The sequence below is a fragment of the Aethalodelphis obliquidens genome, unplaced genomic scaffold (genome assembly GCF_003676395.1).
Source record: "Aethalodelphis obliquidens isolate GAN/ISIS:26980383/991018 unplaced genomic scaffold, ASM367639v1 scaffold77, whole genome shotgun sequence".
In the NCBI taxonomy this organism is placed as follows: domain Eukaryota; kingdom Metazoa; phylum Chordata; class Mammalia; order Artiodactyla; family Delphinidae; genus Aethalodelphis; species Aethalodelphis obliquidens.
In genome coordinates, this window is record NW_020838021.1 from 8,771 (window position 1) to 152,376 (window position 143,606).

Sequence of the window (143,606 nt, forward strand, 5' to 3'; positions counted from 1 at the left end):
TAGGAAGATCTGATTAGACTATTGCCATGGCTGCTACATGATCCTACTCATGTAGGATTTGCCCATGCTTCTCTCTGCCACTCTAACTGTCCTCCCCACTTTTGATTGGTTGAATCCTATCAATAATTTAAGCTCAGCCATCACTTCCTCCATGAAGCCTTCCCTGACACAGCCAAGCTGAGTCAGGAGCCCACTTGGAGCATACTTCTATCATAGCACTATTATGCTTATGAATCTGTTTCTACTACTTGAATATAAGCAACTTGAAGGCCAGGATTGGGTCCCATTTATCACAATATTCCCAACACATGACATTGTGCTCACTTAGCATTTGCTCCATGAATGAATGAGTAAATGAATAAATACCCAACCTCAGTTCCCTTATCCCTGATGCACAATATCTGCTTTAATCAAAGTGGTCCATTTATTGAGTCATAGAAGCATTATCTATGGTTGGTTTCCTTCATGTCTCTCCTCTTACCTAAAATGCTCTTCTTTGCTTTATCAAGTTGTGTTCATCCTGCAAGACCCCGCTTAGTTTAAACTCAGTTTCAGACCAGGCCTTCCACATCTATTTCCATCTGCTCTAATATCCCATTTCTCTAAATTCTCACTCTGCTTGACAGTCTGAATCACACACTTGATTATAAGTGTTCTTGCATTGCTCACTAATCATTTGTGGGGTGTTGAGCCTAGCTTGCCAATTAGATTGTAATGCCATAAGAGAAGGGTCTATGTTGTATACTTCCTTATCCCCCCCCCCACCCTTTAACATATAGCATAATGAAAAGTACTGATTACAAAATTTTAAACCTTTCAACTTTGAAGGGCTAAGTCAGTCTCTGTATACAGTTACCAGAGGAGTGGGAAGACTCTTTTCCTAGAAATTATATAAGTGGGCTGATCATCCTTGAGACTTGTTCAAGAGCCCTCTACTGCTAAGTGGTTCAATCAGAAATGTGAGGGACATAGAAAGGCTTAACTAGAATCCTAGAGGCCTAGTTGATTAAACCTGTTTTTCCCCACCAAAATTTATGACAAGAGTGACTTTTTCTTAATAAAAGATTCATTCGACTTACTCTGTTGCACTTATTCTACGTGAAGACAGCATTGTTTGATGTTCCCGTTATTTGATATGTCCCCAAGAATCTCTGATCCCAGTATCTACTATCTATTCAGTCACTTATTCGTTCAACATATATTTATTGAACATCTGAAGAGATAAGTCAGTCTAATGGCTTAGATTCTAGATGCTAGAGCAGGAATGCCTGGGTTCAAATCCTGGCTTTATCGCTTTCTAGTTGTACGACTGCAAACAAAGTACTTACCATCTTTGTGCCATCTGTAAATGGGGATGATAAAAAGAGTACTTTCCCGATAGAATTGTTGTATTGAGTAATTAATATTATGAAGTACTGAGAACAGTGTTTGGCACACACTAAGTGCTATATAATTTTTTATAATTTTTAAAATTACAATTGTAATCATTACTGTATACCCAGTGCCTCTACTGCTACTTCTCCTTTCTTTCTTGCATTCAGTTTCTTCCATTCACTAAAATGTTCTGAGGGGGCATTTTCTCTAGAAGGCCCCACTCATAATCAGCATACATTACTGGGAACTTTGGTTATTCTATCAGATACACTACTTGACATCTTTGTTTTTTTCATGGGATGAGAAACAAAACAGGGAAATTTTAATGTGGGACCATTAAGTAAAAATAGGAAGAGCATTAGACTAGGAATAGGGAAACCTAGGTTATAGTACTTGCCCTGCCATTTTTCTCTTGTCCTTTGTGTGATATTGAACAACTCTTTTTAACCGTTCTAATTTTCCATTGACTCATCTTCAAAATTAGTTGGTTGGCCTAAAACAGTAGTTTTCAAATGTTTATTATTTATTTTATATCAGTGGAAACTGTTCTTCACATAAGTATTAGGTAGGAGTTCAAAATATAAACATGTAGTTGCTCCTTTGGTTAAAAAGAAGATGAGGCGCTTCCTGAGGCACCTCTTAGTTAAGCACTGGGCCACAGGCATTGAGACCACAGAATTTAATCAGTGTTGTGTTGGTAAATTAGTTCTCCTAGAACCAGTGAGCCCTGATTAGTAATTTTCCTACCATGGCCAACTCTCAAGGGTTAAAATTTGCCATACTTTTCTGTGTGCAACCACTCTTTAGGAGCAAAACCAGTCCATTAGCCCAGGTCAGTCAGTTACAATAGCTACCTAGCAAAGAGCAAGTCTCTGAGGGTTATGCTAGAGATAAGTAAGGTTTCAGAGAAAAATAAGGGCAACAGATAAGAATAAAAAGAAATAGAATGAGACACTTTCTGGAGAAGGAAGCTCAGGTAGGTATCATAAACACACCAAGGCATCATGAATTTCCAGGGTACTGGAGTGTGTTGGCAGTAGGGGAAGAAACATGGAAAGGGAAGAAGGAAAAGGAGTAGCAGACAAACTTGTTTCACAGTATCACCATTTTGCTTAGAAATGGCCTTTTTTAACCAGTGGAGGGAAATGGAATCAAGGGTATCCCACAAAAGATGCAACACTCACATGTTTTTCTACCTGAGTTTGGAATAATTTTTTATTTTCATTTGAATATATGTCTATATCTCAATAGAGAATTATATCTCAATAAAGCTGTTTTTTAAGTCTGTACACCAATGTTCACAGCTATATTATTTATAATAGCCAAAAAGTGGAAATAACCCAAATATCCATCAGCTGAAGAATGGATAAACAAAAATTGGTATATCTATACAATAAAATATTATGCAGCCATAAATATGGAATGAACTACTGATACATGCTACTACATAGATGAAGCTACCTCAGAAACATTATGGTAAGTGAAAGAAGCTAGACACAAAAAGCTGCATACTGTGATCCTATTTATGTGCAATGTCCAGAACAGGCAGATCTGTAGAGACACAAAATTGGTTGATAAAAAGTTGATAAAAAATTATTCCAAACTCAAGTAGAAAAACATGAGAGTGTTGCATCTTTTGTGGGATACCCTTGATTCTATTTCCCTCCACTGGTTAAAAAAGGCCACGGTGTGTGGGTAGGAGGGAATTGGGAGTGGCTATTAATAAGTATGGGGTTTCTTTTGGGGGATGATGGAAATGTTCTGATTAAACAGTGGAGATAGTTACACAATATTGTGAGTATATTAGAAATCACTGTATTTACACTTAAAAATGGTGTATTTTTATGTTAACTTATCTCAATTAAAAATTGCCCACAAAAGGCTATACAGGAGTAAATCCTGATGAATGGTGGTCCTGGAAAAAAAAAAGACCACGTGGACAAGTTAGTCAAGAGGAGTTTTAAGGATAGAGTAGTCAAAATCATCCAAACAATTTCCCTTGTGCTGATTCCATTCTCACCAGGCGTCCTTTTTATTATAATTTGGCTTCTCATATACATTTCCTTTTGAAAGAAAATTTGCTGACCAGAGTTTTCCAGTCTTCTTGGCTGTTATATTTTTCCTGAAGAAAGAATAAATTGGATTGGGATTTTTGTTTGTTTTATAAACAATTTCTGGTCCTCCCTCTGAGGCAGATTGACTCTTCCTCCTCCTAATTTTAGTTCAGATGTGCAGGCTCATGACACTACACACAGAATTTGAGAGAAATTTTATTACTCAAGGGACACACCCCCACGGAAAGCAGGGGGGCCAAAATGGTCAGGACTGTCTTGAGACAGAAGCAGAGGGAGTGCGTTGGGCCTTTATAGTCTTCAGGCAGGGGACTGGGGAAAAGCACTCCCTCATTAGCTGTAGGTTTGCAAGTTTTAAATTTCCCACCTGCGCCCAAGGAGGAGTCAGGCTGGAGAGTTGCGAGTTAGAAATTTCCCGCGAGGGTGAAGGCGCCAGGACTGTAAATTTGCTAGTTTTAAGTTTGCTACTGACAACATGGAAGAGGGAGCTGGGCTTTCTTATCAGCCTGTCCAGAAGTGGGGAGCAATCTATGAATACTTTAAGATTTTGGAACTTTAAACTTTCCAAGTTTGTTATTTTGATCATTCTCTGTCTATCAGGGCCAGTAGCAAAGAGCAGTATTAGGTGAGAAAGAAGAAACTAGCTCAAATAGAAGAATTGGTAGAGTTCAGTGGCTGATTGAACTTACATGTGTGTTAAGGAACTACTGAGGCAAGATTTTAAGTCTTGAGAGGAGGAACACTAGTGCCATAGACCTTGTGAGGAAATTGGGAGAGAACATTTTCTATACTGTTTAGTACACATTGTTTAGAATATGTTTGTGTAAGCAGTATCTTGCAAGTGTTTTTCTTGTAAATGTATTTTTTTCTTAACATTTTAATAACTATTACAGACGACTATATGACTGAGTTAGGAATAACAGAGATGCAACCAAAATCATATTTTTAAAAACAAATCTGGTAAAATTAACCAATTATTTAAAATAACCTGATTTTTATTCCTTTTACTCATCTGATTTATGTCTTCACCTGTTGGGTACAGTATTTTTTTTTTAATTGGTCCTTCTAGCCCTTACACACTGGGAGGACCCAGAATTCACGTTTCCATGTGCTCACATTTCATGTGTAGCCCTGATTTCGGGATTGCAACACGGGCTAGACAGTGGTCTGGCCGAGGAGATAGGCATCAGCCCAGACCCTCGCCCTGACCCGCGGAATGCGGCCCACAGCCCACCACCCGCAGGCAGAGCACCGCTGCCTTCGAGAATGTGTAAGGCCACGCACATGTCCGCGCCCGCCCTCCCTGGTCAGTTAGAAAAGAAACCCGGATGTTTGGGGGGCGGGGGAGAAGCTGGCGTCTACCCATGAGTCAGCGCGCGTAGTTATATACTTCTACCCTCTTCTGAGGTGCTTATTCCGCGCTGAGAGTCGCCCCAGGCTGTGGCTGTGGACGCCGCCTAATGTTTTCACGCTCCTCCCTTTCCTCCTCCTCTTTCTCCTCCTCCGAGTCCCAGTCAGGCCGACCTGCTCCGCTCGCGGTAAGTGTCCCCCGCCCCCGCCTGCGCCGCGCGGAAGCAGGCAGGGGCTCTCCCGCGAGGCTATGGCCACCGTACTCTGAGGGCAGCTGAGGTGGCCCGGCCGTGAGGACTGCAGGTCGAGGGTCTGGATGCTGGCGTGCGTTGCCAGGATGGCCCAGGGCGCGGGGGAGGGGACGGACTGGGCGGCGCGGTGGCGGGTGGGCCACCATCTTGCACCAGTCCGGCGGGGGGAGGCATCTCGGAAAGGTAGCTGCTTGGCGGCAGCGTTTGGCGGCCTGAGGGCCGGGGTCACTCGGTTGCCACTGCTGCCTCCTCACCTTCCGGGGCCTATGTGTCGGTCGGTCCCAGCCTGGTTTTGGCTTTTCTTTCTGGAGGCAACTCCCTTTGGTCTTTTGTATATATGATGCCGATGTTTGGCGAGACCCGCCCATCCCCACGGCTCTTCAGTCATGGGAATAGAGACCAGAGAGGGTTCCGAACTTTCTGGTCTCTTGGGCCCCTCCTTTCTGTCCTGATTCCCCCCCACCCAGGTTACTGGTCATTCAATGCTCACACCCTTGTTCTTGCCAAAGGGACTTCACTCCTCCGTCATAGAAATCGTGCTCCATTCCGTTATTGTCTAGAGAAGAGCCCTGAGGAGAAACGTGGAGTTAGAGACACAGTTTTTTAACAGTGATCTTTGCAGGTTTTACTTAATGAGACGGAAAAAATTATCTCATTCTGAGGTTTTATCCTTCTCTAGACACGGAGGGAGTTCCTCTTAACTCATCCCAAGTTTTAATGCTTTTTTTAAAAAAGGAGAAATCAGAGCAGAAAATGTCAAGTGAACCAGCTTCTACAAGCACAGGAGGTCTACATCCAAGGAGTTCTCTTTGTTTGCAAAGATTTTTTAATCTGTGAACTTAAATTTTGCTTTTATTATTTTCAGGTTTGAACTGTGATTTTTAATGCCTTTTAGTGCCATTAAACATAAAATTAAAACCAAGAAGTAGAGTTTTAACTACAGAGGTCTGGTCTTAGCATTTGTGATGTGTCTTGCTTTGGGGGGTTACAGTGAAAACTCAAACTGTCTCCTTAAGCAGAAGCTTTACTAAGCCTATGAAGACACTGGGTTGCTTATAAAATTAAGGCTGTGTGCCCTTGATGTTTTAACATTTGTACAAGTCCCACTGCAGTTGTATCTTGCATTTGTATATTTCATGGCTATCACCTCTTTTGAGATGGGCTGTGGGGTGTTGATAGAACTGTTTAGAAGGTGAGGAAACAACCTCAAGGAGGAGACTTTACCGAGGTCATGTGGCTAGGAGTGATAGAACCAATTCTCGAACCTAGGTCTTCTGACTCCTCACCCAGTGCTTAATTCACTATATTGTGATCCATTTTTTATGAGAGTGAGGTGGTCAAGGAGAATAAGCATGGAGACTCACCTAAAATATATAAGTAACACTTTTCAATTCTCTTTTCCTTTATATTTAAAATATTTAAGACTTCATATCAACACAACATTGTAAATCAACTATACTTCAGTAAAATATTTTTTAAAGACTTCATATCTTTTCAACTTTTTTAGTATTTAAATAATATTGTTATTATTTCCAAGCATGTTGAAAAGTTGAAAAAAGTTCTACGTTGAAGGGATCCAAATTTCAGCTTCTTCTCTTCAACCCCTTTTCCCCAGTTAAGTTTTCTAGTCCAATCTGATTTTTTCAGCCCAGGGTTTTACTTCTCAGCATCAGCTTTCTTAGTGGAAGAGGAGAGTAAGGGGAAAGGATATATAATTCTGTACCTCCTCTTCTATCCAATTTGTTTTCTTTATTCAAGAGGACATTTAGATCCATACCGAAATTTTTCTATCGTTCTTGTTATACCAGTTGGACAGGGGCAATACCTAAATGAATAGCAATTTTTGTGAATAGAAAGTAACCCATAGTTTTAGTGACAGATAGGGTATTGGAAATTTATATTGAAAATGTATTTTATTTCAAAAGTGACTTTTCAAAGATCAGAAATATTTGACATATTCACTAATTAAATACGTAGCCCTGAATATTTTTTCTTCTTGCTTCAGAGAAGGACTTAAAATATATATGATTTTCAGTCAGGTTGTTTTAAATAATGACCCCAGAAGACTTGTTTTACTCAGTAATTTGTATCAAACATGTGTCTAGACTTTTGAAATTCATTCATTGCAAAGCAGTTTTCTTTTAAGGAGTGTTTTAAATAATAGTATATCAGGAAAAGTAGTCATCCCTATGTACCATCTGGGTCCAATGGACAATTTTTATTTCATCTTTTATAAGTCATTTTAGAAATAATTTACATAAGAATAAAGAAATAGTGAAACCAGTTTTATTAGGTATTTAATAAGTGTTTAGACATGGTGTACGTCTTTGTATATACTTAGAAGAACAAAAAATACATTCCAGAAGCTGATAAAAGAATCCACTTGCGCGGGCCTCTCACTGTTTTTTTTGTTTTTTTTTTTTTTTTGCGCGGGCCTCTTACTGTTGTGGCCTCTCCCGTTGCGGAGCACAGGCTCCGGACACGCAGGCCCAGCGGCCATGGCTCACGGGCCCAGCCGCTCCGTGGCATGTGGGATCTTCCCGGACCAGGCACGGACCGGGCACGAGCCTGTGTCCCCTGCATCAGCAGGCGGACTCTCAACCACTGCACCACCAGGGAAGCCCTCCACTTGTCTTTTGTTAAGACAGATATTAAAGACATTTGCAAAAATGTAAATCATTGTCATTCTTCTCCTTAAATTTTTTGTTTTTGAAATTGGTTATTTTAATTAAAAAATATTTATATGGACATGTAATGGGATTATTATTACTTTAAGTAAATTAATATATATTAAATTTTTTCTCAGTTTCAATTTCTAATATGGTAAGTATCAATAGATATAATCCACATAAACAGAAGGCTCATTGGGGTTCTCAATACGTTTTAAGAATGAAGAGTGGACCTGAGCCCAAAAAAGTTTGAGAACTGCTGATCTGGTGTTCTTTATTTGTGACAGTATTTAACAGTTCTATACATGAACTAGAATTTTGTTTCTTTTTAGTGCTTATATTCATCAACTTGTATGATTTTCAGTAACGAAGGAAAAGTTGAGCAAAATAATGCAAAGTATTGTATTTTCATGTGCTTCATTTAACCTTCCAGTAGTGCTGCAAGGAAGGTATTACTGTTTTCATTTTACAGATAGGAAAACTAAGTTCAAAGAGGCCAGTTAAATATCCTATAGGTTTGGCAACCAGAAAGTGGTAGACTTCAAATTCCCACTCAGTCATTCAGCCCCTATGTCCAGTATTCCCATAATTGTGCTCCATATTTTTACTTGATATTTTCCCAGTGGATCAGTTTTACTTCTCTAAAATGTGAATTAATTAAGAATATATACTCCCTGAAGTTACTTTAGGAATTAATGATTATAGAATATCTTATGAAAGGGACTTCCCTGGTGGCACAGTGGTTAAGACTCTGTGCTCCCAATGCAGGGGGCCTGGTTTGACCCCTGGTCAGGAAACTAGATCCCACCTGCATGCTGCAACTAAGAGTTCACGTGCTGCAACTAAAGAGCCCACCTGCCGCAACTAAGAGATGGTGCAACCAAATAAATAAATAATTTTTTTAAAGAATAGCTTAGGAAACTTATTAAAACATTTATTATATAGTTCGTCTTTGAAAGGCCAATTATGCATTTGTCTTTTCTCCAGGTTATATCTTTTACATATCAATTACAATAAAAACATCTTATAGATAAAATCTTTACCCTGAATATGATCTAAAAATTACTTTGCAGAAAGTAAATTTTATTAGAGGGGTGGTCCATCCCAAGAGCTAATTTTAAAATGTTTTAAAATATAGACAATCTTTGCAAAGTATTATGCTAATGAATTTTAAACCTTAGCGTCAACTAGCTATTTTCTACATATAGATGAAGTATGAAAGTCAACAGACAAAAGTTGAGAACTTAAATTAGGGGGGAAATAGTAGAGTTATTAAAAATCTGCCCAAAATGTACCTGGACTTCGTGTGTTCAGGCTTTCAAAAAAATAAATCATTTCCACAATATAAAAGCTTCTTGGACAAAGAAAAGATGATGAGTCTATATTTTCCTTCTAAATTATATGTGATTTATTCCCAAAACCTGGTTTGAGAGTTTGAATTGTTTAGGTGCCAGTGAAATTGTCTAAGAAACCAAGGTATAATCCAGTGTTTCTTGGATTTGAGTACGGTACCAATTAATTCCTATTATAAGGAAAACATTTTCACAGACACCCTCTTACTTAAAATGTTTAAATATTATTCGAGTTCTTGTACAATCATAAAACAAAATAATCAAAACTGCAAAATCAATGCCATTCGAATCAACTTTAATACATTGAATAATGTATTTTGGTGAAACAAAGTCACTGACTACTTTTTTGAGTTTTTCATATCCATGATTCATATCTGTCTAAACAGTAGCAAGATTTTTCTGTTTAAACGTTTTCAATACCTTCATTTCTCTAGCTAACCATAAATACTGTCATTTTCCTTGCATTTAGTATAAATGCATCATTTAGATATTCCCTCCCTCTGTTCTTTTATTATTAGCCAGCAGCAGTAAAAGTGATAGTACTTGATGACAATGCAGTAGTAAATACAGACAAAAATTGAGTACTGGTATGATCCAACACTTCCTCTTCTGAGTATTTATCCAGAGGAAACAAAAACACTAACTCAAAAAGATATCTGCACTCCCATGTTCATTGCAGCATTATTGTAATATAATGTTATAATATTATTGTAATAGCCAAGACATGGGAGAACCTAAGTGTCCATCTTTGGATGAACAAATAAAGAAAATGTGGAATACTATTCAGCCATAAAAAAGAAGGAAATCCTGCCATTTGCGACAACATGGATGGACCTTTAGGGCATTATGCTAAGCCAGACAAAGAAAGACAAATAACATATAATCTCACTGGTATGTGGAATCTTTAAACACACACACACACACACACACACACACACACACACCTCATAGATACAGAGAACAGATTGGTGGTTGGGGGAGGGGGGACAAAATTGGGTGAACGTGGTCAAAAGGTACAAGCTTCCAGTTGTAAGTCCTGGGGATGTAATACAGTGTGGTGACTACAGTTAATAAGACTATTGTATATTTGAAGGTTGCTAAGAGAGTAGAGCTTAAAAGTTCTCATCACAAGAAAAAAAATTGTAACTATATGTGGTGATGGATGTTAACTAGACTTACTGTGGTGATAATTTTGCATATGCACATATATCAAATCATTGTGTTGTACATCTGAAACTAATATAATGTATGTCAGTTATATCTCAGTTTTTAAAAATGTGAGTACTGAAATTATGTAACTGAGCTTCGTTTTAAGGTAGTCATTCAGATGATCCTTGGAGTATGCTTATGTTAATATTTTAGATAGCAAAACAATGTATTGTTTTAGAGCTTTCTTGTACCATCTGGAATATAAGTATTTTCCCAGAGGTCTGTTAGTTTCAAAAATGTTGGGGTAATTTGTTGGAAAGTGTATTATTAATCTTGAATTGAATGTAAGTACCAGAAACTTAACTCAAAGTAGTTTGACCAGAAATGAACAATTATTCCCTCTCTTAACTGAAAAGTTCTAGTAGGTACTTTGCCTCCAAGCATGGCTTAGGTGTTTAAATGGTAGCAAAAGAACTTGAATGTCTCCCTGTCCTACCCTCTTTTTCTCTACTCCATAATCTTATGGTTTTGCTATTCTCTTTGTTGGCGTCTTTCTTAGGTAGTCTTTCTCCACATAGGGACTTCCATCACCACCAGGCTTATATCCTACCAGCTTATTATATGCTTAACAGCTTTATTGAGCTATAATTCACATAACATACAATTCACCCATTCAATGTACAATTCAGTGATTTTAGTACATTCACAGTGTTGTGCACCCATCACCACAATCAATTTTAAAACATTTTCGGACTTCCCTGGTGGTGCAGTGGCTAAGAATCTGCCTGCCAATGCAGGGGACACAGGTTCGAGCCCTGGTCCGGGAAGATCCCACATGCCACGGAGCAGCTAAGCCTGTGCACCACAGCTACTGAGCCTGTGCTCTAGAGCCCATGAGCCACAACTACTGAAAGCCCAAGCGCCTAGAGCCCGAGCTCTGCAGCAAGAGAAGCCACCGCAGTGAGAAGCCTGCACACCACAACAAAGAGTAGCCCCCACTCACCGCAACTAGAGAAAGCCCATGTGCAGCCATAAATAAATAAATAAATTTATTTTTTAAAAAAACCAAAAAAACATTTTTTTTTAATCACCCCATAAAGAAACCCCATACCCATTAGAAGTCACTCCTTATTTCCCCCCCAACCCTCCCAGCACTAAGCAGCCACTACTCTATTTTCTGCCTTTATGGATATGCCATTTCTGGACATTTCCTATAAATGAAATCATACAATATGTGGTCTTTTTGACTGGTTTCTTTCATTTAGTATAATGTTCTCAAGGTCGGTCCATCCATCCATTTGGTAGTATATATCAGTACTTCATTCCTTTCTATGACAATATTATTCCATTGTATAGATATATCACATTTTGTTTCTCCATTAATCAGGCATTTGGGTTGTTTACTTTTTTTTTTTTTTTTGCGGTATGCGGGCCTCTCACTGCTGTGGCCTCTCCTGTTGCAGAGCACAGGCTCTGGACGCGCAGGCTCAGCAGCCATGGCTCACGGCCCCAGCCGCTCCGCGGCATGTGGGATCTTCCCAGACCGGGGCACGAACCCGTGTCCCCTGCATCGGCAGGCGGACTCTCAACCACTGCGCCACCAGGGAAGCCCTGGGTTGTTTACTTTTTGCTATTATCAATAATACTTCTATGAACTTTCATCTACAAGTTTTTGTGTACACATACGTGTTCAATTCTCTCTTGCTAGGAGTGGAATTGCTGGGTCATATGGTAACTTTAAGTTTGCAAGGAATTGCCAAAGTGTTTTCCACAGTGTCTGCACCATTTTATACTCCTACCAGCAGTGTATGTGGGTTCCAATTTCTCCGTATCCTTGCCAGCACTTGTTATTGTTTGTCTTTTTGGTTATAACCATCCTAGTGGGTGTGAAATTGTATCTATTACTTTTTAAAATATTTTATTTTGTGGTAAAATACATATAACATACAATTTACTATTGTAACTATTTTAATCCACTAATGTTTTTTTTAATTTTTGTAGAATTAACTCTTAAAAGATAGTTGAATTTTAGATGTATAAAAGCTGAAACAAAATATATGTATGTAAATTATAATTACTTATACATGCAGTCTCCAAAAAACTGAATAGGTTGTGCTGGAGGAGGTCTTTCATTAGTCAGTTACTTGGAATTAGTCAGTTACTTGTCAGTAGCTGAGGTGGAGAGTTCTTTTCCGCTTATTTTGGTGCCAACTCTGAGTTGCAGAACCTAGAGACCCTTTGGAGTTGCCCTTACAGGGATTCTAAGCTACTTCTTGCATATTTTGCTAGATATTCCATTTCTCTAACAGATGATTTAATGTCCCATGGAATTCCTTGCCTTGCCACCAAAACTGTTAGTTTTGGGGGGGCTCAACTACCTTATTGGATAGCACAGCTTTAGACTGAAGTTATGGATCTAATGGCATCTGAGAGTGTTTATGAGTGTACCAACTGAGGCTCCTTGGTGGCTGCTATCAGCCTCAAAAGGTACTGCTGTAGTCATGGGCAGTGGATATGACTTGTTTATATAGACTACTCGTACATTTAGTACCAATTTAGGGTATTTGTACCAATAGATATTGTATATGATCATTTAATAAAAGGATTCTATATGAGTCTCAAATGCTGTACAGTTGTGACTTAAAAAATGTTCTATATTCTTCGTAGCAGTAGGTCCTTAATGCTGAGCAAGAATTGTTGTGTATTTATCTACTTGACATATGCATTACCTTAATTCTCGTTTAGGGACAAGCAATAACTATTCAGATAATTAAGTTCAGAGGTTTTAATTAGCCAAACCTCAGAAATAGGGGAATTTACTTAAGTACAGAATTCACTAGATTCTTGTAATAGTAATTCAAACATTTATACCAGTAAGTTCTTCTGGAGTTAAAGTCGTTTTTTTCCTTTGACCTAATTCAGTCTAAATGATTTGGAATTGGAAAAAGCAAGAAAGCTTGCTTTTGCTACTCTGAGGATTATGACAAATGTGGAAACTCGGTTAACTCTATTTATCTTAATACTTTAGAGTATTGATGTTTAAGTTTTAACTTTTTAAAATAGCTGAAATAGTTTTTTAAGCATGTTTATCTTGTATGTAAAAAAATGTGTATGTGCATGAGAATTCAGAACAGAAATTCCTGTTTTAAAGAAAGCAATTTAAATGTTTTTTTGAAAATGTTTAATGTAACAGCTTTTTAAAAAGCCCAAAGAAACGTAGACATTAGATTGTAAACTTCTGAAGGCAAGGACTATGATTTATTCATCTTAATTTTTTCCCTAGAACTGAGCACATTACATTGAGTACAGAGGCAATGAGTAATTATTTTTAATGAGTTAATCTATGATAAAGTGTATCCAACTAATTTTCTGTTCCTTTCAGTTAGCGTTGATAAGAAACAAAACCTAAAAATTTCTTTGAATGTGTTTTTTTATAATATTAATTTATTTCTGAAATGTAAAGAGCAACAGTTAAAGGTCAACGTTACTTAGCATTTCAAAATTCAGATTTACTAAGGCATGTATTACAGGGTGATTACTCATTTACAGAAGGGTGTCTTTCAAAAATTATTTGTAGTTTAATAGTTTCAGATTTCTTCAAATAATAAATGCTTATTACATTCAGCATTTTATTTACAAAATTTGCATTCATTCAGGAATGAACCAATTATGGAAAGTGAGTAGCATGTGTATATCAAACTCAAAAGGTAAACTTTTTGTAGAGAAAAATATTTAATGTGTGTACATTTAATTTAATAAATCCACCCTAATAGTAAGTATCTTTATTTTATAGGGCAGAAAACTAAGAGCTACCTTGCTACCTTGTCTGGAGTCACATGGTGAGTTTCTGGAGATTGAAATTAGACCCAAGATTTCTGAATCCCAAGTATCATGTTTCAGTATATTTGGTGTTACTTAAAGTGACTCATAAAATTGATTGATGTCATGTGTTAATGCATAGGTGACTCTGCAACTTGATGGACAACGACAACCCTTTTCAACCAAAAAGTAAGTATTGCTGCTGCAAGTGATACTAGTGTACTTGGGTCTTGTACTGATAACCTTACTTCATGAGGAAAGGTGAGAGAGACAGAGGTGGGCACGTTAAAAAAACACACAAAAACACTTAAATTTATTAAAGTAATACCATAGTATAAAAGAAATACATACAATAAAAATGTCAGTAAAGTAGAAATGAAGTGTTTCTTCCTCATTTCCAGAGATAACTACTATTATTGGGTTGGTATACATAATCACAGACTTTTTCTATGCATAGACAAAAAATAAATTATTTCTAAATAAGATCATACTATATATGCTATTATGTGCCCTTACAATTTTTTACTCAACCATCTATCTTGAATATATTGACAGTGTCGGTACCCAGTTAAAAAGAATGAGGAAGACCTATGTATCAACATGGCATTAAGACCATGGTATTAACGTAGATATAAATTTCTTTATTATCAGTATACATGGGTCTCCCATTTTTTTTAATTTGGCATTGCCTGACTTTGCCTAGTTCCTTAGCCCTTAGATTACCATATGTTAAGTGCATACTGCATATCCAGTAGACTACTGTGTGTAAAAGGAAATGTAAAGGAAGAAGAAAATATGTTCTTTACTCTCAAGGAGCTTACTTTGGAGTTAGACATGCACAGTTAAGACACATTAAGAAATAGCAGTTTGAGATTATATATAGTATATTCTGAGTTGCCTGGCATAGGCTGTCAGTGTAGTAAAAGGTGGAAGAAAAACAGGGTCTAATAGTTTATCGAGGAGTTACAATTGAACCAAGAGTTGGGAAGGAGTAGGGAATTAATATTTTGTTGAGTATTGCTTGAAGTTAGATACTTATATAGCTTTTCCCTAAATCTACATTACCACTTCTATTAGGTAGATATTACACCCATATTTTAGGTGAGGAAACAGATTCAAGTAATTTCTCCAGAGTTACATTAGAAATGGTGCAATGAAGATTTGAGCTATTCAATTTGATGTCAAGTCCATGCTCTTTCTACTATACTTGAATAATATGGACAGTATAAGGTAAGGAGGAAGGGTATTTTAGATGGAAAAAACAGTACAAATGAGGGCTCTGAGGGACACAATATGTAAATGCTAAACTATGAATTACACTCTTAATTATTTCACTTAGAGCATTCTGTATATATTTTTTTAAGTAAGGTTTAGAAAAGAGATAGGTTCTTAAAATTGGTTACATTTGGGAGGGTGGAAGATTTTTTTATTTTCTTTTATGGTAGGTGAACTACTAAGCATTAAACAACACTATGCTAAGAAATTATTTGTATAGAAGGGGAAACTACATTTTAAAAATTTGTTAGAAAATAGCACCAATTTATTAACGTGTTTCTTTTGTATGCCATCCCCAAATCATTATATTCACATAGTACCTTTTAATTTTGAGTCAAAAGTAGAAATGACATTGTTTTAATCTAGTAAAATTACCTTTAGAAATTATTTAATTTAAAAGATAAATTTTAGATATCATTGTCTAATAAAAAAAGGATATCATTGTCTAAGCCAGAACTCTAGAGCTATTATTTTGTTTTGTTTTTATTTTTTCAAAGTTGTTACCCCATCCACATCTTACTCCATATATCTAGTGCCACTTATATCCATCTTCATTGCTATTATTTTAATTTGGGTGCATTTTTAAAAATAATACATAGTTTAAAAAAGACAATCAGAAATTTATAGGTTGCATACCCACAGATTCTTGAAAAGTAAGAGAGCAAGCAAGAGAGAGGTGTGCGTGTGTTTTGGGCCTACGTACTCCCTATTTTTTCAAGGCATCCACTTTGAATAGTTTAGCTGTTTTTCTAATAATTAGTTTCATATTTCTAAATTTTTGAAATATGTACTGCTGTCTCTTGAATCATCAGTTTTTGCCATTATCTAATGATTTTTCCATTAAGAAATAGGAGGATTTTAGTTTTCGTACACTTAACCACCACCCCCAAGCACCTCCCAATGTAGTTATATCTCAATTTTTGGTTAAATCATATTTGATGTTTTTATTGTGATGACTATAACAAATATTGTTTGCTGATGAGCATAGTATTGATACGATGGTAATAATATATTATGGATACATTTCCTTTTTCTTTTTTTTTTTATATCCAGCAATTTAAATTTTTTGGTTTTTAAAATTTGATACATTTATTAAAATTTATAGCCAAGTCTTCTCACACCCTTCTGTAGCCTCTTAAGTTGATTTTCTATATGGTAAAACTTGTCAGGTAATCTAACAATTTGATTGTTAATCTGTGTGTGTGTGTGTGTGTGTGTGTGTGTTTGGTCTCCTAGAGACATTCCTCCTGGGAGTAATGGTCGTCTCTACTCTGGCTGGTTGCTCTCTAGACCTGTTGAACGGCTATTGTCCTGGGACTTCCCTTTGTCTTTGTATTGTGTTGAATGTCATGTTTTCTGCATTCTGTCTTCCTCCTTAAGTCTCATATTTTGATGGGGGTCTTCCTAAGATAGAAAGGGTGAATGGGAGGTAAATTTTGTGTGATGTTGCTGGTCTTTATTCTTTTTTCTTTTTAAAGGTTGCGTTTTTATTTATTTTATTCATTATTTATTTTTGGCTGTGTTGGGTCTTTGTTGCTGTGCATGGGCTTTCTCTAGTTACGGCGAGCGGGGGCTATGCTTCATTGCAGTGCGCTGGCTTCTCACTGTGGTGGCTTCTCTTATTGCGGAGCACAGGCTCTAGGCACACTGGCTTCAGTAGTTGTGGCACGCAGTCTCAGTAGTTGTGGTGCACGGGCTTATTTGCTCCGTGGCATGTGGGATCTTCCCGGACCAGGGCTCAAGCCTGTGTCCCTTGCATTGGCAGGCGGATTCTTAACCACTGCACCGCCAGGGAAGTCCCATGGATCTTTATTCTTGATGAAAGAATGTGTAACTTCATGCTTGACGAAAATCTTGGCTGGGTATAGAATTCTAAATTGAAAATTATTTTTACTAAGACTTTTGAAATCATTATTCCAACTTTCTTCTCTCTCTCTCTCTCTCCCTCTCTCTCCCTCTCTCTCTCCCTCTCTCTCTCTCTCTCTCTCTCTCTCTCTCTCAGACTTTAGGATATTCTCTTTATTTCCAGCATTCTGAAATTTCATGATTTGTCCATCTACTGTAGGTTTTTTTCTTGATCATTGTGCTAGGTGCTGGTGGATCCTTTCCATCTAGAGATTTATGTCCTTTAGAACTGGGAATTTTTCTTGTATTTTTCCTTTGATTATATCTCCTTTTTTCTCTGTTCTTTTCTGGGCCGTTATTACGTGAGTTGTACCTTTGAAATTGATTTTATAACAAACTTGTCTTCTCTATTTAGTATATGTATACTTTTTGACTTTTAGTTCCACTTATGGGCTGTTTACTCAATTTTGGCATTTTATTTTTCTTTACTGAATTTTGGCTATTTTATTTTTAATCTTTTTGCTTTGAGAATATTACTTTTTATAACATTCTTATCTTATCTCTTTAAAAATGCTAATTACAGTCTCTAATGTTTTCTCTTGTTCTCTGTATTATCTGTGTTTTCTTTAATATCTTTTGGTCCATTTTATTACTTTGGTCTTTCACATTGGAGATTTTAGTCATATTTCTGGGGCTTATTGGGTGTCTATCCATATTTAAGAATGAGGCACTAAAATGCTTCCTGGTAGCTCTGTGTGATTGGTCAGCACTTGTAGGCTGGTGGTATCCACAGTATGTTCTTTACTTAGTTTCTTCAGGTGAGAAATGCATAATCTGCTCTGGGATGGAATAAACCTCACTTAATTATCCTATTTTCGTTCCAGCATTTCATCCCTGCCTTGTCCTGTGCCTGGTATCCCTGAATCTGGTTCAGTTTTTCTAGCATATCTCCCACCTGTTGCTTCTTATTCTCAGTTTATCTCCCTTTTGTTAATACAGAAGTTTGTGGGGGGTTTTCAGATAATAGGTACAATCCTTTCATGGATATAATCATATTCTAGTCATAAAACTGAAACTCACTTTGATTGGATTTGATTGTTCCTAACATTTATTAGCCACTGTAAATAACTACTGTCATCCATTATCTATCTAGCTAGATTAATTTTACTAGTTTAGATATTAGAGGTTGAGTTCCAAGTTTCATACTGCTGTTACCATTTACTGACAAATATCAGTTCAGTAATTGCTATCAGAATATTAAAGTACATCTTAAATATCATACTATGTATTGCAAAAAAACGTATTTAAAAAATAAAATTTGATTCTCTCTTTTTGAAAAATTAGATAATTCCAAAATGGCAGAACTGTTCATGGAATGTGAAGAAGAAGATCTGGAACCATGGCAGAAGAAAGTAGAAGGAATTGAGGATGAAGATGATGATGAGCTGATCTTTGTTGGAGAGATACAAAGTTCAAAACCAGCCATTTCAAGTAAGCATTCACTTTCAGTGAAGCAAAGTTTTATAAGATGTTGCTTCTAATGGAAAACCTGGGGCTGTCTTATATGTCCTTGTTACTCTATAAGGAGCTGGAGGTGAGAGAGAGAGAGCATAGAGGTCAATAAGAATTTGTGAGAATCAGAGGGAGAATGTGGTTGGGGACTTGAATAAGGAGATGTGAGAGGTAAAAATATCATATGAGAGAAAAGGAAAATGTTAACTAAATTACCTAAAGGTTAAGATTACCTAACAACATTGTAGGCCTTTTGAGATTAGAAATCATAATTTTATTGGAGCCAAGTAGCCTATTTACTTGTTTATTTGTTAATTTTTCTTTTTTTCCCTTAAGCCCAAATGTACCCGGAAAAGGAAGTGTTGGAATGCTTTGCTTAAAATATCAGACTACTAAATAAGTTTGTGTTAGTCTCTGATGGAGTTTCTTACACCCAGGCAAGTGCCTCATCAGAGTCATCTTGATTCATGGCTACAAAAATTAAAAGGTGCTGGTCTGTGTACCAACATGGCCATTAGCTTCTGGCCACACCCATCTTTCAGCAACTCCTGATTACTGTATATTCATGAAGAATATACAGTGGCCTGATCTTCAGCTGCTATATTGGGATGATGCAGGCAGTCAGCACACTTAATCCTTAATCCACACTTTCTAGGAGAATATGTCCAGTACCTTTGTGGATTTCTGGTAGAGTAATTAGACTTGACATTGTTATAATGTTAAAGTGAAGATATTAATGATGTCCAATCAGAAATGTGTAAAATGCAGAGGAACAACATACTGAGTTTCAGTGGAGAATGAGGAAACAGATTCTTTCTCATTATACTTACTTTTGTTAAGCTAGGAGAATTTACCAAAGAATGTAGCCAGCATACCAGTGTTTTCTTACTTACTATGGCAGTGCATAATAGTGTAGTTTAGAGAAAAGTTTGTAACTTTCTGAAAGCCTAGTTCTTACTTCTCTTGACTCTGAACTTAGAATAGCACTTCTATTCAGTTTTATAAAAGGTAGAATAATTTAATTTAGTTTAATTCTCGGTATCACTTCCTGTGGCAAATTGAGAGATGCTAAGTGGAGTGCAACTTCAAAGAAGTAGGCATGTTGGCATATTTGCTGCCGATAGAGGAACAGAATATTCTCTTAATGTTCCCTAGTCACTGTGATTATTTTTATACTGAAATATTGCCATATTTCAATATTATTCAGATCATCTTATTGAAAGCATGACAGTTCACATTGGATTTATATCAGTTATAGATGACTAGTACTCAACTAGAATAATGTGTATTAGTATTTTTTTTAATATCCGTTTTTTTAAATTAATTTATTTATTTTTGACTGCATTGGGTCTTCATTGCTGCGTGTGGGCTTTCTCTAGTTGCAGCAAGCAGGGGCTACTCTTCATTGCGGTGTACAGGCTTCTCATTGCAGTGGCTTCTCTTGTTGTGCAGCACGGGCTCTAGGTGTGCGGGCTTCAGTAGTTGTGGCACACAGACTCAGTAGTTGTGGCTCCTGGGCTCTAGAGTGCAGGTTCCATAGTTGTGGTGCACGGGCTTAGTTGCTCCGCGGCATGTGGGATCTTCCGGGACCAGGGCTCGAACCCTTATCCCCTGCACTGGCAGGCGGATTCTTAACCACTGCACCACCAAGAAAGTCCTGTATTAGTTTTAAGTGATTCTGTCAGAAAGAAAATTGACCCCAGTGAAATTTCTTTTCTAAATAACTCAGAATTTAAATGATTTTATTGATGTTTTATGTGTGAGCCATAAAATATTTTAGCATATGGAACATGAGCTAAATATTTAAAAAGAACCACTGTAAGAGGGGGGATAAAAACTTGTGTTTGATACACTGCAGTCACCAAAAAGTACTATAGGAATAGCTCTTTACTGGTTTGGGTAAATACTTACCTTGAATTTCTGAACAAAAACAATACCAGATTGTTTGAATGAGCAGATTTTTCTCCTAGAAGACTTCTGTAGTGCTTAGTCAGAAACCCTACTTTTGTGTGACCCTTTATAGAATTATTTTATGAGATCTGGTTCTTTTCTACTAGGAGGGGAAAAAGGAAATTTTTTGATGTCTTATGGGATTTTTTGGTCTGCTTTGTATCTTCTCCTGATTAGCAGTTTTCTAAATTTTCATTTGATTTCTCAATAACCTAGAAGTTATGGGTTCACATGGGTATACGAGTGAGCAATATTAAACTGATACAGAAAGAAGGTCATGTCAGGCTCAAATTGACTTTTGGTGTAGTAGGTAGATATGAGATACTTTTGTAAACTCTAGATTCAATTTAGTCTGCAGTCTCTGATGGTATCCCTTTCAGAAGTCAAGAGTAACGGTACAGATAATCCATCAGCTTGCCCATAATGAAGCTTCCAGGCTTTTAGGGTTGTGAATGTGGCATGGAGATTGGGGAAGGGCTTGATTTCCAGTCACAATAACCCAGGTCTATATACAACCCTGTCACCATTAAGAGAAAAAAATATACTTCAACTATTGGTTATATATGGATATATTTTTGGAAAGTTTTTTCTATTATCTTAATATATATTTCATTCAAATAAAAATTTTTTAAATAAATATAATTTTTACAGATATTTTGAACAGAGGTACTCCCAGCTCATCTTCAAAGGAATTAAAGACAGTCAGTCAAGGTATAGTATTATTGTATTATTTTAATTTTAAAGTGAAATATTTTGACAAAATTGGTTGTGTAGAGAAATATTCAATATTTTTGTAATTTTAAAATACAGGTGTTACTGATGTTTTCAAGCCTACAAGTGAATTCTACAAACACCCGACATCAGATCCAGTGGCTGCCTTGCCTAGACTTCATCCTGAATCTAAATCTTCACATAGCTCTGATACTGTTCAGAGCATGTCTAAACCTGTAAGTGTTTCTAAAACTACAGAATTAGATCAGGGACACAGTGGATATTATAATACCCAGTCAGAATTGTGGACTATCATAGTTAGTCACCATCCCAGTAGAAACATAATCACTATCAGAAAATGTCACCATCTTCAAAGTGAGAGAGTGACATGGACATATATACACTACCAAACGTAAAATAGATAGCTAGTGGGAAGCAGCCACATAGCACAGGGAGATCAGCTCGGTGCTTTGTGACCACCTAGAGGGGTGGGATAGGGAGGGTGGGAGGGAGGGAGATGCAAGAGGGAAGAGATATGGGGACATATGTATATGTATAACTGATTCACTTTGTTATAAAGCAGAAACTGGCACACCATTGTAAAGCAATTATACTCTAATAAAGATGTTAAAAAAAAAAAGGAGCAAGGGAAAGTGGAAGGGCTATTACAAACAAGGAGTCTGTGATTGGGAGAATGGGATTAACACATATATACCATTTTTTTAACATCTTTATTAGAGTATAAAAAAAGAAAATGTCACCATCTTTATGATGGCTCAGCCAATACCCAAAATAATAGCTGCAGGAACTAACTATCCAACCTGTCAATAAATCAGGTAATATGCTTAAATTAAATAGGTGTAATATTGAAAACTATGCTATCGAAAGGTGAGTAAAAAAGTATAATCAGTAATGAAAATTGCATAATGGCAAAATTCTTAAGACAGTAAACTGAACCAGGCATTCTTTTTTTTTTTTTTTTTTTGCGGTACACGGGCCTCTCACTGTTGTGGCCTTTCCCGTTGTGGGGTACAGGCTCTGGACGCGCAGGCTTAGCGGCCATGGCTCACGGGCCCAGCCGCTCCGCGGCACGTGGGATCTTCCTGGACCGGGGCATGAACCCGTGTCCCCTGCATCGGCAAGCGGATTCTCAACCACTGCGCCACCAGGGAAGCCCTTAAACCAGGCATTCTTAATTGGGAAGATTTTTCCAAGGTTATTATTGCTGTTTATTTTGAAAACATACTTTCATAGTTTAGTTTTTAAAACTTTTAACAGAAATAATATATAATGGTAATATTTAACATTTGTTAGTCTGTCAACATGGGTAAGTCTTAGTTCTAGATGCTATATATAAATTAATCTCTTTTAATTCTTATGACTTTCTTATGAGGTAAGCGCAGTTATTTCCCCCATTTTATAGTTGAGGAAACTGAGGCTCAGAGAGTCTAAATGATTCACTCAAGGCCACACAGCTGGTAATGATGGATCTGGGATTTCAATCCAGGTTAGCCCAGAGTTTTTAAAATATGCACATACACACATCATACATACATTTAAGTATGTGCTTTTAAAAATAGAAGCATTGCCTTGGAGCAGTGGTGTATTTCACAGACCATTGGGGTTCCCTGAGACTCTCAGTAGTCTGTGAGGTCAAAACCATTGTCATACTAACACTAAGACATTTGCCCTTTTCACTCTGTTAACATTTGCACTAGTGGTACAAAGGCAATGGAGGGTGAAACTGCTGGTGCCTTAATATGAGTCAAGGCAGTGCCACCCAACCCTACTAGTAGTTTTTGTATCGGTGGCCACCAAGCACTCACAGTAGAAAAATTTCACTTTCACTTAATATTCTTGAGGAAATAATAAATTGTTTCTAATTTTATTAACTTTCAACCCTTGAATACACTTCTTTTTAAATATTCTGTGTGACGAAATGGGTAGTATGCATCATAAAACATTTCTCTATCTGCAGTATAGAGTTTTTCTTGAGGAAAAGCACTTGTGAGATTGAATTGCAAGCTGAACTAGCTGTTTTTTTTTAAATAGAATGCCATTCTTACTTGAAAGGATGACTGATAAAGCACCATGGAGTAATTATTTATTGCTGCTTAACAATAGTACCACAAACTTAGAAGCTTAAAGCAATATATACTTACTATTTCATGGTTTCTATGAGTCTGGAGTCAGGGTATGGCTTAACTGGGTCCTCTGCTGGGCCAGGCTGCAATCAAGGTGTCAGGCAGAGCTGCAGTATCAGTTAATACTGCTCCCAAGCTCACATTGTTGTTGGCAGTATCCAGTTCTTTGTGGGTTGTCAGACTGAAGGTGTCAGTTCTTGTTGCTGTCAGCTGGAGACCGTCCTCAGTTCCTTGCTGTGTAGGCCTTCCTAACATGACTTGCTTGCTTCCTCAAAGCCAGCAAGGGAAAGATGGCCTATGTAACATAATCATGTACATCCCGTCACTTTTGCCATATTCTCTTGGTTAGAAGCAATCACAGGTCCCGCCCACACTCAAGGGGAGATTATACAAGTCTTAATATCAGGAGGAAGTTATGGGGGCCACCTTTAGAGTCTATCTGCCACACACAGTTTTTCAGTACTCAGAAATATACAAAGCATGCCTATCATGGAAGAAAACTGATACTATTCTTGCCAATGATAAAATTTGAGCTTTCAAGCAAAAAATTCAATTTTGGGAAACCTATATCTGTATTCCGAGATTATTATCAATCATAGCCCTGGACTGATGGTCCAAGAAACCTGGATTGAAAATGAGACTTGAATGCTGATTCTGTCTTTGTTCCTAAGTAGAGCATTTTCACAACCTCTGTGGGCCTCACTTTCTTCATTTCTAAAATGACAACCTTTACCCAGACCGCTGGCTCTCAAACTTGGATTCTCTAAGTATCCACAGGCTGTTCTTAATGTTTTTATAAACTTAATAGGTGCACCTGATAATTGCAGGCTACAAGAAATGCAAAAATTATTTGATTTTAGCTGGAATCAGATTAACTCAGTGGTTTCCTCATACTGTAATAAGCTGTCTGGCATTTAGGAAAAACAAACCAGGGAATTCCCTGGCAGTCCAGTGGTTAGGACTCGGCGCTTTCACTGCAGTGGGCCTGGGTTCAATCCCTGGTCGGGGAACTAAGATCCCACAAGCCATGTGGTGAGGCCAAAAAAAGGGGGGAAAAAAGGAAAAACAATAAAGGAAACATCATTATTTAAATACAGATAGATGAAAATCATTTCTATGTTGGACCCAGGGAAGAAGAATAATAAGGAGGAGGGATATCTTTCGTGTTAGAAAAGTTAGAAACTAGAGCTCATCCAAACTCAGAATTTTTTGTTTCTGTGGGCATGGTTGTTTCATCAAAGTTACTCAATCAGGTTCCCAATCCTAGAGAGTTTTTTAAAAATAGAGATTTTTGTCAGTTGGTCTTGGGTGAGACCTGGGCATAATAGATTAAAACAGAAAAATCTCCAGGTGATTCTGTTACGCAGCCACAGTTGAGGATGACATATATTCTCAAATGAATTGAGAATCCTATGTTAGGGAATTTTCTCTGAAATTCTTAAACTTTTTCATTCTCTTTAACCTCAATAACTCTTTTCAGCAGGCAGGGACATAATTATTATTATCCATTTTAAAGTAAGTCTGATATAGCTTAAGGCACAGGCTTCGTAAGAAGGCCGACCTTTGTTCTAATTCCAGCTTCATCATCAGTAACAAGCTGGGTTGTACTGGGAACCTTACTTAACCATACTTAACTTTAGCTTACCTGTTTATAAAATGGGAGATCGTATTAGGTCTTCATTAGTACTGCTGTGACAACTTCTTAACAGAATACATGTAGTACAGATCTTCTTTGACTTCTTTGATGGGGTTACATCCTGATAAACACATCGTAAGTTGAAAATATCCTGAGTTAAAAATGCATTTGGGGGCTTCCCTGGTGGCGCAGTGGTTGAGAGTCCACCTGCCGATGCAGGGGACGTGGGTTCGTGCCCCGGTCCGGGAAGATCCCACATGCCGCAGAGCGGCTGGGCCCGTGAGCCACGGCTGTTGAGCCTGCGCATCTGGAGCCTGTGCTCCGCAACCGGAGAGGCCACAACAGTGAGAGGCCCACATACCGCAAAAAAAAAAAAAAAAGCATTTAATACACTTAATCTACCAAGCATCATAACTTAGCCTAGCCTATGTTAAACATGCTCAGAACACTTACATTAGCCTGTAGTTGGGCAAAATCATCTAATACAAAGCCTATGTTATAATAACATGTTGAATATCTCATGTAATTTATTGAATACTGTACTGAAAGTGAAAAACAGAATGGTTGTAAGTATATTGATTGCTTACCCTCGTGATCACGTGGCTGACTGGGAGCTGTGGCTTGCTGCCACTGCCCAGTATCAAACCACATATCACTAGCCTGAGAAAAGATCAAAATTCGAAGTATGGTTTCTGCCGAATGCGTATCGCTTTCACAACATCGTAATATGGAAAATCGTAAGTTGAACCATCGAAAGTCTGGGACCATGTGTACTGTGAAAGAGGCAAGTACATTTTAAACAGACAATAATTGGTGGCTACTATTTCAGTTGCAAAGGAATAACTTGAATCTCATAAGTGACTTACCCAAGGTTCCATAGTTAAATAAATGGACAAGTCTTCCGAATCCTAGTCTATCACCTTTTGTACCTTACCATTGTATTTGGTATCTTTCTGAACTACTTTATGAGATATTAAAAAATCCCAATTGGAGAATTATTTTAACAAGTTATTTGTTTAATAATATATCTGCTTTCTGAAACGGTGGTACTTAATTGACCAGAGTTATCACCTAGGAAAGGATTTAAAGTAAAGTGTTAAGTTTGTTTGGAGGAACTTCTGTTAAAGAACTATTTTGGGAATTGCTAGTAAATATTTTCCATTTTTAAGTGCAAATATTTACCTTGTAGTTAGATTGTGCTTGGTTACAATTAAGTCATATAGCTATTATTGATTTTATATAATACATGGTAAAGCTCAAATGCAGAAATCTGCCTGTTATGCCTCAAATTCTAGGAATAGAATGGTTTGTGTCACTTCAATATCTGTCTCCATAACAAGTCTCTGTCAACAGAAAACTTAGTAGCAAAGTAAAATTCTTAATACATGATTGTCTCTCTCAACTTGTAAGCACAAAACACGCAAGCAGGATCCTTATATTCCCATGATAAAGGTAATATGTATGGGGTTTGGTGCAGAGCGGGACAGGGGTTGAAAAGAAACAGAAGAGAATTTTGTTTTCTGCAGATGGTTAGTGTGGTATATAGAGTACATCAATCAGGACTATATTTTATACACAGGTGTCTGGTCCTCTTTTTTCCACTGAACTTTATATTAGAAACATTTCTTTGTCATTGGCTGTTTCTGAAAAAATGTTGCATGATAGTCTATTATTTAATTTATTTAACCGTTCCACCATTGTTGGACATACAGGTTTTTAATTTTTGCTATTATAAATAATTCTCCATTAAATATTTTCATTTCCTTAGCATAAAGTCTTGGAAATGGACTATTTAGAATAATTGGATCAAAGGATATGAACTTTTTAAAGCCCTTGATAGATACTCCCAAAATTTTCTTGCAGAAAAGTTGTACCAAAATATAACCTCTACTTTGCTAGTAATATTATCATTATTTTTAAATGTTAACTGTTTATTTAAAACTAACTTTAGATTTTCAGAAAAATTACAAAAATAATCCAGAGAGTTCTCATGTACCCTTTACCTAGTAGATGCTGATTTTGACAGCAAGTAATAAATATCTTTGTGTTTTATAACTTATTAGTAATTGAATCATTAAGGTTAACTTTATAGTATTGACATACAGTTAAATTTACCTTTATAAAACTTTGTAAAACAAAATAATTATAACTTATTACAGGATTTTATAAAGACTTCATCACAAGATGAATCGGATGATTCTTCAGATCTGGTGTTAGACTTGACCCAGGATTCAACACCACTACGCAAACATGGAACAACAGTTTATATAGGTTTGGTTTGGCAGTTTTTATAAATATAATAAAAAGAGACTTGATGAATATATATATACGATGGATTTCTATTTTGAAGCCTGTATCTTCATGCTATGTTTTTCATATATTGTAAAATGGAAGCTAATCATTCCTGAATGTCTTTCTTGGGTGATTTTATATAAAATCGTATTTAATGATAGAATATTTTATTTCTTTTTATTAAGTTGACTAACATATTCTTTGAGCTCATTCTCACTTGGAGCCAGCCATGCACTGAAAAATCTTAATATAATTTCTGTGAGTCAGGGAAGTCCCCTGATACCCTAATACTATGGTTTAAAAAAAAAGTATTAATTACTTGGTAATTAGTATGAGAAAAAATGCATGGTTATAGTTGATTTCTTAATAGGCTAGAGTCTTTCTATCAAAATTAATGTTGTAGATGTGATAGTTAAATATGGTTATAGGGTAGTAGTATAAAATGGCAATACTAAAGAAATAAGTGATTTGCACATAGTAACTACTCAGTAAATATCCATTGAAGGAATAATGAAAATTTCCAGTTAAAGAAGAATTATAGTTCTTTGATTGTATGCCATAACAAAGTTCTTCATTAACCTGAAATAGTATGCCATGAAGTTTTATCTAGTTGAAAAATTCCCTGTTATCAAAGCAATTATTGTTTCTATGTTAGCAAATTTGATATATTTCACTAACTGGAGAAAGGTACACAAAAATTTTTGTGAATATTTAAATTGTTTACTCACAAATTAGTATATATTTACAAAACCAAAATAGAAAGAAATTTATAGTAATATGTGCGCCAAAAACATTTTCCCTTGATAATATTTGGTTTGATAATCACTTATCTAGGTGCCACTTATCTAGTGAGTAAAATAACCAAGAACCAAAATAAATAAGATGAAATAGATGTCTGAAGTCTGATTTTATAATGCACACAGTCTTTATTCATAGAAAAAATCTGTGAATTCTTGAAGCTTCCACTCTCCCTCTCTCTCTAAGTTGTTATACTGCAAAGAGTGGAACTTTGCCCTAATGGTAAATAGGTTTATAGTTGATTAGGAAGATATAGGCTTGAGCCTCTATTCTAAATATTTTTGTAACCTTTATTAAATCACCTAACCTCTTTACACCTCAATTTTCTCATATTATTAAAATAGATATTTTTATTTTTCTCACATAACGCATTCATTTTCTAGACCTGAAATCAGCCATTTAGCTATATAATTTTGATTCTTGCTCTGTTTATCTCAGGGCTTTTTTGAGGCTCAAATGAGATAAGTGAGAAGTGAAAAATTCATTAAAGCATTGAAAGACTTGACAATAAACATTGTTAGCATGATAATTATGAATAGTAATATGGACTATATGTTCAGAAGCATGATTAATGGACTCCTGTCTAGGATGATCATAGGATATTGGAGATGGCTGGATTTGAACTTGATTTTAAAGAAGGAGAATGGGATTTTTATTGGCACTGTTGAGGATAGCGAACAGCACAAGCCAAAGGCAACACAGATAAATAAGTTGAAGAATCAGAATTTAAAACTATTGAGCTCAGAGTGATTTTATTTAACTTGGAGATTTATGCATGCTTTAAAAATTATATATAAAACAGCCTATTAGATAACTAGTTGCCTAGTCCAAAATACCAGCACTCATTGGTTGTTCAGTGAACCTAAGCAACTGAGAAGAATGTTAGTGTGATTACACAGAAATCAGTCCTAAGTGTCTGCAATATAGCTGTCAGTAATCATGTGCTTGAAGATGGAAAAAAATCATTTCTGTGTTATCTCAAAGAATGAAACGCAGATTTGACAGAGGAGCCCACTGGTGTAATACTCTTATTTTCCTGGCATATACCTATTCTGCTTCTCCTATTAGTATACAGTTGGGAGCATTAAAACATGTGCAGTTTTAGAATCTTTATCACAAAGTACAATTGTGTGTTATTTTCAAAAGGGACTTTTTCTGGGTCTGGTTATAGCCTAAATAGCCCCACTTCTCTTGCAAATACCCTGAATTGCATAATTCTTTAGCCTTTAAGTGATGGTTTTCAAACTCAAAACTATTTTCAGCAATGAAATCTCTATTCAAACAGAATTTTATGTAAAAGTCTCATTTTTTTTTTTAAAGTAAAATGAGAATTTCTCTGTCTGACATGCCCACTGAATTCCCTAAAACAGAACCATTAGGCTCAGGGGAACATAGTTTGAAAGCCATCATACTAACTCCAAACCTTTTCATATGAATAAGTGAGGTATTGTCATTCAAGATATTTAAGATTAGTTGTTTCTACTTTGCATGTAGGAATTAAATAGATAATTTAAACTACCCATCAGGTTGTTAAGTGGGAAAAGAACCAACTTGGTTTTCCATTAGATATCTTAGGACTTTTTTTCAAGTATCTTAAGGAGTTTCTCTAAGTTTTTAGATTAGAATATAAATTGTTTTTGTTTACAAGCTCAAATGCATTAAAGCATCTGAAGAGAAATTCATTTTTTGGAACTGAGCTTTTAGAGTATTCTCTCTTCTGCCTTTTTTTTTGGTGGGGGGGTGGCTTGGGTTTTTTTGGTCCGACTTCTTTCATGATACCTATTTATATATTAATTTGAAAGCATCTTTAGAATTTTCTTGCATAAAAAGTTTATTTCATGAATTGTTCAAACTGTGTTGTCCATAATGGTTATTTGTGCGGTTTCTTTCTACCTATTGATCATATAAATTTTGGTCATTCTTTATTGTCAGTTGTATGATATGGTAATTCAATTATATTACCTTTATCTCCAAAGTATTCTTACTGAATTTTAAATGTAAGGCCATTTTAGTAGCATTTGTAAACAATATTCTATACTAAAGCAATTTCAAATATCTTTCCCACTATTTTAATCATTGTAGATCTAGAAGAGTCTCCGCCTATAATAATGGAATATTGTTCTCTTTCTCAACAAAACGTTGTTAGTCCAAAAAAGCCAAAGATCACCGAAGGAGTTTCTGACATAAGTCCTTGTGCTTCATTGTCTTTAATGAACACTCCTTCAGTGACATCCTCCCCTGTCTTGCTATCGAAAGGTAAATATGAATCTGGTGTATAAAAAAGAAATGGTATTATTTATACATAAATTTCAGAAATTGTGATGAAGTTTAAAACTGTTATTACTGGTTGGGTTTAAGGTTAAAAAAGGAGAATTTGACTCATAAAACTCCTTAATTTATTTTAGGTACAAATACCTCACCAACTCTCCATAAAACTGCAACACCTCTTGTAAGATCTTGTCCAAAGTGCAATGTTCAGTTCAATCTTTTGGATCCTTTGAAATTTCACATGAAGGTAAAACTTTTTCAAAATTTGATTTTTAAAAATATTCACAAATCTCTGAAAATATTAATATTAAAATATTAAGGATTGATATATAGTAAATGCTAGTTTATCCAGATATTTAGATAAGAAATCTTCTCATTGGTATTTTCATATAACTTAAGTAAAAATTGATACTCATAATGATTAACTTTATAAGAGATTTTAAAATCCTTCCCAATCATTAAATTATTAAAATTAAGTTTACAAACACTACATATTATATTTTAATTTTTAATGAAATAATATATTAATCAGGATATTTTATTGACTAGGTCATGCCATTCTTCAAACTTCTTGTAAAGCAGGCATTTTATTAGGTGCTTAATCTTTCATGTAACTTAATTTCTTTTTTTATGTTATTTTTTGTCCATGGTGATATATGCATGTCACATTACTCAATGAAAATCTTAGCCTTGCATTTTAATTTTTAGCACTTAGACATAAACTCCTAATGGTGGAGCATTTCATATGAAATGATAGTTTTAACTCAATCCAGAATATAGTATGTGTAGTTGTTATAAATTAATTCTAGATTTATATTGGTGTAAGAAGCTCTTGTAATTAGGTTTTAGGTAATTTTCAAAGTACTAATGAAAATATTTTAAAATATTTTAGTAGATACTACAGTGTCCTTTGTGTCTGTGGAAAGATAGTCCATATTCTTTTTGTATGCCTAGTATAGATGGCAGGAAGGGGGGAAGGAGGCAAGAAAAAAGGTAGTGTAGGATATATGCAGAAAAGAAGGGATGAGAAGAATACAAGGTAAAGAAAACTATTTAGTAAAAGTTATTGCTCACTATTTCAAAGATTGGCAATTTTTTCATTGAAATTCAGCATTTTACAAAAAAATGTAGAAAGAAAAGGAGCATCCTGGAATTCCAATTACAGTCTCTTTATTCTTGGGCAAAACTGTATTTGATCTATCACTATTTCCGTCTCCCTGAGTGTGACTTCTGTTAACTGGACTTTGGGCTTTGGTTTTAAAAGTAAGAAGTAACTTCTACAATGCTTTCAGGTTTCCTATTTATGTAATATTGTGTAGAGATACACAATCAAGTGATGTTTTTATGTTTTGCATCATAGATAGAGAAAAGAAAGGAATGAGTTTGTTAGTTATCTTTAGTTTATTTAATTTTGGGGTAATTATAGTCACATGATTCAAAAAGTATAAGAAGGAATACAGTGAAAAAATCTCACCCCGACTCCTGTTTGCCTAGTTTTCAATACAACTCACAAAGGAATCATTTTTTATTAACTTGTTTTGTATCCTCTTTGATTTTCTTCCTGCGTATACCAGCACACATGAATGTTCTTATTTTCCATCTATGAATATACACAAATCATAGCATGTTATATATACTTCTGCACCTGGAGAAAGTGACAGACTTTTTCTAAAATGTAGCTTTTATTTATTGTTTGTGATTAAAACTATGTGAGACTGTCTTTCCACATGAGCTGGCCCTAGTTATAAACACAGAATCATTTTTTGGTGTCTGATTTTTTAAAGAAATATAAATAAGGCTTATATATTTTTTTCTCTTTCAGCGTTGTTGTCCAGACATGGTAAATGCATTTTTGGGAATGATTAAAGTGGAACTTTCCAGTACTGAAGATAAAAATGAGACTGGTGCAGAGAAAGGAAAATTGATTATGTTAGTTAGTGACTTTTACTATGGAAGACATGAAGGAGCTGTTGATGAGGAAGAGAAGACTTATACAACATTTAAATGCTTCAGTTGCTTGAAAGTTCTTAAAAATAATCTTAGGTATGTAAATACTTATTTCTATTTCTATTTGAAAATTGGGATGCTACAGATGTAAATATTGTATTTCTTTTTCTGTGCCATCCTAGATAAGCAATTTTAACTTTCTACTAAGAATAAAGGCAGATTTTCATGTTGAAAAGCTTTTATCTTTTCTTGTATTTTTAGGAGTTTGACACTTGGATCCACTTTAGTTGTATTTCTTTCAGATAGCTTAAGAAAGGACAAAATTTATTTTAAGCTAGGGGAAAATCATTCTTTTCTCTGTATTTATCATTGAACTAGGAATTTCCATGAGATATTTTTATTAAAATTTTAACTGCTTCTGAATCTTATTTTTCCTATCACAAGAAGAACCACTTTATCCAATTCTACCTCCTCCATGTTTGTTTTATTTAATGTTCTCTTTTACAGTTCATATTTATAATTTTAGTACATTTTCCTTACAGAAGAAGTGATTTTTTTGGATCATCTAGAGAAGTACCAGTTCTTTTTTTTTTTAATTTACTATTTATTTTTGGCTGTGTTGGGTTTTTGTTGCTGCACGCGGGCTTTCTCTAGTTGTGGCGAGCAGGGTCTACTCTTCGTTGCGGTGCACGGGCTTCTCATTGCGGTGGCTTCTCTTGTTGCAGAGCACTGGCTCTAGGCACGCGGGCTTCAGTGGTTGTGGCACGTGGGCTCTGTAGTTGTGGCTCGCGGGCTCTAGAGCGCAGGCTCAGTAGTTGGGGCACACAGGCTTAGTTGCTCTGTGGCATATGGGATCTTCCTGGACCAGGGCTCGAACCCGTGTCCCCTGCATTGACAGGCAGATTCTTAACCACTGCGCCACCAGGGAAGCCCAGAAGTACCAGTTCTGTGCAACATGTCTGCTTTGATTTTATAATTTAACAGATTTTCAAAGTAGAGATTCAATTCTCAATGGAATTCTGAGGAGTTATACATGTATGCTTCAAATTTTAGGAGCTTATACTTTGCAGTCTTTGAGTTATATGGCATATTACATATCTATCATCCTAAGTGAAATATAACAAGAACAAAGTAACGGGATATATTGATTGGTATTTTTTAATTGGCTATATAGCCTGACATTGCTTTTCCAATATTTTATTATAAAAAATTTCAAATAGTCAGCAAAGTTGAGAAAATTTTACAGTGAACATCTCTATATATTTACCACCTCAATTCCAGCATTAATATTTTACTCTACTTGCATTACTACATATCTAATTATCCATAGATCCATCTGAGTTTTTTATACTTTCCAGAGTAAATTGCAGACATCAATGCACTTCCCTTAGGTCAGATACATATATGCATATGTATGTCTGTACCTATATTGTGACACATAACACGCTTATAAACTTTTAAAAATATTTACCCTTGAAAACCATCATTTATAACTAGCATTCTTAAACATTCTATAGGTAGGTCATTTCTAAGCTCAGCATTTATTTTTCCTGGTGAATTCTTGGGTCCAAAATGAAGTACATAGAAAAACACTGAAATACTCTGTAATATAAGCCTAAAACACTTGTGAATGCTACATTTATGGTAGCGTTTTATAGTTTTCAAAGACCTTTCACTTATATTATTCATATGAGTTTTCACACTTCATTACCTCCTTTTATCAAGCCCTACCAGCCATCAATTGCTAATGGTCCCAGTAGCTTAACAGAAGAGAAATTGTTATTTGCTATGTAACACTGAAACAATGTTACGATAAAACTCTGTGACTCAGGACTTCCCTGGTGGTGCAGTGGTTGAGAGTCCGTCTGCCGATGCAGGGGACACAGGTTCGTGCCCCGGTCCAGGAGGATCCCACATGCCGCGGAGCGGCTGGGCCCATGAGCCACGGCCGTTGAGCCTGTGCATCCGGAGCCTGTGCTCCACAACGGGAGAGGCCACAACAGTGTGAGGCCCGCGTACCGCAAAAAAAAACACAAAAAACTCTGTGACTCATAAAAACAGAGTAGAACAGTGGTTACCAGGGATGGGGGAATTGGGGATATGTTATTTAGGGGCACAAACTTGGAACTTTTTATAGATAAATAAGTCCTGGAGATCTAATGCACAGCATGATGGTTATAGACAACAATACTGTGTTATAAACTTCGAAGTTGCTAAGAGACTAGATCTTAATTATTCCTACCATAAAAAAGAAATTATAATTATCTGATGTGATAAAGGTGGTGGTTTTAAGGGATGGTAGACCCTAATAGCTCAAGATTTCTCCTCTCAGCCCTGTCAACATATTGTAGTATATTTTTCCCTACATCGAGTGTCACCAAAACCAGTTAGGGTTATTTTATTCTGAGAATAGCCTTGTGAGGGGTTTCCTTTTTTCCACATCTCCATCTACTGGTTTAAGAGGTGTGAGCTGCTGATGGGGGCAGGGTAATAACTGAGAGATAGGTAGTTAACAGATTATTTTATACAAATACATTTTACTAAAGTTGTGAGCTGAAAGGTTAATGGCTCATGACCTTTATATGTAAATATTTAGGCAAGACTAGGATTTTTAAATAGATTTTAATAGAGATGATATTAAAATGAAAGGGGGAAAAAGATATTTCAAAGTGTACCATAAGCAGCTCTAAAGATAAGTGGTGTTTTGGAGGTGTGAAGAGATAAATGTTAAAACCTCTGTAATAAGTGCTGCCTAGGTTGCTGACATTATTACTTCATTTCAAGATTATTTCCTTTAGGGACTCATAGTGACTAGCTATTAATATTTGACCCAGACTTGAGATTGTAATTTTGATTAAATAACTTTACTTTGAAATTCAGTAAAACATTTCAGTAAGCCGTTTGAAATAGATATGCCTGTTTATATTGTACTCTCTGCCATTAAAGGTCATAGTTCCTTCTCATAAGAAGCCTTTTAGGGAATCTGACATAGCAGAATGTAGAACTGAAAAATGGACTGTGCTACAAAGGGCACAGTCTGTGAGTTAAAATGAACTGTTTGTGCTAACGGTAAACCTGTATCATTAAATAAAAGATTCTTGTAATTATAGGTATTAAAATTGCTATTACATGCATGTAGAAACCAAGACACAAATAAAAATACTAACAATTTGTCTTTTAAGCAGCTGAAAGCTATTGTATATCACAAGGCCGTCAAAAGATTTCTCTCATGATTCTGTAGCTGCTCTTGGTGGTAGAGTTTCCTTTAAGTATTTTATTTTAAAATGTAAATAGTATTTCATGTATGGAAAAGAAGCCTGCTGTTTTTCTTTACAAAAAAATTTTAATCTGAAATAATGGTGAGGAAGCAAATTAGCAGTATTTCGTATTAACTATATTAATGGATTATTTTAAAACAAAGATGCAAAGAAGAATGTTCACTGATGCACTTAATGAAAGTGATCATTTGAATTGCACACTTTTCCAGAGGACTATATGGCTTTAGAGGTGTTATTTTGAGTAATACAACTGCATTTTTAACATTTAGGTTCAGGTACTTATTTGTGAGATTTGTCTTTGGTTATAAATTTGAATATTTGAACCTGTTCACAATCATTTATAGGTTTATGAACCACATGAAACATCATTTGGAACTTGAGAAGCAGAACACTGAGAGCTGGGAAAACCACACCACCTGCCAGCACTGCTACCGTCAGTATCCCACACCATTCCAGCTGCAGTGTCACATTGAGAGCACACACACTCCCCATGAGTTTTCTAGTAAGTCACAATTTTATTAAAATCCTGAACATTAATGATTTTGATTATCTAACCTATGAGGAATCCTTAAGAATTCTGATGGAAAAATAAGAATAAGAAATAGACTTTGTAATTTGGGGGCAAAGTTGAAAGCATATTTTAACTTGTATAAACTTTTCAATAAAATTACTTACTAAAATTGAAGTCCCTCTTGTAAATTGAAACTTCCTTGGCATAACTTACGCATTGTATGTAGGAAGTAAATTACAAAACTCAGATTCCCTGGTTTGCAAATATAAAATTAATGGTCTTCATTTACACTCTAATAAGAAAAGTAACTGCAGTGATAGTTAAAATCACAGAGTCTGGAGTTAGCTTGGATTCAAATCCCAGCTCTGCCTCTTAATACAGCTGTGAGATGTCAGTCAGCTTAATTAATCTTTCTGTGCCTCAGGTTCCTCATCTGAAAAATGGGGATAAAAATTAACAGTACAGCTCTCAGTGATGGTATGAGAATGAAACAAGCTAATACTAAGTAAAGTCCTTAGAACAGCGTTACAAAGTTAACCACACTAGAATTGTTGGAACCACCATCACCACTATTATTATTATTACTTGTTGCTGCTGTTGTTATGGATGTGCAAACTGAACCTTTGATTTATACATCCTTAAAATGATGTAATGTGTTTTTTTCCACTTTCAGCTATTTGTAAAATCTGTGAATTATCATTTGAAACAGAACATACTCTTTTACAACATATGAAGGACACTCATAAACCCGGTGAAATGCCATATGTTTGCCAGGTACACACACATTTTATTGTGTATTTAGGTGTTTAATTTTCACATGCCATGAAATAGTATTGTTCTTTTTTTTTAAAATAAAAATGAATTACTAAAACGAAGACCCTCTTCAATAGTTGAAACTCTTGGTTTAACTCATGTATGTGTGGGTGGTGGGTTGGATTTGACCTGTGGGCCATAGTTTGCTGACCCCTCTGCTAGACAAACAAAAAGCCCTGCTGGAGAAAGACAAACATATTGACTTTCTTACCCTGTAGGGAAGAATATAGACGTGTTAGAGAAATCGGAAATACTGTTAGTTACGGGGAACTCAACTAAAGGCTTTGGGGCCAGTATTTTTCCAGAATTTCAAGTGGTCCCCAGTAAGATAGCAAGATAAAGATAAATTGCCTCTGTTACAGCCTGGATGCTATTTAAAATCCAAAGAAGAGGATCCTCATTTGATGTAACAGGAAAAACTTTATCGGTCAAGAGGTGTCAGACTTTGAAAATTCAAGTCAGGATGGGGATGGGGGGTAGTAGATCTGAAAAGAAGGGAATCTGCTGATGTTTAGGAATATCCCTAAACTTTGAAAGACAACTTTTCTGCTTCAGAGATTATCTGTATTACTTGCAGTATCAGGATCCTTGGTTGTATAGGCAGCAGAGCTGAATTAGTACTACATCATGTTACTCTAAACAAATGACTTATTGTGGCTACTTTGATATAATTGCGTATCGGTTACAAATTTTCAAGTTAAATTAAATCTTCTTTATATTTCTAGGTTTGCCAGTTTAGATCATCAACATTTTCTGATGTAGAAACTCATTTTAGAGCATCCCATGAAAATACTAAGAACTTGCTATGTCCATTTTGCCTCAAAGTTAGTAGAATGGCAACCCCCTACATGAATCATTACATGAAGCATCAGGTGAGGTTTAGCAGTTCTTATTTGTTCATTTTGTCTTAGTGAAAAGGTTATATATATAAACTTAGAACATTGGTTAGATTTGTTCTAGAAGGAAAGCAAAGTTGTTCCAAATGACACCATTAATTCATAATTTATGCTGAAATACTTGTGAAACTTCCACTTCTTCTCCTTGTCTGCTTCCTGGTGATGATGAGGCTCATGGATAGTGAAAATTCTGAAAGGTAGGTACAAATAGGAGCCTAGTGTGGAGGGGAAGAGGAAAGATGAGTGGAATATTTATATTGGACATTTCAAGGGTTTAAGAGTGGTGAGAATGGGAATGATTTTAAAGAGCAGGGAAAAGGATAAGTTTGAACTAAGGAAGATAAGATTGAGGATTCACAATCTTCTGTTTTCCTCTTTCTCTTCAAACTTTATCTCCACTTTCTAGTCCACCTTCCCCCCCCCACCCCTGCACTCCACGGCTTGTGGATCCCAGTTCCCTGACCAGGGATCAAACCAGAGGCCCCTGTAGTGGAAGTGCAGAGTCCTAACCAGTGGCCCTCCAGGGAATTCCCTAGCCCACTTTTTATTATGAGAAGACATGTGGTTGTCATCAGTGATCCAGGATGGTCTCTTGTAGCAGACAGTGACAAAGTAAACAGCAATGACACATTTCTAGATATGTGAACTATGCCAAAGAACAGTGTTTAGGTTATAACTTGTTTCTTAGATGACTTTTACCAGTTCTGCTTTTGTAATTTCTGGAATATCAGTACTAGTGCTTGTACCTTTCCCTTGAATTTTCATTTTATGCTTGCTGGTTCTTTTCCTGACACAATTAGACCATCCTTTATTTGGGCTGAAAACTTGATAACAGTGAGCCTATTCTTGAGTGCTTGAAAGAGCAGTCATACATTTGCCAAAATCAGAAGTCAATGAATTTACTGAATCTGATTATGTAATGAGGTTTTGCCTCCTCACTGATCAGCTCATTACATTTCCTTATTATTGAATGCGTTATCATGGCCATTTTATTCAGCACTTGTGCTAACATTGCTTTCAGTTCCAGTCATTAGATAATCATGAAATCAACTTATAGTTGTTAATTGGAAAAAATCATAAATATAGAATATCCAGATGCATTCAAGATCACCTGTGTTATGGCAACATGCTTATTTTTTTATCCTGGTATGTCACCTCACTGTTAAACTCTGGCAAAATCTTTCTATTCTAGAGTTTCCCCCATGTTCCATCAGACGTCAAATAGATGTTCTACTCTAAAATTGTTCCTGGAAAAAGAAATTCAGTAAATGGCTGCACTTACAAAATGAATAGTTTTTTGTTTATTTTTTGATAGGATTTTTCAGAGCTTTTAACATGCTAAAAAATGCTTTAAAGATCATAAATCTCCAAGCAAGTGATATTGTATATGTTGTTCCCAAAACTTATTTGACCATTGAATCCTTTATTTGCACAACACATACTAACATTTCTTTAGGAATAGAGTTTTTGAAACACTGATCTTGGTACTCTGTATTTCATCCTTTGACCTTTGATTTTGAAAGAAAGAATGAGATATAAAGCAGTAGCTCTATTTTATTATGAAGCTTTTAACGTAATTCTTTCTCTTGTGCTTTACTAAGCTCCAGAGTGAGGTGTAGATGTGGAGGGAGTAATAGATGCTTAGAAAGGTAAGAAAGAGATGGATGGGCTTGCTATGTGGACTGTGTCTCCTAAATGGTTTAACCTGATCTGTAGTCACTCTTCATACCGTGAGTTGTATGTCTTAACTTGCCACATATATAGGAAAGCGTTAACCCAGCAGGTCTGAGTTGCTCAAATATGCACGTTTTCAGAAGAGTCTACTTGCATAACTAGCCCTTGGCTAACTCTGGAAACTGAGCCTTTGTTATTAATTGATGAGTGTTTTACACGCCTGGAACCTTGAGCCATGTGGTACCAGCTTTTCTAGGTCTTGTGCAAAAATATGTTTTTGGTGAATGCCTGCTTTTCTTCTAGAGTCTGAAGGTTTGGTGACTGAACCCCATGAAAAACCTGGGCTCTAAGACTCAAAGAGAGCTTCCCTGGAAAACCAAATAAAACAACACAAAACAAAATCAAAAAACTTCATACCTGTTGCTGCAGTTAGTTGCTGGGGGATTGATGAGCATGTCCTATGCAACTCCACTGGGAGAGGGCACTTGGAAACTGGTGCCAGTATCCTCCAGACTTCACCCAATGCACTTTTTTCCTTTATTAATCCTGTTCTGTATCCTGTCACTGTAATAAATCAGAGCTGTGAGTATAACAGCTTTTAAGCCCTATAAGTCCTTCTATTGAATCATCAAACCGGAGAGTAGTCTTGGGACTACTGACACACCATGGGTGCCCAGTTTTTTTGTAAGTTTGGAGTACCTAAGAGGTAGGCAGTCAGCAATCAATAGAGGAAGACTCTCAGTTTGAATATAATTGTTCACAAAAGACTCAAAAACCATAGCTGAGCAAGATTATAAGCTTGTAATTGAGATGATATTAGGGCAATTTTAGATCATAAGAATTGTTGAGTCTGTGGCTCATTTTATTCTTTTTAAAGACTTTGGTTGTAACCTTTTCCTTAAAAGAATAGATTATTATGTATTGAGTGATTTCAGAGCTAACAGGACAGTTTGTACAACTTTTAAGAAAGGATGAAGGATTTCAGATGTGTTAAATAGCCTCATTAGATCTTTATAGTAATAACAAGCAGTTAACATATACTAATCACTTGCTGTACGACAGCCACTAGTGCTTTTACTTGCATTATCTTGTCTGATCCTTACAACCACTCTACAAAGCAGGTATGCGATCATTTCCATTTCATAGATAAGGAAACAAAGCTTTATAGAAAGTAAGTTACCTTGCCAAGTGTCACATTCGCTGATAGTTGGCAGAGCCAAAAATTGACCTAGGGCCCAAGCTTTTACCTCAGAGTCATTCTTCACTGACATTAGGTCTAAAGGCAGATATTACAGAGTCAGAATTAGCCTTGAAAACCTTCAAATCGCCCAAAAGATATAGTATCCTTGTCAAAAAGTTCAACACAATTTTTGTCTCTATCCTTGGAATAGGTCACCATTTTTTTGGTTGAACATCATGTTATTTTAAAAACGTACTGTATTATTCTCAGCACATCACAGGTATACATGCATAAGAGAGATATGAAAGACTTGAGTCCATCTAAGGGAATAGTAGGTTAATGTCCCCATCTCAGGGCTCTGGGCAAATGCTCATTGAATGGAATGGCAGACATTTTGAACTAGTTTAATTGTGCTTGCTTCTCATGTGCACTCTCTGTCAGTCTCTTGCTGCCTGCCTTACTGGTTATTAAACAGATACTTATTTACTGTTTAATATATGCCAGGGACTGTTTTACAGAAGTGAGCAAAACAAAGTTTGTGCTCTCTGGAATTTGCATTATAGTGGCAGGTGGGAGAGAGAATGAGAATATGTATTATGTCTGAATGTATCTGTATGCCAGCTGGTAATAAGTACCATAGGGAGGAAATACATGAGGATAGGGAATGCCAGGGCTTAGGAGGTGAAAGAGTAGCTTCTGTTTTTTTATGTGGGGTGGTCAAAGAAGTCTCTCCAGAGGAAATAAGGGATTAAGCCATGTGGCTATCTGGGAGTGAATGTTCCAGGCAGAGGGAACAGTAAGTAGGCAGTGAGGTGAGCATATATCTAGATGTTCAAGAAGCAACAAGGAGGCCAGTGTGGCTGGAGCATGGTAAACAAGTGGGAGAAAGAGTAGTAGGAGATGAGGTTGTAGCAACAGAATGCGGGGAAGATAGTATATGGCCTTGTAAGCCAGAGTCAGGATTTTGGAGGGTTATGGGAAGCCATTGGAGTGTTTAGGCATGTGAGAGATTATTCTGGCTGCTATGGAGAGAATAGACTGTTGGGAGGAAAGAGTGGAAACAAGAAGGTAGGAGGCTATTGTGAGAGAGTGCGGGTGAGTGACTTGGACTCATCTGGTGGCAGTGGTCGGAGGTGATGACAAGTGGAAAGATTATGCTTTTGAAGGTAGAGCTGAAAGGTTTTATCAGTGGGGTGTGAGAGAAAGAGTTAAGAGTGACCAAATTCCTTCATCCTAAGCAGCTGCAAGAATGATGTTCCCATATATTGAGATATTGGGAAGACTATGGAAGGAACAGATTTTTTTTAAGGGTGGATGGGGGAAAATCTAGAGTTTAATTTTGTCCATGTTGATTTGAAGTGCATGTTAGATATCAAGTAATGATGTTGAGTAGGCAGTTGGATGAATACTATTTAAAGTCATGAAACTGGATGAGATATAGGTACAGGTAGAGAAAAGATTTCTGGGACCTATATCTGGGGAACTTTCTGTCATGTTACCTTGCTATCAGCTTCTTGACTGAGTTTTTTTTCCCCCTCTTTCCCCTCTCTTGAGTACATATAGGTGAATCTGTTTATGTTGGCTGTACCTATGATATGATCCAATTAACCATACTTCTTAAGATGAAACTAAAATAGTAATACAAGTACATTATATTTACCTATTGCTTTGAACTTTGTAAGGAATTTTTATTTATCAAATGCCTGCTGTGCACCAGTAATGGCTAGGTACTTTAATGTATGTTACCTCATTTGATTTTTCCTAAATGTTTATTTGTGTTTTAAATGCAAATAGTGATGAACCTGTGGAGATACAGCTTTAGAGAAAACATTTTTATATTTGTACGTTGTTCCAAATTTACCGATGAATGTACAATACATATTTTAATTGATGACAGCATATACAAAAAAACTGCAGTTGCTAGTATGTAGTAGAAAGAACACTAACTAGCTATGAGCCAAGTGCCTTACATCTCTCTTCGGTCCTGTTTCCTATTGGTAAAGTAATAATATGACCAGGATTCAGAAGGAACATAGTCAAGGGGTTCTCAAATAGTAAATTCAGATCAGTTGTTCTGATTTATGCTTCTGTAACCATGCCGTCCAATATCAGTCACTAGCCACATGCGTCTATTCAAATTTAAATTAATTTAAAATTAAAATTAAATGAAATTTTAAAATCGATTTCTCTGTTGCACTTGCCACATTTCAAGCACTCAGTAACCACATGTGGCAGTGGATACCATATCAGACAGTGCAGTATAGCACATTATCATCACTGTTTAAAGTTCTGTTGGACAAACACTGACATATACAACCATTTCTATAACATAACTTTCTTGGGAGTGTCTGGTTAAATTTGTTTGGTTTTAGAAAGTTCAATTTATGTTACCAACTTGTGAAACAAATGGAAATAACAAAAATTATTTGATCTTTCCAAGAATAAAAGTATAATATAGCTCATTTTCATGATATCATATGTTTGAATAGTTTATACTTCAAATTAATAATTAAGTAAACTCACACTACAAATAGTATAGGACTTGTCCCATTGTAATCTAATTGATATAATTATCATATTGATTGCCTGTATGATAACAAATACTTTTGAAACTCAAATACTAATGCAAGAAGTACTTGTAAAAAATGAAATATTTTGGAATTATTTATGATAGGATGTGGTAAAATTCTGGTTTTAAAATTCTTTAGCTATTAAGAGCAATTTCAGGCCTCGGGATTTGTGGTGGCAGAAATTATTTTCTAATATTATTTCTAATATTTATTGTAAACAGAAGAAAGGAGTTCATCGTTGTACAAAATGCAGACTACAATTTTTGACCTACAAAGAGAAACTGGATCACAGGACCCAGCATCGGACATTTATAAAGCCTAAAGAGCTAGAAGGATTGCCTCCTGGTACAAAAGTGAGTTTTAAATATGTTGTGTTTTAACATTGTATGATAATAGAAATAAACCCCTGCCTGTTTTAATCTATTCAATATAATATTAAAAATTGACTTCTGGTTGTCATTAAAATTTTAATTTTAGGTTTTATCATTCTTATGCTTGGAAAGAAAATTTTTTATCCATTGTTTTTTTTAAATTAATTAATTAATTTATTTATTTGGCTGTGTTGGGTCTTCATTTCTGTGTGAGGGCTTTCTCTAGTTGCAGTGAGCAGGGGCCACTCTTCATCGCGGTGCGCGGGCCTCTCACTGTCGGAGCCTCTCCTGTTGTGGAGCACAGGCTCCAGACGCTCAGGCTCAGTAGCTGTGGCTCACGGGCCCAGTTGCTCCGCGGCATGTGGGATCTTCCCGGACCAGGGCTCGAACCCGTGTCCCCTGCATTGGCAGGCAGAAGCCCTATCCATTGTTTTTTGAGTTGATTGAAATGTGCTATATTGGAGCATATTCCTTTGCAGTGAGTGCAACTATATTAACTGTAGACTGAGTTATTGTGTTGTTCCAATATTCTATAGTCTGGGGACTTCCCTGGTGACGCAGTGGTTAAGAATCTGCCTGCCAATGCAGGGGACACGGGTTCAAGCCCTGGTCCGGGAAGATCCCACATGCGCGGAGCAGCTAAGCCTATGCGCCACAGCTACTGACCCCACGCTCTAGAGCCCGTGAGCCACAATTACTGAAGCCCACACACCTAAGAGCCCGTGCTCCACAACAAGAGAAGCCACCGCAATGAGAAGCCCACTCACCGCAACGAAGAGTAGCCCCCGCTCGCCGCAACTAGAGAAAGCCTGCACAGCAGCAAAGACCCAATGCAGCAAAATAATTAATTAATTAATTAATTTTAAAAAATACTTTAAAAAAATATTCTATAGTCTGTTTTTGAGCTTTTCCAGTTGGCAGCGTACATGTCTGCTTCAGCTGGTGAGGAATCATGTTTATCTTTGTGTCTCCAACATCTGTCATAATGCCTTGAATGCCGTAGTTTGTTGAAGTTGGTATTACTGAGTCAACTCTTAGAGAAGCAAATTCTCTTAATTAGCATTGCACTGTTAAGTGAGCAAACACACATCTGACGACAAATTTTATTTTCCCTCTGCCTTATGTACATCTGTTTTCTTTGACTTCTTCTATGTAAAGTCAGCTTTTGACTATTTGCTCCAGTAGAGGGATGCACAATCCAAAGTGAAATAATTCCCAAACATTTAGTACTTATATTTGAGTACTAAACTTTGATGTGAGTATGTCTGCTATTTGAGTTCATTAAAATAATGTAAAGCAATGCTCTGAAGCTCTAGAGGGAGAGAAGCTATCCAGTATCCTTCCCTGTAGTCCATTCATTCCATGCTGGAACAAGACACGCAGAATACTAACATAAGCAGTGCAATCCTCTCTCGTATCTTCCCTTATTAATAATAATGGTAATAATTATATACTATAATTATGATATTATTAATAAATGAGACTAAATGTCTTGTTAGCACTTCAGAATTAAGCTTTCCATGTGCTTTTTCATACATTCTGTTATTTAATCCCTGTAGCAAACCAGTGAGGTAGAGAAGGCAGGTATTATTCCCATATTACAGATGAGGCTTAGAGAGGATAAGTTACTTACTCAAGGTCACATGGCTAGGAAGAGGTAGTACTGAAATTTAACCTCAGGTCTTTTGACTCCTAGTTCAGTGCTTTTTGTATGATACCAAATATATAGGTGACTGTTTTTCATTATCAACCAATGGGTATAATCAAACATTTCTTTTTCTGAATATTAAATTAGAAATTTTATATTAGTTCGCTCTAAGAAAATTCTGAATATTATTAAATTCTCCATGCTGTATGATGAATTGATGTAACCTCCGCAGTAACCTTTGCCCAAAGAACCCCCAGAGAGAGGTCACATTTACTGGAGATCTGGTTTTTTTGGGGGGGTGCATTATTGTTTTTAATTGAGGTATAGTTGATGTACAATATTATATAAGTTTCAGGTGTTAACAGTGATTCTGGAGATCTGTCTTATAGTTACCAAAGAGTTATTTCAGGATTTGAGATTTAAATTTTGACCTCTATATTTACCAAAGCTATTTAGTTATATCAGAGCATAAAATAGCCATGGAATGTGCTCTTCTGACCCATTACTATCTGTGTTAACATATAAATGCTATCAATACAAAACTAGTATTACAACAGTAAATAAATACTGAGGGTAAATTTCATTTAATTGGTATGACCATTTAGAATAAATGCGAGACTTACCTGATTGTAGTTTATACCCTGATGTTTAACTTTTTGTATTGCAGTGATTTTTTTTTTGGTAACAGCTTTATTGACATGTAATTCATATACCATACGATTCACCCATTTAAAGTATACAATTCAGGGGTTTTTAGCATTTTTAGCATATTCACAGAGTTGTGAAAACATCACTACAATCTATTTTAGAACATTTTATCACCCCCTAAAGAGACCCCATAACCATTAGTAGTCACTCCCAATTTCCCCTCCACCAGCAACAGGCAAACTTTAATCTGTTTTCCATCCCTGTGGGTTTTCCTCTTCTGGACATTTCATACAAATGGAATCATACAATATGTGGTCTTTTATGACTGGTTTCTTTCACTTAGCATAATGTTTCTGAGGTTCATCCATATTGTAGCTTGTATCAGTACTTTGTTCCTTTTTAAGGCTGTATTAGTACTTGGGTATCAGTACTTTATTCTTTTTTATGGCTGAATATTATTCCATTGTATGGATATACCATATTTTATTTATTCACTCATAAGTTGATGAGCATTTGGGTTGTTTCCACTTTTTGGCTGTAATGAATAATGCTCTCATGAAAATTCATGTACAAGTTTGTTTTTTTTTTTTTTTAATTTTTATTTATTTTTATTTATTTATTTTTGGCTCTGTTGGGTATTTGTTGCTGTGCGCGGGCTTTCAGTTGTGGTGAACGGGTGCTACTCTTTGTTGCGGTGCGCGGGCTTCTCATTGCGGTGGCTTCTCTTGTTGTGGAGCACAGGCTCTAGGCATGCGGGCTTCAGTAGTTGTGGCTCGCGGGCTCTAGAGTGCAGGCTCAGTAGTTGTGATGCATGGGCTTAGTTGCTCTGTGCCATGTGGGATCTTCCCGGACCGGGGCTTGAACCCATGTCCCCTGCATTGGCAGGCCGATTCTTAACCACTGCACCACCAGGGAAGCCCATGTACAAGTTTTTGTGTGTACATTTCTCTTGAGTGGAATTGCTAGGAGTGGAACACCTAGGATTATATAATAACTCTTATGTTTAACATTTTGAAGAACTGCCAAACTGTTTTCCAAAGCTACTGCACCACTGTACATTCCCACCAGCAATATATGAGGGCTGCAGTTTCTCCACATCCTGTTAACACGTGCTGCTACCTGTCTTTTTCATTATAGTCATTTAGTTGGTCTGAGGTGATACATTACTGGAGTTTTGATTTACATTTCCTTAATGACTAATGATGTTGAGCATCTTTTCATGTGCTTATTTCATGTGTATATCTTCTTTGAAGAAATGTCTATTCAGATCATTTGCCCATTTGTTAATTGGGTTATTTGTCTTTTTATTGAGTTGTAAGAGTTCTTTATATATTCTGTATACAAGTCCCTTATTAGAGATATGATTTGCAAATATTTTCTCTCATTCTGTGGTTATCTTTTATCTTTCTTAATAGTGTCCTTCAAAGCACAAAAGTTTTAATTTTTACCAAGTCCATTTATCTATTCTTCTTTGGTTGCTTGTGCTTTCAGTATCATATTTAAGAAATCATTGCCTAACCCAAGGTCATGAAGATTTACTCCTATGTTTTCTTCTAAGAGTTTTATAGTTTGAGCTCTTACAGTCTGGTCTTTGATACATTTTGAGTTAATTTTTGTATTTAGTATGAGGTAGGGGTCCAAATTCATTCTTTTGCATGTAGATATCCAGTTGTCCCAGCACCATTTGTTGATAATACTATTGTTTCCCTCACTGAATTGTTTTGGCATCCTTGTCAAAAACCAATTATGGCCTGCATAATGTTTGATCTTTTTAATATTAATGTGATGCTTAATTTTCTAAAAATATATATTGCCTTCATTTTTATAGGTTACTATTCGAGCTTCAGTTGGACCTGTTCGTTCAAGTCTATCAACTACATCTTCCAAGGATACTCCAAGCACTTCTTCTCTTCAGGTCTCACCTTCAAAGTCTACAAGTGAAACTGCTGAAGATCCTACAAAACCTTATGAAAGTAAATATAAGACAAGAAAGTCTTATGCAACTACGTCCACTGCAAGTAGTCAAGGTGGAGATGTATTTGAATATAAAGCAAAAACCTATCACAAGCAAAAGAAAGAGTGCAACAAGAAGAATAAAATCGGCATAGTTTTGAAGAACTTAAGGTAATATCTTTTATTCCTGATATACAATCCTAATTTAATATTAAATATTAAAGGTTATTTTAATATAGCTTAGCATATCACTAGGTATGCACATTTACATGATAATCACTTATCTGGCATGTAGGCCAAGAAGATAATAAAAAGGTACTTTCTACAACTGCTGAACAGAACTTGAATTACTGAGTTTATTGTATAATTGTCATCTTTTACACTAATCTTATATTTTATGCTTATATCTTGTGATAGTTGAATTGTTAACGTGATCCTTTTTATTCCAAGGAAACATTAACTGGTATTAGACTTTTTTACTTATTCTAGCTTGTTGTTTCCAAGCAGATTTTCAAATTATAAGTCTCTATTTAAAGATTTAATTTAAACACCTTGGCTTCAATTAATAAAACATTAATAAGGCTTTACCATATTATTTTGTTTTACAATATATTTTTTCCTGTCTCCATAAGGTGTCTTCGGGGAGTTCACAAGTGCATTGAGTGTCGTTCCAAAATAAAAGATTTTGCAAGCCACTTTTCAATATATATCCACTGTAATTTTTGCAGATACAAAACAAACTGTAACAAAGCCTTTATAAATCATACGGTGAGGTGAGTTAAACATGTACACTGCCAGTCAAAACTGCCATTCAAGATATTTGGTTTGGGGTTTTTTTTTTATTTGTTTGTTTTATTTTTTAAAAATATTTCTCATGCGTTTTTAATATTTAGATATTTGGTTTTTGAAAACAAAGCCAGTTTGTCACATCAAGGATCTAAAAAGATCTAGCAACAGGGAACTTCTAGGATATTACCCAATACTGTTTTCCAGCATAATAACTCATGAAATTAGTGGAACAAAAATTTTAAGAACAGTTAGACTAATGAAATTAGAATAGGTTTGTTAGGGAAACTATTTTTCAAAGTCTTTCAGAAAGTGGTCCATAAAATTTAAAATTTTTCCAAAATATTTATCAAATAAATACATGGAACCACGTGAGTGTTATCCACTTCAAAGCAGTCAACTTTTAGAGACTTCAGCTTTGTCAAAGACGCTAGGAACATCATCGGTGCTCACATGCTCACTCTCTTGCACTCTCTCTCTCTCTCTCATCCGTCTGTCTGTCCATTTGTCTTTCAAGCCATCTATCTTTGCATTCATTTGATGAATGTGAAATGAGAGAGTACAGGGATATTCCGGTCATGACGCTACTGTTGGAATTTCTTTTCATATATCAATTCTATTTACATTATTTGAGCACCTACCATGTACTCTATTGCTAGAGAAAGACTTCAGAGCCCTCATTACTTTCATTTGAACCTCATTGGTACTTTATGCCTTCGGGATAGATTTTTTTTAATAGACAAAAATTATTCAGATATAAATAAGTTGATTATTCAGATTGAGGTAGTTCCATTTATTTTCAGTCAGAAATAAGGTATAACCAATAAAAGTGGTTCTCTTGCAAATCATAACAAGACCTCTACGTTACTTTATGGTCATAGTTAACTACCACTTTCAAGGATTTGCCCACATTTTTTAATGCCTTCAGAACTTAGCTCTCAGTTTTTTTGTTTCCCCTTGATGATCAGCCTGTCATCATGTTGCCTTGACTTCTTTAATGCCAGCACTTCACATCCACCTCTGAGGTGTTGTACCCCCTTCTTTACCACCATCCAATTTTACCTCATCATATACAATATTCATTCGTTTTGAAATCTCATTACCCCAGGACTTTCAGTCTTGACCCCTCTTTCCAGTCCAGCATCACCAATCCAATTGTATAGTCAGCTTCACCCTCAAGTTCATCTGTTTTGAATGTTGCTTTGTTTTTTGTTCTAGAATCCTTTACATCTTCAATCATGCTTAACCTTGCTATCCTTGACTCTCTTATCCTTTTTGATCTTTTTCTATGCTCAATTCTAGACCACCAAACTGTGCTTGATTCAGTCAGCTCTGAATTCCTGATCTTTAACTTTAATGTGGTCCTGTCTTTTAAAAAATACCTCTTTGTTTTTGTCTACAACATGTTTAAATCCTTTTCAGTACCTTCAAGATTTTATTCTAGTCTCTCAGTTGTTAACCTTGCCTACTAATTACTCAGAGGTCATCCTTTTCATTTTTCCCAAGGTTAACCTCTTTCTACCTCGTTTTTGTTTTCCTTCATCCAAACATTAATCTCAGAAAAAGATATGTCCTCTTTTTCAAAGTTAATCCTGCCCCTCATCTCCTCCATTTCCTCCATAATCTTATGCACCTTCATTTCATTTTTCTCTCTACCACATTCCTTCTGCCTGCAAATATTTTCAGGTATTCTTTTTTTTTAGGATGAGGGAGATTTGCCTTCACTTTGCATATTTTCTTATCTTCCTTTTACTGTCAACATTTGTAAAGAGTATTCTTTACTATCTTGTTTGTCGTTTCTTTACCCTTTGTAATTTGAGTATCACCCCCATCTATCAGTTCAAGCTGCCCCTTTGAAGGTTATCAGTCATGTCCTAATCACTCAGTGTACTCACTGCTTTTCATTCTTACTCCTCCATGACTTCTTTAGAGTATTTGATACTTTTGATCACTCACTTTTGAAACTCTTCTCAACTTCTCTTAAACTATTACCACCATTTTTTTCTTGTTTGCTACTCCTCTATTTCATTACCTTTTCTTTCTTCAGCTCTTCTTGCCCCTTTACGTTTCTTTTCTTGGTACTTCAACCACTCTCAGAGTTTTATCTTTTACCTTTCAACTGTAAATCCTCCAATTTCAGTGCTGAGTTTTCCTGAGATCCAACTCTTCATCTCTAACTATTTGATAGATATTTTCACCTTTAACTCACTGGCATTTATACAGGACACAAATAAGTCAAACATTTTTGTCTGTCTAGGATCCAAACTCTTATCACCCCAATACCCTTTAAGCTCAGTCTGTCTCCACGCATTATTTCCATAAATGTGGAGCATCACCTGGAAATAATAGACTTTAAGTTTCTGAAGCCTATGGAGTTCTCTTGATCTGCCACCATTCATCATGGCTTCCTGAAAGTCCATCTTCTGTAATTTACCACTCTGCCTCACAACTACTGCAGTGGTTCTGCACCCATACCTCAGTTGTTCCAAACCAGACCACAGCCAACCTTTCTCTCAGTATACTGCTGGGGAGAATGCTGGTCTCTTATTCTGTGCCTAACACATGGCTGCCCCAGTGGGGCTTTAATTCTGCCCCTAATTTCCAAGAGATTAAATTGGAAGTTATCTTTGGTGTTTCTTAAACCCATGGATCATTCTGTCCTCTCCTTTCCCATTTTCCATAGGCTCCTCAACTGTCCTGTAGGACCTCTAACCCCATTCTATCCCAAAATATTCCCAATTGGCTCCAGGCTTCCTTCATAGCCTTTTTCTAATTTCCAGTTAGCCCCAACCCTGCACTGCATTGTCATCACACACACTGATTGCTTACTCATCGTTAGCCTCATACAGAACTGAAATCTTCCACTTTTACTCTTCTAAGGGCCTTGAAGCTCTCTCTTCTGTTTCCCCTACTTCATTGGTGCCTTGCTTCCCTGGTTGCCTCAAGTACCTCTCCATTAATTGGATACCCTCACTCCGACCCGTGTGGACTTTTGTCATAGGATTAAGCTCTGTATGTACAGAAGCTTCATTTTTCTCAGAGGTTGAGTATCTTTATTCTCAGCCCATACCAACTCTGTAATCATACAGAAGTCAAGCCTCCCAGATTAATTAATCTTCCCCAATGTATAGTTTGTCCCATATTCAATATCTAAAGTGACTTTTCCTTAATTCTTTGGAATGCCCTTCTCCTTCCCTTTCATTTTACCTTCTGTGAAGTATCTGATCACCACAGCCACTCGTAGGAATCAGTTGTTTCTTTGAGTTCTGTACTACTCAGCTATTCTGCCTCATATTAAATACGTGTCTGTCTTACCTACTTGAGAGAGCAGTTCTTTGTATTCACCATAGCACCTATTCTGAGGATTTTTTCTTGGCATTATAGGTAGCCATTCTTTTCCCATGTATACGTGGTATGCTGATGTTAGTTACTGTGTGTCTAAGGGTAACCATTGACTTGATGTGTTGTCTGGTTTGGGTCTGTCAGTGCAAGCTAGGGCTAGTACTTTTCAGACTTTATCTTGCATAAGAATCATCTGAAAAACTTGTTGAAAATGATTTCTGGGCTCCACCACCAGAGATTAATTCAGTAAGTCTGGAGTGGGAGCTGACTTTGTATTCCTAATAAGCTCCCAGGTGATACGGATGCTGCTGGTCTATGGACCACAGTTTGAGTAATACTGTGCTACACTAATCCCAGCTAATTCTGCCTGACTTTCTAATACAGGAAAGCTTTCCGTATCAGTTTAAAAGGGGGTATAAAAGCTATTAGCATTGGCTGCAAAATTTGGTTAGTGGTTTTCTGTTCTGTGCGGAGAGAAAGTATTGTTTTAACTCATGAGCTCTGTTTTTAATTCGCGTTCTTTAAAAGCTCTCCTAGTAATTGCAAAAGATTCTTTAAATGTTTCATTTTACTGATGGTAAGTAATGTCATTTAGCCCAAGAAACATTTACTTCCAGGATCATTCAGATTGGTCCCCTGGGCTAAGTATATCAAGATTAGAAAGTAATAATTATTATTCATAACAATTTATATTATAGCAAAATACATTATTAGCCAATACCTTTTAAGTTGTTCTCAACTCTTAACAGTTGAAAAACTTAACTTGATGCTCTTTGCATTTTTAACTCTAAAGGTTTTTTTTTTTATAATGGTGAGGTATGATCATTTAAGATTATTCTCAGGGAAATATGTTGTTCGAAAACACACAGGGAAAATGAAATGTAAGATAAAAATCTTGAATTAAACAGAGATGCTAATAGAGTTTTATAATTTAAATCATGGTCTTTTATTCAAAACTAAGCATAGGCTTGAAAACTGATCATAAAATTAATGACTTATTGTATAATAAAATCTCATTTGTCTTTTGTCTCTCCAGCTCTCATAGCAACCAGCCAACTAAACGGTTTTATCTTTTTAAGAAGCATTCTGGAACTCTCAGGTAACTACTCGATCTTTTTTTTTTTTTTTTTTTGCGGTACGCGGGCCTCTCACTGTTGTGGCCTCTCCCGTTGCGGAGCACAGGCTCTGGATGCGCAGGCTCAGCGGCCATGGCTCATGGGCCCAGCTGCTCCGCAGCTTGTGGGATCTTCCCGGACCAGAGCACGAACCCGTGTCCCCTGCATCGGCAGGCGGACTCTCAACCACTGTGCCACCAGGGAAGCCCTACTCAATCTTTTTTCATTCTCTCTACTGAAAAATTATAGTAGCTTTTTAACCTGATGCTGGAGTGCCTAGTTTGGAAAATGAAGTGATTGCTACTAGACATAATAGAGTTCTGTACTTTATATCCTTACCTCAAAGAGGGGATTGCCTGTATTCTCTAGCTAAACTTGTTTCAGTGATGTCAGGCATTAAGGTGAAACTTTCATGAATTTGCATTATAAAATTAAAAAAATAAGGCTCTCCAGCAATATTTGAAAATTTAAGACTTTTAAGATACCTAGTAAAGTGACTAACACTACTTTGGTTGTGATCAGTATATAGCCTTCATAATCCTTGGGGCTTTTTTATTTTTGAAATAAAAGTATACAACTTGTTTACTGTTCAGAGGAATTGTGAACATTTCTAAAGGCATTGATAATTCATTTTGGTTATACCACACACACTTAGCTCAGAATCCACTAAGAACCATTTTTTTCACATTCTTCTAATTCCTTTTCACTCTATATTCCTTTAATTATTTTGTTCATGTTCTCATTGCTATTTGAAATACCAGTGTCAAGATCTTTGTAGCAGGAGGCTAAGACATAGACTTAAGTTTAGCCAATAGTTGTTTTGATGCTTTGGGTTAGTGGAAAAGTAGAAGAGGGAATGCTGTGTCTCAGGACCTTTGTATTTTATTATTCCTTTTGCCTCATTTCCTCTTCCCCAGATATCTGTATGGGTAGCTAGCTCCCATGGTAGCTACCTTTAGGTAGCTCCTTTAGGTCTCTCCTCCAATGAGTGAGCCTTACCTGGACCGCCCCATTTAAAGTAGCATCCGGCCTTCCCTGGTGGCGCAGTGGTTGAGAGTCCACCTGCCGATGCAGGGGACACGGGTTCGTGCCCCAGTCTGGGAGGATCCCCCATGCCGCAGAGCGGCTAGGCCTGTGAGCCATGGCCACTGAGCCTGTGTGTCTGGAGCCTGTGCTCCGCAACGGGAGAGGCCACAACAGTGAGAGGCCCGTGTACTGCAAAAAATAAAATAAAAATAAAAAATAATAATAATAAAGTAGCATCCTTTCCCCAGGCCCCACCCCCAGCACTCCCTCTCTTCCCTTTCTTGCTTTGTTTTTACTTCATGGCAGCTTTTTACTGTTCAATGTATATTGTGTATTTCACCCTCTTGTTTATTGTCTATATCTTCTCACTAGAATGTGTGTAGTTCAGATACTGAGCTATGCCAGACATTTGCTGGGCATTGAATAGTGCCTGGCACATGATAGGCATTCCATAAATATTTGTTGAGTAAATTAATATTGAAAGTGACATATGTGGAGTATGTGGACGATAGACAAATAGCTCATAGGCAGAGGAAAGTTTGATTCCATTTTTTAAATATATTAGTGCTATTTTTAAAATATTACTAAATTCAGGGCATTAGAAGATTCTAATAAACTATATTTAGGTATTAACCTGTACTAAAAATTTTTATAGTAATGAAAAGGATTTGTAAAGATGAGAATTTAATTTGATTTTTACCTCACTATTGTCAAACACAGTTGTGTGCTTGATTCTTAAATTAACTGTATGACTTTAAAGATCTGAGGTGCTTTTTTCTTACCTTGGGTGGATCTCAAATTTAAACAGAAAATTGGTTATTTTCTGTGTATGGGAGGTTTCATACTTGTAATTTTACAAAATAAATTTTGTAATTAATATTTTGTTAAAATGCAGTGTTCATTCTTTAACTGTTTATTGTACATCTATTATGTATAACACAGTGTAGCAAGTCCTATAAAGATGACAGTGATGAAGAAGGCTTGGTACCAACCTTCAAGGAATGTACCATTTACAGTAAGGTGTGAACATAAATAACTACAGAAATTAATGCAAGGAGGTTTGTAATAAGTGCAATGAGAGTTACTGATTTCAAAAGAAAGAAAGTTTTCTACTTAGAAGAAGAGGCACGGGGCATTTTAGTTGGAAGAAATAGCATGAATAAAAATGCAGACAGGAAAAAAGCAGAAGACATACACAATGAATGGCAAGTAGTACAGTTTGAATGGAGCATGAAGTTCATATAACATAGCATTAAGTTCAGAGTCTGGGGAAATGGTTTTGAGCTGAGATGCAGATTGTGGAATCCTTGAAAAAGGCTGGGGAATTTGGACGTAATTTTAATTTGAGGATGTTGGGAAAGCCATTGCGGTTTTGTGTAGAATCAAGGGTACTGAAAGAAGATCAATTTGGAGGGGTATACAAGGTGAGTTGTAGCTACATGAGGCACATAGACTGGTTAAGACTATTGCAGTAGTTAACACTGATTTAATAAGATAACCTGGGTTAAGGTGGCGAGGTGGTGTCATGTCACATTTAAGAATATGGGCTCTGAAAGGGAACCCTCTTGAATTGTTGGTGGGAATGTAAATTGATACAGCCACTATGGAGAACAGTATGAAGGCTCCTTAAAAAACTACAAATAGAACTAACATACGATCCAGCAATCCCACTACTGGGCATATACCCTGAGAAAACCATAATTCAAAAAGAGACAGATCCAGACGTTTTCCTGGACTCCCTCCCAGCTAGCCGTGGTGCACTAGCCCCCTTCAGGCTGTTTTCACGCCGCCAACCCCAGTCCTCTCCCTGCGCTCCAACCAAAGCCTGAGCCTCAGCTCCCAGCCCCGCCCGCCCCGGCGGGTGAGCAGACAAGCCTCTCGGGCTGGTGCGGCACCGATCCTCTGTGCGGGAATCTCTCCGCTTTGCCCTCTGCACCCCTGTTGCTGCGCTCTCCTCCGTGGCTCTGAAGCTTCCCCTCTCCGCCACCCGCAGTCTCCGCCCGCGAAGGGGCTTCTAGTGTGTGGACACCTTTCCTCCTTCACAGCTCCCTCCCACTGGTGCAGGTCCAGTCCCTATTCTTTTGTCCCTGTTTTTTCTTTTTTCTTTTGCCCTACCCAGGTACGTGGGGAGTTTTTTGCCTTTTGGGAGGTCTGAGGTCTTCTGCCAGCGTTCAGTAGGTGTTCTGTAGGAGTTGTTCCACATGTAGATGTATTTCTGATGTATTTGTGGGGAGGAAGGTGATCTCCACTTCTTACTCTTCCGCCATCTTGAAACTCCCTGCATGATTTATTTTTAAGGCCTCCTTTCTTTTCTGACTTCATCATCAATTAAATAGGACATTAGATTGTAGACTTCACAGAGTGTATCCTTTTTTGTTCACTCTTGTATCCATAAGACCTAGTAGTACAGAGTATGTAACGAAGGTTCTCAGAAAATGTGTATTGAATGGATGAATATTGTAGCCTTGCTTTGCAGGTGGGCAAAGGCATGGAAAGATTGTACCTTGCACAAGTTATATAAGTTAGTGGAGTCATAACTGGGCTTTAGTTCTCTTCACTCATATCTTTTGGAAACCGGCATCAGAGGGAACAAGCTTATAGAGCACTAAATGCTAGCATAATTTAGACATGGCTATGCCATTTTCTAGAGACATGGTTATACCATTTCATATATATCGGGTTTATATAACAAAATTTGCAAATGGTGATCATGACACATAAAAAACAAGTCAAGTTATTACATGGAAAAATAATGATTGAACTTGTATATGGATTTTCATAAAAGATAAAAACCTTTTCTTTCTGTCTTCTTTTTTTCATAGGGGCATTACTCTGGTGTGCCTTAAATGTGATTTCCTAACTGATTCTTCTGGTTTAGATCTTATGGCTAAACACTTAAGTCAACGTAAAACTCATACTTGCCAAGTTATAATAGAGAATGGTACGTATATAATTGTGTTACTTTGGATTTCTGATACTTATTCCAGTGTTTTTGATCAGCCACAATACGGCTCTTACATATTAAAATGACAGTTTCATTCCTCATATATTCTTTAAGAATTTTTTTTATTGAAGTATAGTTGATTTACAGTGTTGTGTTAGTCTCTGGTGTACAGCAAAGTGATTCAGTTATACACATAGATTCTTTTCCACTATAGTTTATTACAAGATATTGAATATAGTTCCCTGTGCTATACAGTGGGACCTTGTTGTTTATCTGTTTTATATATAGTAGTTTGTATCTGCTAATCCCAAACTCCTAATTTATTCCTTCCTCCCTTTCCCCTTTTCATTCCTCATATATTCTATTTTAAATGTAAAACTCTTCTAATTTCAGTTCCTGGGAGTATCTCAGCTTCTGGACCCACTTCTGCGTAAGTTTAATATTCATTTAGTGCATTTTTCTTTGATGGATTTTAGCACTGTTGCATTTTTTAAATGTATCATTAATAGAAATGAAAAATATTAAAGTATTTTGTTTTTGTTTTTGTTTTTAAAGCCGCTTGTTGAAATAGATTCCTGCTCTATGGAGCTCGTGCAACCTGGTGCAAGACAAGTTGGAATTTCCTAAGTTCAAAGTTCTGAAGTGTTTTCTTACACAAAGGCAGTTTCCTAAGTTCAAAGTTCTGAAGTGTTTTCTCATACGAAGGCGGTTAAACAGCCAAGTTCATGACACTAGTTCTCATTATTCAGCTCTTTTCAGCTTTCAGATGGCACTAGAGTCTTATTCCACCTTATCTTTGTGTCAGGTTAACATATCTTAACATATGTTTTTCTCTCCAGTTGGCTCTCTTCAAAAATAACTTTTGTTGCTATGGTCTTTTCTTGCTTTGCTTAAAATAATTTGTGTTTTTCTCTGCTATACTTGCTTTCAGAATATTGCATTCCAAAAGATGTGACTGTTCATCTTTTTTTGTCTGTTTTGTCTGGTTTCTTAGTTAATTTCTTATAAGTCTTACAATTTTAGATCAGATAGCTGTCTTTTTCCTCATTCCTTGTCTGTCATTGTTCTATTTTTCGTATTTTTCAGATGCAGAAGCAACACAGAAATTTCAAAAAAAGTCCAGGGTACTCCTGGTCAGTGTCCCCCTTCGATGGACACATCTGATGCCTGTTCTCTCTTTCCAAGGAATGTGAATTGTTTGACTGTGAGACCTCCTCTAGGTTGTGGCCTTAAGAAATCAGATCTTAGGGAGAGTCCCTTCCTTCATGACTGGCCTCCCATAAGACTGATGCTAATGTGGCCAGAGATGACCTCAAGGCCCACCAAATTGAGCACAACTTCCCCCTGGGGGCTTTGGTTCTTGATCTTAAGCTTATGGGTTGATTCTGACCAAGAAAAAAGCCCATCAAATCAATGCTTCAACATCCAAGTTGAAGTTTAATCATTTTGGCTGCTGCCCTTTAATCTTTCTCTAGCATGCATGCAGTCCAAGGAATATAAAAACTGGTTATGTAGGGAACCAAGGTTATTTCCATGTTCTTGGAAAACAAATTTCTAAAGTTAGTGATTTTTACTGTCATTTAAAGTTTTATCCAGTGTTAAAAAACCCTAGGAGTTTTCAGCAATACTAATATTCAACTTTTTTAAGTCTAATTTAATTTTGTTATCTTGGTTTTATGTTGTCTTCACCAAATTTATTAATGTCCGTTTTGTCATGTCCTCTTTTATTTCTTTTCTTTAAAACTTGTTTTGTGTTTGTTTTGTTTCATTAATAACTCCCCAAAAAATCCTTACAATTCTCCACAGATTTTATGTAGCTACCTATTGACTTCTTAATTTGGTAATTGTTTAGACCATTAGACATTATTATATCCTCTGTCTATCCTGGGACTATCATTAACATTATCTTAGTGATTGTGAGGTCAAAGACATAAAGAATTGGCAAAAAACACTTCCTACAGACCTTAAAACAAATTTTAAAGTTACATTTTCTGTACATCTAACACATAATGTCTTCTTAGCCATTAATGTAACTCCTTTGGATAAAGATAATATATCCAGAAAATATTGGGACCAAAAACTGCACTTGTTTCTTGCCCATATATATATAGATGTATATTTTTTTTTATTTGGTGTTTGTTTATTTTGGTTACATTGAATATAGATTTGCTGAAGAGTTTTGATGTTATTACTTATTTTTTTAATAAAATTTGTACTGTTAAAGTGCCTCTGGAATTATTTTCTAATAAATAACTTTGCATAAAAGCTGTAGATTTTAGGGCTTCCCTGGTGGTGCAGTGGTTTAGAGTCCGCCTGCCGATGCAGGGAACACGGGTTCGTGCCCCGGTCCGGGAAGATCCCACATGCCACGGAGCGGCTGGGCCCATGAGCCATGGCCACTGAGCCTGCGCGTCCGCAACGGGAGAGGCCACAACAGTGAGAGGCCCGCGTACCGCAAAAAAAAAAAAAAAACTGCAGATTTTGTCATACAACTAGGAGCATTGCTTTACTTCTTACATGGAAGCCTGATTACTTGGCCTACAGACTGAGAGCTTTATCTGTTGAATCCATCTTCTGGTTTTTGCTTCAGCGCAGTTAAAAGCTCACTGTGTATACTTTACTAATTTTTAGAACTTTAAAGGGTGGCAAGAGTCCCTTTGTAATCCTAATAACCGTAAAGGTGGGCAGGCTCAGAAGTTGTTTGGCTCAATCATGAGTGGTTTTTTTCCTCTTAGCATTAGAACTTCTTGAATTGTACTTTGAAACTTAGTCCATTTGGGCTGCTATAACAGAATTGGGTGGCTTATAAACAATAGAAATTTATTCCTCATTTTTCTGGAGGCTGGAAGTCCATGATCAAGGTGCTGGCAGATTCATTGTCTGTTGAGGACCTGCTTCCTGGTTCATAGACAGTCGTCTTCTCTCTGTGTCCTCACATGGTAGAAAGGGCAAGAGAGTTCTCTGTGGTCTCTTTTACAAGGGCATTAATCTCTTTCATGAGGGCTCCACCCTCATGACGTAATCACCTAATGATGCCTCACCTCCAAATACCATCACATTGGGGATTAGGTTTCAACATTTGAATTTGGCTGGGGGGAGGGGGAAACATATTCAGCCTATAGCAGAAACATATTGAAAGACAATTTCAAGGTTCACTTGTTATGTAGTCTATTTGTAACTCATAGTCAAAAGAGTTGAATTTATTAGTTTCAATTTTCCAGACTGATTTCTGCTGTAAATGATTTTCCAAAATTTCCAAAAGTTGCTTGTTTCTTAGTAGTGGACTTGGCGATATTTCTAGTCTTTATTTCCATATCTGTCTCTGAGATGTTTTTTCATTCACCATCTTTCTATCCATTTTTTTTACTTTTCAAAAATTGTGGTAAAAATATATAACATAAAATTTACCATTTTAACCATTTTCAGGTGAATAATTCATCAGTATTAATTGCACCAAGCTTTAAACTTTTGCCCAGAAATAACTTCTTTGTGGTTTTAACATAGGGTCTCTTTTTATGTACAGATATTTTCTCTGCCTCTGTCATAGTTCACAAATACGATAAACCACATTCTTGCTATAGGAATATTTTAGGCAGGGTTGCACCTTTGTGTTCTTCCATAGGATTCTATTACTTACAGTATGTATTAGGTTCATTTTCTTAAAGTATAATGCTCTTAAAATTCTGTATCCCGTAGCATCATTTTTTTACTTCATTTAAATAAAACATCTCAGTGAGTACTAAGCTTACTTATTATAGGCAGTTAGTTGAGTTTTAATTGGTGCTAATGAGTTTTAGCTTGACAGTCTGATCTCTTTACTTTCAGGCTATTCTAAATAGTCCTTTCACCTGATTTAGAAATAGCCATCTTACACACGCATGCTTCTTGGTTACAGCTGAATAAAAAGTGGGATTGGCTCAGTTTCAATCCATCACCATTATTAGAAAAATAACCTCTGAACTACAAAGACTGTTTCTTACTCTGTTTTGTCAAACTTTGCCAAAACACCTCTTTGGACCTCATTTATTTGTTTAGTAAATATTTATTGGGCACTTACTATGTGCCTGACGCTCTTCTAGGTGCTGGCAAAACAGACTGAAATCTCTGCCCCTGTGGAGGTTATTTTTCAGTGTTGGAACATAGACAATAGAAAATAAGAAAAGTGTATAGTATGTTAGATGATGATCAATACTCTTGAGAAAAATTAAGTATGGAAGGAGGATAGTGAGTACGGGTTGGTAGTTGGGAGGTTGCAGTTTTAAATTTGGTCATCCGAATAGGCCTCCATGACAGGATGACAACTGAGTTAAAGACCTGGAGATAAGGAAGTGAGCCACTTGGGTATCTCAGAAGAGCATTCCAAAGAGACAACAGCAAAGGCAAAAGCCGTGAAGGGGGAGTTAGAATCCTCATTCGTTGCTGATGGTAATGCAAAATGGTTCAGCCACTGTGAAAAACAGTTCGGTGGTTGCTCAAAAAGTTAAACAGAATTACCACATGACCCAGCAGTTCCACTCCAAGGTATGTATCCAAAAGCCTCGAAAGCAGGGACTCAGATACCTGTACATGCATGTTCATAGCACTATTCACAATAGTCAAAAGAGGGAAACAGGCTAAATGTCATAAACAGATGAAGGGATAAATAAATTGTAGTATATTCATAAAATGGACTATTATCTAGGCATGAAAAGGAATGAAGTAATGATACATGCTACAATGTGGATGAACCTCAAAAACACGATGCTAAGTGAAAAAAAATCACAGGTCACATTGTATAATTAGACATATGGAATATACAGAATAGGCAAATCTATAGAGACAGAAAGAAAGCAGATTGGTGTTTGCCGGGGGAATGGGGAGCGACTGCTTAATAGGTAGAGTTTTCTTTTCAGGGTGACGACAGTGTTGAGGAACTAGACAGAAGATGGTTGCACAACATTGTGAATGTACTAAATGCAACTGAATTGTTCACTTTAGAATGGTTAATTCTATGGCATGTGAATCTTCTACAAAAAAAACCTTAGCAAACTAGGAATATGAAGGAAACCTCCTTAACCTAACCTAAACCTAATAAAAATCTACAGCTAGCATAATAAGAGGAAGAAAAAGAAGGGCCCTGAAGTAGGATCATGCCTGGCTCAAGGAATAGCAACAAGACTGATGGGTCTGCAGTAAAGTTGGGGAGAAGGGGGGACAGTAGGAGATGGAGCCTGAGAGGTAATGTGGACCATGTAGTATAGAGCCTTACAGGCAATTGTGAAGATTTGGCGTTTATTCTGGGAGAGGAGGCCATTAGTGGATTTTGAACAAAGGAGTGTTGTGGTTTTTATTTTTTAATTATTATTTTTTATTGAAGTGTAGTTGATTTACAGTGTTTCAGGTGTACAGCAAGGTGATTCAGTTATACATACATATATACTTATTCTCTAAGTTATTACAAGATATTGAATATAGTTCCCTGTGCTATACAGTAAATCCTTGTTGTTTGTCTATTTTATATATAGTAGTGTGTATCTGTTAATCTCAAATTCCAAATTCACTCCTCCCCCCTTTCCCTTTTGGTAGCCAGAAGTTTGTTTTCTATGTCTGTGAGTCTGTTTTTGTTTTGTTTTTTAATTTAATTTAATTTAATTTTTAAAAGTTTTATTTATTTTATTTTTGGCTGTCTTGGGTCTTGGTTCGGTCTTCGTGCAGGCTTTTTCTACTTGCGGCGAGCAGGGGCTACTCTTCATTGCGGCGTGCGGACTTCTCATTGCGGTGGCTTCTCTTGTTGCGGAGCATGGGCTCTAGGCACGCGGGCTTCAGTAGTTGTGGCACACGGGCTCTAGAGCGCAGGCTCAGTAGTTGTGATGCACGGGGCTTAGTTGCTCCGCGGCATGTGGGATCTTCCCGGACCAGGGCTCGAACCCGTGTCCCCTGCATTGGCAGGCGGATTCTTAACCACTGCACCACCAGGGCTGTCCTATTTGTGTTTTGTAAATAAGTTCATTTGTATCATTTTTTTAGATTCCACATATAAGTGATATAGTATGATATTTGTCTTTCTCTGACTTCTGTTAGTATGATAATCTCTAGGTCCATCCATGTTGCTTCAGATGGCATTATTTCATTCTTTTTTTATGGCTGAGTAGTATCCCATTTGTGTGTGTGTGTGTGTGTGTGTGTGTGTGTCCCACATCTTCTTTATCCATTCATCTGTCAGTAAACATTTAGGTTGCTTCCATGTCTTGGCTATTGTAAATAGTGCTGCAGTGAACATTGGGGTGCATGTATCTTTTTGAGTTAGAGTTTTCTCCAGATATATGCCCAGGGCTGGGATTGCTGGATTGTATGGTAACTCTATTTTTAGTTTTTTAAGGAATCTCCATACTGGATGCACCAATTTACATTCGCACCAACAGTGTAGGAGGGTTCCCTTTTCTCCACACCCTCTCCAGATGAATGCAGGAGTGTTTTATACCTCAGTGAAAAACAAAAATTCTTAAGTACAGTGAACAGGATCACTCTAGCTGCTGACTTGAGAATAAGATGCAGGGGACCAAGGGCACAATCAGGGAGATCAGCTCGAAGCTATTGTAATAATCCAGGTGGAAGATAACAGGGATTTGGAGTAGGATGGTAAGAGTGTACGTTTATAAGTGGTTCAACTGGGGCTATATCGTGAAAGTTGAGCCAACAGAATTTGTTGGATGTGAGGTGTGAGAGAAAAAGTGTTGTAGGGGACACCACAGTCATTAACCTAAGCACCTGGGAAGATAATGTTGATATTAACTGAGGTGGAGAAGACTAAAAGAGGAGTAGATTTGGGAGGGAAGATGAGGACTTTGATTTGGGACATGTTTGAATTTGAGATGCCTATTAGATATCCAAGTGGGGATGCCATGGACATTCTCATGTGTGAGCTTGGAGTTTAGGGGAGAGGTCCAGGCTGTCAACATTTAAATTTTTTTTTAAGTCACAAGATGGTATGAGATCTCCGAGGGAAAGAGTAGAGATAGAGAACGGACAAGGTCCACAGATAAAGCCCTGGGGCATTCCAACAATAAGCGGTTAGAGAGATGAGAAGGAATCAGCAGAGGAGACTGAGGCGTGGCTAGTGATGCGAGAAGAACACCAGGGAAGTGGCAGTATCCTTGACCTCAGATGCCCTGTTTCTAAAATGTGGGTACTAACTTGTTCTGGAGTTCTTGGATTTTATTATTGTATTTTTGTTATACCTAAACATCACTTATAATTTGTTCTTAGAAGAAAGTGAATTCAGAATGTCACATCCACTCTCCCCAATAGCAGAAACAGAGTTTTTATACATTGAGAGAATGAAATACCCCAATTATTCCTAGTCATGGTTAACTCTCTACATGTACTCTTGTAAAAGTAATACTCGTCCATTTCTGCAAAAGAAGGGATCTAGGTCTAGAGTTGTCCATAATTTGTAAATGATCTGCATACTAAAAGTGCCATGGTCAAATAATTTTAGGAAATGCTGGGTTACAGTTAAATAGATTCTTTATTGTGGGATTTTTCATGCTACATGTGGTTTATGGTTCTCTAAGAAAAAAATTAGCAGACATTTATTTGACTCTGGAATTTCACCCCCAATACTTAATAACTTTTAAACATTAATCTCCATAAGATACAGTATGGAGAATGCTGACCTAGAATAATCATTAGATTTTCTGAACTGGGAAATAAAAAATAGTTGGGTGAGAGTGTTGACTAAGATAAACTTCTAGACATTTCATTCACGTTCATGAATCATTTGTAAGATGGAGTATGAAACTGGAGGCTAGCAATATCCATTTTCATAGTTTTGGAAATTATATCAGGAGAAACTTGTGTGCTCATGATTGTGGTCGTAAAGTATAAGAAATACATAACTGGAAGAGACTAGTAATTTGTGTTGGAGTATATGGTCACTTTACATTGTTTCAAACTCAAGAGGCTTCAGACTCTTATTGAAATTATGTCTGACTTCTCTCTGTAACTCATGCTTATCAAATCTACACATTTGCCTACTTTTCTTGAAACTATTACTATTTTCAGCCAATTTTTATCTATTAAGGAGTTTCTTACGCTGTAAAGTTTATTTCCTACTTAAACAGCTTCAAGAGATTTTCCTTGATACTAAGATTACGAGCTTCGATCCCAAACTGCATAGTGAAGCCTCCCTGTACCTTAAAGGGGCAGTTCGGTGGGGTGGCTAAGAGCCCAGGGCCTGCAGCAGACTACCTAGGTTGGAGTTCCTGTCCCGCCAGCAACTAGATATTTTACTCTGGGCTCTGTGCTTCAGTTTCCTCATTTGTAAAATGCAAATAACATCACCTACTCATAGGGTTGAGGGAATTAAATGAGTTAATACATGTATATAGCACTTAGAACAGTGACTGGCACCCAGGAGTGTAAGTCATCTTTGTTACTATTATTGTTAGTCTATTACTAAACTTCCTGATTTTATTTCTACCTTCATTTTATTCAGATAGAATGACCCTAATCTCCCCATTTTTTTTTCTTTTAACATCTTTATTGGAATATAATTGCTTTACAATGTTGTGTTAGTTTCTGCTGTACAACAAAGTGAATCAGCTATACGTATACGTATATCCCCATATCTCTTCCCTCTTGCATCTCCCTCCCACCCTCCCTATCCCACCCCTCTAGGTGGTTACAAAGCACCAAACTGATCTCTCTGTGCTATGCGGCTGCTTCCCACTAGCTATCTATTTTACATTTGGTAGTGTATATATGTCCATGCTACTCTCTCACTTCCTCCCAGCTTACCCTTCCCCCTCCCCACGTCCTAAAGTCCATTCTCTACGTCTGCGTCTTTATTCCTGTCCTGCCCCTAGGTTCATCAGAACCATTTTTTTTTTAGATTCCATATATATGTGTTAGCATATGGTATTTGTTTTGCTCTTTCTGACTTACTTCACTCTGTAATGACAGACTGTAGGTCCATCCACCTCACTACAAATATCTCAATTTCGTTTCTTTTTATGGCTGAGTCATACTCCATTGTATATATGTGCCACATCTTCTTTATCCACTCATCCGATGATGGACACTTAGGTTGTTTCCATCTCCTGGCTATTGTAAATAGAGCTGCAATGAACATTTTGGTACATGACTCTTTTTGAATTATGGTTTTCTCAGGGTATATGCCCAGTAGTGGGATTGCTGGGTCATATGGTAGTTCTGTTTTTAGTTTTTCAAGGAACCTCCATACTGTTCTCCATAGTGGCTGTATCAATTTACATTCCCACCAACCTCCTCCCTATTTTTCATTCCCACCTTCCAATACCACTTTCACAATCATTTCTGTTAACTTTCTTTTCCTAACCCAGTATGTCTCTCTTGAGAATCATGGCTGAAGCACAGAGTACTAAAGGTAGGCATACCATTAGCTTTTGGTGTCTCAAGCTCACCAGACTTCTATTTTTAGGGAACGTGTATGAACGCTCCTAGGTTCATTTGAGTCATAACTGTCTTTGATAAATAGTATTAGGGTATTTCTCCTAAATTACACTGCCTTGTACTTGATCACACCATGGTTCACCTCATACTCATATTCACACACCTTGATTCTCTGATTTTGAGATCCTTCCATAGCCTCACTCCTGTCACTTTGATGTTCGACCACGTGGAAAATCTTGTTGTCATCAAGCAGCTTGGAGAGGCTACTGTGCCCCTCTTCTACTGTTTTTAATCCTTCATACTGAAAAATATCTATTTATCGATACCACTGGGATATATGGTGGTATGAAGGGAATTCAGGCTTGAAATAAGACAGTCCTAAGTTTAAATCCTGGGTTTAAACCTAGCCAGCTGTGTAGCCTTGGGTGAATTACCTAAACTTGTCACGCCTCAGGTTCCTCATCAGTGAAAAGTGTATGTGTGTGTGTGTGTGTGTATTATATAATATATATATATAAATAACTTGGCACTGGCCTGACAAAAAGTAAGCCCTCGATAAATGCCATTGCTTACCCTCGTACTACTAACATTAGGGCCATTCCTGCTGCTGCTCCTGCCGTGATTGCTTTCATTGCTGTTACTACTATTACTACTACTGTTACTACTATTGCTACCGCTGGAAGGAGACCCTGGGAACTACACATCAGTGGAGTCTTCTCATTGACAGCTTTAGAGGCAATCCGTCAGCACTGTGGTTATCCGTAACTTTGGCTTGTAGTCCAGATGTCCTGCAGTACATTCCTCCAGACTGCAGGGTGGATGACATCTTATCACAATGCTTCAATTACATGTGGTATAATTGTCTAATGTCGGAAATGAGGGTAGTTCTGGCTTTTCCTGTCAAGACAATGAAAAGACACCGCCTTGTTAAAAATGAGTACAGAATCTAATTTGCTTTGGGGGAAAACATTCCTTTTGTGCTGAGAGAATCCCATCTTTACAGGAATTTTTTAAATGATTATTACCAGGAATTCATTTCCAGTAATCTCAGCTTATTATCTAATACCAGTAATTTTATGAAAAAGTGTAATTGTAAATACCAGCAGTAAAGTGGCCTTTCCTTTAGTAGGACTTTGAAATGATTCAAAAGTACCTGCTTTTCTCAGAAGTTAGGGATATTTTCATTCAACCTGGGAATTGCTCCATCTGTTTGCCCCTTATCTCCTTTCCTGTCCTCCATTTTCTCCAGTATATCTACCTGAATAGATTAATTATAACATAGAACAGAAGGAACATTTGAAGTTGTACAAGTTTCTCTTTCTTGATAAAATGTTGAGAACAGAATGGGGCATTTCTATCTAGCAAATCTTCAGAGCCTCAAAGCATAAGAATCCTTGGGTAAATCAATAAATATATCAAGCTTAGAAAATTAGGCTATTTAACCAGTTGTCTATTTACTGATTGACTCGAATGTCCTAAAGACCACAATTTGAAGTGACTTTAAAAGTTGATTAAGGGACTTTCCTGGTGGCACAGTGGTTAAGAATCCGCCTGCCAGTGCAGGAGACACGGGTTCGAGCTGTGGTCCAGGAAGATCCCACATGCCGCAGAGCAACTAAGCCCGTGCAGCACAGCTACTGAGCCTGCGCTCTAGAGCCCGTGAACCACAACTGCTGAGCCTGGGTGCCATAACTAGTGAAGCCTGCGCGCCTAGAGCCTATGCTCCACAACAAGAGAAGCCACCACAGTGAGAAGCCCACGCACTGTAAGGAAGAGTAACCCCCGCTCACCACAACTAGAGAAAGCCCATGTGCAGCAACGAAGACCCAACACAGCCAAACATTAATTAATTAATTTAAAAACTTGATTTAGTTATCTCAGTAACTTTCAAGTGGCTTTGTGGTCAAATTACCTCAGTTCTGAATAATTTAAGAGAAGAATTTATTCAATACTGCTTTATTTTAAAAACTGAATGATCTGGAAAAACCTGAATAGTCTTCCATTTTTGTTTCTTCCTAATGCCCTTTATATTAGGGGAATTGAATAAAGTATAATATACAAATGTTTACCCGTACACTACATTTCGCATGCTATCTTATTTAAATCTTCAAAAATCCCTGTAAAGATGATTTTCAATCCCATTTTACAGAGGAACAAACAGGTTACTTATTCTGAAAATAAAATGGTATCAGGAAGTACTGACTCGGAAGCACCATCCTCCCTGCCCCAGCTTTGGTCAAATCTGAACATTTTCTCTAGTGGAAGATCTGCACAATTTCAAAGCAGACTTCTGATCTGCAGACGAGGAAGCAACCCTTATCCAAAGGCCTAAAACGTCATTATCTTCATAGCTGGCTTAAAATGCGTACGGCCATCGAAAAAAGCTAGCGCACAATCACACTATTCTTGATGTTGTCCATATGAATGGAGAACTGGAAAGGTTCATGAAAGTAATTTCTTCCCATCTCTCAAATGGTGCAAGAAGCTCTCCTAAAGTATCTCTTTTTTAAAGTTCCAACTGTTAGAGCCAGCCCATTCCTAGCCTTTCCATCCCCCTGCCCTGCCCTCTCTTCCTAGGAGGACAGTTCAATCCTCAGGTACCTACTCAGCCCCTACTCCCAGGTTCTGGACCTACCCCTGGGCTAAGAGGGATTTCACCAGATCAAGCCCTGGCATCTAGGATCAACTCTCAACTAATCTACTACTTAGTCCTGAATGCAGCAGGAGTAGAGCCATTAGTCTCAGGCCCAGGAGCACAGCTTCCTTCCAGGCTTGAAAGAAATAGAGATAAGAGGGCTTCCCTGGTGGCTCAGTGGTTGAGAGTCCGCCTGCCGATGCAGGGGACACGGGTTCGTGCCCCGGTCCGGGAAGATCCCACATGCCGCGGAGCGGCTGGGGCCGTGAGCCATGGCCGCTAGGCTTGCGCGTCCGGAGCCTGTGCTCCGCAACAGGAGAGGCCACATCAGTGAGAGGCCCGCCTACCGCAAAAAAAAAAAAAAAGAAAGAAAGAAAGAAATAGAGATAAGAGAAGTTAGCGTTGTGGTTCCGGCTCCGCAGTTAGACAGACCTGGGTTAGCCCCTGCTCTGACCCTGGGCAACAGTGTGAGTTTGGGCAAGTTGCTTTGATCATTCTGTGCCTCAGAGTTTACTGTGAAGATCAAGCATGATAGTCCATGTTAAGCACATAACCGAGTATTTAGCAGTGCAGAGTAAACAATAAAGATTAGCTGCCATTAATAATTGTCATTATTTGAGTTGGAGGTATAGAGATTGAAAATTAGGCTAGATCTGATATCAACCTTCCCATGGAATGATCCCCCTGGAAGGATAGGCAGGACCACTATACCTGTGTACTTCCCCTTTATCTGAAGCATCGAGGTTTCCACCTGGAATTGGTGAGTAAGGATCAGATAAGCCAGGTTTCCTATCTGTGCTTTTACCTGACGCTTCCTCCAATACTTTAAGATTAAACGCGATAAAGCAGAAACTAACACACCATTGTAAAGCAATTATACTCCAATAAAGATGTTAAAAAAAAAAAAGGTTAAACGCGGCCAGTCACAATACTGGAGAAGAGACTAAGGACCAACCACAGAGTCAGCTCAGGTCATGAAATCCATTTCTGTCTACTTCAACTGTGTCATGGTTTAGGGGACTCGCCCTGTGACCCCAGGGGTCTCTCTTAAGGCTCCCAGGGTTACTTCCCTTGGATAGATTCAAAATCTATCTTCCTGGACAGGTGAGGTGCTTCTCAATGTCTCCCCTCCCTCTCTGCTGCCAGGCTCATAGTTCTCACCAGGAGTCACAGATTTCCCTTAGGAGAGTTAAGCCCCAGTGATTTAGTGAAGGTAGCTTACTTATAAGAGTAACCATTAACATGACATCCACCCTCTTAACAAATTTTAAGTGTTCTTGACACAAAAGCGTGAAGCACAAAGAAACTTTTGGAGGTGATGGATATGTTTATTACCTTGACTGTGATGATGATTTCACGGGGTGTGTGCATATGTCCAAACTCATCAAATTGTATAAAGTCAATATGTTGTTTTTATATATCAATTACACTTCAATATTTTTTTAAAATTATTTATTTATTTATTTGGCTGCGTTGGGTCTTCGTTGCTGCACGCAGGCTCTCCCTAGTTGCGGCGAGCAGGCTTTGTTGCGGTGTGTGGGCTTCTCATTGCGGTGGCTTCTCTTGTTGCAGAGCACGGGCTCTAGGCGCATGGGCTTCAGTAGTTGTGGCTCGCGGGCTCTAGAGCGCAGGCTCAGTAGTTGTTGCGCACAGGCTTAGTTGCTCCGCGGCATGTGGGATCTTCCCAGACCAGGGCTCGAACCCGTGTCCCCTGCATTGGCAGGCGGATTCTTAACCACTGTGCCACCAGGGAAGTCCACCTCAATATTTTTTTAATTAGTAACCTTTCTAGTTCCCAGTGTCTTAAGTGCCCAAACTGGGACCAGGATTAGCTCCTTCTGTATGGGCTTCCTTGCCAGGACATGGTCAGCACCCATTAGAAAAACTACCGGTATACATATACATATATCCCCATATCTCTTCCCTCTTGCGTCTCCCTCCCTCCCACCCTCCATATCTCCTCCCCCCCCAGGTGGTCACAAAGCACTGAGCTGATCTCCCTGTGCTATGCAGCTGCTTCCCTGACTCACTTTGTTATAAAGCAGAAACTAACACACCATTGTAAAGCAATTATACTCCAATAAAGATGTTTAAAAAAAAAAAAAGAAAAAACAAACTACCGGTAAACACTTTCCAGCCTTCACTAATTTTACCAGCAGAGGGCGCACAACAGACATGCAATTTCTATTGAATTATCAACCTTGCGTCCAGAGTGGTCCTCATAGTGCAGAGCTATTTATGCTCCGAATTAGTTCTTCATTGGCCTCTCATGGGTAAGAGGCTCTTGCCTACTAGTTTCAGACGCCCAGCCCAAGGACGTTTGGTATGACTGGAACAGTTTCATTTATCCTAGGAAAGGATCCACCTCACCAGGCTGGATTCCATGTTAACTAGACCACTAAGTTTGAAGGCGTGGCTCAGGAAAGGTAGTTGCAGATCTTAGGGTTTATCAAGAAGCCTGGGGGTGGCGGGGGAGAGAGAAAGACCTGGAGGCACGTCAGAATCAACTATGGATATTTAAAAAAAATAAATTCCTGGGCCTTGCCCCCAGATCTAGTAGATCAGAATGTCCAGGGTGGTGCCCCAGGAATCTATACTTTAACACGGTGCCAACGGATTTCATTCAGTCAGATGTGAACCAGCGTTTCGGAACTGCTAATCTAGGGCAATCTCTGGCATTCCTATCTCAGTCTTGCTGCTGCAGCTCCAGCCCTTAGGGACATGGACAGTCATGGAGTCAGAACTAGATGTGAAACCAGTGGGGCCTAGGCCAGCCCTTCCAGAGGGAGCAAGGCCCCTCCCAGTGAGGGGATGAGGGATGGTGGGTGGAGGGAGGTCTCTATAAGTTAAGGCAGCAACTCTGTCCCCTCAGATGCTATAACAGAATAATCACTGACCCCTCTCTGCATCTGCCACTCAAAGTTGCAGGAGAAGCTAAGCCTTGCTTTCCAGGGAGCTCTCAGCACGTCTCCAAGCCCTCCATCCCCGCCCCGCATGCACACAGGGTGGGCTGCAGTCAGCTACACTTGGGGGGTGGGCTTCTCCAGCTATTCCGGCCTGGGTCTCCCTCCCCAGCACCGCTCCAGGTGGCGGTGCTCAGAGAAGCATTTGGTCTTGGTCTCTCTGACTGAAGGATCCTGCGGAGACAGTTCTCAGCCACACTGAACTCAGCCAGAGCCAGTCCTCAGGCTGAATCGGGGGCCTGAGCAAATGCTCCGATATTGGGGGAAGGGTGGTGCTGGGGGTCCCAGTAACAGGATCCTGCAGGCCCCAAAGGCTGAGCTGCGGAGTCCGGCCGGCTGTGTGGTTCCTAGCTATCGTCCAAGCCAAGGACATCTCGGGGACTCCTTTGGCCCGGAGCTGACACTTCTTCTGTCAGCCACTTGGGTTTCCTGGAGGATGTGGTTAGGGGTGTCCCATCCAGGGATGAATGTCCCCGTCTGGCCTCTCAGATATTGAGTGGCCTCCTGGTCAAGCCTCTGTGGATCAGGGGGACTGGTTGGAGTAAACCCACAATCCCTGCAAGGGGAGAAATCCTGGAGCTTGGAACCAGCTGGAAAGACAGTATAGTATCATAGAAAGAGCCTAGACTTGAAGTAAGACAAATTTCCCTTCACCACTTACTACCTTGGACAGGTCAGCACCCATATTCTTATCAGTAAAATGGAAGGTATTATCCCTACCTCACAGGGTTGAAGGAAAATTAAATGAGCTAGTGAAAAAATATAAAGTGTTTTAGCACAGGGTCTGGTGTCCACTAGGCATTGAAATGTTCGTAGTTATTTCTCCAGGTCCTGTCTCTGTTGAACACTCAAGGGTACAGGTCTGGAAAGTAAAAGGGGGCTGTAGTGGGGAGATACTGGCCATCATGGATCGTTGCAGAGCTTTACTGAGGCTGAATGAGGAGCCTGCGTCTCTTGAAGCCCCCCGCTCCTCACCACCCTCACAGCAACAAGAGTGTCACCGTTCTCTGGCCTCCTGAGTCCCCTTCCTCAGTGTGCACTCTGGGAACAGCCCATTCCCAGGTCCTCTTGCTCAGTCTGTGGGAGGCCTGGGCGCCACCACGCCACCCTGCTGCTGCCAGCAGGAAGTTCTGGGGCTGGGAGACTGGATGGAGCCCAGAGCTTCTCAGGATTCCTGGGGCCACAGTGGGGAACCCCCTGACTTCTTGGCTGTCCCCAGGTGCCTGAGCGAGAGCAATGTCATCCTACAGGAAGGGACGGGATTGGGCAGGTGAGCTGCAGAAGATACAGGCAGGTAGGATTGGTGAGTGCCTGCTTTGAGCAGCAAAACTACCAGAGCCTTGGCGGTACTAATTACCACAAGATAATTGTCTGGGGGCAGTTTTCAAGTCTGGATTTTAAGGTGGGGACCAGCCAGCGTGGAAGGGACAGCCCTGAGGCCCACACACCCAGGAAGGCTGCCTATTCCTCTCAGAGGAGCTAAGAAAACTGGAGGCTTTTCCCTCTTGCCAGTCAGTAAACCTGCTGAATCTTCCCAAAGGTTACTGAATCTAGATGATGCTAAGACCTTCCACTGGCTTCCCACTGCACTTAAATAAACCGACATTCTCCTCCCTGCTTGCTCAGCCCCACCAGCCCCCTTTCTGTTCCTCAAATGCACCAACCTTACCCCTGCCTCAGGGCCTTGGTATCTGCTGTTTCCTCTGCTTGGGATTCTTTTCCCTCACAGCTGGTTGCTTTCTTTCATTTAGGTTTCAGCTCAGATGTTCTCTCTTCAAAGATGCCTCTTGTGACCACTCTATCTAATATGTTGCCCTCCCCCCACCTCCCTCACTTTCTGTCCATTTACCCCATTTTATGGCCCTTAGAGTCCTTATCACTCTCTCAAACGATCTCATTTATATATCTCATTTCTTGTTTAGTGTCTGTCTCCTTTATGAGAGTAGGATTTTATTTTGTTCACCTATGTATCCCCGGGGCCTAGAACAATGGCACACAGTAGGTGCTCAGTAAACGTTTGTTGAATGCCTGAAAGGTGTCAGAGGCAATCCTGGTCAGTGGACTTGGAATGTTGTCATCTTGATCCTGTTAAAGCAGAAAGGAGCGTGACCAAGACGGGCCGGGACCCGGACTAAAATGCATCCATTAGGATGGACAAGTGCCCCCGCAGCCACTGAGAGGTGGCCCGGCCCTGCAGCCAGGTCACAAGAGCCAAAAGATGCCACAACAGTAATCCGTATCCTGGGCAAGAAGTCGGCATCTGAAGTCTGAGACAAGGTCCTGGGGTATTCCATCGGGGAGAAGCACAGCAACAGGGGCTTCAGCGGGCAGTTCACCAATAGACAACAGGACCCCAGCCCCTCGGGTGAGAGTCGGGGGCAGGACGTTGGGTGGGGACAACCGGTCAGCAAACACAGCCTTAATGGGGGTACTAGGAAGACTCCAAAAGCCAGGATCCAGGCAGAAACAAAGTGATGAGAACCAGACTGGCGGCTGGGCCGAGGCTGAGACCAGACGGGAGTGGGGTTGGGTGGGGAAGTAGTCAGTGAGGGACGCAGAAGCAGACAGGCTGTTTGGGTGGGAAGCACATCTGTTACCCTTTGCTGTCAGGGGCAGGGCCAGAGCTGCGTTTGCCTATCAGAGGACAGTGCTCAGGGGCTATCTGTCTGGGACCCCCTCCCCTCCTCTTGGGCTTCCAACAAGAGGGCTGCCTTTAGGAGCACCCCCAAGCAAAGAAATCTACCTGGGGCTGTTGTACGATAGATACGCCTTCAGAGCCACTTTTAATTTCTTTAACCGTTGGACAAGGAGCCTTCACATCCATAGGGCCAGATGTACAAGAAATACCTACAGGACTTCTGCGGGAGAGCCACCAGAAGTTCCCACTGGCTCAGAAAGCAATAAACTGTCCTGCCTGAGGTGTGGGCTGCTCAGCTGTCAGTGGGCCAGACTCCTAGCTGTGCTCTTGCTCAAGCCCCAGGGTCATTCCTGCCTCCCTACTTTTGCCCACTCCCCTCCTCTTTACCAATCCAAATATTACACTTTATTCAACAACCAAAATAAGTTCAATGACGTTTTTGGTGACTCCTCCCTGATGTTGAGTATATGATGCTCTCAATTTCCATAGCACAGTCTTGCACTTGGTAATATTCTTGTCTAATTTTTGTTCCCAAGTAGTTTCAGTGTGTACATTGTTCTCACAACTAAATCAGAGGGTCTTGGAACGTAGGGGATGAATCCTCCTGTTACATTTCTTCCAACAAAGATCTGGGGGCATCATACACCTATGTTAGCTTGAACCCTGCCCTCTTCAAGAAAGGGCAGGGGGAAAGAAATACCTGGTATCAAGGGCTGCTTGGTGAAAAATGGGGAAGCAGGAGCTAACAGCATTGGAAGGAACTGGGCCTGTTGGGCAACCTATATTTTTATGTTTAAATTTTGGGAAATAAGAAGAGAGCAGCCTACTCTCGACATCCAAGGACCCTAGGAAATAATGATGAGTCAATGTCTCCTTTCAAAACTTCTCTATCCCTCTGCCTGCACTGGCTCTCTAGAACCACATATCTGTCCTGTATTCCACCCCCTCCAGGTGTTTCTGCCCACTGATGACATCATGTGAGAGAATGAATTAGTCCTGAAGAAGTGACTCAAAGGATGAGCATTTCAGGCAGCGTAGAAGGCTGGTAGGGAGTGTGCCTCTCTAGCAGGGCGAGCTGCCTCTTCTACTCATCACAATCAGAAATGTCTTCTTGGAGGAAAGCAAGACATGAAGGCATATGATAATCTATACAAATTTTATTTTAATATCAATTTGTATGGAAACAAGCAGGTGTCAGTGTTACACAGGCACGGAAAAAAGGGAAAGAAAAAAACCTCCAGTGATAATTGCTCTTGTATTTACACCATTTGGTTTCAACAGGGACAGGAAGTTTTACTGTTAGCTTCCTGTGGGAACTCCAGTTTCTGCACCTTCCCCTGCTGCCTCTCAGCATCACGATAGAGCAGGGATTTCTGAGCCTTCAATCGGCAAGCCAGGCACATGAAAATTGACTCCACGTTCTGGCTCTCTTTGGGGTCCTTGGCCGATGTCTCAAATAAGAGCATGTTATGGGCATCGGCAAATTTCAGGGCTAAGTTGGAGGGCACCTGGATCTGATCCCTCAAGTCACACTTGTTGCCCACAAGCACTTTCGGGACTAGTGGAGGCACGGCATGCCCATTGCATTCTTGGATCCACATTTTGAGGTTGGTGAAGGATGTCATCTTGGTGACGTCATAGACAAAGACCACGGCATGCACATTGCGGTAGTAATGCTCGACCATGCTTTTTCGGAAGCGTTCCTGACCGGCGGTGTCCCACACCTGAACCTGGAAGATACAAAGACCCGTATTTGGAGTCAGAAAGCGAAACATGAACAGATAGGAGAAAACATGGTTCTGTGACATTATAAAAATGAGGTGACAAGCCCTGACACAGGAAGTGGTTCTTTGACAAATTGGCAGAATGGACTTATCAACATATAGAGAGAAGTTTCTTTCAGGGTTTATTAAGTCTTTCTTAAGGTTTTTAGTTGAAAAACTGGAATGTAAATTGGTCAACTTTCCTGGAGGGCAATGTGGCAATATTGTCAAAAACCTTAAAAATGTACAAAACTCTTAGAGCCTAGAATCCCACTTCCAGAAATCTATACAAAAGAAATAGCAGATAACGTAAATAAGTACTTGGGATATAATATACAGCATGATGACCATAGTTACCACTGCTGTATAATATATATGAAAGTTGTTAAGAGAATAAATCGTAAGAATTCTCATCACAAGGAAAAACTTTTTCTTTTTTTTGCTTTTTCTTTTTATTGTATCTGTATGATATGATGCGTGCTCACTAAACTTACTGTGGTAATTATTTCACAATATAGGTAACTCAAACCATTATGCTGCACACCTTAACCTTATACAGTGATGTGCGTCAATTATATCTCAATAAAACGGGGGGGGGAGCAAAAAAAGAAAAGAAAGAGATATGTGGTCAAAATTCTGCGCAAAGATCTTAATCACTTAAAAAAAAAAAACAGGACTTCCCTGGTGGCGCAGTGGTTGAGAGTCCACCTGCCGGTGCAGGGGACACGGGTTCGTGCCCTGGTCCGGGAAGATCCCACATGCCGTGGAGCGGCTGGGCCCGTGAGCCATGGCCGCTGAGCCTGCGCATCCGGAGCCTGTGTTCCGCAACGGGAGAGGCCACAACAGTGAGAGCCCCGGATACCGCAAAAAAAACAGGAAACAACCTCCTAGGAGAGGAGCAGCTAAAATGTATGTATTGGGTTGGCAAAAAATTTCGTTTGGGGTTTTCCATACGATGTTATGAAAAACCTGAATGAACTTTTTGGCCAACCCAATATATATCTATACAATGGGCTATTATGCAGCCATTAAAATAACCTCTTCATAGAATAAATGGTGTAGAAAATGCTCATAAAATATAAGTAAGTGAAAAAAGTAGGAAACAAAATTTTTCATATGCTATGGTCCCAATTTTTTTTTAAAAAATTAAACATAGACAAATGCATAGGAAAGACTGGAAGCGTATATGCGAGGACATTAATGGTTATTTATGAACAGTGGAACTTAGGTGATATCTACTTTCTTCTTTTTTTTTTTTTGTATTTTCCAAATTTTCTACTTCATGCATACATCACTTTGTTTTTTTTGTTTTGTTTTGTTTGGTTTTTTTTTTTCATGACTTTTTAAAGCAAACAAAGTTAGTGTTAAAATCTCACCATGGGGCTTCCCTGGTGGCGCAGTGATTGAGAGTCCGCCTGCCGATGCAGGGGACATGGGTTCGTGCCCCGGTCCGGGAGGATCCCACATGCCGCGGAGCGGCTGGTCCCGTGAGCCATGGCCGCTGAGCCTGCGCGTCCGGAGCCTGTGCTCCGCAACGGGAGAGGCCACAGCAGTGAGAGGCCGCGTACCAAAAAAAAAAAAAAAAAAAAAAAAAAAAAAAAAAATCTCACCATGTGGCTCAATTGATTTTAAGTTCACTTCTTTGTTATGTAAAAGGTAATTTAGCTCACTGGATTTTTCTTCTGCATCTCAGCTTTTGGGATAATGAATAACATATGTAAAGATACAACTCCCAGGGGATACTCTGGAGTCTAAACACATTCAGCCCAATCTATTTCCTGTTATACATCCAAAGTCTTGGACAAGAGAAATCATGCTGAGAACGACGGCCCCAAGGCCTTATACAATTCTCAGTTATGAAAGAAAATGCGATTATGGTCACTAATTGACTACTATGGTTCTTAAAGCGAAGTATAGCCTTTATTTGGAGTTAGCAGTCAGTAAGTATAATCTAGTAAATATAATTGAATCTCTTTGCCGAATGAAGATCTTACAGGGCCCCAGAGTCATCATTGTGAACATCAGTTTTCATTGTCCAGGCTTCCCTTCATCTCCTCAATGGAGATGGCCGCCATGTTCCTTTGGCACGACATTCGAATTCATCTCCTTCTCCTATTTAGATTTCCATGTCTCTTGGTCAGACTCTCCTCTCCTCACTCCCGGATTACAGCAAAGTCTTTCGGACTCTAGATGTCTCCACTCCAGTGCCTCTTGCATACTGCTTTCAAACTAGCCTCCTAAATCCCTGCTTGTATCAGCGCGTTATTCTCCGCTTCAGCCAATTCCGATAGCCCTCTACTGCATGTGGCATCAAAATGGAAACATTTGTCTGCCATAATCAGACCCCACCCAACCTGGTTTCCAACTACTCAGCTGCACCTGCTTCTTTCTCTCCTCTGTCCCTTTGGTCCTGCTAGTCCAGCTTCCCCTGCAGAAGTGGTTGCCCCCTCATTGCTCTATCCAAATCTCACCCATTCTTCCAGGCTCGGCTCACACTGCACCTTCTTCCTAAAACCTTCTCCAACTTTTCTTCAATTCTCTTTCCTTAGGCATTCCTATCGCACTTTGAGTCTGCACCACACCATTTAGAATATATTTATTTGTTCTCTAGTCGTTTCATCAGTGTTCTTGGCATCCCTCCAGCTAGACTGTAAGCAGTCTTTTTCTGCATCAGATCACTCGTCATCATGCTTGTATCAATATCGTCGTTGTGATCAAAAAGCAGTATTGGCCTGAGCCAGCAAAACTACTGTCTGGCATCCTAGGTATCTGCCAAGGTGATTTCGGAGACAACATTCGACTTTGGTTACCCAGAAAAACATAAGTCCTCAAAGGCTGATTTGCTTCGGCAAGCAGAGACAGAAGAGATTTTCATTTCTTCCACCTCTCTGGTGCTCTGAGCAGGAAGAAAGAGGAGAGCAGGCCAGGAAAGGAATGGAGGTCAGTGGGAAGAGGGCAGGTATACTGCGAGAATATCATTACCACTTGGCTCCCACCCCCACCCTCCGGTAGTCTAGTCGTAACTCTTGCCTCTGAGTAAGGCTGAATGCCTACCAGCCCTCAGGCATGCGGCAGATGCTTTAACACCATGAGCTCAGGGCTCTAAAAATACCTGCCACTAGCAGGAACGTGGGTGGGAGTGTATGAGGTGTTTGGGGCTGAGTAGTTTGGCTGTTTGGCTTTTCTATGGCTTCAGAATTGTGCACGCCACCCCAGCTGCCAGAACTGCAGGGAGGGCCCTCTCTGCTGGAGACCTCCTTTGCCTTTCCAGTGCCTGGGGAGCCTTGGAGCTTTTATTCAGAGGCTCGGAATTTCAACTACTGCTCTCATTCCAGTTCTTTAGAAACCCCACCCCAAGTTCTTTGCACCCCTGTCTGTGGTGAGAGGGGAGCCAGGAAGCAGGCTGCTCACAGCAGAGAATCAGAAGAGCCAATGCTGTGGCCTCAAGAGCCATCAAAAAGGGACAGCACGGCAGTCAGGCTCGCTGGAACATGACTGACTTCATTTTGTTTCTGGGTTTAGTGTCCCTGTCCTTCTCAGCATCCTCATAAGCCCCTGGCCTCTGTCGGACAATGAAAGCATCTCCTCTCCCTTTGGCAGCTGGCACTCCCTCACCCAGTCCTCCCTTCCTGTGGGCACTGCACCTGACGCCTGCCCCTTAGCCACACACATGCCCCCAGGATCCTCTTTTCTCTCCAAGGGCCAGTGGGGTATAGTGGAGTCAAACCAACTAGGGTGCAAATCTCAACCCAATCATGTCCCACTAGTTAGGTGTCCTCAGTCAAGTTACTTTATCTTCAGCGTCCTCCTCTGGAAACTAAGGATAAACACAGCAATCTGGTAGGGATGCTGTGAGGATTAGCATTCCTTGTAAGTACAGGACACAGTGCCTAATACACTCCCCCTTCGCCCCTGGCCTGAGACTGCCACCATCAGGTCTGGCCAGACAGCTAATTGGGCTGGCGCTGTTGGAAACGCAGCAGTAGATGTGGAATTGGGAAAGCCGGGTTCTAGCCCCTCAGCTTTCTAGCTGAGTCAATGACCAGCCAAATGAAATAACATGCGAGGAAGAGCTTTTGCACAATATAAAGTGCTCTGCAAATATTAGCTGTTGCCATTGTCTCAGAGGGCCCATGAGCCGTGTCCTGGTAGCACTGCTCCTTGGATCCGTTGGTTCTCGTCCTGGAAAGCGCAGAAAGCTTGGCTTCTTTTCTTGGCTGCGCCACACAGCATATGGGATCCTACTGCCCCGACCAGGGATTGAACCTGTGTCCCCTGCATTGGAAGCGCGGAGTCTCAACCACTGGCCCGCCAGGGAAGTCCAAGCTTGGCTTCTTGAGGATGAGATCGAGCCAAGGCAAACGCAGTCAGTGGGGAGGGGGAAGAGAGAGGAAGGCCAGCAACAAGCCATGGGTGGCTGGGGGCAGGCCCAAAGTGACAGGGACTCTGGAGAGTCAAGGGGCACAGGGTGGGGAGCTGCCAAAGATAAATCTAGCCTTGTAAACCATTTTCCTGGGGCTACCGCTGCCTGAGCAAGCTTCGGCAAGTTCCTCACCCCTGCACGTGCTCTTAGCTGACATGGGTATTTCTTATCCCTAGGGAACATATCTGGCGTCTTTCTACAGATGAGGCATGAATGTCCTTTTGTTGGAGGCTGGTGGAGGGGGGGTAGAAGTGGAAAGAGAGAGAAAATACATCTGTAACCTTTGGAGGATGCCCGAGTGGATGACGGGAAAAGTTTAAGATAAATCTTTCTTCAGCTAGCTGGCTGCCCCATCTGCGTCTAAGATACACCACGTTCACACACCAGGCTGACACAGAGAATGGCAAAGGATGACAACAAAGAGAAACTCACCCACAGCAAGAGAGGCAGCAAGGGAGACAGAGAAACGACAAAACTGCTGGATAATTAACCATTCAGCTAACTGGCAGAAGATGGAAGCTCAGAAGCCCTAAGGAAGACATGACGTCATTCTGACTGCGGGCAGCTTCCGAGGGAACGCTTAGCTCAGCCACTCGGTAATGTAGCACACGAAGGTGTTTTTCCAAGTGATCAGTGGAGGAAGAGAAATCCACGATCCTGAACAGCACCTGCCCACAGCCTCGGCCGTCCTGCAGCGAGCGTGCCTGTTCTGGAGTGCTGGGGCAGAGGGTTGCCCAGGCTATAGGAGGAACCCAACTGGATAGCAGGGGGTGCTTGCATGAAAATTTACAAGGAATGGCTCAAAAATTAGAACTAAGCCTCCCCTCTACTACCTGCCCACCCCCAAACACACGCCCCAGTCGGCATTTTCCAATGCTTTTAGACTGAGACAGGTGCAATATGATTTAGCTAAACCTGTAAGGTGACAGACACTTAATGGTCATTAAGGGAAGCTCCACCCTGCCTTTGGGGATTGGGGGAGGCCTCCATCCTTCCTAGGCTGATGTCAGGGAGGACTGTCAGCTTTCCCATATGATGTCTCACCATGTCCCTGTCACAGGTAACTTTGTGGGTTGGATGGACGATGGGGCTGGCCCAGAGTGGGGATTTACATGCTCTTCTAAGCCAGGCAGCATGGTGTGTGGAAAGAGCAGCAAAAAGGGAATTAGGAGACCTGAGTTGTAGGCCGGGCCCTGGGTGATCTTAAGCAAACACGTTCTCTCTCTGAGCCTCAGTTTCCTCTCTGTAAGACAAGGAAGTCGGATTAGAGATGCCCTAAGGTCTCTTCCATCTCTGAACATCCTCTGATTCTCATACCCAAGGTGAGACAGTCAAGGTGCAAAAAGTAAAACCCAGGTACTCGGCTCGACGTCTGGGGTGCAGCCAAAGGTGACATCTTGAAGGCTCCTGGGTTCTGGGGCTGAAACCCTGGACCCCTGGCCTAGAAGAGACCATAAGGCTGGTTGCCCGGCATGCCACCTCCCCCTGAACACAATGCCCCCCAGCCAGATACTGCCCCGCTAGAGGAGAGAGCAGTAGGAAAGAGCATGAGCTCGGAATCTAGGTTGAAATCCTGGCCCTGTCACGGGGAAGGCAGGATAGTGAGATGGCAAAGTGCTTGGGCTCAAGAGTCAAAGACTGAAGCTCAGATCCACGTGCCTTGGGGCAAATTATTTAATCTCTCTAACTTTGGTCTCCTTATCTCTAAAACAAGAATGGTAATAATAGTCCTAATTTCATAGGGTTGCTGAGAAGACCAAATAAGATAGTGCATGGGAAGCGCCTAGCCTGTGCTCTTTGTTTCTTCAATAAATAGAACTTGTTGTTGTTATTATGATTATTGTAGGCTTTTCTTGATGTTCTTGTGAACCAGGAAATACTGGATTATAAATCTTGTGAGGGCATGGGGGACACATTGATTGGAGACACCAAATGGGGCTTCAAGGCCCTAGGGATGGCCCTGGTAATTAAGACAGTAGCCCCAAATACGCTAAATTAGTCGTCCCCCTGCAGGGGTTGACAGTATGTGCTACCCTGGGACACAGGGGGGCAGCCCCGGAGAGGCCACACCCTACTCTTGAACTGAGAGAAGAGCTTGCTGAGACCTCTCTGCCACTCTCCTGTGAGCACTGGCATTTTAGAGCCTGACAGCCTTCTCTTGCTGGCTGTGGTCTAGGGCCACCTCAGCCTGGGGACTTTTCTCTCTTCCCCAAAGGCAGTCACCTCCTAGTGTGATTTTGGTACCTGTTCCTTGAGAAACTTCAGGCCAGCCGGAGTATGGGGCAAAATCATCTCCTATGGAGCTCATTTGCTAGCTGCCATTCTCTGCCATCTCCCCAAGGACATGCTGGTCTCGCCTGCTGGCTTGGGCCCTGAGCTTGCAGCAGCTTTGCCAGAGGCAGGGTCCCCATCCCGCTGCTCCCACACCCCACCCTGAGCTCCTTCAGAATCTGCACTCAGAGGGCTCCTCCACGAGCAGTGTCACAAGGTTTTGCCCTCTTGAAAATATCATCTTCCCAAAAAAGCCTGTGTTAAGCACTTATCTGCACGTGGTGCTGTGCTGGGCTCTGTTTCTAGTGAGTCACATTGTCACAGGCTCTGCCCTCTGGGAAAAAGTCCGGAATCTTTGGCAGAGACTGTAAAATCCAGTTTGATCAAGTACTGGGTGTTAGAAGGGAAGGAATCTTTGCAAAATTTCCCCAAGGCCATTGGGTAGTGACCCTCTTCCACTCGTTTTCACCTCCCACTTTCTGGCTTCCTCCTCTCCTCTCCCCCTGTTCTCCTTCCCTAGACTCCCAAACGCTTCCTTTTCCTCCATCTAAATTTCAAGGGGACTTATTTCCCCCTCTCTTAAATCCAGAGGACTTGTTGGCTCAATGTGACACGATTTTAAACAAGCGATAGCATTAAATTCAAAAGGTTTTGAGGGTTTAAGAGCACATCCATAAGTACATTTCTAGTTGGGATTTTAAAAGGCATGTTTTAGAAATGCCAGAGTCTTACAATGTTACATTAAAGAAGTCCTAGCCAAGCAGATATTGACATAAGAGCCCTAGGAAAGGATGGAGACAGAGACCTACTTTGACTTTTAAAAGCAAATGTAGCAATTCCCTCCAAAATGCGAGGGGCAAAAAAGATCATTATTTCCAAACAGTGCCCTGTCTTCCTGATCCTGGGTCTCAGTTGTTTTCAAGAGCCTCCCTTACCAATACTGAGCTGCCCATCTTCCTGACATCTAGTGCCTTGGCCTGGTCTCTGAAGCCATTTTAAAACACATTCATTTTAATAATGAAGGAGTCAGGAACCTTGTACAGTTTAGAGCATTTCATCATTCTCCTCAGTTACTCAGTCCTTCTCTCCACATCACTCAGAAGAGAGGCCCTGTGGTCACTGGGGCTGTTTACCCAGCAGGAGGGAGGGTTGCCTTCACCCGACAGTGTCCGACCATAGGCTCAAGAAAAGGCCAGCTGTGGGACTTCCCTGGTGGCACAGTGGTTAAGAGTTCGCCTGCCAATGCAGGGTACATGAGTTCGAGCCCTGGTCTGGGAGGATCCCACGTGCTGCAGAGCAACTAAGCCAAATGCGCCACAACTGCTGAGCCTGTGCTCTAGAGGCCGCGAGCCACAACTACTGAGCCCACGTGCCACAACTACTGAAGCCCACGCACCTAGAGCTGGTGCTCCACAACAAGAGAGGCCACCACAACGAGAAGCCTGTGCACTGAAGGAAGAGTAGCCCCCGCTCGCCACAACTAGAGAAAGCCCGCACGCAGCAACGAAGCCTCAACTCAGCCAAAAATTAATTAATTAAAAGACAAAAAGAATTAAGAAAAGGCCAGCTGTGGGTCTAAAGAAGTTGGTCTTTAGTGCCCAGTGCCTTCTGAGGTGGCTTTCTTGCCCATAACCCTGCCCCCTCTGCTCCTCTGACACATGAAGCTGCCCTTGCCATGTCCTCCCTCCCTCCATCCTCGGCACATTGAAATATTACTGTCCTATCGAGTTTCTACCTTTTCTGAACCAAAAGTGAGCACAAATGGTCAGACAAGAATATCTGTACTTAGCCTACTTGACAAACTAAAGAGAGGGGGGCACCAAGACACTTCCCTTAGCCCTCAGATAAGTTGCTCTGCATTTTTACAAAGGCCTGCTGAAGACAATACCCACAGAATGAGTAATGGGCATTAGGTACCCAGACAAATAAAGAAGATATCATTTAAGGGGTACTTTCCAAAAGAACTAGTTTAATCTACTATGAAGTGTTGGCAGGTAACCCTGTCTCAATTTCTTTAAAAGGGCTCATGGCTTTGTGCCAGAAGCACCCCACACCACTCCTATTCCAAATCAGCCTTAAACTTAATTATAACTTGTAATTTAAAATAAAGCAGCTTTCATTCTCTATGGAGTTCCATCTCCCCCCACCCCAGCAAGGCCTGGGGGCTTAGCCAAAGCAGGTTTTTGCAACCTACTGGCACCCACGAGGTAGAAGGGACCTCAAGATGTGTAAAGCGCTTTGGGATCCATCCCACAGACCAGGACGGAGATCCCTCATACCGCCCTCTGCCCACAGGTGCCGCTGCTCCCGGCTCAGGGTCAAGGATAGGATCAAACAGGCTTTTCCTAGTGGGAGCTGTCAGGCAGGGGCAAAGGGCATGAATGCAGCCACTCCCGCCTGCCCTCAGAAAACGGGTGAGGTGGGTACTGGGCCACTGAGAGAGGCGAAGGGGATAAGGACGTGCCGAGGGTCTTGGGCTCAGCAAGCGGCGACACAGCCACGCGCTGGACATTTACAACCACTAGAGCAACGCCTCTGGCAAGGCCCCCTCCCAGATCCCTCCCTTCCCGGACCTGACCGTCTGGATCACCTTGATCTTCTCGCCCTCGATTTCCACGGTCTTCTCCCTGAAGTCCACGCCGATGGTGGCCTCAGTCTTGTCCGGGAAGGTCCCCCCGCAGAAGCGGAAGGTCAGGCAGGTCTTGCCCACATTGGAGTCCCCAATCACGATGATTTTGAAGATGCGAATCTGCACGTACTGGTCCAGCGACGAGTCCAGCTCCAGGGACGCCAGGCCAGCGGCCGAGGCGGGCTGCAAGTTCCCATGGCCCAGGATGGGCTGCGCCATCTCCCCCGGACCGGACCCGGGCCCCAACCCCCCTCGAGGGCTACACACAAAGAAAACGGCCACGTTAGTGCGCTCGAGGCGAGCGAGCTTTGTGCGTGTGTATATGTGTGTGTGTGTGTGTGTGCGTGTCTGTATCCGCGCGTGTGTGCGTGCGCCAGCAACGTGTGCGCGCGCGCGCGTGAAGGGGGTGCCTCTCACCCCAGGCCCCCCCTCCTCCAGCGCACCCTCCTAGCAGCTCTGAGACAGCGACACAAAAGCCAGGGAGGGGAGGAGAGATGGAGGAGAGTGGGCAAGCGTTCTCCTTGCGCCTGTGCGCTGGGACGGGACGCTCGGGCGTGCGATCCTACCGCGCTCCCCAGGCCGCTGCGGCCGCCACCGCACCTTTGCCTAGACCCTCCCCTGCCTGGACTCCAGGGACACACCGGAGGGAGGAAGCCTAGGGAGGAAAGGGTGGGTGGGGAGAGCCGCACACACCACCCCAGGATGGTCTTCCTTTCTCCTTGCCCCCATTTATTTTATAGGTTTATAGGTTTCGGGCTCCCCACCCCCACTTTCTCGGAGCGCACGAGGTCAGCGGGCACAGCTGGGGAGGACAAAGAGAGCTGCACCCTCAGGCATCTCTGGAGCACCTCGGCCTCGGAGCGACACTACTCGGCGGGGGTGGGGGGTGGGGCGGAGATACCTCCTTCACCAAGCGGCCGGCAGCTGCGCCGCGCCTCCGCAGCCTCCTCCCAAGCCTTAGGATAAAGCGATGCTCTGTCTTATTGAGAAAGCAGGTGCGCTCGCGCGCCCCAAGGAGCCGGGGAGGGCGCTGCCAAGACACGCTGTGGGTTATGGGGGACCGCGCAGCTGCGAGAGGTAGGCAGGGGCACGGGTGTCCGTGTGTAGGGGGAGTTAGTGTTTCTGTCACAGACTTGTCAGATGTAGGGGGGCGCGTGCCAGGCGCCAACCTTCCCTTATCACACCACGAGCACCCATCCTCTGAATGTTCAGGAGAGTGGCTCCCATTGGCTGCTGCAGTCGGTTGTGTTTGTCTAGCCAATGGGGAAGGCCCGCCACGGGAGAGGGCCGAACATGGGGTAGAAGAAGGGGGAAGCTGGTGGTGGCAGCTTCAGCAAAAGGGGACTTTGTTTCCGGGGCTAACCATTACAGGTCCAGGTGGAGGGATCGTGGGACATAGCATAAACCTCACAGTGTGTTGCATTCCTGAGCCCTCCATATAATCATAAATCCTTCCAGAATGGTGGAGTTTCAAAAGGAATTATAAACCCCTAGGAGCGTTCACCCCTCTGCAACTGAATGTAGAACAAAGTGGTTGGGTCTAATTTGCCAGAAGCCTAGGTTATGCTTGGAAGATGATAAATGAACAGAACTTTCTTACAGTGTTGGGGGCAGCTTCCCAAGGCTTAATAAGCATCACACATCTTGGTCAAGACCAGTATTCCCTCTACCGAAAGTGATTTGCAGGTTCAGAATCTGTTTGAAATCAACTCTGCTGAGGTACAATTTACATATAATAAAATGTGCCCGTTTATGTTTGCTTTTAAGACTTTATCCCTCCTCCCACATATTTCATAAGTTAAGGTAATATTGACACATACCAATAGCACCGACGTATGCGTTATTTGCTAACGCCATCAAGGTCAGGGATTCCAGCAGCACACGTGAGTTACCATCTTATTTGTGTGTGAGGCTGAGCTGCAGAAGAGACAAGTATGACGAAATCCATTCCCACTATGAGGAAAACAATTCAGTGCATCGGTGATAGATCTGTAAGCAAATCGGAATGTGACTGCTCAGCCAAGTCCAAGTTACTCAAAATGGCTGGGAAAATGGGGTCTTCTAGTTAGGAAGCTTTTTAAGCTGAGTTAGCAGATATATATACAGCTAACTCTTTTAGCATATATGTGGGTCACCCATTTCTAAAACCCTAGATTATACGATTCAGTATTAAAACTCGAGAAGGATTTAATCTTAGTTGGCTAATCGAAGGTCATCATTATGAATACCAATTATCATTGTCCAGTGTGAATAGTAATCCTCATTGTACAGTATTTTGTTTCTGATTGGTTGACGTCTAGATAATAGTTTGCCAAATCATTCTCCTCTGAATTGGAAGCTAATGCTCCTGGTGATCATTATCTAGAGAAGAGTAGCTATTTTTTAAAAAAGGTAACTATTAATTAGGCATATCCAGTAGGTAAGAGTGAAAAGAAGGGCTTCCCTGGTGGTGCAGTGGTTAAGAATCCGCCTGCCAATGCAGGGGACACAGGTTCGAGCCCTAGGCCGGGAAGATCCCACATGCCGCAGAGCAACTAAGCCTGTGCGCCACAACTACCGAGCCTGTGCTCTAGAGCCCGCAAGCCACAACTACTGAGCCCGCGTGGTACAACTACTGAAGCCCGCGCGCCTAGAGCCCGTGCTCCACAACAAGAGAAGCCACCGCAATGAGAAGCCCACACACAGCAATGAAGAATAGCCCCTGCTCGCTGCAACTAGAGAAAGCCCGTGTGCATCAACGAAGACCCAACACAGCCAAAAAAAAAAAAAAAAAAAAGAGTGAAAAGAAGCTTTGCTAATTCATAGCCATAATTAAAGCTAACTTTCTGGGAGATATAAAAAGATATTACATCCACATAAGATTATTTAGACATATGCTCCCAGCAAAAACTTGTCACTGAGTCTGAGAGTTCACATTATATTTGTAAGGTAGAAACACTGATTTCTGGAAATGTGGTATATCAAAATGGGCCCCATGCCCTAATAAAATACTCTGTGGAGTGAGATTTGGGGGAAATTTCACTTATATTTTTGGAGTTATTCAATATGTGTAAGTTGCTTTTGCCACCCAAAATGATAAAATATAATTTTTTATTAAGAGGACAAGAAAACTTCATTGTACCTATTGCAAAAATAAATGTGCTGTACAATGTCTTTTTTGTATGTTAATTGTGCATCATTAAATGACTGTCTTTCAAATACACCCAGTTGTTTTCATAGGTATCTGATCGTCATGATTTTGATAGTGTTTTCCAAAGCTTCTTTCACCAACAGATATGATTAACTTTGTATTTAATCAATCCATGTTTATTATTGGCTTTTAGAAATAGCAATAAATTTCAATGTCTTCAAGACCTTTAAAATATGAAATAAGTAGAAATCATTTTTTACCTTATTGTGGAATTGATATTTTCAATATTTATCCCCCCAAAGAGTCCTAGCTTAAAAGGCAACTACTGGGACCTCCCTGGTGGCACAGTGGTTAAGAATCCACCTGCCAATGCAAGGGATACAGGTTTGAGCCCTGGTCCAGGAAGATCCCACATGCCGCAAAGCAACTAAGCCCGTGTGCCACAACTACTGAGCCTGCGCTCTACAGCCTGCAAGCCACAATTACTGAGCCCACGTGCCACAACTACTGAAGCCCGCACACCTAGAGCCCATGCTCTGCAACAAGAGAGGCCACCACAATGAGAAGCCCGCACACTGCAACAAAGAGTAGCCCCTGCTAGCCGCAACCAGAGAAAGCCCACGCGCAACAATGAAGACCCAATGCAGCCAAAAATAAAAATAAATAAAAAAATGTTTTTTTTTTAAAAAAGGCAACTACTACCTGCACTTCTGAACACAACCTATTTTTTTTTTTTTTTTTTTTTTTTTTTTTTTTTGTGGCACGCGGGCCTCTCACTGCCGTGGCCTCTCCCGTTGCGGAGCACAGGCTCCAGACGCGCAGGCTCAGCGGCCATGGCTCACGGGCCCAGCCGCTCCGTGGCATGTGGGATCTTCCCGGACCGGGGCACGAACCCGTGTCCCCTGCATCGGCAGGCGGACTCTCAACCACTGCGCCACCAGGGAAGCCCTAACCTATTCTTAATGAGTAAGGGAACCCTGGATCATGTTCACCCAATAAATACTGCTTCCTGGGTTAAACTTCCTAAAACAACTTTGTAATTTCATTCTTTATCCCTATTCCACTAAAGATAATATCTTCATCGCCTACAATATTAGGGCCAAACCCTTTTGCTTGTTCAAATCTGGCCCCACCATATTCACCCGTCCTTACTTACTTCCTAGTATGTACTCTCTACCATTGTCCCCTGAAAACGTGCTGGGTTTTGTTTTATACCTACAAGCAGCATGGTGCTTCCTCTAAGATACTTTACAAATATTAGGTCATTTAACCTTCATAACAACCCTATGAGATTGGTAAAAGAGGAAAGTGAGGCACAAGTTAAGTGACTTGCCCAAGTGGCAGAGCCAGGATTCAACCTGGGGCAGACCAGATGCAAAGTCAATGGTGCTTAACCACTGAAAATATTACCTTTGGTCCCAAAGTATTCACCATCTGAAATATCATTCCTTCTCCTCCACTATTTGAATTTTACTACTCATCCTTCAAGACACAGCTCAAGTAACACTTCTTACATGAAGTCCTTCCTTAGCTATTCCATCCCATATTTTCTCTTGCTCTTGCATTACATCAGATATTATTTATTATTTAAATGACCAGTAATATGTCATCTCCCCAACTAGACAGTGACCACTTCCTATACTTTTCATATCCCCCAGAGCTCCTTTAATAGCACAGTCCAAGTGGCAAGTGCTCAATAAATACCTGTTAAATGAACATGTAACTCAAAACTTTGAAATAGGCATATGTTATGTTTTGCATACAGCCAATAATTTATTTCCAATTTAGCTTACATTTGGTAGAGTCAAAACACCTAGTTACACTCAGCCCCTCACCGTACTCCTCCCACAACTCTTAAAATCCTGCTTAGGAATACTCTCACAGAAAGTCTGTGAAGCACGAACTCTTTTTGCCAGCATCCTGCTCTCAAGCACGGAAGCCATAATAGCAGGAGACTGTCCGCAGCCCTCGTACAGCATCTAGGACACAGAACTGCACAATATAAAAGCGATTTGGGAAAGAGAGCGGGGAATGACTACTAGTCCTGCAAACAGGGGCTGGGTGGGAAAGCGCCAGCAATTTGTAAAGACGGAAGTCCACTCCGAATCTGGGAAGCCAGATGCTCCGGCTGGACCTACGGAAATACTGGAAGTGGACTACAGCCAGAGAACCCGGAAAGCTTAGTACCTAGTAAATAGTGGCCTAAAACAGAAGAACAAACTGAGGTGCTGGGGCCACGCTTTGTGAGGTGTCGTTACAGGTTCCCGCCATCGACAGAGCGGCAGCACCGGCCACAACCGCCAGGCAAAGCGGCCCCACCGGTCCCTCCTTGGACAGCTTTTGAGCTCGCTTAGCGGAATGCGTTACCATCAACCCGCAGAAACTTGCAAGCAACTCAGCCTGCGGTCTTTCCAAGTGTTCGGACAGCTAGGCGCATGCGCACAGCTTCTCCCCGTGCGGACCAATCGCAATGCGGCGCTGAGCGTTACGCCTGCGCAGTAGGCCTCCAGTCGCGCTTCCCCTTCCCCTGCTCTAGAAGGCCGGCCTAGCTGTCCAATGCCCACCCGGAGCTGGGAGGAGGAGCCTACGTAGAGTGCGTGTGAAGGGAGCCGGGGGAACTGGCCAAGGCCCACGGTGTTTGACCTGTCGGTCCGTCCGTGCTTAAGAAGAAAGGAAAGGAGGAGGAGGTCCAGAGTAGCGGTTGCGGAAATGTACCGGTGTGGAGGCCTGGCGGCGGGTGCTTTGAAGCATAAGCTGGCGCCCTTGGTGCGGACAGTGTGCGTCCGAGGCCCGAGGCAGAGGAACCGGCTCCCAGGTGACTGACCCATCCCGGGCAAACCCCACCTTGAAGACCAAGTACCTGGGTTCTACAGGCTCCCTATGCCTCTCAGGCCTTCCCCACCCCACCCCACCCCCGCCCCTGGGGAAAAACTATAAACACACTCAACAGTCGCGTGAATTCCGAATTGGCGGGATTCAAACCGTAAGTTTCGCAAGCCGTGCCGGCCTGACCTTCAAGGGATTTGAGCCCAGTAGTCGGCTTGAGGCCTTTTTCTGGGAGGGTTTGCTGTTCAGGGATAACAGAACAGCTGGCTGTCTCGTATTGTCCAATGCCACCTCCCGGCCACCCCCAGTCAGCCTTTTTAGAGCAATGAGGTGAAGTAGACTTTGTCATTTATCGATTGAGAGACTTTAAGCAGGACACTTAAGCCCTACGCCTCAGTTCCTTCTGTAAATGAGCATATTACCTGCCTACCTTCCAAACCCCAGATCGGATTCATAGATTTGAGTGCCCTGTGAAACAGAAACAGTGCAATCAGTGCAAGTAAGGAGTCAGTCCGCCGTGCGCCAGCCACCGGGAAGAGTTGGCCCAGAATTAGTCTGAGATGCCTGGTCAGTGTAATTCTTGGTAGTCTCAACGCTTCGAAGAAACAGTTTGCAGAAAGCATTGTATTTGCCCTCCATGAAGTTGTTTCAGCAAATTTTAGAGCTAGAAGGGATTTCGTAGTAAAGTTCAACCCACTAATTTTATAGATAATAAACCGAGGCACAGAGAGGTGAAATTGCTTGCTCAAGGTCACATACCTAAGTAACAGGCAGAGCAAAGGTTAGTTTGCCAGTCTCTAGGTCCCTAATCCTCTTGCCCCAACTCCACACTGCTTCCTAAAGTTTGACCTCAAAAGGTTAAGGATGAATCCGGTTCCCCTTTAGCCCATTGGGCATCAGATTCCTTGAATTTATCTAAGCATGTCTTGAGCCTGCTGATTTCCAACCTGCACAATTTCAGGGGGGTAAAGAGTTATCCACCTGTAGGAGGTGCTGTTTTGTTGTTCTTTTTTTTTTTTTTTTTTTTATCAATCATCTTTGAATGGCCACCCGAGGATATTCACATTTGCTATGTCAGTGTGGAACTGCCTTGAGGCCTTTTCAATTTGGAACTGCCTTCTGGGTGCTTTAAAAAAAAAGTGGAAAATATTTCCCTTAGATTGTGAGAGTCTTCGGAAATGTGCATTTGAAAAGTTTTTCCAGTTGCTATGCCTCAAGAAAATGTTTCCTGATGGGTGTACCTGAGGTATGTTCTAAGACATGTTGCTTTGGGAACTTAAAGACCAGATTAGATTTTAAAAACTAACATCCTGTCTATGATGTCATCTGTATGGGTTTTGTGCATTGAAATGAGAATGCTCTATGTAAGTTGGACAGAAATTTAGGTAAGCTGAAGATTTTCATCCACACTGGGCTTTCAAACTTTGTGTACTTATTTTGCTTAAAACTCACAACTTTTGCCAGCATTCTGAAGTCTGACCAAAAGTTCTCATCAATTAAGTATGGATTTGCAAAGGTAAATTGATTTATGAGACATTTGAGGTGGTTGGTGATATTAGAACTACTGAAAAATACTCACTGAAAACGTTCTTTTCCATTGCATGACTTTATTTTAAGGCAGTGTGCTGTAGAATATATTCTGACTTCTTGACATATTCATCATTTCTTTGTATACACTTACTCTTTGTCCTTTGGCCAAGCACCAGAGTATAACATCATTACCTTTAGCAGTGGGTGGGGGTGGTTACAATTTCAAAAAGAAATGCTTCTGTCATTTAAGGCATCAACCTTGTTTTCTGGCTTGATTACTGATTGCTTTTAATCTGGTTTCTTTTGCACATAGCAGCATTTACCATATGTTTTTGCATAGATCAGGAAGAGGCATTGTTTGTTGATATGCCATTTCCCCTCCTTTTATCCCTTCCTCCCCACTAGTTCTTTGCCAGGATTATAGCAAACTTTAAACCTCCCTTGAAACATCTCATCCACATCTGTCACCATTGTCAGGTTCGTTTCCATTATATGTTGCCTTTTACCTTAAAACCATAATTGCTACTATTTGTTTATTTACTTTATTTGGATGCTCTGCCTCTTTCCAGAAATGATTAAAGGTAATTAATAGTCATCACTTTATATCTGCATTCAGCACTGAGCAGATTGGTTAGGTAGTAGATATTTTCTGTTCTGTAGTATTTTATTTGGTTATCAAACATTGTGCCACCGATGTGATCAGACTGATCACCGACCCCTGAGGTGAGGGTCAAATGTTTGAACATTTTTCTCTGTTCAGAATCCTTCTCACCTCTTTAAAAAGGAAACTGGACATCTTGAGGGCAAGGATCCAGGCTTCCTGGGCACTGCCACATGACACTTGCTTTGAAGCCTAGAAGATGAGCCTTTACCTACTCCTTCTGCTGAGGCAAAACTTTCCCAAAGAAAATTTTAGCAAGTCAGCATTTTCTGCAACCAATTAATATGTTGTATTCTCTAGACATATTTTAAGGGAGTTGTTGCATATTGTAAGTTTTATGTTTCCAAAACTTTCCTGGTCATATAAATTGAATGGAGGGCCAACCCTGAAAGTACTGAATGAGAATCTGTAGGAGAGAGCCTTGGGAATTTATATTTATATTTAACAAGCCCCTTGATGTAATTCATATGATCAGGCAAGTTTGGAAACTACTGTTCTGATGAATAATGACTCTTTCCCTTCCATTCTTCTGACCTAAGGATTAAAAACCAAACTGAGCAGCCTTGAGTCTCTTGTGATTTGTGTCAAGTTCATTTTCTGATATTCAGAAGAGTAGCAGCCATTCTCCCCTCCTAAGCTCTACACTATCTGAGACAGGAGTTATGTCATATTTATTTTTGTGTCCTCAGCATTTTGTACAGTCTCTGGTACGTGGTGAATTCTCAGTGACTAAACCCTAGTAATGTGAAGGACGTAACTTTGCAGAATAGAGTTAGATTTTTTTTTTCTGTCATCTAAATCATTTTTCTTCTGGTGCCTTCAGAGTGTTTCACACAAGAGGCATCTAACTACAATGGACAGATCATCTAGGCTTGTCCTATCCTGTGTTTTATCCATGTCAGAAAAATAAGTTTGACATTCAGAAAACAAGATTCAAGAGCATATAGACCTCTTAACCACTTGAGATTCCTAGGTGCCTCAATTGTGTGAATGTATTTCTGGAAAAGGCCTTCTGGGAGTATGGAAAAACAGGAGATTATGAAATCTAAAGAAATGAATTTGCTAATTTAGGTACTATTCTAATGCTAGCCTGTGGTATTTGAAGTTACTAATTTATTATTAAGCAGCCTGTACAATGGGATATGGCCAAAACTTCTTTGCAAAGAATTCTTCAAAGTGTTCAGTCCTTATCAGTAGAACTGGGGAGAATTTCTATTTCCTTATTTTATTCATTAATTCAAGAAATATTTGTTGAGCAAACACCTACAGGAATTGAATCTTTGCACGATATAATGAATATAGACAATGATGTTGTATTATATTATCAGACTTGCTAAGAGACTAGATCTTAATTATTCCAACCACTAAAAAGAAATGATAATTATATGACACAGTAGAGGTTCTAATTATCGCTAAAATGGCAATCATATTATTACATATAAATGATCAAATTTTTAAAAAAAAGAATTGAATCCTAAGTGTGAGGAAGGAACCTCTGCCTCTGTACATGTGGTCTGACTGCAGAAAATCTAAAACAAGTAGATTGGGGCAATGAAAAGTCAAGGAGTAAGGTGGCTTTCCCACATTAATAAGACAAGTGAAAAGGCATGTTTCAGTCATAATGTAAAATCTCCTAAAACTTTGAGGCTATGGGGGGAAAGGTGTGGGAATAATTTTATAGGTAAAAGAAAATTGGAGGGAAAATATGAACATCCATACAATATTATCACCTTTTACAAAATTAAAGTCACTAGGTATGTAAAAAGTTGGTTTGTTAATGACAGTATTGTATTATATTTCTTTTCAAGCAATAGTTTAAATGTAAACCCATTTACTTTGTAAAAAATCAATTTACTTTTTTTAAACATCTTTATTGGAGTATAATTGCTTTACAATGGTGTGTTAGTTTCTGCCGTATAACAAAGTGAATCAGCTATATGTATACATATATCCCCGTATCCCCTCCCTTTTGCATCTCCCTCCCTCCCACCCTCCCTACCCCACCCCTCTAGGTGGACACAAAGCACCTGAGCTGATCTCCGTGTGCTTTGCGGCTGCTTCCCACTAGCTCTCTAGTTTACATTTGGTAGTGTATATATGTCCATGCCACTCTCTCATTTCGTCCCAGCTTCCCCTTCCCCTTCCCCGTGTCCTCAAGTCCATTCTCTACGTCTGCATCTTTATTCCTGTCCTGCCCCTAGGTTATTTAGAACCTTTTTTTTAGAGAAATGCAAGTCAAAACTACAATGAGGTATGACGGTCAGAATGGCCATCATCCAAAAAAAAAAAAATCTGCAAACAGTCAATGCTGGAGAGGGTGTGGAGAAAAGGGAACCCTCTTGCACTGTTGGTGGGAATGTGAATTGATACAGCCACTATGGAGAACAGTAGGGAGGTTCCTTAAAAAACTACAAATAGAACTACCATATGACCCAGCAATCCCACTACTGGGCATATACCCTGAGAAAACCAATTTACTTTTAAATGTCTTTTTTTTGTGTGCAAATTGAGACAAGAACTGCTGAACTTACCCAAATCTACACCTTTAGTTTTATGTTTGTGAAAAGCAAGCAAAATCAGAATATTATATTAAATTATTATATTAAAGCAAAGTTATTATTTCTGTATTTAGAATCTTCTAGAGGGATAAACAGAATTTTAAAAGCATTTATTTTCAGTAAAGAAAAACTTGGAGTGAAGGTAAAGGACAAAACTAAATTCTTTGTGCTAAGTCATGTGGAACTTTTTCTACCCAGTTTCATTTTCTAAGCTCTGAGAGTTGTCAGTTTCTATTTCTGATGCTTCATCGTTTTTATGGACTTCGGAAAATCAAAAGCTTGCCCAGATCAAGATAAGCTTCTCCACTCTTGCACATGTTTTTATTTTAGTGATTTGTTGTTATTTCCAAATATAAGCTGTTTTATTTCATGTGGTGATGAAGGATTCTAAAACAGGTAAGAAATAAAAACAGTAGAGAAAAATACATTTCCAGTTCTAAGAATATAGGTCCATAGTCTCTTATCTATAATCTAGAAATCAAAATAGGACTAAAAATCAAGTTTTTGTAATTCATTTGTCAGTAAAACCTGACCTGAACTGGAGAGAAGCTACTTAGAGTCTTTTGTTTATTCCACTCAGTGTGCTTGGTCATAGAAGCATTAATGTGTGTGACTGGGTTGCTGCCCCTTACTGTGTTGGGTGTTACTATATGGTGTATGCATTATATACTTCAAACCTAACAATTCCAAGTTCTGGAATGCACATGTTCCCAAGGATTTCAGGTAAGAGACTGCAGCCCTGTTTTGGACGTGTTTTTACCCCTCTGAGCCCTGTAATTGTGAAAGCAAGGGGGAAAGCTCCCTATTTCACATCTCTGCAAGTACATAGGGAATAGCTACCGGCGCCGTTCTGTTTCTCTTTTAAAGCTTGATCAGACCAGAACATATCTACTTGCCTCTAGACCAGTGATTCTCAAAGTGTAGACTGGCAGCATCAGCATCACCTGGGAACTTGTTAGAAATGCACATTCTTGAGCCCTATCCCAGATCCTCCAACTCAGAAACTCTGGGTGGTAGGTCTGGCCATCCATGTTTTAATAAACCCTCCAGGGGATTCTGATGCACACTCAAGTTTTAGAACCATTGTTCTAGATCAGGATTGGCAAACTACAGCCCACAGGCCAAACCCACATGCTTTTGTATGCCCCTTGAGCTAAAATTGGTTTTTACATTTTTCAGATGGCTGAAAAAAACTGTTAATAGACTATTCTTTGAAAATTATTTAAAATTCATATTTCAGTGTCCATTAACAAAGTTTTATTGGGACACAGTCACGCCCATTCATTTATATGTTATGGCTTTTGTGCAACATCAGCAGAATTGAGTAGTTGCAGCAGACACCATGTGGCCCGCAAACCTGAGAATATTTTCTATCTGGTTCTTTACAGAAAAAGTTTTGCAAACCCCTGTTCTAGGTTAATAGTCAACACGAGGAATATCACAAGCAGAGAAGGTGCTGAGACCTTCTTCCTTCATCTGAAAATGCCAGCATCCTCCTGGAGAAAGAAGTCTATGAAACTCTTACATTTCCATTTGTGAGCGTTGTTATGATCCTCAGATTCTTACATAGCTGTACCGAGTTTTTACATCAACATAATCTTTGTATTATTTTGGAGGACTGAGAGCCAAGTATTGATAGTTGGTAGATATTTTAAATTTTGTCATTGTAAAAAATATTTCATAGTCCAAAATTCTTCAGTTCTTTGGGGGAGATAAATTCACCTAAATTTTTTTTTCTGGTTTTCTTCTAAGCTTTACCATTTCTGTCTTCCAGGACACATTACCTTTCACACAAGACTGAACTGTATTCTGGTTAGATTGTGTTGCAGGAGTTTATTATTTTGTGCAAGGTTTGAGCCAGCCATTTAGACTACTCCTTAAGTAGTTGTTAGTGTGTCCCAGGTAGCCTGTAGTTAACTTGTTATATCTATCTATTCAGTCATCTCTCCATGTTTCATTTACGGTGAAGATGTGAAGAGAGAGGTATTTGATGAACTGCCCGTGTGTTTTTCATTACCTTTTCTGGAAGCTATAAATTCCTCCCTGGACAGCATTAACTTGTACTGTTAAAACTCCAACAACTTAAGAGTGTGCATTCTGATATCTGTTGTATTTGTGTGTACAGTTTTGAAGATTTTTTTCCCTTGATCATTTGACAGTGAATATCACACAGCCCAATGGGCAGTTAAGTCTTTACTTGTACAGTGCATTGATGTTTAGTCATAAACATGTATTAACTATTTTATTTTTGTATGTGTGTGTGTCTTAATAAATTGTGTTCCTTAGGCAACTTGTTCCAGCGATGGCATGTTCCTCTAGAACTCCAGATGACAAGACAAATGACTAGCTCTGGTGCATCAGGGGGCAAAATCGATAATTCTGTATTAGTCCTTATTGTGGGCTTATCAACAATAGGAGCTGGTGCATATGTAAGTAGAAAAGCAGCTTGTGTAAAGAAGCTGCCAGACAGCTCCCATTAATAGACTCAGTACTACTCTGCTTTAAGACTTTTACAACTAATTCTCCTTTCTCCTTTTGGAAAAATTTCCAAAAAGCCTTCTTTAAAGTGCCTACTGTCTAATATCCTATGAGAGCCAATTTGGGAATGACTGAAATTTAATCTCACATTGATTATCTTTGCTTTTTTCACTTGTCTTTTTACTCTTTACTTGGAAGCCTCTGCGTTTTCTTAGATTTGACTAATCCATAAAATTGTACCTTTTCTCTTGGATGTGACACACTAACCTGTGAATATGGTCAAAATTCATTGCAGCTCCTTAGCACAATATTTGATTTTGACCCATTTGTCAAATATTTTGTTTTTCCTTAGTTTGGGATAATAAACATTTAAAAACAACGACCTTCAATCTGGCATTCCTGAAAGGAAAACTATCCCTGAATCTCACCCGAATACTAAATTATAGAAGTAGGCCTAGTATCTCCAGTTTTAGGATGGAGTTTGTGTGAGGTGAGAAATATGGTTTTAACTGCTATGTAATAGTACCACAATAATATTTCCTTAAATGAACTCTGATCAGCTTAGCTGGTCACAGAGGAGTTATTCTGTGGGCATTTTTCTTTAACTTGGCAGGGTTTACTGTGACTAAGCAGATCAGTCTAAAGTTGGATCATGTAAGGCTGAGTGAACCAACTTAGATAACACCTAGTAACACCCTTGATTGAAGGAAGCTGTTTGTTTTACTTATTGAGAGCAAATGGTTGGATGACATTACAGTTTTAGTTCTTTCTACCCTGGTAAGACGGTGAACTTATCTTTGTTACTTGATCTAGGTTAAAAAAAGGGGGGACATGAAAATTATTTGAAGCTACTTAGATTATCATTCCCTGACCTAACTCCCAAGTGCACAAGAAAAGTAGACAGCTCTTGCCAGTTGTGGGTCAAATCAGAGTAAGAAATAGGTGAGCTGTGTCTGATAACAGACTTTGAGGAAATATACATTCTCCTCCATTCCTGGAGCAGCATTTTTTTCTTTTTTAGCACAGGGTAACCAAAAATGCTTCCCTGCCTTTGTGTTGAATGTTTCTTCATTAATACTTAGTGCTTTTTCTATTTCCTTTTGTTTCTTTCTTGGCCTTATCTTTACCTACAGTTGTGCAGTGTCATCACCTAGGATCCCCTTCTAGATCACTAGCGTCTACAGGTGCTTCTGGGAAAGATGGCAGCAGCCTAGTATACTTCTTAATTGTAGGAGCAACAGTCACTGGGGCAGGAGTTTATTATGTAAGATACTTACAGTAAAATATATTTTGGGGTAGGGTGGGTGAGACCATGGCACTAATGAAAACTTGATCCGTTAGAATACGATGAAATATTCACAGCATGTGCTTTCTAGGTATTTATTAAAGGGACATTGTCAGTTACTAGGGAGTCCTCCAGTCTCATTCTTCAGACTGTGGAAGTCTTACCAGATATATCTAAAGCCATACATTTAATGATTATTATATATCCTCATCATCAACCCTTTCTTTGAAACTTTTGCCAATTTCATAATTCTTTTTTTTATGATGCTAAATTATATTGTGCTTTAGTGCTGCATACCTAACAAGACAGTCTCAAAGAGTAAACATTGAATGCAAGTAAAGGTAACTTGAACACCATCCATTTTGAATCATTTTAGGTAAAATGTAATTTTTGTGTTTTGTGGGAAACAATAAATTAACCCTACTTTTATTGTGAAAAGGCATTTTATTGAATGCTTCGGAGGAGGTCCCAAAAGCCATAGAAATTGCAGTGTTCTTCCCGCTCACCCCCAGCCTCTATTTCAAGTAAATTCATTTGGCAGTGTCCCTTTTGTAATCTGTAATTTGGTCAAACTAGTGGCTGAAGTGGTACAAGCTAATGCATTCGTGTGGATTGCTTTCTTAAATGCCTCTCTTTCATAATTCAGATACTACCCTCTAAACCTTAACTTTTCCATTTTATAGCTCTCTCAACTTTTCCCATCAGTTCCACCCCATTCATTCAGAAATAGATTTAAATTGTTTGCATCTGATATGTTTGTAACAGTTGAAACCTGTTAAACCTCTGGTTTATGTTGCTGTACCAGAGTTGGATGGCCTCCACAGAGCTGGCCAGGCGAATCTCTTAATGCCAGGCCACAAGATAGGGCCACTCACTGTTGCTTTCTCCTGCCTAGAAATGTCTGTGAAGCACAAGTTCCTCTCAAGCCATTCAGTTAAATGCCTCATTGCCCTCTGGGTTTATCCAACACTGGTAATAATAAAGCTGCTATGTTATAGTGATTTCAGGTTAAATGATAAGCTTTTGTCTACCAAAGTATTTTGTATAGTTTTATATTACATTTTAAATAATGAGGTGGCTTAGATTTGTCAGTGAGCAGAGTCAAGGTAGCCTTTAGAATATTTAATGAGATTTAGTATTTGGGCCCTTTGCCATTGTTCAACTGATAGGACCACATTGCCTGACTCAGAAAATGAACTGTTTCCTTTCATATTCCTTTAAGATGAATATATGGCGTTATATTCATCTGTTTAGGAAAGTTGTCTGCTAACATATTTTATAAGTTTGTAGTTTTTCTTAACCTGACATGTATTCGTGTTACTAACTGAAAATCTGTGCAATCTGGGGAGACAAACACTCGGGGGGAAAAGGTAAATTTTTATTTAGTATGTCTGTAAACTTATTTTTATATCGGAACATTTACTTAAAAGCTAAATATATAAATATATATGTATATAAATATGTGACAAACCTCTTTCTTGTCCTTTCCCCACTAAACCTCAAGATATTTCTTGGTCTGCTCTTCCCTTCGTGTGTGAAGCCATTAGGAGGTATGAGAGGCCCTAGGCTATTTTTGGATATCCCTCTCAATGTGACCATGACCCTAGTTTATTTCTCGGTTCACTCACACTGACCAGCTTAAGCCGTCTCTTTAGGTAAACGTCCCTTTCTTAAAATAAATATTTTTTTAAGGAATGAATAAATGCTGGACTTGTGTATGATATCTGATGCCAAGGAAAAAAAAAACTTTCTTCCTGAAATTAATGTTAGTTGAATTCAGTTTATGAATTTGATGAATTTAGTGGTGCATTCAAGGAATAACCATTATCTTTTAACATACAGTACTTAATTTTCTAGTTCATTCATATCATATGTTAGATGTTTCCAGGCTCATAAGTGTCAAGTCCAGGTCTGAGAGTCTAGGTTCCTTACTGCAGCACATTGCCTAGTGGGCTGCTTTGTAAGGGGCTCATAGAAGTGTTCTTAGAACATGTTTTATGATACTTCCTCTGATTGTCCTTACTTTCTCCTCCAATTAATTAACAATCTGGGATTTCAACTGACATATGGTCACTTAAATTCCTATCTTATTGACCCTGTGGGGTACAAAAGAGCAAAAGTGTTGTAATTAAAACAAGTCATTCTTGCCTACTGCTTTTTAAAAAATCTTCAATAAATTCTGATGCTGTATTTAAAAAAAAAAAAACTAGTCAGTGCTAAGGTACCCTTCTTCAATTTGAAAGGATAGAGAAGATAGTATATTTGAAATACAGTAGGTGTTTAAGCGAGATGTTTGCCCATTAAGTATCTGAGTGTCATAAAAGGATAGGCCATTGAGGGAAAGATGGGTTACTCTATAAGACTAGGCATACTGGCGGACATGCTTCAGGGCATTATCTAAGTACTTAGCGAAACTTGGGACATCTACCAAGAAAACCTATGTCCCAGCTTCCTACTCAGGACCATATAGATTGGTTTCACAGGTAGTATCCAGCATAGTCCAAAACCCCTTTTATAAAGTTTAGCTCTTCCTAGCACTTTATTCTTCCAGTATAAAATGTTTTTCTTTTTTCTTTAGCTGTACCTTCAGAATTAAATATGAGGAAAATTCTTCACATATAGCCTAAGGAAATCTGAAACTGCAACATTTCCATCTGCTTACCTGTATTCTTTCCATACCAAGTGTGTACACACTCGGTATTTTTAATTTCTTAAGAAAATAATTTTTGCCTTAGTGATTCTAACGTAGAAGAACTTACCTCATGTAGACAAAAGCTTCTCATTTAATTGAAAGATAATGAATGTTACTTATGGTATGAGCTAGCTAGCTGTATGATGAAATAAATTTTCTCCATGTTTGGGTCTTCAGGTCTACAAGACAATAAAAGATGACCAAAAAAGATACAATGAAAGAATTTCAGGGTTAGGGCTGACACCAGAAGAGAAACAGAAAAGGGCCACATCATCTGGTGAGTATGATTTGAGACTCAATATATAAAGGGAAAGTTATAAACAATTTGGGTGCTATGCTTTGCGGATATACTGTTTAGACACGATGATGCTGTGAGATTGTAAGCTTCCAGAAACTATGGTATTACCCCAGACCAGGGAGCAATTTGTTACAGTGTTTGACTGTAATTTGGGTTTGAGAATAAAATTAGTGATAATTATGATTGGTTGTTTTTCTTTATATTAGACTCTTAAGGGCAAGCTTTAAATAAAAAATGCAAGCTTGGCAAGGAAAATTATTGGAAAAGAGATGAAGGCCCTTTTTTTTCCATGAGGACATTCTTTTGGTCTGTTTTGTTCCCCTTTTGAGTCTTTGGAGTTTCAATTTGTTAAAGATATATTTGTTTCCCTAAAGCATATAGGTCTAGCCATCACTTCCATCCCACACATCTGGCTTGATTTTTCAGAGAGGAATGTTTTAATCCTTTAATAAGCCCCACGACTCTGAGTAGGCGATTTCCATTGCTTTCCTTCATACCACCTCCTTAGTTTTGAACATTGTTTAATAATCCACAATTGATCTGCTGGGTTTTCCCCCTTTATTGCTAACAAAAGGTGAAACTGAACTTGATATGTTCCTGTTGGTCATTAAGAAATTAATGGGAAGGGCAGAAGCTTTCTAATATATACTTTCTAATATATTTTAGAAATAGCTAAACACTAAGCTAGGTTCTAGTTCTGAGAGACTTAGTGAGTGAATGACATTGGCCAAATTATTCACCTCTTTTTTGGGTATTTTTCACTTATGAAATGAAAGGGATGCTTCCTTCTCCTATACTATGAGAATGCAATGAAATTTCATAAGATTAATGTAGCTGCAGTGTTTTGCTAGCTTTTTATGTAAACGATTAAGTCAAGTGAAAGGTTTTTTTTTTTTTTTTAAATAGTGGCAAGGAGTTGTCTGAGACTTAAAAAAAAATTCACCCTGTCTGGTCTTTTGCTTACAGCTGCAGAAGGAGAGCCAGTTCCTGAATTCAGGGTACCAAGTCACATTCCATTCCTGCTCATCGGTGGAGGCACTGCTGCTTTTGCTGCAGCCAGATCCATCCGGGCTCGGGATCCTGGGGCCAGGGTAAGGCACATACTGTCTTGCTTGGCATGGAGGGCGCGGTCTGCAAGCACTTAGCCAATGTGAACACTTTATTTGCCTCTTAAATGACTTGGCTCTGATAAGTATCATTGTTTTGTGTCTAAAGGTACTAATCGTATCTGAAGATCCTGAGCTGCCATACATGAGACCTCCTCTTTCAAAAGAACTGTGGTTTTCAGATGATCCAAATGTCACAAAGACACTGCGATTCAAACAGTGGAATGGGAAAGAGAGGAGGTCTGTTCACTTATGTAAAATGGGTCCGACCAGCAACTTCAGCTAAGCACAAAGAGTAGGTCAGGATTTTGCATGAACCGCATGTAGTGAGTAGGACAGCTGACTTGGCTGCACACTGGAGTCCGCTGTGGTACACACTTGGTATAGCTTAGAGGCAACAACAGGCTGTAGTGGCAAGAGTCCTGGATTCTGTTAACCAGATCTACCAACAACTGAAGATGTAATGTTGGCCTCTGAAGCACTAATGCTCCTGTTTCCAGGACCTTCGTGTTAGACTTCTCTAGTGAAGAGCAGCTCAGCCTGTGTTGTCACTTCTTCACACCTGCCTAGGCGTGTCCCATAAAAGCAAAAAAACAAAAAGAAAGAAACTGTTCGGGGGCACTTCCTTGGATGCCCTAGGAGGCACTCAGAATTGGGGGTATGTAATGGGAACACTGTAAGGAAGAACCTCTATTTAAATGTTTGCATGAGAGACTTGGAAATACAAGTCAAGAAGCCCTTTCCTTTTAAAAGACTCCTTGGATCTCCTGAGTCCAGTACCATGTTCTTTGGGTATCAATTTTTTTTCTCATTAGTGGATCCCTTTGACACTGGACTAAATTTTATAAATCTACCTGCCTCCCTCACTCATATTATCATGTCCTATTCTCAGGCAGGATGCATACTTCCAGTTATGTTATCCATCCCTTAATTAATATTTCATGGTTACTGTCTACTGTTTGAGGCAAAATCATCTCAAGAGCTAGACCTAGTTGTCCATTGACCAGTGCCATTCTGGACAGCTCGTTTGGGTGGATGTGCATACCAGCTCCTTGGACACTCCTCGTGTTCTAACTTTGAAAAGAACCTAAATCCAGAGCAGGGTTTCTCAACCTCAGCACTACTCACCTTTAGGCTTGGATAATTCTTTGTTTTGGGGGCCTTGTCTGTGCATCGTAGGATGTTTAACAGCATCCCTGGCCTCTACCCACTAGATACCAGAAGCATCCTCCCCCAAAGCTATTATAGCCAAAAATGTATCCAGACATTGTCAAATGTCCCTGGTAGGCAAAACTGCTCCCAGTTGAGACTCACTAGTGTAAAACACTTCTGTATAAGTAAGTCGCGATCAAGATCTAGTGGCCTTGGAGACTTACTTTAGAAAATGTTCCTAAAAGTTTTCCATGGTGGAAGCAATTTTAGTAAAGCTCTGGGGGAAGTTGATAGCAGTTCCAGGTACTTATAACATTTTTTCCCTTTTCTCCGTACAGCATATATTTCCAGCCACCTTCTTTCTATGTCTCTGCTCAGGAGCTGCCTCACATTGAGAATGGTGGTGTGGCCGTCCTCACTGGGAAGAAGGTGAGCTAGTCGGCTGCTTCCTTTGTCAGGCTCCACCTATCTGCCCATGTGGGCAGCAAACATGGTGACTTGTATTCCCACTCCCATTTATGTCTGTCCTGCCATTGTAGTTCATCAAAGAAAGATCAAGTCATTTTAGGTTTAATATTGCCAGTCTACACTAATTAGTGTGTCTTCCTGGGGAAAGCACTAGTCTCAAGCCTAGAGTAGCAGGCTAGCTAAACTTTCCCGGGGAGGTCAAATCATTGGGGACCGTGACTCTGAAGCTGTTCCTTTTTCTGATTTGCTCCTCTGCCTTTCCTTCTTCTTCCTGTTTTTCCACACTAACATTTCTTTGGGATTATCGATGGCAAGACATTGACAAATGTATATTATTCAGGATAGTAAAATAATTCAGGCATGGCATCAGCATGGAAAATATTGTTAGACTTTACAAAGTTGAGTGCCTGAATACTGGGGGCAGTTACTGGAGGGCATTTAGGGTCCAGGGAGGGTTTTGTTTTGTTGTGTTATGTTTTGTTTTTGTTAACAAGAGGGAGGTCTAGAGTGTGTTTGTAAACTAATGGCAATGTTCCAGTAGAGAGGGAAGGGTTATCAGAAGGAGCAAAGCCCAGAGTAGATGGGATCCAGAGCACAAGTGGAGGCATTGACCTTTGATAGGGATAGGCCCACTTCTCCTATAAGGGGATGTTAGGCAGAGAAGGTGGATATGGGTTTGTGGATAAGCTGGTAAGAAGACCTTATGTATTAAGTATCACCTATGGGTAAATAGCACACAGGCCCTGTCCTCCAGGGCCTAGCGGTATTAGGCAGAAACATGAACAGATAATCATAACACAGATTTGAAGTAAGAAAGAAACTCAGTATACTGTGGGAATTATTGGGAAGTGTGCCCAGTATAATGATGGTTTCAGGAAAGGCTTGCTGGAGAAGGCAGTCTTACAGAATGGGAAATCTTATGGAACGAAGAGGCATTCACCAGATTAGAGAAAAGTGAAAAGCATTCAAGTAAAAAAGAATAGCATAAGCAAAGGCACAAGGGTATGAAAAAGCATATGGGGTACAGGGGAACACAAGCAGCTAGGTGCCGATAGAGCAGAAAGTTAAGGAGTGGCAGGAGATGAAACTGAGAAGTCGTGCGGGGTCTGATCGTCGAGAGCTCTGTCGTGTGAAAGAGCTTGAGTTTTATCGCATTGGCACTGAGGAGCTGTTGAGTTTTAAACAAGGATATAAAACAGTTGGATTGAATTTTAAGTAATCACTCGGTTGGCTGTGAGGAAGATGGTCTTCAGGGGAACAAGATTAGAGATAAACCATTTTGAAGACGATTATAATAATCCAGGTGAGAGATGATGGGAGCCCAAATTAGGGCAGTAGTGGTGGTGGTGGTGGTGGTGGTGATGATGATGATGATGAAGAAGATGAAGTAAGCATAGTTTTTTTAAGTGCTTTACGTGTATTACATCATTTTACCCTCACAATAATCTTACGAAGTAGGTACTATTATTATTTTCATTTTATAGAGAAAGAAATTGAGATGAAAAAGAGGTTAAGTAACTTGCTCAAGATCACATAGTTAATAAGTGGTGGAGACAGAATTTGAGCCCAGATCTCTCTGAATGGAGAATTCTGATTCCAGAGCCCAAGCTCTTAATTATATCATTGTATAGCTTCCTAACAGAAAGGTGGTGAAGAGCAGGGAACAGACTGACGGCAAAAAGGCAAACTTGGTAGGGCGTGGTGGCAACTGATTGGAGGCAGAACGTGAGGGAGAGGGGGAGGCAAAGATGACTTTCTGATTTCCAGCTTGTGTGGTAGATGGTGGTACACCCCCAGCTGAGAGAGACATTGCAAGAGGAAGACCTAGTTTAAGGGGGACATAAAATTTCATTTTGGACTGTTAAGTATTAAATGGAATATCTGTGTGGATATGTCCTAAGGGCAGTTGGATACATGACTGTAATGTTCAGAGGAGGGTTCTGGGCTCAGATACAGATTTGGGAATCATCCACATGTGAGTAGGGTTTGAAACGATGAGAGTAGGTGAGGCCTCCCGTGGAGAACTGAGGTAGTCAGAAAAAGAGTGAGGCAAAGATGGAACCCTGAGGAACCCAAATTTCAGGAAACGGGCTTAAGAAAAAATGTCCAAAAAGGAGACTAGGAAAGAAGTACTAAAAGCATAGGATGAGGAAAACCCAGGGCAGGGGCCAAGGTTGGAGTTTCAAGAAGCAGGATGTGATCCATAGTATTACCGCAGCAAAAGAATCTGCTAAAAAAAGAATCATAAAATGACCCATTACATTTAGGTGTTCAGATATCATTGTGAAGTTAGAAAAGAAGATAAACTTCTCTTTCAGAAAGTTTAAATGACAAAACGGAGATGACATTGGACAAAAGCTTGAGGAGGACATAGAATCAAAGGTGGGACATTTAGGATGGGACAGACTTAAACATGTCAATGGGCTGAGGGGTAGGATGTCAGGAGAGAGATGGGGGAATGAGCAGGTGACTAATAGGGGAATGTTCTGGGAGAGAAAGAAAGGGATGGGGGTCAGTCATAGAAACAGAACAGAAAGGCCACCTCATCCCAGAAGCTGGAAGAAAGGAAGTAAAGTTATTATTTGGGCGTTGGGAGGTGGGAATCCGTACGAGAAGCTGAGGAAGATCACATCTGATGGCTTTACTTGTTTTTGCAATAAACTAGGACACCAGGTGGTTATCTGAGAGTGAGCAGTTTGAGGGTTGAGTACAGGGGTTGGATTGAAGAGGGATCTTACCCAGGACAAATCAAAGGTGGCTAGGGAAGCTGCACACCCATCCAATCTCAGTTTATGTTGTTGCCCACCCCCACCCCTCCACCCTGGAAAACTCGATTGAGTGCACCTGGCATATGTTTCTAGCGCTACCTGTACTGTCCTTCTTAGAGCATTTCTCACTTGATTTTTCACTCTTGATTGTAGTACATGTTAAATTGTCTGTCTTGGCTACTACACTCTGAAGGCAGGAAGGTGTCTGTTTTTCTCAACATTGTGTCCCCAGCACTTACCACAGTGCCCGACACATACTAGGTGCTTAATAAATATGTCTTGAATGAATGGTCTCACTGCTCATAAGGAGTAGAGCAGAGCCAGGAACCCCAGTCTCTCTGACTGCAAAGCTCAAGCTTTTCACCCTAAGGAGCAGGGTGCAAGGAAATTAGGGATGCTGGCAAGAGCACAGTTTGGATGATCTACTACTGGCCCAGATTAGTTGGAATGGAACAGCCCACTGGGTAAATGGAGAAAATCAAAAGCAAGGATAGGTGACTGTGGAACCGAGAGAAAGCTGGAAGGATGGAAAATTGTGACCAAAGAGTGAGATGTTTGAAGTAGAAGTTTAAGAGATAGGATTCTAGATGTGGCTCAGAGGAGAAGTATAAGCCAGCTGCCAAGGACTTCAGTGAATGAGGAGTGACCAGGAGGAGGCTGGATAACACCGGTTTGTAGGGATATATGTCGGTGTCCTTCAGAGGGGATGATAGTACAAGAATAACTTGGAACCACCAGCAGCCAACACCCTCTCCTTGTGATGGGGAGGAGTTTGGGTGAGCAAGCAGTCTCTGTGTATGAGCTTTCCTGGGGGCGGGGGGAACGGGCTCAGTTTTAGTGAAAGCTAGAAGTTGGAGAAAGCATCCTGCAAAGCTGTTGAGGATGTAGGAGAGTTGTTAAAGATGTAAGGGTCCCAAAGAGCCAGGCAGAAAAGTCTGTCCCTGTTCTCCATTTCCACAAATTGGGCAGGAACTTTGGGACAGTAGGGACTTAACTCTAATGTTGGCTGCTTAGGAAATTATGACTACTTGAAGAAACTGGGTACCAGAAACTGTAGTGCCAGTGATTACCTAGAAATGGTTTCTTACGGATCACCTTAGGTCAAGAACTAACTCTTCTCATTGGGCTGATGGGTACAGGGTTCCTTTGGGGGGTGATGGAAATGTTCCAGAATTATATAGTGGTGATGGTTGCACAACCTTATGAATATACTAAAACCCACTGAACTGTACACTTTAAAATGGTGAATTTTATGTTGTATATCTCAGTAAAAAATTTTAAAGCCAATTTCTATCTTTCTGTGTGTGTATGTGTTTGACTGTACCAGGTAGTACAGCTGGATGTGAGAGGCAATGTGGCAAAACTTAATGATGGCTCTCAAATAACCTATGAAAAGTGCTTGATTGCAACAGGTGAGTATTTCTGGAGATGGCTTTATTCCCTGATACAGCTCATTCAAGTTTTAGTATAAAGGCATTACTTAATCTTAAGAAAACTGAAACCCAGACTCTGAAGTGGGTGTCTTCTCTTGGTGCAAAGCTTGGCTAACTACAAGCATCTGATCAGTTGCCTGTCTGGATTATGCGTATTGTTTCTTCTGGTAAAGGCATGACGGATGGGTACTGAAAAGGACTGCCTTTCTTTTTTCTCTCCCTGCTTATTAGCCTTTGCCTTCTGCCCTCTGCCCTGTGTCCTGAAAGTGATATAACCTCATGGCTTCATTGCCAGTTCCAATCAGAAATCAAGAGAGGAGAAGGATGCAGTTGCTTAAACAAACATAGCCATGCTTTCTGGTGAATCCTCATGAAAAAGTAGAAGAGAACAGGAGCAAAAAGTGAGGGCTTCTGGCCATATGTGGGAATGGTGGGCCCTTTGAAGAGATACTCTCAAATCTGCTTTTCAAAGGAAATTGATTAAAGCCCACTGTGGGGCGAGTGGAGGGAAGACAAAGCCTTGTATCCTGTTGATGCCACTGTGACACCAGCAGCACACACCACAGCACCACCTTTGTGGGGGGATTGTTTGGGCTAGCTCCTGCTCGTTGGGCTAAAGGATTTTTCTCCTCTTATTTCCAGGAGGCACGCCAAGAAGTCTGTCTGCCATTGACAGGGCTGGAGCAGAGGTGAAGAGTAGAACAACACTTTTCAGAAAGGTAATTGTCAGCTTTAGTGCTTTCGTTGTGGCGGTTTTGAAGAGGTAGCATAATCTTGTGGTCCCCAAGTACCCACCCGGGAATTGGGAGATTGAAGTTCTAACTATGGCTCTTCTACAGGCTTGTTATCTGGCCTTGAGCAAGTCACTTCCTCTCTCTGCACCTCAGATACCTCACTCAAGGGTTTTGAGCTCCTAGGAGAAAAACAGATTTAGTGTTTTTTATTGCTTGCTGTAGTTCCTTCGATTGCCCTTCCATAGTTGTTTTCTCCTGATGCATTTGAGTCATTGGAACTCCTTATAGCCTCTTGGCATTTTTCACTGCAAGTGCTATTGTGGAGACTTTAGGGGGAAAAGTTAAGAGTACCTAAGCGAAAAAGGAAGCGGGGGATTGCTTCTTAACACCATGCTTTACTTATGAAAACTGCTGAAAATTTTCAGCCACTGCTATGGGTGTCGGAAAAGGTTTGTACTGTCCTTTAAGTTCTTGATACAACAAGGTTTGTCAGCCTTGGCACTATTGGCATTTTGGGCCGTATAACCATTTGTTGTGAGGGGCTGTCCTGTGCATTGTAGGGTGTTCAGCAGTGTCCCTGGACTCTACCTACTAGCTTCAGCTAGTATCTCCCTACTCTAGTTGTGACAGCCAAAAATGTCTCCAGACATTGCCAGATGTCCCCTGGGGGAGGGGGAGTATATCTGCCCCCAGTTGAGAACCACTGTTATTAGAAAGAGTGTTACATTGGAGAAAGAAATTTACATCAATAAAATAGAGGCTGTAATTGAGCCACTTTATACAAGGAGAAGATTTTGTGTGCAAATTATTGTTGTCAAGGATTTAGCAAAAATATTTCCTGGTATTATCATCCTATGCCCCTTTGGGAAATCAATGGACTAAACTTGTGTGATCCTGCAGATTGAAGACTTTAGAACCTTAGAGAAGATTTCCCGGGAAGTCAAGTCGATTACAATTATCGGTGGGGGCTTCCTTGGTAGCGAACTGGCCTGTGCTCTTGGCCGAAAGGGTGAGTATTGGGGAGTGACCTCGATTTTCTTTCTCTGGTCTTATATCATATGCTTTTCAGAGATGCATTTACCAGGATCAGTAGAAAGAGTTTGATTAAGGTTTACATGGTGAAAAACTAATCACTGAGCTTAGGTCTGATGAGGGATGCCTTAGTGATCGAAAAGCTGTCATCTGAGCAGCTGAGCAGTGCCGCTTTCTTTCCTTTTTCCTTTCCTCTCTCCTCTAGACCAGGATTCCTTAGAAATAAAATATTAAGGAAAGTGAGTTATTAAGATGGTAGGGGCAATGTAGACTACAGAACTGTATGTATCTTTGAACTGCTGCTCCCTGTAAAAGTCAAAGACTTCTTTCAGATACATGATGGTTCCCAGCTTGACAGATCTGTTAGTTCCAGTTTGAATGTTTCATGGCAACCATTTTTTTCTTAATGTTATTTTTCAGCTGTGTGAAATCAGGGCATCTTCTCGGGAGGGTGCTTACTATTCAGAGCTTGCAATGCACTTGTGTAAGCCTAACTGTAAGTGCACTGAGTTCACAGTACGTAGTTGAATCCAGGGACAAGTTCTGGCATCTGTTGTATTTGCCTTGTGGATGCCCTTGTGCCCTAGTGCCCCACAAATGTGCGCTCTGGCCTGGGTCGCGGCATTGCCCTGTGTTTAGTAGACGGCTGCCTGCGGCTCCTTTACTTCTCTTCCTGTCTTCTAAGATTGACTTTTGCCTCCACTATACCTACTCTGTTTCTTCTTCCCAGCTCGAGCCTCGGGCACAGAAGTGATTCAGCTCTTCCCTGAGAAAGGAAATATGGGAAAGATCCTCCCCGAATACCTCAGCAACTGGACCATGGAAAAAGTCAGGCAAGGTAGAGACACTCTTTCCATATGCTCCCACTCTTGCCTTGAGTGAAGACTAAGGCAAAATTTGCTTCTTTGGGAACCCCCTGTCCATAAGCCTTACCAACTGCCCGATGAAAATTTCCACCATTCTCATGTCAGCCAGCTTCATGTAGGTGTTCTGAATCTGACACACCAGATTCCTGGAAGTGCTGGAAGTGAACTGTGGGCGTGGGTGCCTGTGGCTCTCCAAGGCTGCCTACGTACTAATGATTACCCTCATCAGCTTCTCTGGTTGTCACGAAGGTGGTAGGCTCACTGGCTCAGCCTCAGGTCTCGTTTGCCTTTACAGAGGGGGTTAAGGTGCTACCCAGTGCTATTGTGCAATCAGTTGGAGTTGGCGGTGGCAGGTTACTCATCAAGCTGAAAGATGGCCGGAAGGTAAGGAGGGGAAGACAGGCTGCCAGAACACCTTCCAAGCCTGCTCTGCCCTTTCCTCATTCTCACTCCTTCATTTGATACCAGTAGATTAGTTGTCTTGGCAGTCACCATTAACCTGTCATAATTTTCTTAATGAACTGTCTTTTGCTAAAAGAAGAATGATGAGAGCCAGAGTAGCCGCCTGGGAACCATTTCCCATAGCCTCTTCCTATGTGTGTCACAGATTTTTGAGGCCTTCCTCGGGTGGCAGATTTCTGTTCAGATGGTAGCGAGTATGTGTGTGGAGGGGTGGCACTTTATGAAATGGAACTTAAAATCTTTTGACCAGAGTTACCCGATGATTTTTTTTTGTAAAGCCCCGATTTTTTGTGATTTTTTTTGTGACTGTGATTTACAGTCGCTGGGTTCATAGGCATATGAGGAAACTGTAATAATTGACTGAATTCTTTTTGTCCTCAGGTAGAAACTGACCACATAGTGGCAGCCGTGGGCCTGGAGCCCAATGTTGAGTTGGCCAAGACTGGCGGACTGGAGATAGACTCTGATTTTGGTGGCTTCCGTGTAAATGCAGAGCTCCAGGCCCGCTCTAACATCTGGGTGGTAAGTGTGCAATGACAGCCTGACCAGGCACGGTGCCTTGGTCCCGGCCTGGGAGCAGGTCTGCCCGGTGGTGTGCGAAGGCTCGGCAGCAGCTCACCCAAATAGGGTCAGCGTGTTTGGAAGCTGAGGGTGGAGAGCAGAAACTCATGAACTGCTTGGTTTACGAGATCAGGTCTGGCCTCATGCCGCAGGCTCATGGAAAAGGAAATGAACAGTGTTCGTGCCCACAGGAGTAGGTCTCTCCTGGTTCCACTGTTGGCAGCAGCCATCAACATGACCCTGGCGGGCGTGTGCGCAGCTTTCAGACTGATTTGCTATTCCCTTGCCTGAACACGAGTCCAGGGAATGGAGGATGAGGCAGTTTTATAACATTCTCTGGAAAGGAAAATTACTCCATTTTCATTTTCCTTGAGTACTATTTTTAGCTGTTTTTAAAAATCTGTTATGACACAAACAAGACTATAGTATGTAGGAACCATGAGGTAATTTCCCTATTGTTAGATCATTACAAGTGTATTGTGTTTGATTATGGACTCTGCAACTGAGGACATAGGAACTTTGCAGGGTGTTTTTCCCGTAAAGATTTTTTTTTTAAAAGTTACAGTGTACTGGATTTTAAAAAATTGTTATAAAAGCAATACATGCTCAGTATGAAAAACACAGGCAAAAAGGAGAAAGGGACATTCCCCTGCAGCAAGCACTGATGTTTAGGTGTAGTTTCTTCCCTTCACTTTCTCGCGCATAGTTTTTTTCTTTGTTGTAGACAGTCATGGCGAGCATACTACGTATAAACATTTGTATTTTCTTTTTCACTTAACATTCGAATGTAAGTTTTTTTCCACATTGCTTCAGATTCCATAAGCAGTGTAACGATTGTATAATATTCCATTAGGTGGATTTCAGAGTTTATCTCGCCATTGCTCACATGTTGGATTTTTAGGTTGCTTTGGGGGTGTCTGAATAGCCACAAAGATGAACAAAGGGTGAGAGAGCTCCCATACCACATCCGTTGTGAAGCTGGCCTTGTTCACCTCCAGCCGGGGGTTCTCTCTCTGCTTGAAACACTGAGCTCACTCACTGCGTACCTCTGGCAGGGTACACCATAGTGAGGAAGAGTGCCACGCCTTCCTCAACTCACTTATACACTCCTCATGGGCAAGGTCTATGTCAGGCGTGTCTCTGCAGCCCAGACAGTATAATGCTTTGTACAGAGTAAGTATTCTGTAAATACTTGTTGAATTAATGAATGAATAGTGAATGACCAAAAAAATTTTATCTTGGAAAAGATGTCTACGTAAGAGGCAGTCACATCTAAAAACTGGATTCCACACAGGAAAGAATATTCTGCAGATCATGGTTATTAAATATCCTGTTTCTGCTGAGGGCAGAATGAGAAGAAATAGGTGTAAGCTGGAGCATGGACGATTCAGGGTAGCTTTGTGGAAGCATAGAATGGTTTTTGTAAAAATGGAAGCGCAACTGTTTTTGATAGTGTAGGTATGATTCTGGCCTGTGGTTGGAAATCATTAGTTAACATCACAAGCATTTTTTGAGCCCCCAAAGTGTATGTTCTGTCCTTAACTTGCTTTTTTATCATGTGCTCATGTAATGTATTTGTCTCCAAAGGCAGGAGACGCTGCATGTTTCTACGATATAAAGTTGGGTAGGAGGCGGGTGGAGCACCACGATCACGCTGTTGTGAGCGGAAGATTGGCTGGAGAAAATATGACTGGAGCTGCTAAGCCGTACTGGCATCAGTCAATGTTCTGGTAATAGTTTTGTGCCTTGAGGACTCAATTGGTTAGAACACAGAATTAATGGAACCAGAGTTATATGCTTTGGTTTCCTGGTGGGCCAGTTAGCTTCATACAGAGGGTGAAAAAATTCCATCTCGTGTCCACGCATCCTACCCCCGAGCCATCTTCTGGCAAAAGGGTTCCATCTGACATAAGTTAGACTAGGTGAATGAATGGAAATGGCATCAGCACTTCTGCTAAAATAGCTCAGAGTTCGAGCTACAGTAGGTAGTACAAAAGTGTGCTCTTAGATACAGACAGCAGTATATTTTATTTGCTCTTTGCTGCTAATTCTGCTGAGCCCAACCTACTGACAAAAAAGGCAGCTCACTCATATGTAACCCTTAAGATCAGCAACTCAGAGTCAGACGTATATAGGCAGCTCTCTGGGTAGTAGAAAGTTCTCAATGGACATTCTTGAATACTGGAGCTGGCCCTGTTTGGCCCACTCTCATCTTGTTGATGTGAAAGATGGGGTACATAAAACTTCAGGGTTTCAGAAGCCTCTAAGCAGTTTCTGTTGGGGAAATTCTCAGCTGATGGGAGTACATTTTAAGACGTTCACACACAGTTTCATGAGTGGGCAGCAAAAAACATAACAGATGGCTTTCAGGGTCAACACGTGTAAGATAATGCAGTTAGGAAAAAAAGTAGTTCATAGCTGTACAATTATCAGTTAGGTTCCAGGGACAGAATCCAAGAAGTCATTGTAGACTGTTCCCTGAAGACACCAGTCCAGTGAGCTTCTGTGGCCAAGAAGATAACAAAATGTAGAGCACAAGAAACAAAATATCTCAAGTAGCTTGGATGATTACAAAACCATAGTGTGTCTGTGCCACAAGTATTCTGTGAAGTTCCTAGCATATTAAAAACAGCATGATGATGATAGGAAAAGTTTCCAAGAAGAACAATGAAAATAAAATGACCAAGTGAGTGAAGGTGCCACTTTATAGAAAGCACTTTAGCCTTGAAAATTGAAGGCTAAGAGGAAATATTGTCAGTTAATAAAACCACAAAATACCCCAGATTCTGGATTCCATAAATATGGAGCACTCTTCAAAGTTTCAAAAAGGCAGTTTTAAAAAGAGTAAAGGAAGGTAGTGAATAGTAAATGTGGGGAACCCACCCCCCCCAAATGTGATATGGTAAAAATTAATGATTAAATTTAAGAAAGTATAGATCATTGTATGGATCTGTGATATGCATAGTGGCTTGTTAGGAAAATAAAACCTGTTTGGAATAATTGTGCTTTCTCACAATTGTCCCCAGATGTCCTAGCAGGCGACAGATCAGTTTGGCGTGTCTCTTGCTGTGGCACATACCAGTTTCTTTGGTTGGCATGAAAGTGCGGTGCCTTAGCGGAAACGCTCTACCGCACCATCCTTTACAGTCCTTTGACAGAACACCCTCTTCTCTCTCCTTCCTTAGGAGTGATTTGGGCCCCGATGTTGGCTATGAAGCTATTGGTCTTGTGGACAGTAGTTTGCCCACAGTCGGCGTTTTTGCAAAAGCAACCGCACAAGACAACCCCAAATCTGCCACAGAGCAGTCAGGTAAGGAAGCCCAACCACTTCTCTTGGAAGAGTGTTGAGAAACCATGGTCCAAATCCTCCTGAACAAGGGGTATCTGTGTTGGCCAGAGGGAACTGTCAGTGAAAGCCTCTCTTCACGTTGTGCTTTAAAATAAACCAAACCCGAAGTCCTCACTCTTTAGTGGTCTGAGAGCTGGCAAAATCAGGTATCCTGGTCAAAGCATAGATATTGTGGATTGTGGGTGTCGTCCTAGACTCTTGGACTCTTGGACGGTGGCTAACTCGACGACTCTGTAAGTCTAGTTTGTCCCGAGGGACTAGGAAGACCTGCGTGATGAAGAAAACCTGAACTTTTTCAATGGCTTTTTTTTTTTTTTTTTTTTTTGCTGATCCCAAGAACTAGGTCTGAGAACCTTAGTTTGGGACCTGCTCCCCTCCTTGGGCCCTGAACAGTGAAGAACTGGGCTGAGTAGTCCTTGAGCTGCCTCTAATTCCATCTGTCAGATCTTAATAGCGGGTTTTCTCTAGACGGGAGGCACCTCTCGGAATGAACTTCTCTCCGACACACATCTCTTTCATTAACTCCTAGGTGTCTTCTCTCTCCCTTCGTGACCTTGGCTGAAGTTATTTAACCTCTGTGTCCTCTTGTTAGAGGCATTTCAAGGACAAGCTGTTCTTTAAGAAGGAGAAAGCAAGACATTAGATGGATATGAGGTCCTTTTCCTGTGTAATCTAAGTGGATTACATATACCCACTCCTTAATTCAGACCTCTCCTGGGAAGTGGATCCAGGAGGGGGACCCAGGGACTTATACAGTAGGTGTTTATAAGCTACAGGTCACTACTCTCTCCACTGGGCAGTATTACTTGAAGCCTGGTTGTTCCCAGAAGACAAAATGCCCTCTCCCCAGGTTGTTGCCACCACCCTGCACAGGAGGAAACACTTCCATATGGTTCTTCCATATGGAAGTGCCTTCTGCTTTGGCCAGAGTGTCTCTGGCAGTGCCATCCAAGTGAACTTTCTGCTATGATGGCAGTGTTCTGCCTCTACTCTGTCCAGTACATTAGCCACTAGCCGCATGTAGCTCTTCAGTATTTGAAATGTGGGTAGTGCAAATCAGGAACTGAATTTTACATTTTATTTAATTTTAACTAAAATAAACTTCAATTTTGAATTAATTTTAATTAGAATAGCTATATGTGACTAGTGGCTGTTGTACTGACCATGTAGCACTAGAATGTTTCTCAGGGGACAAGAGCAAGTCTTCTGTAGTTTGAAAAAAGATCCCAGGAAATATCCATAGTGTAAATTGAAAATGAGATAGGAAGTTTGGGGTCAGACTGACCCAGTGCCCAGGAGCTGGCAAGGAAGAGCTTTTGTTGGCTTTGTCAGTGGAGAGGGGCTGGAATAGGCCAGTGTTTACTGAGGTGGCATAGAAAAACAAATCATTTAGAAGCAGCTTGAAGCAGGTGTTGAAAGATACTTGCCTTCTAGAATTTCCAAGCTCATAAGAACTGACTTTCTTTTGTTTTGACTTTGCTTGTTTGTTTTGGGGATTGGCTACAGGGACTGGTATCCGATCAGAGAGTGAGACAGAGTCTGAGGCCTCAGAAGTCACTCTTCCTCCCAGCAACCCTGTAGTCCCCCAGGCCCCTGCCCAAGGGGAGGACTACGGCAAAGGCGTCATCTTCTACCTCAGGGACAAAGTGGTGGTGGGAATCGTGCTGTGGAACATCTTCAACCGAATGCCAATAGCAAGGAAGGTAGGTGCCCGTCAGAGCTCTGAGAGAAAGATGGGAGGTGTGGGCGGAAACCGTCCCTGCGACTTCGTCAGACGTCCTGCCACGCACTGTCCACCCAGGTCAGACTGTGCCTGAGCAGAACAAAGGTATCGCCTTGGCTCGGGTATGTTTCTTTTTCACTTGGGACATGGCTGGGTAGCATGGGCATTGGCATATGCTCACTTGGGCTTCGTAGAAAGCCATTCCCACAACTCCCTCCCAGTGTGAAGTGGCGACTGGCCCGGGCTGCCCTGGTGTGCGGCCCAGCCCACACGCTCCTTGTTCCTCTGCCCCTCAGATCATTAAGGACGGTGAGGAACATGAAGATCTCAACGAAGTAGCAAAGCTTTTCAACATTCATGAAGACTGAAGACTGCTGTGGAACAGGCAGGCCCTTTGCTGTCCCCGACAGCAGCTTGGATGGGTAAAGGAGCGTTTTTTATTCAGCAGACTTCCTCTGTATGTATGAGTGTGAATAATCAAGTCCTTTGTGAATATTTCATCCATGTAGGCAAATTCTTAATGTTCACATCATTAAATAAAACCTGATTCTTCTAAATTAAATTCTCTTCTCTTTGAAAGGGAGCAAGTGGGTGAAGGGAGGAAAGTGTGCATATTAGAGAGCAAGTCGGTTGGAGCCACTCCCAAGTGCATCATCTTCCTCGGCCTTGTACTCCCTGCCCCACACTCTCAGCTTCTTTCAGTTCACTGAACTTCTCCCTCACCCCTCCAGACCTCCTGTACGGACCTGCTGTGACCTCTGCCCACAGCACTTGACCCCTCTCCCCTCCTCTGGGGAACGTCCCGGTCTCTGAAGACTTTCCTGATCCTTCCAAGCCTGTTCCTTGTTTACATGTCTCCCTGCTGCTCTGCAGCTTCCTGGAAGCCAGAACCATGGCTTTCCTGTCTTGCTCATGGTTCTCTCTCCAGAGCTGAGCACAGGCTCTGGCTCACAGTAGGTGCTTAGTGAATCGTTGAATGAGTGTACACATAAACATGTGGACTAGACTCTGCTCTACCTGGGACAGCTCCCCTGTGTACCCCCACAGCCCAGAACTGAACTGGTCTTGGGAGGGGAGGGCAGAAAAGACATTTATTGAAGACGGAAACGAAGGTTCGGAGACCTGCTTCATGGCTAAGCCTGGAGCCTGACTCTGAGGGATTGTGGTCTCTCAACTCCTCCGCCCGCTGTCCCCCAAACTAGAAATCTGCCCTCTCCTAACCCCTTTTATCTCAAATAGGCTTATAGGCATGACTCACTTTACAAATGATTTCCTGGGAAGAGAAGTCAGTTTCATAAATCAACTCATTTTTTGCATTTCAAATTACTTAACTTTTAAAAATCAAATCTTATTTCAATTAAGAGGAAATTTTTACTACTTTCAAGAGTCCTATTGTGAATCTTCTTCTAAAGAGAAAATTACTACCAGGCTGGATTTTTTCGATATTGGGTTTGTTTAAAGGGAGTTGCAGCTACAATGAAATTCCTTCTGAACACTAGGACAGGACAAATGTCCACTTTAAGAATTAGCTGTACTAGGGCTTCCCTGGTGGCGCGGTGGTTGAGAGTCCGCCTGCCGATGCAGGGGACGCGGGTTTGTGCCCCGGTCTGGGAGGATCCCACATGCCGCAGAGCGGCTGGGCCGGTGGGCCATGGCCGCTGGGCCTGCGCGTCCGGAGCCTGTGCTCCACAGCGGGAGAGGCCACAACAGTGAGAGGCCCGCGTACCACAAAAAAAAAAAAAAAAAAAAAAAAGCTGTACTAGAACAGGTTCTTACTAGATGTATACAGGTTTAGTGAAATATAATCTGAGGCATGACATATTTAAGTCCATAATGTAAGTAGAAAACTCATCTAGTATCCTGTGAAACGGGACTTATTATACAGTAATTGCTGCTTACAAAGATCTTACAGCTGTAAGATCCTAAAATGTTTCACAAATCATTTTTTAAAAAGATCGAATTGTGATTTGCCTTGTTTTAGTATCAGGTACAATTTAGTCTAATTCTTTGACAGTTGTCATCCTTGTATGGAATGTCATAATAATTCGGTTAATTAAAATGAAAGGATGTATTCTTCTATTCAGTGTTCACTGAGTGCCTACTAACGAGCCAGGTAGATGGCAGAAGAGGAAGGTGGAGAAAACATGGCCACTTCTCTTAAGGAGCTCCTGGTGTCAGTGAGGAAAGCAGACATGTGAACGCAGAAGTATAATGTACTCAGTTGTGTCCACAGGAAGATACACACCAAGAATGGACATCAGCCAGAGCATCCGTCCTTTGTCAACTACTGCTGCTAGATCACTTCCTAAAGCATCACTTGGTCCATATCCCCCCACCCTACCTCCTGGTGACCAACGTACGTTGACTCCCTGTCACCAATCACATCAGGTCCGAAGCCTTCCATAGCGCTCTTGACCTCAGCCCACTCTGCCCTGCGGGCCTCCTCTGCCACAACTTCATGTGCATGTGCATACGCACATATACATCTGGTTTATTGCCACCTTTAAACTTTTGTTTGTGCTCTTCACATCTGGAAACCGTCCCTATTCCCTTCTACGTATCCAAATCCTGCTCATCTTTCAAGGCCCAGATGAAATCCCACCATGGTGATGTAGTACCAGTTGGACTAGTGCCCGCCCATGATTTCATCTCTGAACTTCGATTGCACTTACTGCCTTTGAACTTGATTGTTCTTTAAGTCGTTCTCTGCATTATTAGTGTTCACTCCCTAAATTGTTTGTAAGCTATCCCAGAGCAGAGACTTTTTTCTCAGGATGGGGACAACATGCGCCATCCCCCAAAACCCTGGCAAAGTGCTGACCAAGCCCTTGGTTGCTTGGTTGGATGATGCTAGATAACAGGGCTTATTGTAAGAGTGAGCCTCTGCCTTGTAGCCTCAGTTCTCTGTAATCCAGGTTATCAGACCCCCATTACTTCACCCACTGCCACGACTTGCCACTTTACCCAGGATGCATTTAACCTGTTTAGGCCCCCAAGTATCGCAAGGACCAATTTCTGACTGTACAGACGACCAGTGCCAGCTGAGGTTTGGCCCTCGATAGCTGGCCTGTGATTAGCTGGGCCACAGCGCAGCACAGTACAGGGCTAGCCACACCCTGCAAAGTTGGGGATCTGCCAAAATATCAAGCTTTCAGGGCTCACCCACTTGACTTCAACCTCGCTTTTCTTTGCCATTTTACAACTGACATCTGGTGGTACCTCGGCACTGCTTCACAATGGTACTAACATTTGCCTGGCCACCTGTAAGGCACGGTGAGGGATGTCCTCGTACTTTAGCTGGAGAAATGGACCTGAGGGAAGGAAGTGTGTTTGATTGGAAAGGGGTCAGAGTAAGCCTCTTAGTGGAGGATGAGGTCAACGTGTGTGACTTTTTTGTTGTTCTAATCAACAGGGCCTGTTTTGGAGACAAGAGGCTTAAAGCAAGCGAAAGGGAGGGGGGGTGGGGAATCCACAGTGACCTACTGCAGGCTGCTTCCTTGAAGGAAAATCAGCAGCCCCTCTAGAGACCCATTTATACAAAGGAACTCTCCCCTCCCTTCCACCACTACCCCTTCCCTTTCCCGCTCCTCTCAAGTTTGGCTGCTGCAATATCCCTTCCGTCCTTCCCTGACTCCACCTAAAGCTGGGCACCCTTGCTGCCCTAGAGACCATTGGGACTCAATTCCAGTGCCTTGCTCTCTGGGCAGAGGGAAAGTCCTGCAGGGCCCAGAGGTGAAGTAAGACCGCCTCTGGCCTCTTTCCCATCTTATCAGAGAATTTCTGGCGGGCACAGACGAATGTACACAGAACCACACACAGAGACACACAGCTCAGGCCAGTGATGACGTTCCCCTGCCTGGCTGGTTCTACAGATGGGTGTGAACTGGGTCAGAGTATAGGGAGGGTCTGAATATTTAAATTCTGGACTGCCAAGCCCTGGTTGGAAGACAGGGATCATCTCAAAATGAACATTTTGAGAAAGAGAAACGCAGCCCCTGACATCTGGAAGCTGGCCTGGGACTGTCAGCAAGGCCTTGGTGTCACTAAAAACTGGCTTAACACGCCCCACTAGGCCTGGGTGTTCTGTTGAACGTAAACAGGTTCACGGGACATTAGAATCGTACAAGGCCACCCTGATCATGGTGGATGGAAACAAAAGCAAGACTACTCCAGAATCATGTGTGAACGCAGGCAAAAATATGAACACTGCCCAAGCCACAGAAATGACCAAATACCGCCCTCCGTCCTGGCTAATCTAAGTGACTGCTGCTTCCTTACCAATTACATATTGAGCCTCGCTCCAGTCTGCCCTCCTATTGGATATGATTGATTCAGTAAGACACTCCCTGACAGCATCCAATCCAGAGCAATGCCCGGCTTCCTTAAACCCTCCCGCAAATCACCCAACCTGGCCTGAATCCTATAATAAGTCCTTCCCAGCACCCTCTTCCTGAGACACCCCATGGTTCCCCAGGGCATGCATCCTCCCTCGCTGCAGTGAGCAATGAACTCAACTTGTTCGACTACAAGAGTGCCCTGGTGGTCTTTGGCTGGTGGGCATTGAAAATTTGGAGACAAAGAGCCAAAATACCTTCGGGAGGCCCACCTGTGAGTTTTGCCTAGTCTCGTACCTTCTTGAAGACCTTACCTGGTCCCAGTGGAGCCTCCAAGGTCTGTGTCTCAGTTGGAGAAGGCCAGGAGTCTCATCTGGTGCCTGGACAGAGGTGTCTGGCTTCCCAAGCAGGTTCCCGCCTCTGCTCTCTTGGCATTTGCAGCACAACACGGAGATGCTTCTGGAGGAACACCCAACATGGGTGTTGCATTTATGAATACACACATACGTTCGTAAATGGATTTATTGGTCAGCTAGCAAACATAACTGCGTAACTTGCTGCATGCCGTGGGCCAATAGGCCCCAGAGATAAGAAGATGAGTAACATACAGTCCCTGCCCTCAATGGCTTTAGAACCTAGTGGCGGACACAGACGGGTCAACAGGAACCATCAGTGCAACAGAAGTGCTGGGAGTATGATGTGTGAGTTCACATCGGAACTTCGTTACTCCTCAGATGGCTTTACTGTTCTGCTTCCATCTAGTCCAGGCTTTTCTTCCACTGACCAAATTGTGTTTCTTCCTCCATTCCCTGCTTGTAACTTCTCTCATCTCTAGGAGCAGAACATGAATATGTTTTCTTAAATAAATATGTATAATATCCTGAATACAGAGGATGGAGCTGCCAGCCTCCTTGCCCAAAGAGATCACCCCTTTTCCTCTTCACTTTTCCTCAGCCCCTTCCTTTTCCCTCCTTCCTCGCCCACTTGTTTTCCTTCTCCCTGTGTTTCTTCTTCAGGTTCCAGTAAGTACTCCCTGCCCGTGTTTCTTCCTCCCGAAGCTGGGGAGCACAGCGGAAGGAGCGCTCTTTGGGATCTGTGTCTCAGCTTTGCCACTCACTCCTGGATGACCCAGAGCAGCTAATTTCCTAGGTCTCGGCGGCCTCATCTGTGAAATGAAGAGAACAGACTAGATCATCCCTCCACCCTCAGCTCTAACATCCTGTGTATGGAAAAGTCTCTCAGGTGCTTCTTCATCTCTCCGTGGACTCAGTTGCCTTTCATCTCTAAGTCTATAGCAGATGCTAATGGGACCTAAAGCCTTTGGCAAATGTCTCCCCACATTGCCTCTGCTGTCCCTTTGGCTCAACAGATTTTTTGTTTATTTGTTTGTTTTAGTTTGAGGCTTATGATTCTTCTTTGACTCAGCAAGTAACATTTAGACCTAGGCCCCTAGAAATCGCTCCTTGCCGGATTTGCTCTCCATGGAGAGTTTAACAGCCTTAAAACTACGCTCCATGAAAGCCCAGAATTTCCCCAGGAAGGCTTTATGGTGAGACAATGCTCAGCCATGATCCTAGCACATACATTCCTACACAACCATTCAGTGGCTCCCAGTCCCCAACAAACACACCCTGCAGAGCTGGCCGGTGACCAGCCACCTTAACCCAGGCAGCTTTCAACCTGACGCTGAGACAATTAGCTCAGAAAACCCCCCTCATACCACATAAGCCCCAAGTCCTGAAACTAGCTTGTACGCCCCCTTTGCTCTTAAGTCCATGGTCATTTCCACGTTAGCCATGGTCCTGGCAGAGCCCTGCCCCAAAGTGCAGAGACAAGTGAGCCAGGAAGCTGGCAAGCTCCACCACCCGATTCTTACCATAGAGACAAAAGGAAACTGCATACAGGGAAAGAACGAAAATCCAGCACTGTGATTTGCTAGGTGGAAAAGGATGCTTAAGGATCTCTGTCCGTCCAGAGGGAAAGGGGAGCTTTAGGTGTTTCAGAGCAGGCCTGCAGAGCCCCGCCAGCGTGAAGCCTTCCTTGGCCCAGGCCTGAGGTCCTCGGCCACCTTTATTGAGGCTAATATCCCAAGCAGCCTGAGTGAGATTCTGGTCTCCCACTACAGTGGGAGTCCTCAAACTAGTGGCACAGTGTGGGGGGCAGAGACTGGTGGTGAAAACAGGGAATCCTTGACCTCAAAGTCACCCCCACCTCAACCTGGCCTGGGCCAATACCAAGTTCTAGGAGAAAGGCCACATCGACCTCTCAGCAATTGGTCAGCTTGACTTAATGCAGGGGGTGGAGGGCAGCTCAAAGCTCAGAGCACTCCGCCTTTGTCCCCTTGGTGGCGCCAGCCCTTGTGCTGGCCTGTTCACTAGAACAGGAGGTTCCAAAGAGACCTCAGCTTCCAAGTGAACTCCCCAGCCAGTCCTGAAGCAGCAAGGCTCACTGCGTGAGATGGATAATTGCAGAAGGATACCTTGATGGGAGTTTTGCCTAAAGCTGCAAACGTACACTGCCCTCCCGGTCACCACCTGTTGTTCCCCAGAACAGAGCGGCGTGGGGGGCAGAGACCGAGTTTGGTGGTCTCCACAAGGACTCCCGCCCTCCCGCCGCTCCTCTCCCAGCTGCCCCACCGAGTCCTTCTCCGGGAGTCCGAACCCGCCCCTTCTCGCCCGACGGGGAGCGAGGAAGGGGGGTGGGCAGGAAAGAAGGGATTGAGGGGAAGTTTCAAGGGGTGTGCCGGGGAGGGGGGAGGATTCTCATGAGTCAGCGGATCGGGCTCAGTGTGACTTCACTGCTTCCCGAGAAGAGGCGCCCGGGGCAAGAGGCCGCTCGGAGTGCAGCCGCTGGAGTGGAAGGTCGGAGCGCTGGGCGGGGCTACGGGACGGGGTTCGGGGCTGGCCTGGTCGCTCGGGGCCGGGGCGGCGCGAGGAGGCCGCTGGCGAGCGGGGACCGCTCGGGGCAGCGGCGCCGACCTCTCCCCCTCTCCTCCTCCGCCGCAGCCAGTTCCCGCCTCGGCCCGAGACGTGGCGCGCGTTCCGCCTGTAGGTGGCGCTGCTGAGGCGCCGTGGGCGCGCTGCTGGGGGTCTGGGTGGGGAGCTCTGCCCCCGCGGGGAATCCCGGGGGTGCAGGGTGGGCGGCCCATGCAAACGGATGGCGAGGGGAAGGCGCAAGGGGCCGCCACAACCCCCACTGTCCTTCGGGCCCGGCGCTCCCACCCGAGTGGCGGCAGAGTTCGGAGAGCCGACCTGCTACGCTAGCGTCCAGGCGTGGGGCCGCCTGGTGCGCGCTTCTTCAGGGTCCCCCGGGGCACCTATCGGGTCCCGCAGAGCTCGGGGAGGCTCGCCTCCAGCTAAGGGATCGCGGTTTATGGGCAGCGTTTCCTCTCCGGGGATGGCGCTCTTGACCCGCGGGCAGTAGAATGGAAAGTTTGAATCGCTTCTCCAGCGTTAGGGGTGGGTTTCCCTGAGCAGCTACTCTCCAGCCTGGCTCCCTTGAGACCAAGGATGCATCTCTTGCAAAGGGACAGGCTGTGGCCGGCGTTGGGGTGCAGTCTGGGACCAGGGCTTGTGCTAGATGAGGGGTAGGGGCTCAGCTTTGGGCTAGGTGTAGGGCGATGGTTAGGGATTCCATGCTTGTCAACCCGGTCTTCAGCAACTATGTAAAAAACAAAAAGCGAAGAGGCCCATCTGGGGCTCAAACTTGCAACCTTGGCCTCGGTTGATAGAGCTTTGTGCCCTACCTCCGTGCAGGCCCTGAGCTCTAGTAGTCATGATGCAGCTGACCTTCCCATGTTGGTTCATGGTTATGTGGTGGCTGGTTAGTTAACATATTGAGAGTATCAGGGCACAAAAATAACCTGTGGCCAGACACCTTTAAGCTGAAAGAAAAAAGTTGTTGGGGGCTCCAGCCTCACCCTTTCCAGAAGCTCCAGTGGCTGGCTCTTTCCATGATACAACTTTACATATAACTATATGGATAGAGTGTGTCTCCCTTATCGGTGCCAAGATATAAAAGCTATGCCCTGTACTAGGGTTCTGGGTGCCTCTTCTCCTCCGTCAATCAGTCCAGCTCCTCTGCTTTCAGGATGTCCAAAGCCATCTGAGAAAGTTATCTAAGGATTTTCCATAAAGGAGAGGAAAGGGGGGAAAAAAACCCAAAGGATCCTAAACGTTCCCAGGTTTCACTGTGTGCCAGGAGAAATACCGTCTGTCTCCCGCCCAGACCTCAGAGCCCGGGCCTCCTTCCTACAGGGCGGTGCCCAGCTATTCCTGGAAACCCCCTCCTTTCTACCAACCCCTTCCCCAAAGTGTCTCCTCCCAGAGCACGACCTAGGAAAAGGATCGTATTGTCAAAGTTTGATGTCCCCCGTCCCCTTTTTCTGTCCCCAACCTGACCTGCCACAGTCCTCAGCCTGCCCCCTCCCTTGATGCCCACATGCTGGCTTCTCCTCCCGGAGCAGGGCCTGAGCTGTGGCCTCTCCCTCCAGCCTGGCCCCGCGCCCCACTAGGTGACTGGGAGAGGATCTGATATACTAATTTGTGTTAATATGATAATGGGCACTAATGGGGTCACGTGCTAACCACGGCCTCACTGCCTCAACCCCAAGTCGAGGTTGCAGGCTGACTAATCTCCACAGCCGGCTTGGGGGGCGGGGAGTGGGAGGAACCCAAGCCTGGGGACAATCCCAGGGTGCTGGTGCCTTCGAGCTGCTGCCTCGGTTTCAGTTTCATCCTTGGCTGACACTTTCCTCTGACGAGTGGAATTGCTTTGGTTTTCCTCCAACCCCTCTCCCCTCCGCGGCTGTCCCCCCCACTTAGACTGCTAGCTTCCCTCAGCCAGCCCTTCACTTCGTGAGGGGAGAGATGGGAAGATAATTTGGCAGCGATGAGGAAAAAATGTACACGTAGACACCCTCAGACGCACAGGCTCACATACCACACTGCCTTGCAGACACACACATGCACACGCCCTCCACAAACACACATGCATGCACGAGGGGACTTGACACTCACATCCAAGAGTCGAGCCCGTGTGTGTGTGTGTGTGTGTGTGTGTGTGTGTATGCACACACTGGCCATGGTTACACCCTCGCTCACATCTGAGGGACACACACGGAGTCACACATAGGCAGGCTAGGCCCTCCAGAGACCCATCCCACACACAGACCCACACACACACTCACACACTGTCACACACACACGAGCAGCGGCAGCCCAGTTGGATGGCTTCCTCAAAAGAGGGCTGGAAAGTTTGTTTGCTGCCAGCGAAGGGGCCTAGACATTCCGTGAAATGACTCATACTGCACCTTTATAGACATTAAATGTTGTATTTTTCTGGATTCAACAACAACAACAACAACAACCACCACCCTCTCCCCACCCCCCGTCATGGGGGCACGGTAGGGGAAGTGAGGCGTGCTGCCTCACGGGCCTCTGTCTAGCGCCCGCCTCAGGCTTGTCCTTGCCTCCCTGTGGGATGGGGCAATCCTGAAAGGGCAGAGTCCTTTACCTCCTGGTACAAAGCTCAGCCTGGACCCGCCCCTTGGCAGGATGTGAAGTGGGTGAAGTCGGGAGCCAAGTCTCCCTCACAGCCCCTCCCCATTATCCCACCGCATCCCCAGTCCCGAGGACCTGCAGTCAGGCCCAGTGCCCCCACTTGGTGTTCCAAAATGAGCCCTTCGTCTTCTCTCCATCCATTCAAGCGCCCTTCCCCAGCTCTCCTGGGTTTGTCCTTACTGCCCTCTCCCGCACAACTCCAGGAGGCGCCATTCGCCGTATAGAACACGAGCACCCCATACAACATGACTGGAGCCCCCTTCTCTCTCCTGAGCCTCTTCTCCATCTGAGGAGGTACCGCCCAGCTCAGTGGCTACTTGTGTCCCTGTCCCCCAGCACACTCAAGTGCCAGGGAAATCACTCGCTGCTGTCCTCCGGCAGGGCCTCCATGTGCTGGCATCCCTCTGCACCCCCATCTCGAGCCCTGCCCCCTACCAGCAGCTCCTTGGGCCAAGGCCTCCCTAGGCCCACTCGTGTTTCCTGCAGCCTTGAGGGGAGGCACCTCTGGAGTGTCATTTGGAATCCCCGCAGGGCTGAGGGGCACAGCGAGGCTGCCCACCACACCAGATGGGTGCCGGGCCAGCAGATGTCGGGGGTTGAGGGGTTAACTCTAGTTCCACTGGACAGTGGCCCAAAAACTCTGGATGCTGTGCTGCCTCTGATAGGTGCCCCAGAGCAGTCGCCTGCTCTCGGCTCTTCTCTAAGGGACTTTTCCAGGCTGAGCCTAGGCCCCAAGATCGGGGCTAGGGACCAGTGGGATTAGAGCCTCCAGAGGGCTTGCCCTCATTTACTGAACTCTGCCTGAGCCAATTCTTCCTTATTTTTCGCAAATGAACCACAGGATTGGGTCCCTCCCCCTACACCCACCCTCCAAATCTCCCGCCAACCCAGAGGCACTGAATCTGTTTCCCAAATACAGTATTAGGCCGGCTCCCCTGGCAGTGCGTGCAGTGGAGACAGTGCCTCCCTGAAGCCGCTGAGCCCAGGGTGGACACAGGGCACTCACTCAGGGCCCGTGGCACCTTCTATATCTGGCTGGCATCTCCCTCCAGGCAGGCCCCTGAGCTGCTGTCTGGCCCCTCCAAAAAGTGAAACCCAGCGCTCCTCTGAAATTTTGTAGGGGCTCTGAGGATGCCAGGTCGTGTCCCAGTAAAGGCCTGGAGGAGAAATGTAAAGCTCTCCATTTGCATGAGAGCAGGGGTGGGTGAGGGGTGGGGACCAAGCGGCTTTCCAAGAGCCCCAGCCAAGGAAGGTGGCTGGCCAGATGAAAGTCATAATCTGGGAAGTTGCTCCCAACTACATTCTCCCACCAGCATGCCTGTGCTTTGGCCTGGGCACCCCACCTCCGTCACCCCCCAGTATGTGCCAGACAGTAGATCTGCTCGTCTCCCGGGAAGGAGCACACTGGTATAACCTATCCCAAGGAATTCTTCTATCTTGCAGCTACTCAACAATCTTTTCAGAACAAACGCTCCTTCTGATGCCCAGCCACAGCCTGGGACTTAGAGATTTCCGTCCGTCATTTGCATCTATCTAGGGCCTCGTCATGTCAACCCAATAGAGGCAAATCTGGAGTTGTCGAACATATCAACAGAGGAATTGATTGCGGGCTGTAGAGAAAGGATTAGAGGGGACATCTCAGCTTTACAGGTGGGAGGATTCCTTTTAAACCATAACTTCTCTCCTGACTTTTGAATATGCTTCTCATTCTGAAAGTCTGATTGATAGGCAACTTTTCTAGCATGTGTCTGTGGTGGAAAGTAAAGGCCATGGCCACAGAGGCTGTGGCACTGTGGTATTTTGTTCTGGCCACAGGTTTGAATAGAATTTGTTGAGGCTCAGGGGTTAAGGGAGGGAGGAAGCAACCAGCCACCTTGTTTCCAGAGAACCTGGGGTAATTTGCAGGAGAACATAGGCTAGCAGGCACTGCTGAAAAGAGGGGACAAAGAGGAGCTGAGAAAGTGGCCAAGGTGGAAAGGCAAGTTGAGTGCAGAAGTGGGGAGGTGGCCCTACACAGGCTCTGGGCAGCCAGGAGGCCCCTCCTCTTCCAGGAGGACCCCAGTTCTGAGGCCCGAGAGGACAGAGTTGGGGTTGGAGAGTGTGGGGGGGAAACAGGGCTGGAAGGAGAGAGGCTGAGAGCTGGATGGCGCAGCCTGGGCATTCACGAGCAACTCGAGAAGGGGAATTCCTGCCAAGTCAGGGAATGAGCCATTGGCAGAGACATCATGCCTGTCGTCAGGAGTGGTGATCTCAGCCGGCTGGCCCCACCTGGCTGGGGCTCACCCAACGGGTAAGTGGAAGAGCGGGGAGCCAGGTGGGGAAGGGCTGGGCAGCAGCAAGGTCATCGGGAAGGGCAGCCTGGCTGACCTGGAGCCGTGGAGTCAGGAAGGTCATTCAGGTGGCCTATGGCTCCCTAAGGCGAGGGCAACACCAGGTTTTCATCAAGGGGGTGGGGTTTGCTTTGGCTGCAACTCCCAGATCATGGGGCTGCGGTTAGTTCCGAGTGGCTGCGGAAGGTGGGAACTTATGGGATTCCCACAGCCGTGGGCTCCAGGTCACTGGCAGGCATCAGGGCCTGTCACCGTAAGCTGGTGGGCCCGGTGCTGTCCTCTCTCCCTGCCCGTCCCAAGAGGAAGGCCTCTCCTCTGGCACTTCCATGCCTTGAGGCTTCAACCTTGGTTTAAACCACAAACATTCATAGGAGGCATCCACCATTCGTCCTCAGCAGCTTCCGGCCCTGGCAGACTTTCTCCTGATAGCTGGGTTGAGGGAAAACGAGATGAGACAGAGATGGTGCTGAAGAAGGCTAACGTTTATTGAGGGCTTACTAAGCGCCAGGCACTGCCACAGACACAGGCTATCTCATGCAAGCCTCACCACAGCCTTGGGAGGCAGATTCTTATTATCCTCAATTTAAAAATAAGGATAGTGAGGCTCCGAGAGTTTAAGCGACTTGCCCAAAGACACACAGCCGCTAAATGGTGCAGCTGGAATAGGAACCCAGGTCTGTCTGATGTTAGAGACCACTGAACTCTCAGCAAAATGGGAAAGTGTGTGTGTGTGTGTGTGTGTGTGTGAGTTTGTGTGTGTGTGTGTGAAGGTCAAGTAAAGGGGGCTTAGGGATGACTGGAACCTACCACAATTTTGAGAGGGGAGCCTCCCTGGCAAGAGAACAACAAAAAATTGTTGTGTCTCCTGATCCAGAATCCCCTGGGGAAAGTGTGCCCATTTACAAGAGAAAAAAACTGGAAATTTGCCCTCGGCACTTATTTCAGGGACTTAACTTTAGGTGGCCAAGAGGTCTCAAGGTGCCCCCGTGCCCCAGTCCAGCCCCTAGGTCTTCCCCCAGAAACCTGTAATCTGCAGCTACCTTCACCACCATCATCCACCACCACTTCTGCTCCCCAGTCCTGTGCCAGGGCCTCTCCTTTACCAAGGCTGGGGAAGCAGACAGATGCTGGTGGCTGAGCAGGTCCCTGAACCTCAGGCCCTTGGTCCACCCCCACCCCCCAGAGAGCCCTCCTCCCATGGGGCCCTTTCCGCTTTGCTGCTTTCTGCCCGGGTGGTAGATGCGGGGCTGAGGCCTGGCTGGGCCCCTCCTCCAGACCATACAGAGCCATAAGAAGTGAGAATTCCCAGCCAACTCCCTCCTAGAACCTCCTAGCTGTGGGACGGAGGAGGGTGCGGGCTGGTAGGATGCTGGGGCAGGTCAGAGTAGAGGGTAAGGGGGAGGCAGAATGGGAGACTGGGGTTCAAGTAGATGCCTCAAGCAGAGCAGCCTGGCTCTGGACAGAAAGGGGCATGAGCTTTTTCCCAGCACCCCAACTCTGGCTACCTTTGCACCTGCTGCACCAGCCCCTCTCCCCCCAATCCTTCCCCGGATTCATATCCTCCTGGCCTCCCCCACCCGGAGCCCTAAGCTCGACTTCCCTAAGAAATCCCCAAAACTCTCCAGTCGCGCCAAGTGCACGAGCATTTGGCCAGGGATTCCGCGGCATCTGGCATATCGTTCCCGAATTGTATCCTCTGGGCATCTCCTGGCCTCACCCACCCGCTCGGCCCGCCCTCACGCCAGGTCCTCCACACAGCAGGCGCTCAGTAATAATCTGGAGCGCAGGGCTGGGGCCAAAGGCGTCAAGCGAGTGGAGCGCGCAGGCCAAGGGGGCCGGACATAGCCATCCAGAGTCCCCCGGGAATGGAGCGGCTTTCTCTACGAGGCATTGTGTAGGGGCTTCCCGGACGGAGCTGCGGGCCCCGGAACGCGCCAGGTGGGGGGTGGGGCGCTGGGAGCGCGAAGTGGGCTCCGCGGGAGTCCTGCTCTCGCGGTTCCCCGGGGGCGAGCGAGCCGGGAGGGGAAGGAGAGGCCGCGCGGGCCCCTGGCACGGCTCCCCCTGCCGTGCTGGCGACCGCGGCGGGCCGGGGGTGGAGGGGCGCTGTTTCCACCAAGACGCCTCGTCCCTCCCTCGCGCCCTCCCCCCCCGCCCGCCCGTGGTCCCTCCCGTCGGTCCCTCCCTCCGGCTCTTCCCTCCCTCCCGCCCTGCCTCCTTCGCGCCCGCCCCAGCCGCCGCCTGCGGGGACGTGTGTGTCTCTAGTGCAATTTCCCCTTTCGCTCGGTTGTCTGATTGCAGGTCTCCGCTGGCTCGCGCCCCCTCCCCGGGCGCCCCCGCCGCCCCCTCCCTCGGCCTGACCCTCCCCGGCGTCCACCCGGCTCCCCCCGCACTCCACCCCACTCCCCGGAGTCGTTTTATCAGGGGCGCCGCCGTCTCACCTGGTATTTGCATCTCGCCCTCCAACTTGCCATTGGCGGCGCGACGTGTGGGAGAGCCCTGCGCCTCGCCCGCCCGGACCAGCCTGCCCCGGCGCCGAGGTGAGTCACGGGCGCGGGGCCGCGGGGGCAGGCGGGCAGGGAGGAGAGGAGGGAGGGAGGGAGGGAGGGAGGGGGACGGTGGCCCCGGCGGGCGCGGGGACCGACCGGGCGCCGCGCTCAACTTCCACTTCTCCTTTCGCCGGCGCCGAGGTATCGGCGCCACTCGCCCGGCCCGGCTTCCGAGGGGAGAAAGCGAGCTGGCCGGGCTGGGGACCCGCGTCTCGGCCCTCAGAGCGGGGAGGGGACCGCGGCGATCGACCCCGGCCCCGCTACCGAGCCCCTTCGGCGGCAGGTACGTCGATGGCGCCGGTTTTCTGAGCCTTCGGGGACCTCAGAAAGTTTGCCTGAGGGCGGGATAGGGGACGCCTGGGCCCCGGAGCGTAGGGGCTTGGGGCCCAGGGAAGGGTGGGAGAGCGGCGGCGTGTTGAGTCCCGCCCTTGCCTCGCCCCACCGCGTGTGCGTTGTGGAACCCGGACCACGGATCCTGGGTTAGAAGCTGAGTCGATTTCCTGAGTCGGGGTGGGGGCCGGTTTGCCTTCTCCCCAGGCAGCCCGGGGTCCGTGACTGGGCCTATCGTGACAGCCCGCCCCAACAGCTCGGTGCCCGAGGGCAGGAGGTTGGGCCTCACTGGCGGGGCTGCTAGATTGATCTGGCGGCCTCTAGGGCTTCTGGGACCAGGCGCCTTAGGGTAACACACACACACACTCTCTTTCTCTCCCTCTCTCCACACACACACACACACGCACACGCGCACACACACACACACACACACACACACACACACACCTATGAACCTATGACTTGGATAACTGGGTCGCCAAAATAGAGACCTCTCTCGTCAGGGGCCAGAGTTTCGGTGTGAGCCGGCCGCCAGCCTTCCCGCTCCCGTGTTCCCGCTCTCCCGGGCTCTCCCGCCTCTCTGTTCCCTCCTCTGCTGCCGGCACGGGGACTCAGCAGCCGCGCAGCGCGGGGTCCCCTGCCGACAGCGCCTTGCTTTTGGAGACTGCTGAGGCGGCGGCTTTATGGATTCCCGGTCCCTCCGTCGCACCCGAAGTCTGCCGCCCTTCCCTCACTACACGGCCTTCCTGACCAGAGTCACCTCCTGACCCCATTGGCTCCGCGCCTCGGCCAGGTTCTCCCCGGCTGCCCACCCCCCACACGCCAGCCATGGGATTTGATGGCCGTTTGATTCCTGCCCCTCATCCTTCTGCCCGAGATAGAGGCCTGTCTGGTCCTGCAGCTTCTTATGGTTAATGTTTGGCGGTTCATTGTGGCTAATCATTTTAATTAGCTCTTAAAGTGGGGAGGATCAGTTAACCTTGAACTTCTCGATTTTGGCCTGGTGGGGCCTCATATGGGAGGAGTGCTGGGGAGGTAGGAGCGGAAGTGAGGTCACCACCCCAGGGCCAGAGCCACCACTGCTTGGCCCCAACAGCTGGTGGGCACACCCATCAGGGACTCACCCACTGCGAGCTGACCCCTGGCCTGAGTGCCAGGTTGGAGGGGGGGAGGTGAAGGGATCAGATCTAACTCTCTCCTCTGGGGAGACAGGACACTTTGGCACTGAAAATGCTCAGGGTCACGTTTGCACGGCAAGAATGCAGATTCCTCCTCGCGGTTAGTTATGTAGGGTTTTACCGATTATAAGGCACTTTCTCAGCCATTAATTCAGTAGACCCACAGCAGTAACAGATAACGGGGAGCTATCTTGAGTTAAGTGGAGGAATTAACTATCCTGGAGGACTTCCTATCCTGGCCAGTGTGGGGAAGAGGCTGCCTTGCAAGTGGTTGTCTCTGGGTTCAAAGCCTGGGAGGTGTGAGTTGCAGGGGTGGGGGTCGTTGAGCAGGCTCCACGTTGCCACCCTCACCCAGCCTCTAGCTGTGAGCCGAAGGAGTGGCTTGTTTGCAACTATGTCTGGCATTCCTCCCACTGCTGCACTGTTTGCTCGGTGGTTGCTCAGGAACTGGCGCCCACCCCTGGACAAACTGGAGGCCTGAAAGCAGCCCTCCCCCTGCCTTGAGCTAAGTGGTGGGACAGCAGCGTCTGTCTCCTCTGTCCTACATGGGAATCTAAAAACGAGGGTGCTGTGGTCCGTCATTCAGGGGCCTGATTAATAGGATGTCCAAAATATCCCTAGCCTGCAAAATTCAGGGCCTCCCTGAGAGGCCCAGCCAGACGCAGGCTGAGGGGGTTGCTTTCCCAGGGAAAGCTCTGCACCGAAGTTTGGCCTTGGTCCTTGCGAGCCTCACCCCTCACCCCTCAACTTTTTCATTTTCCCTCCCATCCCTAGAGCCAGACTGTCTGGGTTTATATCCCAGCTCTGTTATTTACTAACTGTGTGATCCCAGTCAATTGTGTGCCTCAGTTTCCTCATTTGTCAAATCAGACCTACCTCATAAAGTTTTGCTAAGGGTGAAATACATCAATACACATAAGCTGCTTATTATTAGAACAGTGCACGGCACATGGTAAGCGCAAGCGGGCCTTATGGTATTGTCTTAGACGGTGCCTAAAACTCAGATTCAACTCAGCGCACATTTGCTGAGAACCAGTCCCAGTACTAGGCATCAGCGAACGGGCAGTGAGGGAAATACAGAGGTGAAGAAGGCACCGCCTGTCTTCCGGGACTGTGTGTACCTTCTGGCATGGGCCAGAGTCAGGGTGGGGAGTGTGGGAGGGGGCCAGAGAGGGTGGCTAGGTCATCTATATAAATAACCAAAATTTGAAGCCGGGCTCGAATCCCTAATTCAAAGCCAGTGTGGGGAGCCAGGTACCTCAGACTTGGAGGCTTCTCCTTGTCTGGGGACACTGGCTGGGCTCTGGTCAGGACACCACCCCTGGACAGAGGCCTGCCCTGGGATTTGGGTGAATGAGAGGGAGGGGGAGACCCAATTCCTGTGTGGGCTGCAGGTGGCAAGCATTCAGTGGTGTGATTTGTTGGTTTGCAGGACAGGACGGCGTTACTTAGGGCCACCCCCAGACTCCCCTCTAGCCCCTCTGCCTGCCATGCCCCCAGCACCTCCCGGAGGTCCCCCACCAAGCTTGGAAGGGCCTTGGGCAGCCTTCTCCCCTCAAGCTTGGGCCTGACCCCAACGCAGGCTTGCTTCTCTCTCCAGGATTTCTAAGCTGCAAAGAGGTTTCTGGATTCACTGCCAATTTATTCCCTTTGTGGTTCTCAGACTGAAAACTAGTTCTGCAGGGGAGAGAGGAAACTCATCCGAGGTACCCAGAATCCCATGGGCGCTTTCCTAGGGGTCAGGGGCTTTTCTCATCAACACCAACCTGCCTGCAAATCTCTGGCCGCTGAGTCTTGCATGGCCTGTAATAGCAGCCGCACCGCTAATGCCCTATAGCTCGGACCCCAGCGCTGGTTGCCAAGGAACTGCTGGTCGGGGTGCTTATGACGGTTCTGACCTCATAGGGGCCGCTGAGTTTCAATTCAAAGGATATTTATTAACACCTACTGTGTGCCCAACCTGTGCTAGGTGCTGTAGGGGAGACGAGCGAAGGGGGTGGGGTGGGAGAGATGACTAAGACACTGATACAAGCAGAGGCGAGGCCAGCGGCTGGTCAGGTGCTAATTGTGCTCCTTGGAGCAGGGGCCAGAGGCGGCCGGGGCTCTGAGGTCAGCAGCAGTTGGAGGAGGGAGGGAAGGCTTTGTGAGGGCCTCGGCTCTGAGCTAGACCTTGAAGGGGGCAGGGTGGTGCGGGGGAGATTGGGCTAGGCAGAAAAGGGAGAGAAGACGCCTTTCTCTCTCTTTCCTGGCCACAGGCTGACCTTCAAAGCCTCTATAATTGTTTGGCGAATGCATGTCACATAAAAGACCAGGTCAGCCAGTGTGGGTGGCTCGGTGCAAACCCCAGTCTGCATCCTGGGAGATGCAAAGTGGATGGCCCAGGTGGGGAGCCCAGCGCCCCCAGGACGGATTGATAAAACACAAAGGTTGGCCAGGCTTTCCCGCCCCACAAGCTGAGGGGATTTCATGTTGATCTCCCGCCTCCCCCATCCCCTCCACCGCCCATGCAGAGGCCCTGGAGGGGAGAGGGGAAAAAGAGAGGCAGAGGGCACCAAAGGGACAGGAAAACTGCCCCGCCACAGGTGTTACTGCAGGCATGGGCTGGTTGAGTCCCATCTTTCCCCAGGGTCCTGGGATTGCTCTGGAAGCCCAGAGGTTCAGGTAGAGGATAGAGATTTTCATTTTCTCAGCCAGCCGAGAACTAAAATGTCCCACATGTTTCTGTCCAGACTCCCTGGGGAAGGGCGAGGACTAGCCATGTATTTGTTCTGGGACTTCTGCATCTCCCATGCCTGGATGTGGAGGGGGACTTGGTCCTTGTTGGATTTAATTGGATAAAAACACCTGGACACACACATACCGCCCCCGCCATGCATCAGTTTTCCTCTCTCACTGCCCTCTTGCCCTGCACCCTCCCCAGCACATTGCAAAACCACAGACACACCAGAGTGCCCTGACTTTTTGGCCCGGGAAATTGTGTCCTAACGTGAGTTACTTGGCAAAGAGACCCCACCCAGCCTTCTCCCAGGGTGGTGAGGAGGGTCAAGCAGAGCAGGGAGGGGTGTTTCATGCAGGAGGATCTGCGAGGGAAAGTGCCAGAACATTTCTCAGCCAGACCAACAAGAAGCAAGAGGTTAAACAGCTTGCCCAGATTGAGGAAACTTTGCCCTAGGTTCCCATCTTCTCGAGGGACCCCCTTCTTGTCCCAGTGCTGGTACTTTCCACTTCTCACTCCACCTGCCCTTCCCGAAGCTCCCTTCCTCTTCCAGTCTAACTCAGTATTCTTCTCGAGCCCGGTATTATCCGGAGGAGGAAGAGCACAGGCTCTCTGCGTTCATATCCCAGACCTATCACTTACTGGCTGTGTGACTATGGACTAGTCACATAACCACTCTGAGTCTCAGAACCCACTTCCCAGGGTTTGAGTGAGGATTAAATGAGATAATGCCTGTAAAGCACTCAGCATGGTGCCTGGCACATGGTAACCACCCAGTAAGTGTTAGCTGCTATTATTCTGTGGCTCTTACTATTATTGTTGATGTTGTTCTTATCATTTCCTCCTCCCACACCTTTGACTTTGCCAGGCTCCAGGGATCAACTGCTTCTCTGGCAGTGCTGGCAGGGCACACAATGCCCATTCATAAAACCAACAGGGAGATTTTCCACATCTTTCTGCTAACTTTTTGTTAACTCTGCTGTCACACAGAATAAGGAAGGGATGTGGAAGAAGATTGTGTGTGTGTGTGTGTGTGTGTGTGTGTGTGTGTGTGTGTTAAAATCTGAGTGGCAGGCAGTGCTGTAGTGAAGAGTAAAAATCAAGTCTTTAACATTTTTATTAACATTGCCATCTTTATCTCTTCACCACTTCATCTCAAGGTTCGTTCTCTGTAGGAATACAAGTGAGTTAGTTCCTTTGAGAGAAGACCTCATGTTCCATCCCTGGCAAGTATTTAGCAATCATCAGTTTGTTGTTATTACCCTACTGAATGTAGAATTCTGGGAGCCGACCGGCCAACCACTGCTCACTTTCTGCCTCCTTTCGCTCATGCCCAGAGGCGTTGGGTTGGAGCTGGGACACTGCCTTTGCCCAGAAGAGTTCCTGGGGGGCTGGGGGCCACTCCCATTCCAAAGGCCTCCCAGAAAGTAACTTGGAGGTTCCATCTGCTAGCAAGTGGATTTTGTTTGCTTGAGAAGCCTGTGACCACCCACAAGGGCAGGAGGCCCTGGACCACCCTTGGACCACCCCTGAGCCACTTCACTCAGTCCCTTGGTCCCCACCCGTAGGCCTTGGGGGATGTGATGGGATGGGGGATGGGAGAGTGGGCAATTAGTCTTAACCTCCCCAAATTCCTGATGACCTGATAACAAGGAGGTACTTAAGACATAGATTTAGGAGATAATCTGTCTTTTTCCCATAATGCCCCCAGAGGATAAGAGAGGCTAGTTCAGCTCTGCTGATTCTGTGAGAATCCATGCACAGAAAACACCTGTCTCATTAGGTGACCACTTTCTTGGCGCCACCCTGATCCTAAAAAAAAAAAAAAAAAAAAAAAACACACACAGCAGGCCCAGGCCCCTGCTCTGAAGAATCTAAACCCAATTCTGGAGCTCTAGTAACACACATGCACTTAGCCTCAGAGCGGGCGGGAGCTGAAGTACCAGCCAGCCTGTGGCACTTAAGGTTTGTAGATTAGGTGATGGTGGGTTCGAGGAGGGCTTGCCTAGAGGAAGATCATTCTTCTCCCTCCTTAACTTAATTGGGGAAGGTCTCCTGGAAGTGAGAGGGCAGATGGCCTTTCAAAAGAGGAAAGAGAGCGCATTGGCTGTGCTCTAGGGGCCTTCCAGGCTCAGTGGGACAATAACAACGGCAGGAGCAGGAGCAAAAGATAAAACAACAAATCAGTACGTTCCAGGGTTCAGAATTTGTCTCCACTGGTGGCATCAAGGAATGTGTTTTCTAGGAGAGCATGCGTGTTCTTGCCTCTTGTCTTCACTGCTCTCGTATATTGATACTATTGCATAGTTAAATTACGCAGTAATATTACTTCTGCTAAAATTACAGAGTAAATGCTGCTGTTGTCATTTTACCCAACCTGGGGACCTTTTTCTTTCTTTTTATTGAACAGTTTTATTGAGGCAATATTGACATACAATAAACTGCACATATTTAAAGCGTACGATTTGATAATATTTGACATATGTATATACTCGTGAAACTAGTCACCCCCAAAAGTTTCCTTGTGCCCCTTGGCAATCCCTCCTTCTCATCCTGAGCAACCACTTATCTGCTTTCTGTGACTATCAGTTAGTATTCATTTTTTAATTGAAATGTACAAATCTTCATTGACTTATGATGAGGTTACATCCTGATAAACCCGTCAGAAGTTGAAACTATCTTACGCTGAAAATACATCAATTACACCTAACCTACTGAGCACCATAGCTTAGCCTAGCCTACCGTCTTAAACATGCTCAGAACACTTATTAGCATACAGTTGGGCAAAATCATCTAACGCAAAGCTTATTTCATGATAAAGTGTTGAATATCTCATGTAATTTATTGAATAATGTACTGAAAGTGAAAAACAGAATGGTTGTCTGCGTACAGAATGGTTGTAAGTCTGTTGGTTGTTTACCCTCGTGAATGCGTGGCTGACTGGGCGATGTGGTGGCTGCCACTGCCACTGCCCAGCATCACATATCACTAGCCCGGGAAAAGATCAAAGTTCAGAATTTGAAGTACAGTTTCAACTGAATATGTATCGTTTTCGCACCGTCGTAAAGTTGAAAAATCATAAGTTGAACCATCATTAAGTTGGGGACCGTCTGTATTTGACATATAACATTGTGTAAAGTTAAGGTGTACACCATGGTAATTTGATATGTTTATATGTTGTAATGCGGTTGCCATTGTAGTGATAATTAGCACCTCTATCATGTTGCATAATTATCCTTTCTATTTAGTGATTGGAATAATTAAGTTCTAGTCTCTTAGCAAGTTTGATGGTTGTTAATACAATATTGCTGTCTACATTCCCTACACTGTGCATTAGAGTTCTAGGGCTTATTCACTACTCAGTGTAATAGTTTGCATTTTCTAGAGTTTTATATACGTGGAATCATATAGGATGTACTCTCTCCTTGTATGGCTTCTTTCATTCAGCATATTTATTTTAAGATCCATCCATGTTGTTGTCTATATCAGTATTTCACTCCCTTTTACTGCTAAGTAGAATTCTGTTGAATGGATATACCATATATTGTTGATCTATTCATCGCTTGGTGGACATCTGGTGGTTTTGATTTTTTCTACTTTTTGGCTATTACAAAAAACGCTGCAGTGAGCATCTTTGTACAAATCTTTCTATAGCTATATGTGTCTTTTTCTATTGGTCAAATACCTAGGAGTGGAATGACTGGATCATTCAGTAGTTGTAGGTTCAACTTTTTAAGAAACTATCAATCTGTTTTCCAAAGTCATTGTACCATTTTACATTCCCACCAGCTGTGTATTAGAGTTTCAGTTGCTCCACATCCTTGTCAACATTTGGTGTGGGCAGTCTTAAAATTTTACCCATTCTAATGGGTGTGCAGTTGTATCTCACTGTAGTTTTAATTTGTATTGCCCTAATGACTGATGAATTGAACATCTTTTCATGTACTTATTTGTCACCAATATATCTACTTTGGTGAGGTGTCTGTTCAAAACTTTGGCCCATTTTTAAATTGACTTGTTTGTTTTCTTGTAGTTGAGTTTTGAGAAATCTGTATATATTCTAAATATAAGACCTTTATCAGATACATGCTTGACAAAGATTTTGTCTGAGTATGTGCCTTGTCTTTTCATTCTCTTCATAGTGTCTTTTTTTTGGGGGGGGTTAAATTTTTTATTGAAGACAAAAAATAGCCACATAAAATCCTTGCCATTTAGTGATTAGAATGAGCTAGAAGAATTTTTTTAAGTTATTATTAATGTAGACATGCCTTCAGAGTCATAGTGTCTTTTTTTTTAGAATATTACTACTACATTTATTTACTTGTTTGTTTGTTTATTTTTGGCTGCATTGGGTGTTCATTGCTGTGGGCTTTCTCTAGTTGCAGTGAGCGGGGGCTACTCTCCGTTGTGGTGCATGGGCTTCTCATTGTGGTAGCTTCTCTTGTTGCGGAGCACGGGCTCTAGGCGCACAGGCTACAGTAGTTGTGGCACATGGGCTCAGTAGCTGTGGCACATGGGCTCTAGAGCACAGGCTCAGGAGTTGTGGCACACGGGCTTAGCTGCTCTGCGGCATGTGGGATCTTCCCAAACCAGGGCTCAAACCCGTGTCCCCTGCATTGGCAGGTGGATTCTTAACCACTGCGCCACCAGGGAAGTCCCATAGTGTCTTTTGAAGAGCAGAAGTTTTCAAGTCTAACCAATCAGTTTTTACTTTTATGGATCATGCTTTTGGTGTTGTATCTTGGAATGCTTCACCTAGCCTCAGGCCATAGATATTTTTGTCTTATGGTTTCTTTTAGAAGTTTTGTAGTTTTAGGTTTTACATTTGGTCTTCGATCAATTTCGAGTTAATTTTTCTCTATGCTGAGTGGTACAAATCCAAATTCATTTTCTTCTTTTTACATATGGATATCCAGTTATTCCAGCACCACTTGTTGAAAAAGTTATTGTTAGTCTGTTACAGTTGTCCTTATATATAGGTTTATTTCTGGACTCTATATTCTGTTCTGTTGATTGATCTATTTGTTTATCCTTATGCTAATACCAATTGTTTTGATTACTGTAGCTTTATAATCATTCTTAAAATCAGGTAGTATTAGCCCTCCAACTTTGTTCTTTATCAAAGTTGTTCTTGCCTATTTTAAGTTGTTTGCAACTCCATGTAAATTTTAGAATCAGATTGTCAGTATCATTTTTTAATTGACATATAGTTGATTTACAATATCATATAAGTTTCAGGTGTACAACACAGTGATTCACAATTTTTAAAGGTTATACTCTATTTAGAGTTATTATAAAATGTTGGCTATATTCCCTGTGCTTTACAATATATCCTTATGGCTTATTTATAATATCTTTTTTTAATACTTGCATTTATTCTATTTACATTAACTGTTATAGCAGATATGTTTGGCTGTGCTTTTGTGATCTTATTTTATAATCATGGATGACCCTAATGTTACTGTCATTTTAGAAGATGCTTAATCTCTTCACTGATATTCTTTTTCTTTTTTCATTTATTTTTGGCCGTGTTGGGTCTTCGCTGCTGTGCATGGGCTTTCTCTAGTTGCAGCGAGCGGGGGCTTCATTGCAGTATG

The 143,606-nt window shown here is 42.2% G+C and overlaps 4 protein-coding genes and 1 long non-coding RNA gene across 13 annotated transcripts in view; 3 read left to right on the forward strand and 2 right to left on the reverse strand.

Annotated features, from left to right (window-relative positions):
• Positions 1–4,875: 4,875 nt before the first annotated feature.
• Positions 4,876–59,386, forward strand: ZNF280C (zinc finger protein 280C). The gene is made up of 20 exons (XM_027092321.1): positions 4,876–4,984; positions 14,011–14,056; positions 14,179–14,225; positions 18,501–18,647; positions 21,270–21,329; positions 21,429–21,565; positions 27,269–27,380; positions 30,282–30,455; positions 30,605–30,714; positions 32,290–32,510; positions 36,037–36,194; positions 36,877–36,977; positions 37,742–37,888; positions 43,558–43,689; positions 47,832–48,127; positions 48,589–48,729; positions 53,121–53,183; positions 57,048–57,166; positions 57,563–57,599; positions 57,725–59,386. Exons 3-20 carry the CDS (start codon positions 14,195–14,197, stop codon positions 57,738–57,740), a joined length of 2,202 nt encoding a protein of 733 aa, XP_026948122.1. The 5' UTR covers positions 4,876–4,984; positions 14,011–14,056; positions 14,179–14,194; the 3' UTR covers positions 57,741–59,386.
• A 16,572-nt stretch (positions 59,387–75,958) lies between these two features.
• Positions 75,959–91,429, reverse strand: RAB33A (RAB33A, member RAS oncogene family). Its single transcript, XM_027092297.1, has 4 exons — positions 91,220–91,429; positions 87,723–87,891; positions 85,864–86,161; positions 75,959–76,546 (listed from the first exon to the last, which is right to left on the reverse strand). Exons 3-4 carry the CDS (start codon positions 86,119–86,121, stop codon positions 76,091–76,093), a joined length of 714 nt encoding a protein of 237 aa, XP_026948098.1. The 5' UTR covers positions 86,122–86,161; positions 87,723–87,891; positions 91,220–91,429; the 3' UTR covers positions 75,959–76,090.
• A 77-nt stretch (positions 91,430–91,506) lies between these two features.
• AIFM1 (apoptosis inducing factor mitochondria associated 1) lies at positions 91,507–119,576 on the forward strand. 2 transcript variants are annotated; one of them, XM_027092295.1, is made up of 16 exons: positions 91,507–91,847; positions 98,894–99,036; positions 103,240–103,339; positions 104,327–104,451; positions 104,576–104,706; positions 105,957–106,047; positions 110,182–110,266; positions 110,930–111,006; positions 111,922–112,030; positions 112,784–112,891; positions 113,215–113,303; positions 113,763–113,903; positions 115,530–115,672; positions 117,128–117,252; positions 118,798–118,994; positions 119,311–119,576. In XM_027092295.1, exons 1-16 carry the CDS (start codon positions 91,742–91,744, stop codon positions 119,380–119,382), a joined length of 1,842 nt encoding a protein of 613 aa, XP_026948096.1. In that variant the 5' UTR covers positions 91,507–91,741; the 3' UTR covers positions 119,383–119,576. The 2 variants fall into 2 exon arrangements, with proteins under 2 accessions (XP_026948096.1, XP_026948097.1); XM_027092296.1 differs by lacking the exon at positions 98,894–99,036 and adding an exon at positions 100,219–100,349 and having other exon boundaries at positions 91,611–91,847.
• Positions 119,577–123,855: 4,279 nt separating this feature from the next.
• Positions 123,856–133,781, reverse strand: LOC113612465 (uncharacterized). The gene is made up of 2 exons (XR_003429861.1): positions 133,678–133,781; positions 123,856–124,513 (listed from the first exon to the last, which is right to left on the reverse strand). It is a non-coding gene; the product is annotated as an uncharacterized LOC113612465 (long non-coding RNA).
• ELF4 (E74 like ETS transcription factor 4) overlaps positions 133,556–143,606 on the forward strand; it is a 38,883-nt gene continuing 28,832 nt past the window's right edge. For 3 of the 8 annotated variants that reach the window (XM_027092365.1, XM_027092366.1, XM_027092363.1), the window contains exon 1: positions 133,882–134,068. The gene's annotated coding sequence lies outside the window, so the exon portion shown is untranslated. Of the gene's footprint in view, positions 133,777–133,881; positions 134,069–143,606 lie in introns of those variants that run through there. The other 5 variants (XM_027092362.1, XM_027092359.1, XM_027092360.1 and 2 more) reach the window with 3 other exon arrangements.

Bases quoted from the DNA above. Each gene is read 5' to 3' on its own strand.
- AIFM1 (XM_027092295.1), top strand. From the start codon at position 91,742: ATGTACCGGTGTGGAGGCCTGGCGGCGGGTGCTTTGAAGCATAAGCTG. The intron at 112,031-112,783 runs GTGAGTATTGGG...TCTTCTTCCCAG, and splicing joins CTGTGCTCTTGGCCGAAAGG to CTCGAGCCTCGGGCACAGAA. The intron at 113,904-115,529 runs GTAAGTGTGCAA...TTGTCTCCAAAG, and splicing joins CCCGCTCTAACATCTGGGTG to GCAGGAGACGCTGCATGTTT.
- ZNF280C (XM_027092321.1), top strand. From the start codon at position 14,195: ATGGACAACGACAACCCTTTTCAACCAAAAA. The intron at 14,226-18,500 runs GTAAGTATTGCT...TTGAAAAATTAG, and splicing joins CAACCCTTTTCAACCAAAAA to ATAATTCCAAAATGGCAGAA. The intron at 18,648-21,269 runs GTAAGCATTCAC...TAATTTTTACAG, and splicing joins TTCAAAACCAGCCATTTCAA to ATATTTTGAACAGAGGTACT.
- RAB33A (XM_027092297.1), bottom strand. From the start codon at position 86,121: ATGGCGCAGCCCATCCTGGGCCATGGGAACTTGCAGCCCGCCTCGGCC. The intron at 76,547-85,863 runs GTGATCCAGACG...TGTATCTTCCAG, and splicing joins TCGAGGGCGAGAAGATCAAG to GTTCAGGTGTGGGACACCGC.